The sequence below is a fragment of the Dipteris shenzhenensis genome, chromosome 1 (assembly GCF_047967505.1).
Source record: "Dipteris shenzhenensis isolate YYH24624 ecotype China chromosome 1, Dip_SZ_1.0, whole genome shotgun sequence".
NCBI classification, from domain to species: Eukaryota; Viridiplantae; Streptophyta; class Polypodiopsida; order Gleicheniales; family Dipteridaceae; genus Dipteris; species Dipteris shenzhenensis.
In genome coordinates, this window is record NC_141596.1 from 2,373,514 (window position 1) to 2,513,318 (window position 139,805).

A 139,805-nucleotide genomic window follows, 5' to 3' on the forward strand; every position below is an offset into this window, starting at 1 on the left:
GAGTCCCTCATTTGGACACAAGATCTAAGAACAAGACATGTAGCTCTAAAGCCCAACTCTTCTCTAAGATAGGAAATCAAATGAGACACTCCTTACTAACTCACGGTAGCTCCAACCCCTTGCAAAGTGAAAAGGTTGTGTTTTAAAACTCATATGTTTTTAAAAAGTGTAAATAATAAAAAATAAAACCAAGCACAGCTCACATCAAGGATAATGGCTCTTGTGACACAAGCTACCATGGTTGGCCCTATCTTCATCCTAGTCATGTATCATGAGTGAAACAGGTTATTCGGGAGGATCCTGTACTGCTACACACATTTAGGACCTTAGCGAGCTTCTTCTAAAGCTCATCTTCTACAGAGACCAAAGCTTGCAGATTCCAATATCTAGAGGACTTCATTGCCCACCAAGATGCTCTTGGATCCATCTCCCCCACTTGTTGAGGATATTGATCGAGTTGTTTTGTGTCTCATCACATTGACTTTGCATTGAGAGTGGATAGGTTGAGGGCAACCTGGAGAGGGTTGCATATGCAATTGAAGTAATTACTAGGAGATGAGTCAGAGGAGCTCTTCACTTTTAGATGCTCTATATACTATGAGATCCGAGATCCGCTATCACTATCTCTTCAAGGATGGTTTCAAATAGATCTTGGAAACTTTCATCCCCATGAGGCCATCCGACATAATGAGAATTTGCTTAAGACACATAGGAAAGATCAATGTGTACAACCAATCTCCACTAAGAGCATGATCATTGAAGTTTTCTAGCTAGATGGCATAGACTAGTAGAGCTCAAGGACATGCCAAATTTAAGAACTAGTGTGAGAGAAACAATAGACTCACCAGTGGCTTGAGGCATAGATCAGACTAGTTGACTCTCCCTTCAGGCTTACCACCAGATAAGAGGGCATCCCCGATGAGAGTGACACATGCACTTGTTTGACATAGGGCCATAGCTAGGAGATCACATTGGACAAGACATAGATAGATAGATCTTAGTGCCCAATCATAGGCTTTATGCCACTGTAGCCTCATACATAATTGATCCCATCTTAGATGACCTCTTTGATAGCTTCCAGATGATTATCACAGTGTTGCCAACTCCAATCTTCTTTATGAGCTCAAAAATTTCTCTTTGTATATTGGTGTCTTTATGATTATGGCTATTTTGTATTCATCATGGCTTGCTGAGGCAGTCGATACAGTGAGCAAGAATAAGCCAGTGGGCCCAAAAAAGCGAGCGAGTTTTTTCACAATTCCCTTGTAGAGGTAGTCAACATAAATTTGTGGAATCCACTATTTGGGAAGAATCTCCAACATGAAACTTAACTTACTATGTCAAAATGTGGGCACAATAACTATACCAACATTTAAACTTATAGTCTAGCTTAACTTTCAATTGAAGCCATACTCACATTTTACAATGGTAATATGTGGGTTTAGTAATTGAAAGAAATTGAATTGCACGTTAAAAGGTGGGATTGCATTGCTGATGGGTCTTACTATCACAATTGCTACAGTAATCAAAACAACCACATTTCTTGGAAATTTATACTTAGTAACATAAATATCACTCAACCCATATGTAGGGAAACCAAAGTGTCTGTTGAATTCAAAGCATGGGATTGCATCATATACATAGAACAATATTACAACATTCAAAATGGATCTTCTTTAGATTAATATTACCACATTCAAAATGGGTCTTCTTATAAAAAATATCCACAAACTATGAATAAAATAGTGTTTTAAACCATATTCTACACCTCTTAACATTCATCATCAACAAATTAGTCACGAGCTTGTGGACTATTTAAATGCCTCTCATCATATCTCCTTTCGGTTGACATCAATCTTTCCATTTCTTCTATATAGCATGGTAACAAACCACAACAAAACATACATTTGAAATCATAGTTAGTCAAAAAGTTAAAGGTAAAATAATTTCACACAAGATGAACTTGCCAATATCTTCTCCCATACTAATATCTTCTTAAGAATATGTTTTGCTACTAATAACAATGACACAAATTTTCTCCAATAAAATTGTTTAACAATAAGAAAAGCATCAGAAAGTTGAGTTGTATACTTCAAAGGTACCCATTAACATTTACATTTCATCCAAAATATATACAGACGTTCAAGAAGATTATGAAAATCCACAATAATAACAATCAAAATGTCTCACCAAAAGATATAAGTTCAACAGCATACTAATCAATCAAATGGATTTGTGATGGGGTCCACTCTATCTTCATACCCATCTCAACCATGTTTTGAACTTATCCATTTGCTAGAATGGTCTGCTACACGCGGCTCAACAATGCTAGCCAGAAAACTACTATCTGAATCAAATGAAAAACATGGCCTATCAATAGCCTAACAAGCACACATGAGAGAAGTGCCACAACCCATCTCCAAAACTGCTCCAACTAGAACACACACGAGAGACAAAAGGCACCCAACAAAAATAGTACTCCTCTCAAGTCCACCTTGTGCCATTTGAGAAGGCATGGTTGTCCTCTCAGTGAGAGGTACGTAGTGAGTCCACAAATCATCAAGTGGATCAGTGGAAAGCTTCTGAAATAGTGGAACATTTTCATCCCAAAAAATCAATCGATTCTTCTTAGCTCTATTTTCTAAGCCCCAACACTGAAGACTACACCATTTTCTATTTTCTAGCTCTGTTTTCTAGAGCCAACACTGAAGACTACACCATGGATGGAAAAGCACATGCAGAAGAATGACTTTAGCTAGTAGGCATTACAACATGAAAGACTGCACTTGCTAACCACACATATAGAAGCCCCAAAGAAACCTTCAAAAAATGGCATGCATACAACATGGTACATGACATCATCAAAGACATTTAGAGAAGCACATAAAAAAGACTGAATGTAGGATTACAATATAGCTTGCATGGTATTGTAGCTTACCTTAAGAGTTTTACCTTGGTCTTTCCAATATCCCTACGGAAGCAAAAGAGAGTTTTACCTTGGTCTTTCCAATATCCCTATGGAAGCGAATGACTACATGTTTGACAACTTCCAAGCTTGAATTAATGCAAATCACTCCATCCAAGCAACATAGTGTCTTACAAACAAATAATTTTATCTTAAACCAAAAGAATGTAAATAGTATACATATAATACCAATAGTGCTAGTCAATCTTACCTGCCATAGGACATATGCATGCCAACCAACCACTATTGAACAAAGAAGCTACTGCAATTGCAAGCCCATGATGCACATGGTCCCCTCGTACGATATTCCAAAATGGGGTGGGTCCTCTCTCATCAAATGAATAGCAAGTGGGAAATCAAGCAATACAAAATTTGTAGCCCACTTGACCTTCCTACCCATCCTCATGTAGTCTCGGTCTATACTAACCACAGTCATGAGAAACTCATGAAGAATAGCATACTTATCCATGTCCATGGTAATGTAGTCACCAATGATACAAGAATACAAAGGGGTGATACCATAGGCCAATGTAATATCTGGTGATTGTGATTTCTAGAACACATAATGCTTTACAAGCTTTTGATAGAATGTGCATCTATATTTAAAAAATATATCAACCACAACCAAAGCAAGCCTTGAAACAACAACTATAGACACAAAAGATAACCACACCCTTACCTGCACTCTCCATGCAATCCTTATTTTGTCTCGGTGGACTTGATGGATTCTCATCTTATTAGAGAGGAAATAATAACATTATTACACTATGTCAAACCCTCATCATGAATCCTCATCATGAACAACAATAGGAACTCAAGATGTGTCTTCCCTACCTTTGTTTTTGAGTTGGTTCTTGTTTTTTTGTTTGTGCTTTTCCCCCCCTTGAGATTCGCTCCACTTTATTCTTACTTTCTTTAGTGACTTTATCTAAAGCATAAGTATTAGACAAGTATCTTTCCCTCACCAATACTTTTCCTTTAGGAAAGTCTATCCACCACAAAGGACAATTTGCTAGTTCCCATTGTGAGAGATTGTGCATGTTGGTGGATACATGCATGCAAGATGTCCAATCTCCACCCAGCTCTTGTATAGATTTGGAATCTTTGAGATCTCTCTCTCTCTCTCTCTTACCAAAAGTGCAAGATACCTATGAGTCAACAAACACAAATTAATTGGATGTCCTGTGTGAAATAAATTGAACAATCAACAATGATTGTCAAGTTCTATGCAATAAAATCCCAAACAAAAGAAATGAAAAATGAACACCATTAAAGTATTATGAACAAACTTGTAAAAAACCCTATAAGTAGCCATGTCCAACTCATAGGGACCATCTCCTTTCTTTCCACCCTTACCCTCAATCTTTGACTCTTTTGATCTTAGTGCCATAAACTTATGCTTTCTCCCTTCCAATTTTATGTCCTCCATGTATTGTTGTATTGTGTAATACTTTGAAGTATCTAATGGGATGCCCATGGTTTTCACTACCCTTAAGTCATCAAGAACTTTCATTGATCATGTCTCTACTTTCTATAGAAATATCTCTCGATTAATCCATCTATACAACAATTGCAAAATGAATTATTCTCACAACCAAAAATTATGACAGTTCTATAGTGCAAACAAACACAACAAAGCAGTTTACTTATTATGAAAACAAGAACTCACCTCTATAATCCACATCCCCCACACACATATCCCTCCTTGGTTTTGTGGCCTCCAAAAATGAAGGAAAATTGATATTTTTTTCCAATCTCAGACTTTGCTATGAGTTTACTACTTCTCCAATGTCACGCAAGAGTCCATAGCATCAAAGCACGATGTAATAATATAAGAATTCAACTCTCACCTTTCCCATCCTATCATCAATTCTTTTTTGAATCAAGACACACCGCTTTCCCTCAGCCTCTCTCCTTTGATCTATAGGCAATTTTGTGGATATCTCATCAATTTCTTTTTTTAGCTCCGTATTGTACTTAACCTACACAAAAGCATCTTATTAGAGAAAGAAAAGTAATGGAATAGAAAAAAGCACCAACAAATGAAGAGCATTATACTTGGAAGACTAGCCTTGCAAGGTAACCTCTTGTTAATGGAAATCACGACTTTTACCTTTACCATCTTGAGCCCTCCAGTTCTCTATAGATTTCCCCTCAGTAGGGGACAATGATATTATAAATATCATAGGATCAACTCACAATTGCTGTGTGCATTCATGAGTATGTCCCCTAGCCTAGGTTTAATTATACTACAAGATAGAGCAAAAGGTTAATTCCTTTGTACACAACACAAATAATGAAAGGCAAAGAAGTATCCAACACAAATAATGAAAGACAAGAAAGTATCCAAGTACTTACTAATTCATCTATTGTTGTAGCCTAGCCGCAAGAGCAATCTCACTAATTTTTCTAGATTCAATTATTGTGCAAACCACCCTGACATGCCATTTCTTATTTGTAGGAAAGATGTCATTTATAATACTCATCTAGGAAGTAGTCCTGTGATTGGCCCTCCCAACCTAGAAAAATCCTTCTTGACATAAATTTAGAGCCATGGCATGATAGCAATTCAATCTCAAGCTCTTCATCCACCTCTCTCAAGTGGGAGACCAACTCTCCTCTTATCATTTGCCACTGCTACCTCCTCTCCACCATCACTCTTACAAATAGACACAATAAAACATCTTTTCTTTGGAAGGTAGCCCTCTACTTCGAATGTTCTTTTCATTGAAGACACATCATCATGTAGTCATACCTGTGCATAGGGGATTAAGCTACACAATGGAATGCGAGGACACTGGTCTGAATCAAGCATCCTGCATTTGCCAATCACTTCACCTCCTCATTCCACTTGCAATTTAACTCAACCTCCTTAACTCTTGGTCCTTCATCTCTTTGAGTAGAGGATGTTTCAAGCTTAGAACCTACTACATTCCCTGGCTCTTCTGTCCCACCTACTAACTCTTGGTCCTTCATCTCTTTGAGTAGAGGATGTTTCAAGCTTAGAACCTACTACATTCCCTGGCTCTTTTGTCCCACCTACTAACGATTAGGTAGTGACCAATGTAATCCATAAGTGAGTTAGGGGCACTTTTCTCTCACTAGAGATTTCCCCCCCTAACCACAGTTAGTGGGTTAGTGTGGTTTTGTCACTTAGACAAAACCACCTCCACTCTTGTATCTCACTATCTTATCTATTGCATATCCTACATTTTCCTCTCCAGCTCTCTTGCTTCTTGCTTGTCTACTTCTCTCTGACATTTGGTATTAGGGCAAGACAAGCTCCGGGATGAACTCCTTCTAGCTTCGACCAGCTCCTTCTGTTGCACAACAACCCTTTGCCATAGAGCTTCATCCGTACATGCTACTCAGCACCATACTTCAATACAGATTTTGACACTCAAGCATTTGTACTTGCTCCAGCATCCGTAACTGCATGTATAATTGTACTTCATCTGTCTGTACCGTCGTACATACATCGGTACATACATACATCCGTAACTGCATGTATAATTGTACTTCATCTGTCTGTACCGTCGTACATACATCGGTTAGCTTTCCCTACTAGTGCACATGCGCTACCCTCTGTACAATGAATCTACAAGCACCGTACTTGTTTGTACATGTAGTCCGTATGCTACAGTTCTTTCGTATGCTGCTTGATTGTCTGTACCGTCGTACATACATCGGTTAGCTTTCCCTACTAGTGCACATGCGCTACCCTCTGTACAATGAATCTACAAGCACCGTACTTGTTTGTACATGTAGTCCGTATGCTACAGTTCTTTCGTATGCTGCTTGATTGTACATTTCGTTATCCGTACAATCACCGCACATGACTGTATTATATAGTGTACATGTCTGTACACATCTATGTGCAACAGTTTGTACATCTTGTATAACTTGTACGAGACAGCTTCTTCATTTGCAGGACTTGTGGTGAAGAAGGCCTTCTGTGTAGGTTCTTTTCTTTGTAGGGTCACCTTCCAGGGTCTTCTTGCAAGTGCATTTTGCAAGAATAGCCATTGTTTGGCAATTTTGTTGGAAGAGAATTTGGGGTAGATTTTCTTGCTTTGCAGATAAATATGCAAATTTGGGGCTTTTGCAGGCAAATTGCAAATTTCGGGGCTTTCAGTAAATTTGCCCTCTTTCGATTGCAATTTCCCACAAGAATTTGGGGCTTTTGGCATTTGGATGCAATTTGGCAGTGTACAAGCTGTTTGGCATCTTTGTAGGCAGTTTTGGACTCAGTTTAACTAACATTGTAGACATTTACCATTTTTGCAGTGTTATTTTGGTAGTTTTTGGGCATTTGCAGGACATTGGGTGCATTTTGAGCCTTTGATTGGCTGTGACAGTGAGCTATCATTGTGGAGAGATTTTTTGGCAGATTTGGGTTGTCCATCTGAGATCCCAGGAAGAAGTATTCTTGTCACATTTGCTGCATTTTGTTTTCTTTGGTAGTTATGGCCCAAAGCAATCCCAATGAAGTGTTTGGCATCCTCACACAAGAGAATAAGTTAGATGGCACCAATTACTCCTTATGGAGTTTTATGGTTTGTAATATCTTAGTTGGCAAGCACCTTTGGGATTATGTCAATGAGGATGAGCCACACCCGGAGAATGTGGTTGCACCTACCACTCCTCCTCAACAAGGTGCAAGACAAGTGGTAGGTGCAGCAGCTGCTGCAGTGGCGGTGACTCCTACATAGGATCAAAAAAAGGTGGGATTCACGTGATGCACTAGCACTTTCAGCTATCTCCCTTTATGTCAAAAGGTTTATCATTCCGCACATTCGGTCATGCAAGACCTCAAAGGCAACTTGGGATATTTTGGAGAGCATGTTTGCAGCTAGAAATGATGCCAGGGTCTCTTTCCTAAAGAGAGAGCTATCTCACACACATATGGATGAGGGTGACTCAATGAATGATCACCTCACCAAGCTTCAGGATTTGAGGGAACATTTCTTGAATATAGATGAGATTATTCCTGATTCAGAGATGATTACCACCACTCTAAATTCTCTTCCTGAGTTGTATCTCGGTTTTCATACCTCGCTGAGTTTGTCATTGAGGGGAGGTGGCAATCCTCTCTCTTTTCATGAGTTGGTAGGATTCTTATTGTTGACAGGAGGAGCAAACTAGGAAGAACATGGCCACACATGCTGGAGAGCATGCCGTGCTTTCAAAATTCAAGCCCAACGGGAAAGGGTAGCGAAAGCAACACGCAAATCAGCCTACACATTAGCATAAAGCTAATTTTGGACAGCCCTCTCACAAGGCTAAAGGTGATGCAGAGAAGCCAAAGAGGAAGGGTATTTGTCAATACTGCAAATAGCCATCTCACTACATTAGCGAATGCAATAAGAGAATAGCAAAAGAAAAGAAAAAGGATTCGAGTATGGCTGTCTCAGATGCATCATCCCGTCATGCACATGAAGGAGCTGATGTTACAGCCAGCTTTGTGGAAGAGGATTATGCCTTTTTGTCTTGCATTTTAGATTTTCAAGTGGCTGATCTAGATACTACAACCACTCTTGAGGATGCTTTCCTGACTTGTAGCTATGACCCTTCGAAGGATGCATTCACCTTCAATGTCAGTGAGATATTGAACACATGGTATTTTGATACTAGTGCATCCAAGCACATCACTTCTAGGAAGAGTCTTTTTGCATCTCTCCATGCACCACCTGCTGGAAAGAGGGTGACTTATGCAAATAATTCTCTTATCTATTCCTCCTCAAGATGTAGTGGGTGCTTTTCCTTAACTCCAAGACTTCTCTATTCCTCTCAAGGGCATTCATTTTAGCATGTTCACAAGTGACCTCCATTCGAGAGCCAGCATGAAGGATGTATTTGATATGCATGAATTTCTTAGGGAGACATTGACAAAGTTGCCAAGATCATAGGCATTCTTATTCTATCATTGGCCATAATTTGATATATAGGCCAACTTAACCGTTCACAATAACTTGTGGCGTTTATTTTGACTCAATCATTGGTAACACGTAGTCATTTACTAATCGACTAGTCTTTAATCCAAATGGACTTCTCTCTTTTATGCATATTCTCTTGTTTCCTTTACCATGTTTTTGGTCTTTGCTTTTTATAAGGGATGATCTACAACTTAACAGGGGGAATGATCAAGGATCTAACTTGTACTCATTTACAAACTCACTGCACAGTCATTGTGTTCACATGTGCATACTATGATATTATCAAATTTTCCTTTTAAGTCTTGGTTGCTATCCCAAACACGTTCGTCATGTCTTCCATTGTCTTCTTCGCACCCCTTTGCCAGCATCATGTACCATGTCGTCTTCGGCATCTTCATCTGCCAATAGAATGTGAAGGCTGTTGGAATCATTTTTCACATGAACACCAATAGTCGCGTCCCCGATTGAGCCGCCGCCTCCTAACTGAGGATCCTCCTCCTCGACTGAGGATCTCTCCCCCACCGAGCATCCTCCTCCTTGATCTCCTCCAAGCTTGGCTCCCATTGCCTCCAAGTTCGGCTTCTACATCCTCCAAGCTTAAGCTCCATGCCAATCTCTATAGAAAGTTCACTCAAGGGCATTCCTTTTAGCACGTCCATGAGTCAGCTCCATTGGAGGGAAGTCTTTATGCAAGCCTATTTACTATCCATATGACCTTCACTGAAATAGGCAGTGCATTGATGTGCTACCTATTGTGGTGGGAGGAGCATAAAAAATGTCACCCCACTACAAGCCATTTCATGCTTAAGAGAGTCACCCATTTGAAGCTAAAGAGAGATCCATTTGACGCTTGTGACATCAAAATGGACAATGTGTCAATGCTCTACCCATTTTGGTGTCACAAGCATCAAATGGGTCTCCTCTTTACAGTTATGAAGGGTAACACATTAGAGAGACAAAGGAGCAATTTGGATGCCCTTTCCATCAAAATGGCCTACACATCAACACATTGCCCATTTCGGTGGAAAGGGCATCCAAAAAGATCCTTTGTATTACAGGCACATTGAATGGTGGGAGGCAACAAAGTAGTACCTTGCAACAAGGTCACAGGCGAACAATTGAAGACAAATCATGAAAGGGGTTGTCAATGAAAATAGATCAGAGAAGAGGACACAGACATTGATTTTGACACATATATTGGTTCTTACACAGATATTAGTTATCAACACAACGCTCCATATACGACAAAGAATGAAAAGCACATCATGTCAAAAACAACATTATCTAGATAGTTGATGACAAGTAGGGGTGAGAGAAGGGATGCCAAGGTAGGAGCTTGGAGGAGGGTCATAGCTCAAAGAGCCCGGGAGAGGGAAGGAATGTTGAGGTTGGGGCTCGAAGGAGGGTCACACATCAGAGAGCTCGAGGAGAGGGAAGGAATGCCATGGTGGATGACAGACTAATTGCTTGTAGAAAAGCTTATGCAGGAACCAAACAACTCCACAAGTCTCATTCGTGCATTGAATTCAACTAGCTTTCCTTTCCATGCCTCAACTGTAGCTATGACAATGTTTAAATTGACCAATGCAACATATGCAATGTCATACATACCAAGAAAAGGGAAACTTTACCTTCCTAAGAATAAAAGAGAAAAGTGATACTTAAAAGCTCAAGGAAAATTCCTTAGATAAAAAAGCCTTAAATAATAATTAAAGTTATAATCAATGTAGCATGATGGTCTAGCTCAATACGTATGACATTTTCTTGGGAGATGGGGTTAATTAAACATTACTACAAAGACCTGACATTCATGTAAGGCGTTCTCTCTAAATGTGATATATAATGTTGGAGTCCACAACTTCGCATGTAACCAAATTTCATACCGAAGTTATAGCATATAAGTACAATTGATGTCTTGTTGCCAAGGCAAGGAGTCCCAATGCCTCTACTCAGATTATCCCTCTTTGCCCTTGACAAAAAGGCCAATTAAATTATCCATGTACATAAGGATCCACTGACAACAACGAGAGCACGACACCTGTCTTTCAAAGTTGCAAGACTCATGTACATGGCTATACCAATGTTTAAACTGACCAATGCAACATATGCATGCTGATGCGCAATGCCATACATACCAAGACTTCTCGTTCCTAAAAATAAAAGATGAAAGTTATATACACCTTTGTACAACTACAATATATCCAATCGTCCAATTGTACGACGAAAGTTATACTTAAAAGCTCAATGAAAAATCCTTAAATAAAAAGCACTTAGACAAGAATTAAAGTTAGAATCAGTGGAACATGATGCAATAATCACAGGTCTAGCTTAGTACGTAAGACCTTTTCTTGGGAGATGGGGTCAATTGAACATGACAAACCTAACATTCATGTAAGGCCTTCTCTAATTGTGATATATAATGTTGGAGTCCACTTGCAATTAAAACTTTGCGTTAACCAAATTTCATATGTAAGTTATATCATGAAGTACAATTGATGCCTTGTTACCAAGGCAAACAGTCCCAATACCTCCACTCAAATAATCCCTCTTTGCCCTTGTAAAAACCAGTTACACTTTCTGATGTACATAAGGATCCACTGACAACGGGAGCACATGACACCTATCTTTCAGAGCTGCAAGACTCATAATGCTAGCCCACCACATTCTGACCAGCAGCACCCATATTTTTATATAATGCCATGGCTATACCAATGTTTAAACTAACCAATGCAACACATGAATTGGGTAGCCGACCCAGTCCACCCAAAACGATCGATTGGGGGTCGGTCCCGACCTTCCTCCTCCTTTAGCTTCCTTCTTGCTTCCATTTTGTCACATTTAGTATTAGAGCAAGCTGTAGCTTGCTTCCCAATGCCTCTTATGCCCTTGGGCATGACTGCTGTTATATTAAACTAACACTGATATGAAGAAAGTTACCGTGAATATTGTTGCAAAGAAAGAGTCTACAAAGATTTGCATGGAGCAATGTGAGGAGGCTATTAGTGAATTTGCAGGGGAAAGATGATGGTGTGTTTCTTGGTATGGTGTTCATCGTCGGCAAGATCACTTGGAAGGGCTGTCAGCACATGGCCAAGGCTTTTCTTGACTTGGCGGGGTTCCATTGTCAAGGTTGGCCTCGTCTTGTGGCTGGTCGTCCACATGGTGGACCCTGTGATGGCCTTGTGCGGCCAGTCTCTGCCCCCCTAGTTTGTCCGCCCTCTGACATGAAGCCAACAAAAACACTAGCACTCTGTAAATTTCTCTCCACACAGGTCTCCCTACTTCCCTTGGGTTGTAAGCTTTATTTTTATGCTTCTATCTCTAGAGTGATACTTGCCCCATCATTTTTCTCTTGTAATTTGATATGGGTTTGAGTGGTGTGTGATAACTAGGATTATACTTAGTTTTTCCAATGTTTCCGTGCTCTGGCTTTATTGATGGCTCTTTAGACATTTCTTTTGTTATAAGCACACTATTCAAAATATTTGGACTTGTGTAAGGTCCAATTTTAAAACTGGACTAAGGAAAAGTCTAAAATTCACGAATACACTACTAATGAAGCTTTTAAATCTAACTTTTAAAACCAAAGTTTAGTGAGAAAACTAAATACTTGCTGAGATTATGAAAATACTTCCTATGATGAATATTGTGCTAATGATGAATAGTGTGCTAATCCAAGTTTTAAAGATTAACCAAATATTTGATATGATTTTTTAAGATTAAACAAATAATTTTTAAGATTAACCAATAATGATACAAGTCAAAAAATTTCCATGAACATCAATTGTAGTTTCTATCATTTCTTAAGAACATCAATAGATGACCAATCCTCTTAGAAAAGTGATGCACATATACATGTTCTTGGTGTTAAAATACACCCTTAAGTATAAAATCAATTAAATTTAAACAATTACTATACACACTAATAAGAGTAAAGACATCAAAACAAATGAAAAACAAAGTACTTGATCATACATATTAATGAGAGCCAAAATAGATTGCTTTATTCCAATATTCTTTTAAATTGAAGTTCAAAGCTCTTGACTACCACATTCGTGGGTACCAAGCTCTTCAATGGATCTTGACTAACACCAAGGTCTGACTAGTAGGGTGGTATACTGGCTACTCTAGAGGATTAGGGTCCTAATTACAAAGCTGCTCTGGAGTATGCTTTACATTAATCTTCAAGCTTTGAGGTTCTGGCTCATTGCTTGCCCCACCTTCTTCACTTCCCTGTCCTTCAAATGAGATGTTGGGTGGCTTACTAGGTTTAAATTTCTCTTATTTTTCCACTTTTATAGGTTTCCCTTTTCTTGTGACGTGATGGAATACTTCTTAGAGTCATCAGTCTCTGAGCCACTAGCTGCTTTATCCTCTCTCTCTCTCTCTCTCTCTCTCTCTCTCTTCTTTGGCACTTTTACCTTCAAAGAACGTAGTGTGATTGTAATACGTGTCAAAATACTAGGTTTGATGGGGGGTATCAATGACATTTACATTTACACCCTTCCATAGAAATTTTCGAGTAGAGCGAAACCCATTCGGTATAGTGCTACACCCATCCATCCTTCAGTAAGTTTCCTAGCATCTCCTTAGTCAAGTTGGGTTCCATCGGCTTTCGATAGTCCACCATTGCCGCATCCAAGTCTACCTTTTTTGACTCAAAGTAAATGAGCTCCACAACCTTTATAGGAATTTAAAGAGGACCAAAACGCCTTTTTAAGAAATAAACCAAGAAAGGCTACAAGACTTGAGTGGCCGTGCCTTTCAGGATGTTCATGGGATGATGATGAACTATACCATGATATACTTTTGAAATTGGATACCCAATTACAACTGTCAAACTAGCATACAAGGGATCCCTTTGTGCTTTTGTCACAAAGAGGACCAACGTGATATTTTCTTGTCTGCCAAAGGACCTTGGATGATAAACTATACAAGATCAACTATCCCCGATACTCCAAGATCCTATAACTCATCCATGAAAAACACACATGCTTCTCCCAAGCACCAGTGGTCATTGCCATGAAGCACTCTGTATCAATGCCATTGATGTGTGCAGATTTTGTATCATCCTTTGATAACAAGATATTATAGAAGAAGCTACAAGAAGAACTAGCTATACTATACCTAGCACAATGTGCTCCAAGATCGTCTTCTTGATCTATACATACTCTTTCTCTATAACCTTTGGCATTTTTTCTTTTAGATCCTTTGTTGGTGTGGCATCCACATCCATTGAACTCAGCCACTTTTTAGACCACATCTTGTCACAATCAAGTGACTAAGGCCAAATGTTTTTTTCTTATTGACATTAACTGATTTACCGCGGCCAACTCATCATCCAAACTTAGTATAAATAGTTTTGTCGAGAGAGCAACTTCACTTTTGACCATTCGGGTGACCACTTCACCCAAGTGGCTATGCTTGCTCTTCTTTCCAAAGAAGCAGTCACCACTAAGGATCTGTTGGCATATGTCCTTTGTATTTCATTTGGAACATTCCTTAATGGTCTCCACCAAAGAGCCACCAAATGACAGAGATCTGTTTTATTATTGCTTTCTTCTAATCTACTATATGCTTTGGTACTTCATAGGATATCTTCCCTATTTTATATGATTGAAAGGTTGACTCCTCATGAAACACAATGCAAGTATATTTCCTATATCTTGCAATGACTTGGTTGTATATCGCCTGTATATCGTTTACTTGGATACTTGGTTGTATATCGCCTGTATATCGTTTACTACACCCTTCAAGCATTAGTAGAAGCGACTTCTCTTTGCCATGTATTCAGATGTAGGTCTCTTTGCCTTTAGTATTTGTAGTTTGCCACATCCATTAGGAAAAAGTGGAGCTCATTTTGGGGCCTTGTAAGAAATTCATGAAATTTTCATTTTCTTGGCTCAAAACTAAAAAGTTATAGAGTGAGAAGTATAAATTTATGCGGTCGAGCATTGAATTGGAGATATAAATCGTGAAATAGATAAACTAACATTTTGAAGTTCCCTCTTGAGTGTTTTTTAGTGTGTCATAAATGCTATGTCCAAGGACCCAAATGATTTTCTACTATTTTGGTTCAGAATTTGGTGGTTTCGGCATCACCATTGTGTCCAACCCCCAAAATGACTTTTGAATCACTAAATGGCCTCTGAAAGTGATCAGAATGACCAAAACAGGTGCCTGATAGGAGTGTGCCATTTATGACACATTAAAAAATGCTCGAGTAGGAACTTTGAAATGTCAGTTTATTTATTTCGGGATTTGGTGTAGCATTTATGACACACTAGAAAACAGAGTCTATTTTTTGTCTAACCTAAAAGGACCCAAAATGAGCTCCATTTTTTCCTAATGCGATCCATAACTCCCTTGCCTTTGTTAGGTCTCATAAAGGGTTGAGCTTTTCTTCATTGAAAATGAACCAAATTCAACCAATATGATTCAAGAATGTACTTTAGTTGTTCTTAAATAGGCATATATAACAAATGACTCATTGAAACCTTTCTATCCACTCAACCTGTGGTAAGTTTCCTTTTCATCCCTCATCAAGGGTGATCCTGCAAGCTTCACAAAAATGCTGCCCATCAATGCGCTCAAACTTGCATCTGTCCAAGAACCTGCTCTTTGCCATCATATATCTCTTGTCGATTTCACTCCCATATCTGTTCTGGTACAATTAAGCTGACAATTTCCAAATGTATCCCTCCTCTTCAAAGAGGATGTAAGTCTGCCATGCTTAAATAAAAATTCACAATTGCATCTTCTTCATTTGCATTCTCTTCATCACTATCAAAATCCTTGCATTTTGTAAATAAGCTACACTCAAATGGCCTACATGTGGAGCTCGAGTTGTTTTGGGTTTCTTTGTCAGAATAGCTATACAAGTCAAACATGTCCTAGAACGACTCCTTCATGTTCTTGTAGTTACAGCTAAAGATGGTGTTCTTGTAGTTATAGCCGGAGATGTTGTGGGGAGTACAACCCTGGAACGAGATGGTACTAGTGGCACACTTACTATAGGTACTACAAAAACACTCGGTAATGCATCCTATATTTTTCTCAAAGATCCCAAGGCATCAAGTAATTTTGGATATCATCACACTTAATCTGGTACTGGTACAGCCTTCAAGAAGAACGTCTTGTCACTAACACATAACTTGTACACCAAATCTTCATCATTCTTGCGTTTGCACATAGCTTCCATCAAACCATTGTCTTGAATATTTATTCATGAGACTATTCTAGCATTTTATACTATTTTTGGACTATATCTAGAAAAATAAATAGTGTGCAAAATGAAGAATGAAGCATACAAGGGTTGTCAGCATGACAAAGCCCTAGTATGGCCACCCAACTAGGATTAAGCCACACACACACACAAACTTAACCCACTAGGTAGGGTTAGGGGTGCATGCATGTGTGTGTGTGTGTGTGTGTGTGTGTGTGTGTGTAGAGGTCATATCATCTATCGAGAGGGAGCTTTCTTGCATGCATATTGCTAGGTAGACAATGAGTAGAAAATGGTTGGATATAGCTCATGTAGTGCATGATTGGAGAGTGTATACAAGTTGCAATTTCATGATAAAAAAATTAAAATGAAATTGGTAGTGTTCTTTCTTTCCACTCATTTCCTTCACTAGTGGTTGTGCCTATCTTGATAAAGGGGCCACTTACTTTGGGATGAATACCATCTCATCACTATGGCCCACCACACATGGACATATGTGGACCACCAAAGTCAATTACTATTCTAGTTCATCTTCTTCAATGCCTGGTGCCTAATGTCCATGGAGTGCTATTGAGGAGGCCTGTGGAACTACATGGGACGTAGCAAGCTCAAGCACCTTCCCTTTGTCATTCGTCAAGAACACAAGAAATACTTCTCAATATCTGAAGAATACTTGAAAGAGGTTCTTAATACGCACTAATGATTAAGTGCCTTTGCAATTAATTTGTTGAAGGCATCTTTCGAGGGTGTGGTGATGTGGGTAGATTTACTCAAGGAGATTATTGCAGAGTTTCCTTCCAAAACATTGCTGAAGGGAGCTCTTAATTTCATCCAAGCAAGCTTAACCTTGAGAAACCAATCCTATGAGCTAATAAGAAGGCTAGGGACATGTATGGTTAACCAAAACACCACAAGTCTCAACATTTCGAGATATCCCCAATGGGGAAAGATTCCAATAGCTTCATTAATTGGAATCATGTGATTGTATGTCGAGGCAATGAACAAATAGTTGAGGAAATAATCTCACAAAGCTAAGTTTTACACTCATCAATCACTCTTGATGACAAGATGGATATCTCCTCTTTTGATCCAATTTTATGATGACTATTTCCTTCCCTTTTTCCGCTTGCATGGCTTTCCTCTTCTTCTATTTAGCATATACGAACGCTCTTAAGGTGATATTATAGTGGTATCCCCAACAACAACGAGAGCAATATGAAGTGATGGAGGAAGTGGAGCATCAAACACCTAAGGTTCTTTTTTTTTTCAAAGAAGACCTAAGGTTCCTTGACAATGAGGTCTACAATCAGGGGCTTTCATCCCATGTGTTTTCATTCCCACCCCTGTAAGGTCAATTCGTTTGGCGATTTTATTAATGCACAACACAAGACAAACCCTCTGCTTGTTACAGTTCCCATTCTTAGATGTTTGTTCTTGCTTCCCACCCCCGATTTCGTGCATGATGCAACGAAGGAAAATACATTTGCTAAAAAATATTTCCTTCTGCGCTGAAAATTTCGATGTGCTATGCGTTGTTTCTTCCAGACCACAAAGAAACTGCAAACTTCAAAAGTATCTCAGCAAAGCAGACGCTGCATGGCTGTCGACAGGAACATATCTCTAACCATGTGCCTATGTTTTTGTTTGGTGTTCTGTCTGGTGTTCTCTCGAAGATGTTTCAGCCAGACAATAAAAAGAAGGCACGGATAAGCGAAGAAAATCAAAATGAGTGCAATGCTCATCTCGGTCTCAAACCTGTGCCTGGATTATCCAAGTGATCCTTTCATAAACACACGTTGCAATTGGCAACAGAAAACAGCAAAGCGAAAAGTATAATACAGACGATCGTTAAAGGAATTTCCTCCATTTTTTAACTGAACATGAATCGATTCCGAACCGCAAGACATTGCCATCAGGTTTATCAAATAACAGGAGACGAGTCAATGTATATAGTCCCACGGAGAACAAGTAAGCGAGAACGAAAGGGATATTCCAGGAGACTGGCCAAAAATTAGTTGACCATATGTGTTCTCAACTGGATGACTTACAATGTTCGAGGAGAAGAAAGTAGAAACAGACGAAATACACATCAAAGCAGCGGCCAAAGATTAGTTGACCAGCAATGCTACCAGTTCGCACCTTGAAAAGCGGGGCAGAATGGACGTTCAAGGAAAACAAAGCAGAAACAGACGAAACAGGATTTCGGCCATGAAAGCACAGATCAAGGCCCTTTCGCTCCTCGCTCCAAAGCTGCTACCCTGCAATAGATGATGAAATCTAGATTCCAGATCGCTTGATACGATGAAATTCATGCAAGAACTTTGTAAAACACTTGAAATCCAGATCGCTTTAAAGACTACCTGCATGGTCAAGACGTAGCTTACGGACTTCCAATCCTACGAGGAGTGGCTCGCACCCGGAAAAGCGAGGCAGAAACCACTTGTTTTCAATTGCATTGTTCAAATCTATCAACACTTCGTTTAATAGGTCAGCATCGACTCGCTGATCCGGCTCGCCTGTGTCGAAGAGATGACAGCCCGTATCCCGAATTCTCTTGACCTTAACGTAAACACTGATGCCGTTTAGGATGTCGTCCGAAGTGCATTCCTGTGTTTGTATCCCTTCGTGTTGATATGTTTCCAGGAAACTTTCGTTTGCTTTTTTCAATGCATCAAGGTAGGTTCTTCTTTTTGTTTGCGATTCAGTGTAAATCAATGCCCTCACAAGACGAATATAACTGTGACTTCTGTAGCGCAGCACCTCCTCGTCCCGGCAGACATCAAACATCTTGTAAAATTCGTTTTTAGACTTTTTGTTGCGCAATCTGTTCGCCATCTCTTCCAAGGCCTGGTTGAGATGCGTGTTGAGGTTGTAGGCAGTTCGTTTCAGCATGCTGACAATCACCACCTCCCGAGTACACAAAAGCTGATCATATAATACACTATTTCGGTTTTTCAGAATCTCCATCTCTTCCTGAAGCTTCGAACAGAAGTCCTGAAGCTTCGAACAGAAGTCCTCAAGTGTCTCTACCTTCTGTTCGAGCTTGTTAATTTGCGCGGCCTCGTCGACAGCTTCGAGCATGAGAAACGTTCTTTCTGCCGGAGGAGAGTCTTCGACCTCTGGTCCGGACAAAGCCCTCTTTCCACAGTCGAAGACTCGTGTGGACCTTGGACGTCGACGCTTAGTTTCCCGAATTTCATCGCGATTGGCGTCGAGAACCCGTCCAAAGGCTCTGAAAGCTCTCTTAGGAACGACTGACTGCGCTTTTGCCTCCGACGAGAAGAGCTACATGCACCATGAAAGCACGAAAGGTTCTTATTCCATGCACCATGAAAGTTTCTCAGATTTGCTTTTGTGCCTTTACGGTGTCTTCACACACGTCCTCCCACCAGATGATCTTTTGTGCCTTTAGCGTGGCTTCACACACGTCCTCCCACCAAGGCGTTCCAATTGACTATGAACGATATTTAATTGGTTACCGATTGTGAGGTGGTCTGGCACCATACAGGTTCCTAGTAGGTGACAAAATGGTTACCAATTGTGAGGTGGTTTGGCGCGATCCACGGTTCCAACTAGGCGATTTTGTCACGCGCGACATTGGTCCAAGTCCCCCAACACACCTCGCGTGCACTGGTTGGGATGCTGGACATTGAGCCTTGGACAAGTGTCCGTGGGCAAACGTGAAATACCGCCACCAATCCGACCTAATGTGTTAGATCTTGCTTTTTTGCTTCACCAAGGGTGGAGCCTTAGAGGTAGTTGAATTTCCACTAGTAATATTTAAATAATAATAATTAAGTTGTGTTTCAAATTGCCATTTATGGAGAAAAATTACCTTTTAATAGCCCAACACCCTTTAAAAGATCATTTACTTTCTCTTTTACATCCAAAAGCATTTGCTTTGCTACTATAGTAGGAGGCAATGCCAACACGCACTTATGCTATCTTGTCTAAATGTGGTGTGGGTACAGACCCCCCGAGTCATGTGTACCATTAAGTTGTGCTAAAAAAGATAGCAATTAAAATTGACAATAGTTGATTATGACGAGTTTAGTTTGTGTGAGCTATGTTATGATATTTTATTTGGTTTTCATGACCTAATTGTTACATGTGGATATCAAACACTTAAGAAGTGTCTTTTATGATTGAAAGAGATTGTTAAGTTTAAGATCATGAAATGTATAGAACAATTGGTGTACTTTTACTTAGGATTTATAGGACATACTTCTCTTACTCCATGGCTAATTGTGCACAACCTTGATAGGTTGGTTCCATTGCTAAAAACGTGGTGCCAACCAATTATGTAAAAGTGGCTTGTAATTTTGTCTTTATAATTGGCCATTACCTCCTCAAGAGGAGGAGTAAATTTCATGGATAATAGAGTACAAGAGTAGTTCTAGGGATAAATTAAGTTGGAGAATGTCTTATCGGTGATTGACAAGAATAGATAACTTAATCCTTCATATCATCAAGTATTTAGGATGGATAATAGGGTACAAGAGTAGTTCTAGGGCTGAATTAAGTTGAAGAATGTCTTATAGGGCCAAAAGTGATTGATAAGAATGGACAATTTTTAATCCTTCCTATGCATGACATCGACTATTTAGGATGGAATGCAATTCTAGGATGCATGGATAAAAGCATAGCAACACTATAGTTTGCCTCCACAATTACCTAATATATTAACTAGAATTGCGGCAGGCAGCCCTTCCATCATGGAGCATGTAACTACTAACTCAAAAATTGAGCCTCAATCCTAGCATTTTGTCAAATTTTTAAAGGGAAAAAGAAAATGAGTAAAAATGTGAACATGAGACAAGGCACAGGGTCTGTTAGGACCTACTCCTCCTTGCAAATGTCAAGGGTGGTGATTTACTATTAACGTGCAAAGATGTTTATATTGTTTGTGCATTTTAGGAGTTGAAGCCCAACAAATACATGAATAAGGTGACACTCGAGCTCATAATTATCCTCATTATAGTCTATACGATATTGTCACATGGACTACAATCGTATGAATAAAGGTCTTGATATCTTTCAATCTTGCATCCAGCTTGACTTTCCTTGCTCCCTCGCATCGAGAACATGCATCAAAAGAGATGAATATTGTAAGAATTCGGATTAAAGACAAGCAATTTTGAATGGACGAGCAATTGAAAATATTTGTATGATAATGTATATTATATAATTATTATAACCACACAAAGTGTGGGCAGGGAGGCAGCGCGTTTCCTTTCCCAAAAAGTTATAATCCGAGGGAACAAGCCCTTTCCCGTGCGTCGAGAATATAAATGCCAAGAATATAAGCACCGTGAATAAGTCTCGTGAATAGATAAGATACTGGCATATTACTTGGATGTCAATAGCCGTAAATTATAATCGTATTTCTGCATATTGGTTGTATAACGACTCCCATGTTAGCTTGCGTCCACAAATAGAAAACAAGCAAAGCATATGAGGGTGCTAAAATTCAAATTTAGCAAAGGACTTGCAAAACTTAGCTTTTATCAATACTTTAGATTTAAGTTCTTATGTGGATCATTGGATTCAAAGCCAAAACTTGGACAATATGTTTCCTATTAAACTAAAAAATGGCCTTGCTAGAAGGAACCCGTTTAGGGACAATTTATTGTTGACTTTTGGAGTTGTTGACACTTGATCTTGTGGCATATTTTAGGATAGGAACGTAATCCATGATATGATGGTGATGGGCCTTGATGGCCACAAAATCAATAGTGACCACATGGTGCAGCATCTTTTCTTGCTCCTTCAATACTGTCTAATCGAAAAACTCTGTCTTCAAGTATTCTCATCGAGAATATTTTTTTGAAGGGAGCCATTGTAATTTGTGTCCAAGTTGACTTCTCTGGTACTGCTTTATGGCACTTTGTATTTAGTGCGAATGTTCCCGAATGTACTATAGAGATTGGCAGGGGTCAAACTTCAAAAGGCCTTTGAGCAAGTTCCATTTCTCAAAAGAATAAACCGATCCTATAAATCTAGGAAACTACTCACATCCCTGAGAATGTTCTCATTCAAGAACTACTTTGGAGTCCCAGAGGTGGGATTAACTTTCGACATTGGTTAGATTCATAAGAGCTACCTTCCATGAATTAAAAGATGGTTCTCACTTCTCTCAAATTATACACTAGCCTTTAAGCTCCCTTTAAGAAGATATATTTACCCTTGAATGTAAGTGGTAGTTAAAAATTTATATGAAAGTATCTTAGAACCATGCAGAATTACAAGAAGTGCACCTTGGTGAGTTGGGAAAGCTCTGGAAGGCAATCTTGAGATTAAATTGTTATGGATCCTCTTGCACGCATTCAATCATAAGCTAAACCATTTGCCTCCTAGACAAAGAGCTTTTTATTCTCCACAATTGCTTTTTAATCTGATGAGCGGATGCTTACATTTCTGTAGGATTGGTCAAGCTAAACACAATAGACGAAACTGATTTAGTCAGATCTTGCTGAAGCCCAAATTTCTATAAAAGACCCGGAAGACATGAAAGTTGAAGAAACAGTTTTAAATTTACAATTCTGGCTCCTCCTACTTGTTCGTAAGCTTGATCACATGTTGTTGCCTCTGACACTATGTCATGTGTGTCGTGATCTTCTTTCAATAGTTGCTCGAATTTAGTGGCCTCTAGGGCCTTATTTTTCTTAGCCATTCCACCATCGAATCTCTCACTCTCTGGAATAGGCCCCATGATAATTGGAGTTGGATTGAACTTTTGGGCAAGTGAAGATCTTTCCAAAAACAAAGAGGCCAATCAAATCGGTACAGTTACTGAAGTTGTAGTGGGCATCATAATTGCCAACCGGGACTAGAGTTGAGCAGATCCGGTCGCTTGAAATCCTAGGCCACAATGAAGCTGGTAGGGGGAGTGGCCATTGCTTGAGTCCCAAAAGAACTGAGCTTCTTAAGCGTTGGGAGGAAGAGAGAATTGGTGGGAGAGAGGATAGAATGAATTGGTAGGCTTTCTCTTATGCAACGAGTGTTTGGATCCCTCGGGCATGAGGCTCTACAAACAGTGCTCCTCTATGCTGGGAACAATCATGATGCTAGCGTGTTCTCTTGAAAGCCCTAGGAACGAGCTTTCCCAAGTTTTAGCAGCCACCCAACGTTCCAACTAGCTCCAAATGAGATGTGGTGGAGAAGGTATGTCCTGCCAATGATGCAACACTGGATCTCGATACATTGTTTTCCTGTAAGTTCAACATGGTGTCAGAGCTGTTTCTGATGCCTCTATGTTGATTTACTCTTGCAAGACTTTCTGAAGTGTCAATCCTTCCAGCAGAATCATGTTTGTTCCTTACTATTGGACCTTTGTTCATTGCTACAGGCTCGTACATGGTGACCATCTTCTTTCGAGTATTATAACTAATCCTTTGCACAGGACTAGTGTAAAATCAAGGGGATGGAGCACTTCCCTTACTCGTACAGCTATGGAATTTCAACTATTTCAACTTCTATGAGTGCTGAATCTTCTCAATGTAGAGACTCTACATCAGCAGTCCAGGGTCCATTCTCTGGGTCCTATTCTTCGCAGCTTCTGAACACTAAAACAACAAAATTGCTAACAAATTAGATGCTACAATGATTCGGCAAGCACCATAATGAGTGGCCTAATGAAACTCTTGCAAACTTCAATTATATAACACAATGGTCTGATTTTTGGTTTGTCTCAGCCTTCAAAGTATAGTTAGTTGGATGGAACTGCCATCCTTCCTATATTTATTTGCAATATTGCTTGCTAGATCCGATCAAGTGAACATTTGGATGCACATTCTGGTGCTCTTCTTTCCTCTCTCCCTTCCCCGTTTGCAATATTCTTGCTATATTGTTTGCAAGAAATTTTATCTTATTTATCTCAACTGAATATCCTGAGCTTCGTGAGACTGTCAGGCCGAGTGGAGTCGTGAGTGGTGGCTCCAACGAAAGCAAAGAGCATAAATTGACAAGCACAAAACCAAGTTCTATTGCGTCAAAAACTTCTCAAAAGAGGGAAGCTTAAACCATACCACTGACTCTTCCTCCCGTACCACATGGTATAAGAATAAGAATCCCGCAGCCACAATGGTGCACTCCCAACTTGAGACCAGCCAATTTGACTATATGGAAAGGAAAAGCATCTACGAAGATTCAAATGCAAATTTTTATACTCCTCTTTTTCTTTCGAGCTTGAAATAGGAACTTACAAATCGGATACACAAACATAGACATCACAGTAGCCATCACAAACCAAAGATTCTGCCAACACTCTTAATCCTTATGCTTGATATCCATCCTTGTTTGGGCTATAAAGGATACAGTTCATGCAGTGGTAGTGCAATGCTTGGTCAAGAGGGTGGCCAAGTGATGCAATAAATATGCAGGTGTGATATGCATTCCGTAGCGAGTAGCCTCCTCTTATTATTATTTTAGCATTGTGTTGAAGAACGAATGGATGATTACCTTTTGCCTACGGCGGATGGGGATGTAGGACTGGCCCAAAAGAGCCTCACAATTCACCAACTTCTAACTCCACTCTTGTTTAGAGTTCCAACTTTTTGAGCTCATGGCGGAATCCAGATCATGGATTGGCATGGTTGGGGTCCCAGCATCGACAACTTCAATCTGCATTGTTGTTGTTGCTACGCCTTGCACCTGCATCATAGAAACAAGGCCAAACAAGATCAATCAAGCAAATCCAGCAATCCAATAGGAGCCCGCATGAGGGAAATTCTCTACCGTGATATCGTGCTAGAATCAATAGAGTGAAGTAGTGTTTAGAGAGATTGTTGCGTTAGCTTTTTGATAAGCTTTTTGATAAGATTTAGGGTGTTCACATGTCCAATATCATATTAGGGTGGATCTATGCTAACAAATGTTGCCAAAATATGGCGATTCCCACCTCTATCTCAATAATATCATCGCTATGAATACATCATTCACTTAGGCAATATTCATTGTTAGTCTTTACATTTACTTCCATGATGTCAACATGCAATCAGAGCTTAATCTCTTCCATCTTGCTCAAGCATATGAACCTAAGCTGGGTCCCTTGTTTGATCATACTTGATGTGATTTTTGCCATGTGCTTTTTGCGCATTCAAAGATACAAGCAAAACTAATCCTTTGAGAATGTGTTGCTACTTTGTGCATGTTGTACCTTATAGCTTAAATGAAATTTACTTGTGTGATCCTTATTTATTTGGACAGACCACTATGACTAGTGCTACTTCATTAGCTAATGAGGTCTCTCATAGGACTACTGGAAGAAAACTTAGCTTCAAATATTTGGACAATGAGTAGTGCTACTTCATTAGCTAATGAGGCCTCTCATAGGATCACTGGAGGAAAACTTAGCTTCAACTATAAAAAGGGATTCCTTATTAGCCATTCATGACTCATGGCAATGTTCGAAATGCTAGAAAGGTTTGCAAATGACTTGTGTCAAAAGAGCAAGGTCAACTTTCCACCTAGTCCAACTAAATGCTGTCCATGACTTACTCACTAGATAAAAGAATAAAATATGCCAAAGGATCCATGGGATGAGTTAGAAAGCTACTAAGACTCTTAAATACTCAAGTCACTACCCAATCACTAGAGAGCATAAAGGATTCTCTTAGAAACATGTGTAAATAGTTGTAATTCCATGCTTGGATGAGACCTTATCGTCCATATGCTACTATCAGGAATGTAGTGTGAGCCTTCTCTAATTATTTGATTCAACTTTTGTTCTAGCTAATCGAAAAAAATTGCACAATGAGTTCCCTAAAAGACATGCAATTTTTTAAAATTTAAAATGTTTAATGTAATGGAAAACCCTTTTTTGTAATAGTGAAGAAATATAAGGCTTACACTTAGGCGGGTAATTTTGTTTTTCAAATAATAAAGGTTGAAAGGATCTCGATTATGAAAACCACATTCTTCCCATAGTAACGATAATGTGGGAAACTTTTTATGATTTATCTGATCTTCAAACATGATGAAGGATCTAAAAAAGACATAACCTATAATTCTTATCTCAAATTAGATGCATATCATTAATGCTCAATTTACGTAAAATTTTATGAAGTGTATTGTTCAAGTGCTGGGTCACCTAAATGGATGCAAAGAGAAGTTTTCTTTTGAGAACATTGATCCTTTTGGGTGGGGAAGTAATGATTTAGTTGGAAACAAAGAAATAGGGTCCATAGAGTCCCCAAGGAGTCTCCCTCATTTTTTCTTTTTCTTTTTTCTTTTGTCGTCTTTAAGTTACCCCCTTTCCCTTCTCCCCCCCCCCTCACCCATTACATCACCCCCTATTACCTCTTCATTTTATCCCCTTTCCTTTTTTCCACCCTACCCCCTCATTCTTTTTTTCCACACTGCTCTCCTTTATTAATTTTATTCACACCACTTTCCTTTATTAATTTTATTTTTTAATCTTTCTCACCATACACACCCCGCCCCTATCCCTTTCCTTAGTCACCTTACTCCTCTTTTTTTCTTTTTTTCTCTCTTTTCTGTCACAATTCCTCTTGTGTGGCATCAACATTTTACTCAACAACATATTTTCTTTGAACTTGTGGGCGATCACATTCATCATGTACATTGCACATATCAAACAAACTAATTCTTGAGTAAATAGTGTCTAAACTTATGGACACAATACACCATACCAAGAGCTTCACGCTCACTTGTGTTCTAGTTGCACTTGGGTTGAGTCATCAATCTGTTTGACTAATAAAGAGGGTAATCTAAATTCCCATTTGGCTAAGCCGATATGATACCAATGGAATAACCAAAAGTATCAACATGAACATGAAAAATAATATCCCACCTCGGCTTCGTGTGAATGGGTGTCTCAGCTACTTTGGTGCTTTAAGGCATGGAAGGCAACAGATGAGTCAAAAGTCCATTTGGGGGAGAGAGAGGGGGGGGGAAGAGAGAGAGAGAGAGAGAGAGAGAGTACAAGACATGGGCCACTTTTTGACACTAATACCAATGCTAAATACAAAGGATTTTTTTCAAACAAGTCGAAAGCGTCGGAATGTCCTCAGGGTGCGCATCGCAATGGATGCAACCATATCAGCGTCGATGTAGGCTTCAGTAATTGAGTTTTTTTTGTGTCGGTATTAGCGTTGGTATATACCAGCACTATAATTGTTGGTATATAACGACGCTTTTATCGAATATTAAAATTATTTTTGTGGGGTAGGATGGGGCTTGTTCCAGCCCCATTCTACCGCACAATTTGGCTTTTAATTAGAATTATAGTATAACATGTTACAAATGGAGGTAATACATCAAAATCATGTTACAATGTTACAAAAGAGGACTAAAAAATGATTTACACTACAAAATGGCAAAAGTTCCAAAGTTCAAAATGGCAAATCTGCTGAAGTATTGCACTACAAAATGGGAACATTTTTTCGGAGGCCTATTTTAGGAGAGCTTTTTCAAGCGAGGTGAGCTTTTAGGGGCCATTGTCACCATTGTGGCAAGCTTTTAGGCCATTTCCACCATTCTGGTGAGCTTTTTCAGACAAGATGTTAAGGGCCGCTGTGGCCGATCGTTGGCATCTCACTGAAGCCTCAGCAAGGGTGTAGCAGTCTGTGATGGCTACCCTTGGCGAGGTCTTAGCATCAACTATGGGGGTCATCTCCTCACGTACCTTACCAATGGAGTAGTTGAAGCACTTGATGAGGCCTTCATAGTGCCTTAGCAATGCCTAGATTAACACAAGCAATGTGAATGTTTTCCTCGTGCCTGCATTGCCTGATAGAAAGAAGTGTAAGGGGGTTGGTGGCCTTAGATGTTTCTTTAGCAAAATGTCCTCTACTATTGCAGGTTGATCCGAATTCAATGTTCAAATTGACAAAGGAAGCTCAACTTTTGGGTCGAATTCTTGGGTTTTGCTATGGTCATTGAAATTTTGAGTTTTGATGTCATTGTAATGGAAATGAAAGTTGTTGCATTAAATGCCATTAGTTTGTTGAATAGAGCTCTAAACGCATCTATTGATTCTTTATTGTATTCATAGAGATTGTGCCATGTTGTTATGTTTTCATCAAGAGAAATCTCGTTATTAGAGAAAGGAATATAGAGCAAACACAATTCTCTATAGTGTTTATGGAGATCCTTGTTCTTATTATAGTTATTGAAATGGATTATTTGTTCGCGTTTTCTTGTGGCATTTTTGTTGCTACCGTAGTTACTAACAAATGACGCTAATCAGACATTTTGCATGCTTGCATTTCATTGTAAGTACTTTGTGATTACATCTAAAAAGAAGATGTCATTACTCTCATGGTCTAACCTTTGCAACTCTTCTCTTCATTTAAGGAGCAAGGTCCTCTCATCTCAGCAAGGCTGGTGTTAATGTAGTACTGGAGGTTAGCAGCAAGGATAAGCATAAGTATACAGCTTGTTGATCGCTTATATGTTGTGTGTTGAGTATTGCATTGCCAACTTTGCGTATTCATTCATTTATAGGTCTATTTGTTTGCATGCACTCAGTGAATGCTTTCGAATTGCTTCAATAGTGTTTTTGTCCATCTCAGTCATGTACGATATGCAATATGATGCCGGTCCATGTGGATTCAACATGAATTGAAGGTCAGTATTAGCCTCCCATAACTTCAATATTGTTGGGTTGAAGTTGTTAGTGAAGACATCCTTTGGTTCATGTTTTAGGAACATTGTAAGTTGGCTAATACTTGAGTGTAATGCGAAAGTATATTGTTCTTCACTGAGTTTAAGTTCAATGGGGTACTCATCAAATGTTAGTTCAAGTGTTGATGGCTTTTCTAAGAGCATGGTGATACTTTTCATTTGTCCTTTCAAAGTACTTTCGATGTCTTCTCTATTTACAGGAGTTAAGAGTCTTATAGTACAAATGGGTGGACGAGGGAATCCAAAATGGCATTTTTTGTCCCTTTGTTTGCAAGTTTTTCTATGCTTATGGGATTGGATGTTTGGGTTAGGAAGTTCAAGCTTTGACATGTCACAGCAAATGTATTTATCCACAAATTCTTCTAATTCTGTAGTCGTTTATGTACCATAAGTAGGTGACCCTTCGATCCAAATTAACCCATGGTCATGTTGACTACCACGATTTTGAAACTTAGTGAGACAAAGAAAAAGTCCATCACTTTTCTTATGATAAGATGAATCTTGTGTAAGTAATCGTTTAAAAGCTTGGAATCTATGCATGTAATATTGAGCTGATGTTAGCGGATCTTTGCAGATTAAGTTTCATGTTTTTGTAGCAGGGGAAGCATGGGTATTGCCTATCGATTCTATTCTAAGGGCTTCCAAGCATTCAAGCAAAGGTTTCCATAGTCTTTCAGCTACTACTACTGAGAAAGTGATGAAGAAAGTTGGAGGGCCAAGTTTCCTTACCATGGCGAATAGATTTTTTTGTAGTTTCATCTTGTAGTCCGATGATGTGCCCATGGAAGCAAAGTCATGCTAGCCAATGTTTCAACGAAGAAGATGTTCTACATCTGTGTTTTGTAGTGCATTGTTTTCTTTTAATGTTTGTCCACAAAATTGTGCTTTACGCATGCGAACCCAAGTTCAGGATAAAACTTGGCACACTAATTCTTTCATGGTTTTGAAGAAAAGGTTTTCTATAGAGAATGCAAACTGGCAATCTTTTGTGAGTTCCCATTGTGTAATCTCTTGGTATGAAGTATAGCCTGGGATGTTATACATGCATGGGTGACCAAAGAAGAGCCGAGGGAATGCAAGTCCTTTGTAGTGCTTGTCCTTGAAGATGCTAAGAGGTGAAAAGCCTTCAGAAGGAGCCATAACTATTATTTCGTCTTCAAAGTCAATGACTTGTTGGCTACTGTAAATTCCATGTACTAGCGTGTCGGTCCCTATGTTATCATTCCGATTGTTATATAATGTTGTTGTTGGTGAGTGCTCTTGCAATTGCTCTTTTTGGAGTGCGTCAATGTGCTGGGCCCATGCGTTGTTTAACATAACACATTCCTGCTTGTATAATAGGGTAAGTAAAAGTTCATTCAATGCACGTGTTGTAAGAGTGGGCCTTACCAATCCGCTCATATAATAATGTGTGTATTGGAGTTTTCTCTTGATACCAACCATGGTAGTCGCACCGTTGGTAAGGAAGCTTGGGAGCACACGTTGAGCTTTGTCAATATCCCAAAACACGTTCAGAATGCTCCCCTTGAGACTGTATTGAATGTCAAAGCTTAATTCACATATTTGAGCAAAAGGGATTCGTATTGAAATAAGACGTGCTTCGATATCATTTGTTGTACTTGTGTACTTTATTTTCTTTGAAAGGGGCATGTTTTTATGGCAGAAGGTTGTTACTACTTTCTTCTTAATATGTTTGTAACAAATTGAGTACAAACTTTTTTCTTTTGAAGGCACTTCACCTTCAATGATATGATTTTGAAGAAACAAGGTAGTCATCTATGGTGTTACCATTTTTAGCTTTGAGAGAAATGTTAAAGTGTTGCAACATTTGCAAGCATGTCGAGGAGAATCTTGTATTATTTTTAAATACATAGCGCAAGCATTATTGCAAATAAACTTTCTCTTTCTTGATTGTGTTTGTTCATGTGAATGTACCATTGTAGGTACCTTAGCAATGGAATTTTCTATTTGTATAGCATGCTCTATGGTAGCTATTGTATGTTGCATACTCAATGTATTAAACCTTTGAACATTTTCATGGAATTTCAAGTATACACAACATGTTTACATGGAATTTCAAGTAAAGGAGAAATTTGCATTGGAATAGTTGTTTCATCAAGCAAAATGGTGTAGAAGCCAATACTACCAAGGTAGCAAACATAAAGGGCTTTGTATGCATTTGTTGTTGTTAGACAAAATACTTTGAATGAGAACCATAAAGGCTACGAAATCTTTGTCAAGAAACTATATAATAAAGATCTTGATGTCAAAAGGGTGCCTGCCATGTTTGCAACTTCTTTGGGATGAGCAATATCATCTGTCCAATCGATGTTAGCATTATGAAGTACATTCCAAGGGCAATTTCTTGAGTTTGCACTTTCTTCAATGCCTTGTGTAAGGATTTGCAAGAATGATGAGTATGAGTGTGAAGGAATTAGATCAACTAAGCATTTGATAATGTCTGTATTTTGAGGGTACCTTCATAGAAAACTCATGTTAGCATAAAGATCAAATGCATCAAGATTTTCTAGAAGTTGTTTTTCAAAGGACAAGTCCATTTGCAATGACAAACAAATTGGATGTAACACTTGGTCAACAAAGATAGAAATGGATCCCAAAGAACATTTGCTTATATTGTTAGGAATGCATTACATATCTCTTTTGAATTGTCAAACATTTGCTTCAAAGCCCATCACATGGCCTAAACTGTTCATAGTGAAAGTGCCGCTAAGCTTGATGCAATGAAGCATCGAACAAACAAGAAGAATGCTCTCATTGTGAAGGTCCAAGAAAGGCACCTCCAATGATAGAATGCTATCTACATGGGAGCCATGCAACTTGATAGTAACCTCATTAGCTCCACGTGACACTATTGTCCTTGTCAAGCTCGGAGTTTGGATAATGGGTTGCACACCATCGCAGCTATGGCAATAAGGTTGGTGTGATGATGTCGATTTAGACTTGTGCTGGCGCAGGCTTCGCAAGAGTACTAGACAAGCTGTGAATTGAGGTTTGTTAATTGAAGCAATCCGCTCACTTGCAAAGCAAAATGAATAAACCACCCTACATCGGTGGGCACGGGGTCCACAGCTGTGGTCAACTAACACATGTCACATACATGCACCCAACCACATGCTAGGACATGAGGCCCCAACCTCCAAGATTTGAAGCCATGACCTGGGTGGGGATTGGAAGCCCGATGCCCAAATGACTAGGCCAAAGCCTTAGAGGCAGCTTTGCTCTCTCGGCCTATTTCCACATCATGAAGGTCCACGCACCTAGGTTCAGGATAACGATAGGCGGAGCGGTGCACAAATAGATCCCTGGGTACCGCAATGGGCTGGATGGCCACCGGTGGCTTGGATGTGGATGTCAAGCACCTGAGTGGGTGGAAATAGGACTTCTAGAGACTTGTTTGTATGTGTGTTTGTGTGTGTGTGTGTGTGTGTGTGTGTGTTTAGATTAAAAAGTCCCATCAATAATTGAGCCATACAATTAATTCCATCAATTGGATAAAAAGTAAAAAAAGGAAAACACATAAGGAAAAAATGTTTGAGACATCTAAGTTGAAAAATGCAACAACTAGAGTTTGCAAAATTTTCAATCAAAATTAATAATTTTTAATAATATTGAGTTTGATAAATATAATATTGAAAAAAGATGTCGAATCCTCACGTAGTCCAGGTCCGGAGGTCAAGGTCCACTTACCTACCACCATCCAAACAAACTAGGTGTTAGAACATCATAGTTACGTTTGGGTAGACAGGTAATGCCTGTTTTTCCCAACTTGTTATCGCTTTACCTAGGAATATAGAAAACCATATGGATTCTTAGATAATTAATTTTTTTTGAAGCCACAAGTGAAGTTTAAGTCACAAGTGGAGAAGGAGAAAATGAGTAAATGGGTTGAGAAAGGATTAGAGGAGGTATGGGATGATTAGTGGGCTTGATGTGTGGGGTGGTTAAAAAGAGAGTGTAAAGGGGGGATTTCACAGGGGTACATGAATGAATAATTCATAATTGGGGAAGTATACATGTGTGTGTGTGTGTGTGTGTGTGTGTGTGTGTAGAAATAAGTGTTTGTGTGTGTGAGATACATTTACTAATCAAAATTATTTTTTTTGTATGTGTGTGTGTGTGTGTTTTTTTTTTCTCAAAAGAGGAGAAATTATGGGATTTTTTGTGTGAATGAAGCTAGTATTCTGAACAAGTATCCTTCCTTGTCTAGCTGATATCCTCTAGATTTGTCTCTGGTTGTGCATTCATCTCCATCAAAGATGACTCTATAATTGTGTTCTGTCATTTTCCCATTTGACAAGAGGTTCTTGTTGCGCTTCAAAACATAGAGTACATCTTTCACCAATCCTTTTGTACCAATGAAATTGTTTATAGGGACAATGCCTTCCCTAGAATTGGATTTGGTGTGTTATCTGCCTTGTGGGGGATAATGTTCTTCTATCATTATAATGGTTACATCTCTGCGAATCATTCCTAATGCTTTGTCATATGAGGTGATGCGCCACAACTGATGTATCAAGGATCCTGATCTGCTTGATCAACTTGATAGTAGCTGCATTCCCCTTTGGAATTGCAATCAATGTTAAGGTATACCGTATCAATCTTATGCATATCCTCACTTGTAAGAAACATATTTTGAGTTCCATTAGCACAATGACTGAGACTTGAATTTCCACCGCGGTGATTTACTCTTTCACAAAAATTCCCTCAATTCCTACTAGATTGACCTTCCTGGTCAAACTGTTTCTTGCGGGGCAATCTCTTTCATAGTGTCCAAACTTTTGATAGTAGTTGCACTGAATGTTTGACATGTTGGTGGATGCATTCCCTCTTCCTTAAAATCTTCCTCTGTTGGAATGATTTCCTCTTGGATGCTTATGATGATGTTGTTGAGGATGCTGATGCTAAAGCTGGCTTTGATGATGATGATGATGACCACTTCACTGAGATGCTCTACCTCTACCTCTGCCTCTACTTCTATCTAAAGCTATGAATTCTTGATCATTGGAATGACCTTTGCGTGCTTGAATGACCTGAGTCATGAGTTCTCCACCAAGTAACACTAACTGTAATTCTTTCAGTGTTGGAATTTCCTATTGAATGGCAATACTCTGGACTAAATTCTTATATACCTCTCCTAGTCCATTCAAGATGACTTGAACCATCTCTATGGGATACATAGTCTCTCCTACTGTTGTAAGTTGATTGTTGTAATACTTGATTTTGAGTAAGTAAGCATGATCAGTTTGATTGCTATTGCAAAATCTCTAGTTGATTTAGTTTCTCACTGTGAGAATCATGGATGGTTCTTAGACTCATAAAGAGCTACAAACATATCCCATGCTTCTTTGGATGTCTTCACTGTGTTGAGCTATCCTAGCATATGACATCTTGCATATTCTGCTTGATCAAATGATATGCATATTTATCTTTCTTCTCCCATCTTGCTTGTGATCGAGCAATACAAGATCTGCTGTAGCTATGGACACTGTTGGTGTAGGTGTAGACCTACTGCTTATGCTGCGACAATGGTAGGAGCTTCTGCTATACCATCAGATGGTTTTAGTGTAGACCCATCAACATACTTCCATTTTTCTTGAAGTACAAGAATGGTCTCCTTTCGATATTTCCATGTGCCATAATTTGAGTTCTATAACTTAGCAGATGCCTTCAAATTGAAGTTATAGTCGTACACATGGTGCAAGAAATGTACTCATAGTGCCTATGAATATCACTGTCTGAGTCAACTACAAAACAATGATCTATCTTAACTAAAATCTGAACTATCAATGAAGATAAAACTACAATATATAATCCAATCTATTACAAGGTTTGTGGCAAATGATGTCAAGAATATCTAAGAGGCTTTACAAGGTTTAAATAAATTGCACAATGCTAGAAAACAGCCAATAGGTTTTACAATGGTGGCATGTGAGTGTAAAATTAAATCATGTGCAATTTGCCGAATAATGATCAATTGTCCAATGCCTTTGAAAACTCTAGTGTCTGCTCACTGAACTGTGGAATGTCGGGTTTCAGGACATGTGATGATGTGAAACCGCATGTGAGCATATGGATTGACTCCAAGTAGGAACTATTTGAACATGGCTTTGATTGGCTACTTTGGAGCTCTCTCCTCCAAGGATGAGCTACGCTACTCTGATCTAGTTCTAGACCAACCATCGAGTGATGAAAAACCAATAAATAATTGCTTTTTCTTTGTTCTTTTTAGGTTTCGATAGCTTTGCCCATTTGTGCTGCTATGCCATACATAGCAAGAAAGGGGGGACTTCACCTTCCTAAAAATATTAGATGAAAGCTATATATATATTTGTATGATTAGAATATATCCAATTGTACGATGAAAGTTATACTTAAAAGCTCAACAAAAAATCCTTAAAATCAAAAGCGCTTAGACAATAATTGAAGTTAAAATCAGTGCAACCTGATGTACTAATCACAGGTCTAGCTCAATACATATAACCTTTTCTTGGGAGATGGGGTCAATTGAACATAACTTACAAAAACCTGACATTCATGTAAGGCCTTCTTTAAATATGATACATAATGAGGGAGTCCACTTGGGGTTAAAACTTTGCATGTAACCAAATTTTATACGTAATTTATACATATATATACCTTTGTAACTAATAGCATGAAGTACAATTGATGCCTTGTTACCAAGGCAAACAGTCCCAATACCTGCACTCAAATTATCCCTCTTTGCCCTTGACAAAAAGGCCAGTTACACTTTCCGATGTACATAACAATGGGAGCATATGACACCTGTCTTTCAGAGCTGCAAGGCTCATAATGCTACAAGCCCGCCACATTCTGCCTGGGAGCACCCATATTTTTATATAATGCCGTGGCTATACCAATGTTTAAACTGACCAATGTTGAAAATAAAAGATGAAAGTTATATAGACCTTAGTACGACTACAATATATCCAATCGCACGATGAAAGTTCTACTTCAAAGCTCAACAAAAAATCCTTGAATAAAAAGCGCTTAGACAATAATTAAAGTTAAAATCAATGCAACGTGATGCAATAATCACAGGTCTAGCTCAGTACGTATGACCCTTTCTTGGGAGACGGGGTTAATTGAACATAACTTACAAACACCTGACATTCATGTAAGGCCTCCTCTAAATGTGATATATAATGTGGGAGTCCACTTGGGGTTAAAACTGTGCATGTAACCAAATTTCATACGTAAGTTATAACATAAGTACAATTGATGCCTTGTTACCAAGGCAAGGAGTCCCAATACCTCCTCTCAAATTATCCCTCTTTGCCCTTGACAAAAAGGCCAGTTACACTTTCTGATGTACATAAGGATCCACTGACAATGGGAGCACATGACACCTGTCTTTCAGAGCTGCAAGACTCATAATGCTACAAGCCTGCCACATTCTGCCTGGGAGCACCCATATTTTTATATAATGCTGCCACCATCCCAAAGGGACAATTGCATATTGCATGCTGCTAGGTTTTAGGTTATCTGACCTGACCTGACTTATATACCACTTTCATTATCTTCCTGTACCAATAATTAGAGTACAATCTGAATATCTACACCTCAAGTCTGCTGCTCTCTCTGTGTCGTTTGAGAGGTCTACTGTGGGATACTCTGTAGACAGATCAAAATAATGATGATGTTCCTGTACTGAGATAGAATTACAAACCATGGACAGCATAATATGCCATTGTGAGATTGCATGCAAAATCTTGTTCCTATAGGTGATTGTAGCATTGTGGACCCAAGCCATGAATACCGTATATTGAATACAGGATTGCCCTGAAGCCTTGCAGCATTCTACCTCTAAATACACTTTGATTTTGTGCTGTATACCCACCTTTCACTGGTGGGCCACTGAGAGAGAAATCTTAGACAAATGAGTAGAACCCTGATCTTGCACTTTTAAGACAAGGCTCTAAATCTAGCAGTATGTAGACAAACCTGAACGACACATTGCATCTCATCCAGCAACCTTGGGAATCATCTAACAGAACTGGTCAGTGGAAGTCTTTGATGAATCGCCAGGCAGCACATAACTTCAGCCCAAATGGTGTACTTCCCTGCTTCCGTTTTGAGAACCAATGTGTGCAATCTTACATTTTCAACCAACCTATGTGAAATTCACAACCGCAGAATCGTGCGAAGTGTATCTGATAAATTCTGAACCTTTTGAGCTTCCTGTCCTGCTTGCCATCCTTGAAGAGGCATTTCTTCATAGCAGCTGTAAAGCATGTGCAAAACATTACCCAAAGGAATAAGAAACAGAGAAAAAACTAATGGTAGCAAAAACAGCATATGATCTGTACTTTGCTTCAGATATGCAAACACTTACAGTTTATGGTATGCCAAAGCTCGGGCTAGGTTTGGTAGTGTTGTGCTTGTTGCAAGGCGTTTACTAACACTTGGTGGAAGTGGCATCTGAACAAGTGAAGTGAAACCATATGAGGGAGAGAGAGAGAGAGAGAGAGAGAATTCGTGCTTAACAAAGCTATAAATGTCATCTTAGATCAGAAATCTGCTTCAAAAGACCAGTGTTTTTTAGATTTAAAGCAACAGGACAGAGGGACAGACGTGTAGCCAAAAATTAAAAATCTATATCAGACGGCGTCATCATTGCTGGGTGCATTTGCAAGTGAAGCTTTGCTTGCAACCTGCTAGAGCACTTTCGTTGACACTTTTGGGTCAACTGACGTGGCGTTACAAGATCAAAGCTCTATCCACCTACATGTTTATCATCTCCGCATTGCCAATGTCTGTTTGCCCCTTTTTTTTTGGGTAGATCATTCTCTAACCCCAGACTTTGAGAACAAGTCTCTCGCAGCTAACGTTATACCTCTATAATGATTTTTATGCTCACACTGATTTCTTATCGCCCCTTCTTCAATGTTGCTGCTATTTCAGCCTGCACGCCTACTAAGAGCTCATTATTCAGTGGTATCTGCTCATCGCTCCTGTCTCGCTGCTCCATATGTACCATAGTGCAGTCCGTTGCTTTCAATGGACGTCCATTAGAGACTGCTGCTACTGCATCTCTCTCAGACGGTATTTATTTGATACCTTCATAAATTTGGGGCACGCACTGCCATTGTCGTTGGCTGCTGCAGAGATTGATTTTAATCAGTTTTTACTTCAACATCGTTTCTATCAGTATCCCAAAATATGGCATATTGAGAAATTCTCCAGCACCGGATTTGCTATTTGGAAGACAAAGATGCAGCTCTTTCTCATGCAGGAAGGCATGTGGCAAGCTGTCACCCCTAAAGAATCAGAGCAGCTATGCGACAACCCAGCCCGACGTAAGGCTTGGAAAGACAAGAATGATAGTGCGTTGGTGATCTCACTGATAATCTACTCCATCATCTGGACCTCACCAAACTGCCAAAGAGCTATGGATAGGTCTTGAAGCAGCCTTTGGCAGCAATCTAAACAATTCCAAGCTATTTCTCAAGATGCAATTGTGTAGCATGACGCATCAAGGTCAGATAGTCTTTAAACAACACATGGATGCCCCTCAAAAGCCCGTCGTATAATGCTGATAAGAAGGCTTCCCTTCTTAACAGCCTCATTCATGAAGAAAGATTTTGGGAAACTCTACGAGCCATGAAAGTAGGACGAGGAATGTCCTATGAGGAGATGATAGTAGTTTTTATGAGGAAGACCGGCATAAGCTCGACACTGACTTATCTACAAGGGCTTACCTCACCAAAGAGATGCAACTACTGCAAAAAGCTTTGTCACATGATTGACCAGAGCTACAAGAAGTTGGGCAAGCAACAGGACAAACACCATGCTCAACTTGCAACCACTTCTTACCCTGACTCAGACAATGCCTCAGAGCCCTCAAACAACCAAAGAAAATGCCATGACAGTCACTGTTGACACACCGTCTCTTGATAGTGATAACCAGTGCGATGAGTGGGCTTTCTAAGCCCTCTACCTTTTATCTTCCAAATAATTTCTGCAGGGATGCTCTGCCCGGATTGCAAAATACGAAATGATATGTATTCTTTAGCGTGTGTTCTATTGCATTTTGCATTGGTTTTTCTTCGGGACAGTTATCCTTTAACAGGGGGGGAACAAGGGGGAAGAAGGGGGGGGGGGCGGGGGGAATGCAACCTGTGGATCTTGTCCCATGGCTTTTGAGTCGAGCCCAAGAGCCATGCTTAAGTATAAACCTCTAATTATGTGCATACGCCTTTGCGCCATGCTGGACTTTATCGAGCCTCTGCGCCATGCTGGACTTTATGGAGCCATGCGTATAATTAAGTTCTACTGTTCGCCTCTAAGCTGAACATGCCATGTTCTCACTTGTGATTTCCTAAAATACTCTCCAAGGGATTAGATATACCTTTGTAGAATATATCGAATCATACAAATTTAGACTTTTTGTTGTTCTAAAAGTCCAAAAATCTACACACTCCTCGCCCTTGGCTCATAGAGGTTGTGGCTCTATGGAGGTGTCCCAATTAAGTTTTTGCAGTGGGACCTTGGGGAATGGGAATGGATAGATGAAGGGCACCGAGAGAAGGGCATCCCCTTCTTTCGTTACACGGTTAGTAATGCCAGGAAATTCTAGCTCAGCTGTAGGGGTTGGAGGCCCACCAGAGCTCATCATTGGGAGAACTTTCAGATTCCTGCTGACTAGCAAAAAAAATTTTGGCAGAGACTCCAAAAATCCCACCGGAATAGAAAAATCACTCTCTTCTTTTGGCTTTCTATTCATGGTGGGATAGCAATAAACCATTGGAGGTCCAAGTTCGGAGCCGACCCTTCTTGCCCTCGCTGCCTTTCTACTTTGGAGACAATACAACACTGCCTTTGGGATTGCAGACAGGCGAGAATCATATGGAAGGGGATTGCAAGACTTTTCAGCACTTTTGTTTGCCTACCTTTCTATATGACCTGGGGATCAATGGCTTGGCTTACTCTTTCAGGGCCCCAGGTATTTTTTGAGAGACTTGATTCCTCTTGGGCTATTCACATCCGACGACACCTTGTGGAGTCGTGCTCTCTAGAGGATGTTCCGGCCACTCTTTTCAGGGCTGCTCACTCCTCGGTCGACTCTCCATGGGAGATCCTAGCTAGCATTGCAGCATGGCACATTTGGAGAGCCACATGCACTGAGGCTTTGGAGGGTTCTCAGGTTCACCCTTCTCAGATCTTGGCCAGTACTTGGACAGATACGATACATACTCTGATGGCCATTTGGGCGACCATGCAAGGATCATCTCGAGCAACCTCCTCTAGGAGAGTTACTTTTCTCAAAGATTGGAGAGACTCTCCCTTCTTCGCTGAGACTTCTACAGGGTTGAGATGGCATTTTCAACCTCAGCCTTGGTTTCTTTCTACCTCATTCCTTTGAGGTGTTTTTTATTACATGCTTAGCATGGTGTATTTCCGCACAGAGCTTGCTCTAGCGGGTTTCTTTCTTACTTAATAGAAGTCTCTTTTTTGAAAAAAATAAATAAATCTACACAAAATAAAAGAGAAAACGAAAGAGAAGAAAAAAGAGGTAACAAAAACTTTTTTGAAAAACAAAAGGAAGACATATTTAGCAAGCAAAGCAGCACTTATGTCGTCATCAGTGCCCAAGCATAAGCAGCTATATTGGGTTTCTAAAGACCCCATGGAGTCTCTTGGGCAAACCCAATGCTTACTAAAATACGTCAAAAATAAACAAAAGAGAGAGAAAACAAGAAATAAAGAAGAAAGGAAGAAGGTGACTAAGCAAAATTAAACAAGCAAATCAAGAAACAAAATCTTCCAAGGAATTAGACACTACCTATTTCTAGGTAAGACCTTCCCATAGAATTTCATTTATGTTTCATGTCATAAGCTTAGCCACCCATGACCACAAGGGGGATATGTTAGATATGATCGCGTGTGTGTTTGAGAATGGTGTGAGATATTGTGTGTTTGAAGGGTCAATTGACCTTTGGGAGTGGATAAGCTCATGCACATGACATCATAGGTGATGTCAAAAGGTTCAGCCCTTGTGGCTCTATGTACTTGGATCCTATCTATGATCATCGCACTCGATCTTTTGGTGTTATCAGCTTGCCCATTGCATACTTCCTCTCTCTCTCATGGCACTTCTTCTTCACCCATCATAGCCTCGTGCTTCAACATTGCCTGTGTTCTCTAAGAGTGTGTGCGAATAGCTACCATATATGTGCTCCACAAAGAGAGAGAGAGAGAGAAAGAAACAAATATTACCGTCTTCAAAAGGCCTCACAGTCTTAGACAACATAGAGGTAGGTTGGTTGTTAGGCAAACACTACTCTGCAGCAGAAGATGAGCCCCGAGATCTCGAAACACTTAATGCGGAACACAACTCACTCCATGTGCTTAAAGAGAGAACACTTTTGATATGAAAAGAATATACAGAAATATTCAGCAAAACAAAATCTCATAAATAGAGTAAAGGCCAAGTACAAAATACAGCCAGAAATTGTGACAACACTTTCAGCAAACAAGCACTGAGGTAAGACACCAAGAACAGGCTCTATTTGCTGCTGTAGACTTCTTCTAGATCAGCGTGTGTCCTCAATGGACATCAGTGGCTGCTCTAGGTGAGTCTGCTACTACTCTTCTTGTGCACCACAGTCCGCTCTTCTACAGTGGGTAGATCTGTCGTGTGCTCCTGGACTATCCAAAGACTCCTCAACTTTGAGAACTGTGTCTGGAGCACTCTCCTATGCTCTCCCAACAGTCTGCTGCTTTGCCACTGGGAGGAGGCTGTTTCGCCTAGAATGCCCCCCCAAGGGAGACCTTTTATAGGGCTGGAAAGCCCCATCAACTTAACACCTGCTCACAGACTGGCCGACTGGTCTGTGAGCAGACCCACTGCCCACAGATTGGGCAAACCCAGTCTGTGGCTTTCCTCTCGGCCCATCTGCCTACAGGTCTATCTACTCTCATATATGCTGAGGTGTCAACCCCTGAGCTCTCCTCATTTAGGGGCTCACAGATGGGTCATTAACCCTATTTCTCCAACATACGGGCCTATGAGACAAAAAATACATCGAAAATTGATACGAGTACAAGCTATTTTGAGCTGGTGCAGGTTAGACTAAGACTATATATACCTTTGTTACTAAAATACGTCAAAAAAAAAAAAAAAAGCAAAGCAAAGGAGAAAGAAAACAAGAAATAAAGAAGAAAGGAAGAAGTTGACTAAGCAAAAATAAACAAGCAAATCAAGAAACAAAATCAACCAAAAAACAGAAATAAATCTCTCTCTCTCTCATAGGCCCGCGAGGCCTCTTGCAAACATTAATGCATCCTTCTCTCTCTCTCTCTCTCTCTCTCTCTCTCTCTCTCTCTCTCAAGAATGAAAGAAAGAATTTACAAAATGAATGAATTATTTAAAACATAAAAAACTATATGAACCCCTCACACTTATGTACCACTTCCTACAAAGATGCAAAATCATATGCCTAACTTAGAAAGCAAGATGCTCGCAAATATGCTAAGTACTGACAAGAACTGACCCTGGTGCAAGGGCACACTAAGAGCCTCGAGCTGAGCATCACATCTCAAAAGGAAGATATAGATATAGAAGTGGGAGGGAGAGAGAAAGAAAGAGAAATATTAATGTCCTCGGGAGGCCTCGCAGGCCTATGGACAAAGTACATCATGAGACAAGAGCTCATACAAGCCTCGGTGGGCTAAAGCAAAGGGCACGCTAGGGCCCTTGCTGAGTGCTATGCTAAGCTAAGCTTCAAGAGCTCAAGAGCTCAAACAAAACTCAGATGCACACTCAAAGCTAGGACTCAAAAGCCGAAACCTAGCACCGTCCAGTGGACTGCAAAGATATCCCGAATTTGCATTTGTTGACTTGTCTCTCGCAGTGGGAGAGGATGTGGTCTCCTTGATCTCTATATATCCAATGGGCTATGTCAACAGTGATGCCTCGTCTCTGGTGGCCTCCTATGAGAGTTGAGAAAGGTCGGACCTGGATTGTGTGCGCTTTGGTCACCCTCTAAGTCGTCTGTGATCTCTGCGTCCCTCGCTAGGCAGCGTAGCATCGACTCTCCCTACTCACCCACAATTCCTCATATCAGCTAGCTCCTCCTCCTCCACCCCACTATGTCCTGGAGCTGACTTGATTGCATAAAAGTCTGTGACACGTTGTGTTCAGCCTACCTCAGCATCCTGCAGTAGGGTCTCATCATGCTGCTCTTTGATCTGTCACAATAGTGTCTCTCTGTGTCGTCGCATCCCAATAAGATAGAGCCCAATGCAAACCTGGTCATGGAAGTGGATCGAGAGAGAGAGAGAGAGAGAGAGAGAGAGAGAGAGAGAGAGAGGTATTAACGTTTGCAGGAGGCCTCGTGGGCCTATGAGACAAAGTACAAAACCAAAAACTAACTCATACAAGCCGCTATGGGCTGAAGCAAAGGGATCACTAAGGCCCTTGCTGAAAGCTAAAGTGCTAAACTAGTAAGCAAAATAGCAGAAGAGTATCAGGGAGCTAACGCTCCTAGAGAGAGAGAGAGAGAGAGAGAGAGAGAGAGAGAGAGAGAGATGTATTAACGTCTGCAGGAGGCCTCGTGGGCCTATGAGACAAAGTACAAAACCAAAAACTAACTCATACAAGCCGCTATGGGCTGAAGTCAAGGGATCACTAAGGCCCTTGCTGAAAGCTAAAGTGCTAAACTAGTAAGCAAAATAGCAGAGTAGCAAAATAGTAGAAGAGTATCAGGAAGCTAACGCTCCTAGTACACGCCCAGGCTCCCTATATCCAGGTACCCTCGTGGCTCTCTGATGGGATGTGAGGAGCTCTCATTCTGCGTCTGTCGAGCTGTCTCTCGATGCGGTGGAGGGTGTGGTCTCCTCGATCTCTGTATCCGATGGGCTACGTCAAGGGTGACGCCTTTGGCGGTCTCCTTTGAGGAAGGCTGAAATAGACGTCCTGCAAGAGATGATGAAATGAGCAAGTGAGGGGGGCCTATAAATAGCCCCCCAACCTCTTAGTCGGTCAGCAAGAGGCTGGGCTGACTTGCTGCCTACATGCATGACTCACACGCCTAGGGGGCCGACCCAAAAAACAGCCTATATAGGGCTACACAAGGCCCTAAGGTATGGGCCTGCCAACCGACAAACTAGGCTCTAGAGCCGACTGCTCCTAGCCCCCACCGGGATCTGCACAGCCAATATGAAGGGGTTGTGTCCTTTGCCCTCCACCTGACTCCCTAGACGCCTCAAAGGGGGCTGCCATGCGGCAGCAAAGCAGGCCTCAAGAAGGCCCTAAACAACCTCCACATGGCCAGCAAGCCCTCCCGCACTGAGCATCCTACCAACCCTACTCTATGTAAGCCTCACAAGAGGGGCCGGCACATCCACAACATTGGCCCTCACTCATCTATCCTAGCCTCACTCATTGGGTGGGCACACCCACAAGCAAGGCCCTCTCTCTAGGTGACATCAGAAGGTGTTGACCTCTAAGGGAGCTGCGTGTACCGTTGGAACAACTGAAGGAATCCATCGTGTGAAGCTCCACTGCGGAAGACCGCTATAGGTACTATCAAAGAAGCCCCCCGTGGCTCGAACCGCCTTAGCACGATCATTAGAAACCTAGAACTATTGCTCCCAGGCCACAGGTGCTAGGTACACTCCTCTGGTTTGGTAATGGTACACTCATCTGGTACAATAATCCAACTACTGGTACTGGTACATGACTCCAACATAACAATAATCCAACTAATACTGCCTCCGGTGCAAGGTCTGCTTCCCTGCATGGGCCCCTGTATCGTAGAGCTAGATAGCCCCCTTTGAAGCCCCCTCTCGAGTCCAAACTGGTACACTGTCGCCAGATCGATGAACTGTAGTGCTCCAATGACAACGGGCTGATAACAGCTCACAAGGATCAATCAACTGTGTCCGGGTTCTTGCACTGGCAATCTACTAACCCATATGGATCTCCAACAGCATCAGACAATAGCCGCAGCAGAACACTAGGAGACCCCCTCTGGATCTGTCACGTCATAACCTCTAAACAAAATAGAAATTGGTAACATACTGCCACCTGAGTCAGCAGGAACAATTCCACGTGGCTCGAGGTCTGCATGAAAGCCTACCTCGATAAATGACTCCCTACTCGATGCACCTGATCCGCAGGCCCCGCTGCCACAAACAAGCAAGCAATCCTCCCTTTGGATCCGGAAAGCTTGCTAGAAGCACCTAAAAGTGCAACTAAAAGGCTAAGTATACGTGGTCGTAAAAGTCACACTATTGGCCACCTGGTTACTGGATTGTGGTGGAGGGGGGATCGGTCTACTCTTTGCGTGTTGGGTCTCACACTCTTTGCTCTAGAGGGGGGTGTTGGAGATATCATAGCCAAAGAGTGTGTTGGTAATGTGTGTTAGAGTGTAGTCTTAGGTGATCTAGTACTAGTTCATATGTGTGAGTGCCACGTGTCATTATGGGTCTTAGCCCATATGCACTAGGTGCCAGTGTGTTAGTGAGTAGCTATATAAGGCTTGTACTTCACTTATCTTGTCATACTTGATGAATGAATGAAAGCCTATATGGATTCTACATTTGTCTACCATTTCTTCCCTCCCTAGCCTGTGTCTCTCTCTCAGTCACACCATGTTTCTAGCAGTAGTCACTAAGTGAGTTAAGGGCACTTACCCTCATTAGAGGTTTTTTCCCCTAACCACAGTTAAGATTGTTAACTACGGTTAGTGAATAGGTTTAGGTTTTGTCACTTGGACAAAACCTTCACCTCTTGTATGTTTTGGCTATCTCTTCTATTCTACGTTTGTGGCTTGCTCTCTATCTCTCCTTTTGTTCACAGCTTTCTCCTTTCTTCAACCCTCAGTTCCCTTCTATCCCATCCATCTTCTCTTTCAGTTCATCATCCTCTTCACTCCGACATGGCAACTCTGTCCGAGATGGCAGAGAACAAGACAGTGTTGCCTACATTCCTAGTTGACCGGCAGTTGAATGGGCTCAATTACGGCATCTGGCCAGTGATGATGGAGTCTGTGTTATAGCCATAGAACATGGCATATTTCATCTTGATAGGTGTTGCCCGACCAGACCCCTTGGCGAAAGACCTTAGCATCCTTGAGCAGGAGGCCGAGACCCTATCTCAGCTCTTGGACCATGTTAATGCCAATGTAAGATCATTTATATTTCTTAACTGTACTCCTTAGGTGATTAATCACGTGAAGCACATGACAGTGGCCACAAGTATATGGAAGCATTTGGCGTCCATGTATAATCAAACCTCTCCCATGAAGAGGGTGTCATTGGAGGTCCAGATGAGGTTGTTGGATCCGAAGGGCCAGAAAGGTTATTATTGGTGTCAGTGTCCCCAAAGGAACGCAGAGGGGTCAAGTAACCAGCTGGCCAATAGTGTTATTGCTGTGACCACATATACTCCAGCCTTCTAGTAGCACAAGGCAAGCACTGCCAGCAGGCTTTCCGTATCCAGATGGAGGATTGCTTGCATGTCTGCGGCAGGTGGACCTGCCGATCAGATGCACCGAGCAAGGAGTCATTTATCGAGACAGGCTTTCAAGCGGACCTTGAGCCACGAGGAGTAGTTCCCGCTGACTTAGGTGGCAGTTTGTTACTAGTTTCTATTTTGTTTGGACGTTATGACCTGGCAAATCCAGAGGGGGTCTCCTAGTGTTCTGCTGCAGCATTTATCTGATGCTGTTGGATGGGTCAATAGATTGCCAGTGTGGGAACCCAGACACAGCTGATTTATCCTTGTGAGTTGTTATATGCTCGTTGTAATTGGGGCACAGAAGTTCATTGATCTGGCGACAGTGTAACAGTTTGGACTTCAGAGGGGGCTATCTAGCTCTGAGATACAAGTGCCTATGCAGGGAAGCAGACCTTGCCCCGAAGCAGTATCAGTTGGATTATTGTTCCAGGATCCTCTGTTGGCATAATGTACCAGTACCAACACTTGGATTATTGTACCAAATGCAAACCAGAGGAGTGTACCTAGCACCTCCGGCCTGGGAGCAACAGTTCGAAATTTCCAATGATCATGCTTGGGCGATTCGTGCCACGATGGGTCTTCTTTAGTAGTGGAGCACCACCCGATGGATTCCTCCAGTTGTTCCAACGGCAGACCCAGCTCCTTGGCGTTTCTGTTCCATCCAGGAGTTGAGAGGGGGTGTTAGAGGTCAACATCTCTTGATGTCACTGTATAGAGAGAGGGCCTTGCTTGTGGGTGTGCCCGCCCTGTCTGAGGATAGCGTAGAGAGTGAGGGCCTGTGATGTGGGTATGCCCGCCCCTCTTGCGAGGCATAGGTAGAGTAGGGTTTGGCAAGATGCTCAGTGCGGGCGGGCGTGCTAGCCATGTGGAGGCTGTTCAGCGCCTTGCTGAGGCCTGCTTTGCTGCCGCGTGGCAGTCCCTTTGGAGGCGCCTAGGGAGTCGTCTCCCTTGTGAGCAGGTAGGCTGGAGGTCATAGAGGACAGCCCCTTCAGCTGGCTGGTGCAGCTCCCTTTGGAGGGCCAAGGGCAGTCGGCCCTAGAGCCTAGCCTGTCGGCTGGCTGGCCCATGCAATAGGGCCTTGTACCGCCCTTTATAGAGGCCTGTTTGGGTTGGCCCCTAGGGTTGTGAGTCGACCCTGAAGGCAGCAGCTCGGCCCAGCCCCTTGCTGGCCGATAGGGGCTATTTATAGGGCCCCCCCTCAGCCCTCATTTCATCATCTCACTGTTGAGGCCTGACAGAAGTGCAGAGCCAGCCCAGTGAGCACTTGAGGAGCAGGGCGGTGAAGCAATCCATATCCACTCATGCTCCCTTCCACTTGGTTGTTGAGCTGTTTGTTCCAAGCTCTCGAGCAGCCCATTGGTTCCGAGGTTTTCCCCCAGATGTAGCGGAGTTTACTCCAAAGATTACTTGCAGTTCTCAAGTGCCTTTCTCTCCTTCTTAGTCTGGTGTGTGTGTGAGGCATGCTGTCTCTCACCGACACTCTTTGAGCTTTACATTGATGTGATCAATTCCTTCATAGACCGCCTGGGAGGCAAAGGATCACTACTGACCGAACTCATGATACAGATATTACTATATGCCGATGACGTAGTCCTTATCTCATCCTCAGGAGAGAGACCTCACATGCAATACTCCGTTGACTCAGCTTCAGTTATCGAGATGAGCTAGTAGAGATAGTGCAGTCCTGCACCTATCTAGGAGTAGTCTTCTCAAGACCCCTCTTCACTATGACACATGTAGCCCATACATGACTCACACGGGGGCGAGGTAATCTAGCCCGATTGGAAAGACAGTGCTTCTAGGCACACTTTTAGGATCAACCGACGAAGTGCTGGCTCTTCGATACGCTAGTGCGGCTGACTGCCATGTATGCAGTACCCTTCTGGGGATGTGACCTAGTGATAGCAGAGTGGAGGAGATTCGAGTGGCTACAGGTGACTATGGGACCTAGGATGATTTGGAGCAAGCCCTCAGTCCTTCATGAGATAGTACAGACATAGTTCGCCATGACAACACTTCAGATTGATGCCATCTTCCAAACAGTGACATTCATTCACAGAGTTTGGGACTTACCTCAATGGAGACTATCAGGCTGTCTCTGGAGTCATCCAGTCGAGTAGTTGAGAGCGGGGCGGACACATGGTATGCACGTATATCCACCTGGTTTGCCAGACACAGGATTCAGATGGACAAGCTCCCTCCCTTTCAGTACATTATGGGTGCACCCCCTGAGTCGATCCCACGAGATGAGATTACCCGTATCATACGGTTAGACCTACTCCATCTCAGGCTTGGAGGGTACATCAGAAGCTCCCCACCAAGACCCAAATCTACCATGACCCTTTCCTGAGAGTCTCGAAGGAGGGATTCATTGTCAGACCCCAGTATCTAGAGGATAGAGTAGTCTCACACGCACTGAGGATCACAATTGGGCAGCTGCGGTTTCATCCCATGAGCTTAGGATTGAGACATGGAGAGCAGCACGTATACCTAGATAGCAATGAATCTGCATGCTATGCATCCTAGGAGAGATTGACACAGAGGAGCACTTTCTTTGCACCTGCCCAGCCTACTACGAGATCTGAGTGCGATACCACTATCCCTATCAGGATGGGAGTGGGTTCGGCCCACTATCACAACTGATCCAGAATTCCATGACTAGGTTTGCATTAGGCTTTATCTGCTTGAGATGTGCCGACACAGGGAGACCCTGCTACGAGAGATCAGGGAGCAGCAACAGACCATAAGTTACAGAGGCTGACCAAACACAGCGGCATGTCACAAATTTCTTTGCATTTGAGTCAGCTCCAGGACACAGTGGGGTAGAGGAGGACGAGCTAGCTGATATGCGAGCAGTATGGATTGCCGAGAGAGGACTACAGAGGCTACCCGTGGCACGGAGAGCGACCAGAGCACACTCGATTGAGGTCCGACCTATAACAGCTTTCCTTAGAGGAGACCGCCCGAGACGAGGGGTCACTCTGAACATAGCTCAGTGGGTTCAGAGATCGAGGAGACCATGTCCCCCTCTGCCATCACAGCATGAGACGGCCAGATAGACCTAGATCCAAGACATTTTCGCCACTCATAGACGAGACACCACAGTGCCACGTTTCGGATTCTGAGTTCTAGTCCTAGTTCAAGCTCTCTTCCTACCATCAGATAGTACATAGTATTTGATTTTGCTTGAGCTATCGAGCTCTTTATTTCAGCATAGTACTCAGCAAGGGCCTTAGTGCGCCCTTCGCTCTAGCCCTTTGTGGCTTGTATGAGTTTTTTTCCCTTTTGGTGTTTTTTGCACTTTGTCCCATAGGCCCATGAGGCCATCCACGGACGTTAATATTTATTTATTTCTCTCTCTCTCTCCTCTATTAAATTCTGCTGCACTTCTAGTTATTTAGAGTACCTACATATTTAACTAGAAAAAACATAATAAGCCATATATTAGTTTAAGACTCAAAGTCTTTTGGTTGTACAAAGCAAGTGAGCCTTCCAGATGACGGCCATCTAAGAAGGCCATTATATAAAATCAGGTTGTGCATTGCTCCCATCTCCCGTAGGTGTTGACCATATCCTGTGACTTGTGCATCCTCTGAGTGTCCCACTAAACCAAGCTCTGCTAGGTCAATCTCTAATAGGGCCGTCTCCAAAGTCAAGCAAGTTGACTTGTTTGCTCCCTATTCTTGCATTGAAGTCACCTAAAAGGAGGATCTCCCCTTGCATAGAGAACTCCGTAATGTCATCATATATCTCATATGGGATGTGCCCCTCTGTGGTGACCTCACGGGCATATGATGATGTATCTAGAGGAAAGTAGCACACTCCAATGAAAATGGCCCTTGCATCTTGTGGCTGCAACCAAACCCACATGTGACATGCATGTTCCTCTCGACGCATCACATATATGAGCGGTCGTAAATGTGATTTAAAGAGGATAGCTACACCCCCAAAGCCTCGGACTCCAGTGTCTCTCCTCAAATGTCTTCATGTAGGCTCATTCTCACGTGTACCCTGTTACTACAGGTAGCCCTATCTTTGGGCTCTTGTATATCTCTGTATAGAAACTGATGTCTCTATCAATGTATGTCTCTGAAAATCTCTGAAAAGCCTCTCCGATTTAACCAAAGAGTGCCATTATTACAATTCCATAAAGCTATCTTTACTCAGCTCTACAGCACAATCGTATCAGTCCAACACTGTCATGTGTCGCCTGCATCCCTATCTTCCCTTGCCTCCCTTGCTACTCCCCTACATGTTTAGGGTTGGAGCGCGACCAACAAGGGTCACAGTGGCCTTGGTTAGACGAAAAGCTACGACCAAGAGACGTACCAAGACTGCACCCTTGAGGGGGCGACATCGTTCTATTGCTGACCTCATGCCTCCACTTCCACAACCCCATTCAGCCTGATGTCCCTTTCTTTCTCATACTCATAAAAGTAGATCTATCTGCTGCTCCCCTGAATATCACTATTATAGGTCTAGACAGTCGATCATCCTTGCCTATTTTCCATGCCCCTTCAAAGGTGAGATTGATGCCCATTTTGGTGATCAATGGCTTGGCATCTGCCATCGGAGTGTCATCCAATGGTAGGCCTCTAACCAGGACATTCAGTGATTTGAGGTGTCCCCTTTTCTCCTCCTCTAATGCATCAGAGATAATCTACTTTTTTTGGAGCTGATTTGCCTTTCTTGACCACTTAGTCCACTCTTTCATTTTTGCCCGCCCTTCATTAATTTGCTGAGAGAGTTCTTTGTGTTTCCCTTGCATGGTGGCTTGTAGGGCTGCCATATTCTTCTTGAGTTTGATATTCTCTGCTTTGAATTCCTCCAAATCTTTACAAGCATTATTCTTCTTCCCCTCTAGCGCTAGCATTGAGAAAAATGCAAAGAGGGGTACATTATTATTCTCTCATCCACAATTGTTTGCCTATATTCTCAAAATTGCTAGTAGGTGACCTTTTTCTGCATGTACACTCTGAATTGACCTCATAATAGATGTTACAACTTGATTGCTATCATGTAACCTGCATCTTTCCTATTTGAACCCCCAATTGCACTTGCATTTCAATCTTCCATTTTCCCATCTCCTCTTCCATGGAGGCACGCAACTTATGCATAGTCTCTTCATTGTTTTCCTTCATCCTTTTCTGCAAGCATTCAATCTCTGCATCCTGCCTTTTTTGGACATCTTTCAAAGTGGTGAAGCATGATTTGATGTACTGGTCGCTGCCTTTCTGATCATTAATCTTTTGAATGCCCATCCATATAGTGCTGTACTTTCTTTCCTTCTCTCCTTTAGTCTTTTTCTCAAATGAGCTGTCTATTTTTCACAAATTCCCTGGTTTTTCCTTTGGAGAGAGATAGAAAACGAGTGCATTTGTATATGCTTACAGCCCGTGGGTGGTCCTCAGGTGGTCTTCAATCGGACTGGTACCCTCCTGCACCCTTTCATTGATACATAAGTAAACGACTTTCCTATTTGCTCTGTAATCTGATGTACTGGTTGTTTTCTTGCAGATACAAATGTTGCTGAGGTTCCCTGGTCAGAGCAGAGGCTGAGGGGCTATAGATGCTGGTGGAGGGGGGGTGTAGATATAAAGTTGAGGCTTGGAGGCAGTCTGGAGTAGGGTCACAAGCCCTTGGGGGGAAGGTGGAGGGCTGGAGCGGCCCCCCCAGCTGTTTGTGCTGCTGCTAGGGGGCCACGGGAGGTCACGAAAGCCTGTAAGGGTGGGCGGAACCCCCCGCAATGGAACTGCAGGGGCGGGGTACTGATGGCGGCCTGGGGGTGGGTCTGGAGCAGCCCCATACGGTTGGTTCTTGGCAGCAGCAGCAGCCCACAAAGGGCTGGGAGGTAGGTGCAGGGGGCCTAGAGGCCCGTGCAGCAGTATGGGGGCTGGGAGGTAGGCGCAGCAGCCGCTTCTGCTGGCGCAAACAGCTCAAGACAGCAGGGAAGCCCACGGCAACCTGAGGGACAGCCCCAGTGACCTGAGTTACAGCCCAAGGGAATATGAGGGAAGCAAACCGCGAGAGAGAAAGAAGGAAAGAAAGAAAGAAATTTTATTAAAGTCTTCCGAAGACCGATGGGTCTATGAGACTGTGAAACCCTGGTACAATCAAGCTGTGAGGGTAGAGCTACTAAATGAGCATCCACACCAATGCATAATGTAAAAATAATGCAAAATGATAGTTCTAAGTACTAAGTACAACATGGTCATGTCGGTGATTGAACTACAAATCAGTCGCATCATCATCATCCTCCGCATCCTCATCAGGACATCGGAGGTGGATGAGGCACTGGAGGCAGGAAATCGGCAATACAATGATGTCGGCCACTCGAGGGTGCGGTCCTGTGACGTCTCCTAGTCATAGCTCTACGCCTAACAAGGGCTACATTAACCCCTGTTGGACGGGCTCCGATGGTGAACATGGAGGCGATTTCCCCGAGTGTAATTTGTGCGTCTACCCTCTGTTTGAACTGTTGAGTCACTCGCTCTGAGTACCGACAATCATGTTGAGGTCTCATCTCGGGGGGGTCCAAGAAATCTGGTTGAAAGAACTCTGTGATAGAGCTTTGGGAGGGGTCTACCAAGGAAGAAGTCTGCTCTTGTCTCTGTGATCGAAGTATCTTCTCGCGGTGCCTAACTGCCCCATGAATGAAGCTTGCCAAGCATCTTTGATCTGGATAGGAGAGGAATCGGGACAGGGCCCCATAACTATCTCTGAAGAGGCAGTAGAAACGCCCGCGGATCTCATAATAGATGGGACACCTGAAGATGAAGTGCTCCTTTGTGTCAACCTCCTGCATATCGCATAATGTGCATAAGCGCCTCTCCCTAGGTAGACGCTCTGCCCTGCCGCTCTCTATACGAAGTCTGTGAAGAGACCCGGAAGTGCCCAATAGAGATCCTCAATGAGTGGGGTACATGGATCCGCGTGTACCCTGGTGGATCAATGAAATCCTCATCTGTGATATGTAAGCAATGATCTCTGTAGAAGCTAAGCTTCACTAGGAGTTCGCTCAGTGCCAACCAACTCTGGAATGTGCATAGCTATAAGAGATCCTCACGGATCACCTGGTTGACATCATGTGACATGAGGGGGGAGAAAGGAGCATGGCAGTAGAATGGAATCCTCCCTGAAGTCAAGAAGTGGTACTTGACGGGCGCCTGTCCTCGCGTTGAAGTCTCCAACTAGGAGGACTTCTCCGCAGCTCAAGAAATCAACAATGGACTGATATAGGACTGCAAATGGAGATATCTCAGTCTCATCTTAGATATCCCTCGCAAAGTGAGGGAAGTAGCATACTGCAACAAACAGATCCGTGCTGTCCACGTGTCGAATACGGATCCAAAGAAATCTGGAATGATTCTCTCTCTGCTCTATCGAAATGGTTTCCGAAAGGGTGGATCTGTAGAGAACTGCTACCTCTCCTGATCCATGTACCCCCCCTATGTCCCTAGTCTCATCTTTGTAGGCAGACTCCCATGTGTACCCACTAACTACTGGTAAGGGACACTCTGGACTTTGATGTGTCTCCATGTAAAAGGCTATGTCGCGGCCAGTATAGGATTCAAGAAATTCCCTAGTTCTGACCATAAGGTACCATTACAGTTCCAAATGGTGCAGGACGGAAAACTGAGTCTCATGACCCCGCCTCCATATGCGGAAAGGGGGGGGATGCTCGACGGGGGTCTATAAGAAGTTGTACATCCCTAACTACTGCCCACTTCCCCTCCTTACGTGCCTGATCACGCTGCTGCAACAGGCAATGCTTCTCCTCAACCTGTAGAGGGGTAAGGTCCTCATCCATGGAGATCACCGAATGATCTTGTAGTACTGACCTACGTTGTAAAACTCAAAGTCGGGCCTAAGCGTCATGGAACTGTATGATCAGGGGCTACTCTTGGTTGGGGTCTCTCCCCACCCTCCATGCCCTCTTCATCCTGTGCTCAACTACACCCAAAGTAGTGGCCACGAAAGTCTCCTCGATCACAGATTGCATGCTCACAATCTAGGCCTCTACTACCGGTGTACTCCCTGTAACTGTACGAGTCGAGAAGAACTCCTTCCTGAGCTGAACCATGTCCTGCCTCAGCACCTAGATGATACTGGCTTGCTCCTAGATATGTTGAGCCTACTCCTAAACCACTCTAGCCAAAACCTGAGTGAACCTAGCCTACCCCAGGGCGTAGTGTCAACTCCACCTCCCTGACTCGTATACTATGTACCTCCGTGAGTAAAGTCTCCTATCTGTCCGGTGGGTCGATGAGACCCTATCCTAGCTGAAACTGAAAGGACTAAGGTACAAAGGTAGGGGGGTGTGGCAAGATAGTGGGTGGTGGTCGTGCCATTTGAGCAAAGATGGCGGATACCTCACGTACAGATACAGGGGTCTCAATGGTCCCAATCGGATAGGAGGTAGGGGGCTGAGTCGGTGAAGCAATCCCAGTGGTATGAGGGAGAGGTGGCTGGCTGAGAGGGAGAGGGGATGGGAAAGTCGAGAATAGTGGCCCTCCGTGCGTCACCTCCTATGGGGGTGACATGGGTGGTGGAGCGGCTGGGGTCTCCAGAGCAACAGGTGAGGAGGACCCAAACGAAACACTGTCTGTCACGGGAAGGGGTGTCGAAGCAGTGGATTTGATTGGCGTAGTCGAGGTTGAAGTTGACTTCAGTGGGAGGGCTGAAGCAGGCCCTCTAAGCGGAGGTGTAGATGTCGGTGGGACAACTCCTGTGGGAGCAGATATGGCTCTGGCTGATGATGATGATGATGACGATGACCCTTTATGGATCGCTCAGATGTCCACTCCAAGCCCACTCTGGTTGAGGCGTCTATTGACATCCTCAAGCTTCGCCTGCACTTGTTGAGGTTTGTCTTTTTCCTTCTTAGAATCTCTTCCCCTTGCCTCCTTTCCCATCGCATGTGGGAGTGGAGGAGATATACCTTTGTAAGACTAGAATAAGTCCAATCATACAAATTAAGATTTTTTGTTGTTCTAAAGACCACAAATCTACACAGAAAATAAAAGGGAAAATGAAACAGAAGAAGAAGGAGGGGGGGGAAAAAAACTTTTATGAAAAACAAAAGGGAGTGGATGAGATAGGCTAGGACAGATAGGAGTGGAGGAAATACCTCAACAAGAGGTGTATTGCATTCACAACTTGTGCCAGTGACGCGCTGTCAGCTCAATGCAAGAATCCCCAAAATTGCTTAAGCATCACTTACTGTATTGCCCCTTTCCTGGCTACTACAGAAAGCACTCAAAATGCATCTGTTTTCTCCGCAAATCTGTGATTTTCTCTGATTTTTATGTTGTTTTCTGACAGGTATAGATTGTCTCTGACAGACAGAAAATGACAGGTAACACCCCCCCTTTTCTTTTTTTTTTTTTTGGGGGGGGGGGTGTGGAGTAACTGGGTGAGTAACTATCTGGTTAGACTAACCAGACTGACTGGTTCTATTCTGGTTAGGTGACAGTCTAGTTAGCCTGTAACTGGCCTACTAACTAGAGTTAATTGACTCGGACTAACTAGTACTTTCAAGCAAACAAACTATTCCGAATTCAGAAGTAGTCACAATGACAATAAATAAGAGATCAAGATACAATCAAAGCAAAGGCATCCTAGTAAGCAAAGAGAATCTCACAATCTCTTTGGAAGTAAGAAAAACAATCTCTTTAGAGGTAACAAACACAAGCTTATGTTACGTTTTCAGAGCATTCTGGAATTAGTTTCCATACCTTGCTACCTGGTGGTCTTCTTCCTCGTCTTAGGTGACCATCCCCTAAGCTTCCTCCATTGTAAAGCTCTTGTATAATGTCAAGTGCTACTGGTCGTTCCTCTCCAAATACACTATCCGATATCAAGGCAACCGGAGAGATGTCTGTCGCTCTTAGGAAAGGGATCGGCACAGTGTTGCCAGCTGCATATACGGACAGCAACTACACTCGCATAGAAGGAAACCCAATGATACTTTGCCATTGACTCCACAACATTTACATGATGCAAAGATGTTGACATTCATGTCATTCTACGAGTGTGATGTGCACTGCAATGGGATTATTTATATATGGAGACAGAAGAGGCTACCTTGTCTTGCAAGGCAAAAACTTGGCGTCCACCTGATAATGTACCCCTCGGAGTAGCTGTAAGAATGTAAGATTCTCCACTCTCGAGCGTTCCCTTTTGCCGTAGAAGGCTATGCCCCTCATTTGAAAGACTGTGTTGTGTGAGTGAAGGAGCTGGAGAACTTTGTTCTAGATGAATTGAGTCTGACACTATTTCTGACTGTGAAGATGCATCTTTAAAGATCGGTTCCAAAAGAGTAACATTTCTTGGCCTGTTTTGGCAGTTTCAACAATGCTCATCAATATGATAACAGTCTCATGATACCAAGAAAACGTTAATGAAAACATAACAAAGGAAAAAAGGAAAAGTAAACATCTACATAAAGAGTCTGACTTTATCTCAAGAGTTTGGCCAGGCAAGCAATCCAGCCGATCCCCAGAATTGACTTCCAGGTATACACGCTTCATCGATCCTTCTCCTGCTCTCTCTACATTATCAACCGTATCATCTTTATGCACAACCATTGTGCTGAAATCGCCTGGTTCTTCTGAGATAGAAAAAGTTGCTTATCCAGTTTAGTTTTTTTGGTGGAAGAAACTGTGGACTATCAAAGACAATAGATAGTCAAGGAAGGTAAGAATTAACACCTTTCAATTCTCCTTCCGTGAAAACATTTGGCATCCCTTCCTGTATAGAATCCTTTGTAGCAGCATTGGGAAGTGTAGCTTTGTCAGATTTGATGAGAACAGTTCCACCATATGCTTCACTCGCCTTCGCTGTTTTTCCTTTTTCCCAAGACCATTGCTGTCGTACAAATTTTATAATCCTTAAAGATAAGCACATCATAGAAAGGTGACCAACCAAGTAAGTTATGTTCTCAATCCCAATACAAGACATCTCAAAGGAGTGTATACATTATAAAAACAGCCTCATGCAGCTCCCACCAATAACTTCACCTGCTTCTCTATAGCTTTTACACACACAGAACCAGCATATCACATTTCTCTTCCACAGACAGCTGTGGCCTTTAACTCTTGTGGAGGAAATAAAGCTACAAGGATTCATACTCCCTACCTGACTTGGACTTAATCCACCATCAGATGCAGCAGCTTCTGTTTCCTGATTGAGTACTGGGGGTACAGTTTCCAATCTGATTAACCTGGCCTCTTCAATTTTGGGAAGCATTGAACTAGCTGTACCATGACATTTTGCTATGAACTTGTGCTGCATTCAAAAATTTACCACAATACTGCTTCTTTAAGTGTAGAAAGATGAGAGAAATAAGCTATTGGAAGCTCAGAAAGAAGTTACTTAAAACTCTGGTTCCTAAAGGAGATGGACAAATTATTTCTTGTAGTTTACCTTTATTTTTTTATTAGGATTAGATAGAAATGATAGAAGTGAATTCATTGTTTCAAACACGATTTAAATAATCTCCCTGTGGATTTGCCAAGACTTACTTTGAGCATTTCAGTGGCAGAGGGACGCAATCTTGTTTCCTTGGTGAGACATTTAGCAACAAAATCATGAAAAACCAATGACCTGCACCAAATAAGCTATCAAGATATTTTAAGAGAGGTAAAATTTGAGGGTGCCACAAATTAATGGCATTCAATATCTTATTTTCCCCTTTGAAAGATAGATCAGGCACTTTCTTTACTTATATTCCCAACAGTCAGTAAAAGGTAACCAAAGCATACACCATGCAGAAACAATAATAGAAGTGTTGAAAGACAAGTGATCCGATTTCTCATAAAGTATTCCAAACTGCAAACACACACTTAATGGCATGAATAAGGTCAGGACGGGTCACGAGACATTTGAGCCACTTCCTCATATACACCACCTTGGTAAAAGCAGAGACTCATACAAGTCAGTCATACACTTGTACATATTCCAGACAGGATCTTGCAAGATACATTATTTGTAGAGACTATCATAGGACAACATGCAAGCTTGCAATCAAATATCGATGAATTCAGACATGAAAGCAAAGGCATACATGTCATCATTCACCGCACAAGCATATACATGAGCATGCATTAAGACCTGAATATGGGTCAACTATCTGGGAGATAGTGCACTTTTTACAAATGAGAATGTGGGAGCATTACAACGAAGCATTTTGAAAAGTTCAAAAAGTTTCCAAACAATTTACGGCTATTGAATGTGGCTGGGAGATATGTGAGTGTGCACCAAATAAAGGCCCCTTCCCCTCCATTCATCTCAACTCTCATGTGGTAAGATAAAAACATACCCAATGTTCAAATCTACATGTATTTGTACTATATAAAAATTTGGGAACCACATACAAGCACAGTACCGAAAAACAACCCCCTTGAAATCTCTACCCAAGGGGGTATCTTGTCTTCGCATATGACCTGGTTGACCTCATGATATCTGAGTAAGAGGAAGGTGCATCAATCATGTATTGGAAGGGGAGAAAAGAAAAGAAAGTTTACTATAGTCTATGGAAGACCGATGGGTCTGTGAGAAACCTGATACAACAAGCAGAAAGGGTGGGGCTACTAAACGAGCACCATCACCCATGCTGGATGCTAAGTCCTAAGTAGTACATAGTCATATCATCAATCATGACATCATCATCAAAATCATAATCCTCATCCACATGTCGATCAATCCACACCACCACGCCCAAGCCAACACAATGAGGCCTCGCAAGGTGTAAATGTCAAGGGGAGCTCGTGAGAGGTAGAAAGAAAGAAAGAAAGTTTATTAAAGTCTTCGGAAGACCGATGGATCTATGAGACTGTGAAACCCTAGTACAATCAAGCTGTGAGGGTGGAGCTACTAAACGAGCATCCACACCCTGGGCTGAAGTACTCTGGAAACGTCTCAAAATACCTAGTAGCTTCTAGTCATGGTGGCACATGTTCATCCAAAAGGATATAGCCACCTATGAATGTACAAGGAATGTCAGATCATGAAACAAAGGGAACCAAGTGTAAAGCCTGTCAGAAGACTTCGAACTTGGGACGAGGAAGTGGCTTTGTAAACATCTCTGCGATGTTGTCCTCTGTGGGAAGATAGGACAACTCTATGTCTCTTGCTAACAACCGCTCCCGAACATAATGATAGTGAACTTTAATATGCTTGGTACGCGCATGAAACACTGGGTTACGCGCAATGGCCAAAGCACTCTGGCTGTCAGTATAGACAATAGTGGAGGATGTCTGGCAAATACCAAGATTTGTAAGTGACTATTGAAGCCAAACACACTCTACTGTAGTGGTGAAAGCTGCCCTGTACTCAGCCTCACAGCTAGACGTGGCAACTGTCCGTTGCTTCTTGCTGAGCCAAGAAATATATGAATTTCCAAGCAAAAAACAATTGCCAGTATGTGACACTCTGGTGTCGGAACATCCTGCCCAGTCACTATCCGTGTAAGCATGCATGGTAAGTGAACCCTGATCACCATAGAAGAGGGCTAAATCTTGAGTGCCTCTGAGATATCTGAAGACTCTCTTCACTGCCTGCCAATGCTGTGAACTGAGGATGTGCATGAATCTACTGAGCTGAGATACTGCATACTGCAAGTCAGGTCTGGTGTGACATAAATAAATAAGGCATCCAACAGCTTGCTGATAAAGAGTGATATCACATGGTGGGCTCCCATCATGAGCTGAGAATTTGAAGCCAGGGTCCACTGGAGTAGAGATTGGCTTGCAATCCTTAAACTGAAAACGATCAAGGAGCTGTCCAATATACTTGGACTGAGACATCATGATACCCCCCTCAACATGAGCAAACTGAATGCCCAAAAAATAATGGAGCCGTCCCATGTCTGACATGTCAAAAATCTGCTGCAAATCAGCCTTGAAGGCTGCAATTTGCTGAGTATCTGGGCCCGTGATAAGCATATCATCCACATATCAAATCAGCACTAAAAAATCAGATCCACTCGCACACAAATAAAGAGTGGGTTCTGTGGGACTATTCTGAAAACCAAGGGATAGTAAGTGTGCATGAATTTTGGCATACCATGTCCTGGGCACCTGCTTCAAACCATAAAGGGCTTTTCTAAGCCGGCATACCTTATTTTCAGAATTAACAACCTCAAAGCCAGGAGGTTGTGTGACATAAACTTCTTCCTGCAGATCCCTATGAAGAAAAGCGGTCTTGATGTCAAGTTGGTGCACTTGCCAATGATAATGGGCTGCAATGGCAATGACACATCAAATGGTAGTAATCTTGGATGTGGGAGCAAATGTCTCCTCAAAGTCAATGCCTTGTTGTTGGGCATACCCTTTTGCAACAAGACGGGCTTTGTGTCGATCTATGCTGCCATCAGATTTCCTTTTTAATTTGTAGACCCACCGCGTTCCAATGGCATGCTTGCCAGGTGGGAGATCTACTAATTCCCATGTGTCATTTTTGGCAATAGATTGTAACTCAGCTTTCATTGCATCCATCCACTCTTTGCTGTCAGAAGCATCTTTATGGCACAAAGGCTCTTCATTGCAAGTTGTAGCAAGGAGTGCAAACTCAAGAAAGTGACCATGCTGTCTATTCCCTGATCTTGTCCGGGCAGCAAAAGGCTGATCTTGTTTGCTGTCCCTCAATGTGTCAAGAAGCCATTTGGGAACTTGCCTTTGCTGTCTATTGACAGCTCTTTCTTCAATGACTGCATCATGAGTAATGGGATCATTTTGTGCCGGAAGAGAAACTTGCAAATCAGCATGAGGTTGGGGGTGATTATTGCTTAGTGGAGGGCTTGCAAGAGGCTCATGTTGTTGCTCAAAATCCTCCTCTGATGATGGCAGAGGTAACCAAGATTCAAAGGCATCAAACATGTCAACATCTGGCTTTGCTTTGCAGTCCACAAGAGGAGAAGCTGAATGTTCAGCAAAGATAACATCTCTACTGACAATAATCTTCCCAGTATTTGGTTGATATAACCGATACCCTCTGCTCTCCTGGCTGTAACCAATGAATATGCATTTGATCATCAAGCTTATGTCCCAGCTGAGATGGAACATGAACATTGCAAGAGACCCAAAAACTTTCATGTGTGAAAGTGAAGGCTTCATGCCTTTCCATGCTTCATAAGGTGTAATAGTCTTTAATGCCCGTGTAGGTGATCTATTCAGCACATAGTTGGCACACATTACTGCATCAAGCCAAAATTTATTGGGCAAAGACTTGGCCTTAAGCATGCATCTGGGCATCTCCATTGTGGACCTGTTTTTCCTTTCAGAAACAGGATTCTGCTGAGGAGTGTAAGGAGTAGTGCATGAGTGAATAATGCCTCGTGAGGATAGGAATGCATCAAACTCCTTTGACATATACTCACTCCCCCTATCTGTGTTGAGGGTGACAAGCTTGCATCCTGATTCATTCTCAACCATATTCAGCCATCTCTGAAAGCATAAGAAAACTTCAGATTTGGCCTTTAAAGGATATACCCAGCAATACCTTGTGAAATCATCAATGAGAGTCATGAAATACTTGTATTCTCCAATGGCATTTGTCTTCATTGGGCCATAGACATCATTGTGTACTAGCTGCAGTTTCCTTTGTGAGAGTTTTGGACAATTCTTTTGAAAAGGAAATCGATGCATCTTACCCAAAAGACAACCCTCACACACATGTTTGGAAACTGTGTGAGTCTGAGGTACATCATTTGCCATCTGCTGTGAATGTAGATTTGCAAGAGCTCTATAATTGAGATGGCCCATTCTCTCATGCCAAAGATGAGTTTCAGCAAGCTGTGAATCTGAAATAGCCAATGCTTCAATAGAAAGTGCAGCTGAATGATGATCAAGGTGATAAAGCCCTTTTTGCAAAGTGCCAGTGAGAACTATGGCATTGTCATCACAAAGATCATATACTAGGCATCTGTAGCCATCAAAAATTACTCTAAAACCTGAAGTAGCAATTGCTGAAATTGAAATCAAGTTGACTTCAATGCCAGGCACAAAAAGAACATTTGTCAAAGTGACAGGATGGCTGGAAATGGATGTGAGCTGCACATCTCCAACTTCTTTTACAGCATACGAAGCATTATTGGCACATGTAACAGTCCCCCCTCGAGGTGCATCAACTAGAGAATGAAACAACTGTCTGCAAGATGTGACATGCTTGGAAGCACCACTATCAAAGTACCAGGACTGAGCATCATTAGCAGTAAATAGTGCATCAGCTTTGGAGGGATCAAATGAGCAATGAACAGCCCATGCCCAGTCATCCTGAAGAGCATGTGCATGTGAAGCATCTGCTGGCTCATGGGATTCAATGGCATGTGAGGCATTAACTGTCAATCCTGCTTTCTTTTTCTCCGAAGCAATGCGCTTCCTGCATTCTGAAATGTCATGTTTAGGCTTGCGACAATAGTTGCATCTTTTCTTCTTTCCCTTATCTGCTGCATTTTTAGATGCATGGGAGGAATTGCAGCTGCTATGCGTTGAAGAATTGCAGCTGCTGTGCGCAGATTTTGGCTTGCCCATAGGCTTGGAAGCCTTGCCTCTTCCTGTCTGCTGTGAAGCAAATGCATGATTGCTGTGAAGCAAATGCATGATCAAGAATAATGGCTTGTCTGTTAGCTCTACTTTGCTCTTCTTGCAAAAGCGAAGTAACTAGCTGGTCAAAAGAATAGTGGTCAGGATTACCCATGGCCACTACTTGAAGGGTTGTATCTGGCAGTCCATTCAATGTGGTACTGACAAGCTGTGAATTTGGCACCACCTCATCAATGTTGGCAAGCTGTTTCATGAGGTCCTTGATCTTTGGCAAATATGCATCCATTGACTCACTATCATTCATATTCACTTCCTGTAATTGCCTTCTCAAATATGCAACACGAGCTTCATTGCGAATCTGATATAGAGAAGCCAATTTATCCCAAGCATCCTTTGCTGTCCTGCAAGACCGGATGTGTGTAATAATGATTCTCTTGCAAGATAAAGCAATGCATGAATGTGCATTTGCATCTCTTGCATCCCATCTTGACTGTTCTTGAGTTGGAAGAGCAGCAGCAGGAGTGCTAGAGGAAGAGGCATCAGGAGTACCCCCTGCAGAAGAACCAGCAGTAGAAACAACCACTGAAGGATTGGCTGGCCTCAAATCAGCCCCAGAAACAATATTCCACAAATGCTTTGCAACAAGAATATGTTTCATGAGATAAGACCACATCGGATAGTTGGTGCCATTCAACTTATCATCTTCACGAAGAACTCCAAATAAATCTTGATTGTTCCCAGCCATAGCAACTGTGATAACCTGTAAAAGACTTGAAAACCCAAAAGCCTCAAGGCTATCACTGCAAAAAGCTTGCTGTCCCAAAAAATGACAGCAAATATCTGCAAATTTCTGACCCAAATCAAAGGGCAAATGCAGATCTGACCCAAATGTGACTGTGACAGGCAATGTTCACTGCAAAAACAGCAAATTTGGCAAAAGCCCCAAATTTATTGAGGGCAAATAGGCCAAAACAAGGGCAAATTCAGGAAAGCCCTAAATTTTGCTGAAATTTTTGCAAATGTGACCCAATGTATGCAAATCTGACTCAATGTCCTGCAAATGTAACTTAATGTCCTGCAAATGTAACTTAATGTCCTGCAATCTGACCCAATGTAGTGCAATTTAAACAAGAAATTGCAGACTAAATCCCAAAACTCCAATATTCTTGCAAGAAATTGCAATCAAAGGAGGTGAAAGGAAATGAAAGCCCCAAATTTACCAATGTCCTGCAAAATCCCCAAATCTGCAAATGTTTGTAGATGACTGCAGTGAGACCAAGAACCTGATTCAAGCCAATACCAAAACAAGTACGGAACCTGTGGTGAAGCTGTACGGAATACGCAGATGAAGTACAAGTTGTACGACTGAAGGTACGTGTGTACGGGAAGCTGATACAGACTGCTGACGACTGAAGGTACGGTGAAAATACTTTGTGCTCCTATGCAGGTACAATCACACGGCGTAGATACCTTGTACGACGAAGGTATATGAAACGGCGTATGAAAGAGCGTGATGTACGGATGGTGTACGGCACATCGTACGGTACGGCGTACGAAAGAGCTCGATGTACGGGTGAAGTACGCGCAGTGTACGGTACACGTACGACGATGCAGGTACAACGATGCAGTTCTACTTACGTACGGACTGTACGGCACAAATCCTGCTGATACCACTGAATGTACAAACAGGTTGGGAATGTGTCTACCAGTAGGGCAGAGAACTCCCAATGAGCAAATGGAAGACTCGGGGACTGAGGAGAGCTGGAAGAGTAGAGCAATACCTGCTCTGATACCACTGTAGATACAAAACGAAGAGAGAGAGTGCAGGTACAAGACGAGTCGATAGAGTAGTCACGAGAAAACTTAGATAAGATATGAAAACACAAGTACAAAGTACTTGTACCTAGACCTAGGACTAAGTGTCCTAGGTGTCACATAGGACCAAGTGTCCTATGTGGCCTAAAAGGCACTAGCACTATAAGTGCCTACACTTATGCCTACAAGGCACATACCATGGCCTGTAGGGCATCACTAGAACCACCAGAAGATGGCCTACGCAGTGTCTGAGTACCTCATGAATGAAACCTGCCAAACACGCTGGTCTGGATAGGAGAGGAATCGGACCAAAATCCCATAGCTATCTCTGAAGAGACAGTAGAAACACCCTCGGATCTCATAATAAACAAGACACCGGAAGATGAAGTGCTCCTCTGTCTCAACCTCTTGCATGTCACACAATCTGCATATGCGCCTCTCCCTGGGTGGTCACTCTACTCTGCCGCTCTCGAATGAAGGCTATGTGAAGAGACCCGGACCTGCCCAAGAGAGATACTCAATGAGTGGGGTAGGTAAATTTGTGTGTGATATGTAAGAAGTGATCTCTGTAGAAGCTAAGCTTCACTGAGTTCACTTGGTCCCAACCAGGTCCGAAATGTGTGTAGCTGTAATAGATCCTCACAGATAACCTGGTTGACCTCGTGTGATAGGAGGGGAGAAAACGGAGCATCCATGTTGTACTGGAAGGGAGATAGTCTATCCATGTGGAGCCCCAGCTGCTCAAACCATCTCTCTGTGCGTGCATACCAGCACCTCTAGTCCCCACCTGCTGCAAGTGCCATAGAAGAGGACAAAGCTAGCCATGGTAGTAGAGTTATTACTAACCAAAATGTTTGTAGCTCCTTCTCGTTCCAAGGAACAAAGTCTAGTTTCTTTCTACGTATCAGTCTATAGTATTCGCGTAGCATATCTGGTTCACTCGAAAGACTATTTTTGGTTTCGAATATGAGCTGACGGCGTTTGGCCTTACACTCATCATCGTACCATCTATTACAAGGTACGGTCCCAGGGGGTGGTGGGTGGGTGGAGCGGGTGGTGTGGGAAAAAGCGTGAAGGATAGTCTCGTGTGGTGAGCGGGTGACAAGGACAGAAGATCCTCTAAAAGGGGTATGAAGTCAATATAAGCGAGAAGTATGTACAGAGATGAGTGATCGCGATCAAAGCGTATATCATGGTAGATGCAGTAAGAACTCGGTGGGATGGAAGGTGCTATGCAACGTGAAGTGGAGATGCTACAGAAAAGATAGGTATGATCAGCCCCTGGAGGGAGAGGTGCTACAGTGAAGTCAGTGATGCAAGATGTGAAGGCAGGGGATCCCATGATATAATCCATAACGCTGGAGCCTCCCCCATGTGGAAAGCATGTGAAACCATCTGAGGTGGGCCATCTGTCAAGCCCATTATAGATAATGAGATCATGCATCCTGCCAAGGTCTACTATGGCCTGTCCATAAGATGTGAATAGACCTGGTCTGTCAGCCAAAACCCGTAGCATATCTGCATCCTCAAGGTCAATGTCTGGCAGTAGAGTAGAATCATCCCTGAAGTCGAGGAGTAGTACTTGATGGGTGCCTGTCCTCGCGTTGAAGTCCCCCACTAGAAGGACTTCTCCATGGCTAGAGAAGTCAACAATGAACTGATAGCAAATGGAGATGTATCATCCTCACCTCAGATATCTCTGGCAAAGTGGAAGGTCTCAGGGGAGAAGTAGCAAACTGCAACAAACAGATCCCGGCTGTCCATGTGCCGAATCCAGATCCAAAAAAACCTGGAATGTGCATCTCTCTGCTCTACTGAAATGGTCCCCAAAAGTGTGAATCTGAAAAGGATTGCAACTCCACCTGAGCCTCGAGTCCACCCTGTATCCCTTGTCTCATCTTTGTAGGCAGACTCTCATGTATATCCGCTGACTACTGGAAGTGGGCGCTCTAGACTCTGATGTGTTTCTGTATAAAAGACTATGTCGCGACCTGTATAGGATTCCGAGAAGTTCCCTGGTTCTGACCATAAGGTACCATTACAGTTCCAAATGGTGCAGGATAGGATCTCGGATGACTGAGTCTCATAGACCCCGCTTCCCTATGTAGGGGAGGACTGATGCCCTACAAGGGCCTATCATAAGTCGTCCCTCTCGTACCACTGTCCACTTCCTCTCCTTCCGGGCTTGATCCCGCTGCTGCAGCAAAACGCGCCTCTCCTCAAGCTATAGAGGGGTGAGGTCATCATCCATGGAGATCGCTAGCTGATCTCGAAGCATTGACCTGCATCGTAGAGCTGAAAGTCGTGCTTGAGTGTCCTCTAACTGTGCGATCAAGGGTTGCTCTCGGTTGGGGTCTCTCCCCACCCCCCATGCCCTCTCTATCCTATGCTCAACCACACCTAGAGTGGCAGCCACAAAAGCAGTTGCATCTACCATCAGTATAGCCTCAGTGCATGGGATCCCGCATACTCTGATGTTGAGAGCCTTACTGGCTCTCTATTGCTACTGCTACTCCATGAGGGTAGCTGCAACGGTTACCCTAGCAGGTTCCCGTTTGGCCACGTCAACCCGTCTGGATGTCTCCTCAATACATGCTCGCAATCTGTGCCTCGACAACCAAGGTACTCCCTGGGACTGTGTATGGCTGTAACCTCCTGTCAGAGCTGCAAGATATCATGTCTGAGTCCCTGAATGAGACCAGCCTGCTCCTGAATGGCCCGAGCATGCTCCTGTATGATGCGGCTCTACTCCTAGTTGAAGCGGCCTGCTCTTGTGCGAAGTGTGTCAGCTAGCTGAAACTGTGATGGCTGTGACATGAAAGTGTGGGGATGAGTCCAAAAGCTGGGCGGTGACTGGGTGAATTGGGTGAGGTACGGAGATGACAGTGGAATGGATAAGGCAGTCCCAATGGAGCGTGGGTTGACTGAGAGAGAGAGGGGAGAGTGAAGCATAATGCAGAGCAGTGTATGACACCTCCGAAGTAGGTATCATAAGTGGTGCGAGAGCTGTAACAAGAGAGGAAGGGAAGGGAACAACCGGCACCACGGGCATGAGATTGATAGTGGCTATAGCTGTAGTTGGGATGTAGAGGCTGTAGCTGAAACTAGTGCTGAAGTGGAAGCCGAAGTTGAAAGTGAGGATGTAGAGGGAGCTGAGATTGGAACTGGAACTAAGACTGAAGCGGGCTGAAGTCGAAGTAGAGATAGAGGGCGCTGAGACTGGAACTAAAACTGAAGTGGGGGCTGAAGTCGGAGAAGGGGTAAAGGCTGAAGCTAAGGCTGAGGTGGGCCCCGCCTTTGCTTTGTTGTCAACCCCGAGTCCACTTCGGTTGACGTGCGTGTTCACATACTCAAGTTTCAGTTGTGTCTATTGTTGTTTTTTGATGTTGTTGTCGTCTTTCTTGGCTTTATCCGTTCTCTCTCGGCTTTTCCCATTGCCTTGGGCCGATTCGTGTCCCCTTGATGCTGGTTTTAGTGCACGATCGGCGGGAGCGGGAGCACAGGCTCACCCCCCATGGTGGGAAGCACACCCAAGGCAAGGAAGGTAGGGTAGTCGGAGGCAGGTCGGAGATAGCAGCGGGAGGGAGGAGTTGTAGAGGAGGAGCTGCAATGTGGAGGGCAGCCGGAGGAGGAGAGGTGGAGAGGCGAAGGAGGAAGCTGCCCACGAGGGGGGGCTGAGGCATGGCAAAAGGGGGGGGGGGGGGGGGGGGGAGGCGGTGCAGAAGGCAGGCGGGAGTGAATGGGCGGCCTAGGCGGGGGCGAAGAGGCAGGCCAATGGCTCTTTGCAGTGATAGCCTTGAGGCTTTTGTTTTTTTCAGGTCTCTTTCAGGGTATCACATTTGCTACGGCTGGGAACAATCAAGATCTATTTGGCATTCTTCGTGAAGATGATAAGTTGGATGGCACCAACTATCCGATGTGGTCTTATCTCATGAAACATATTCTTGTTGCAAAGCATTTGTGGAATATTGTTTTTGGGGTTGATCTAAGGCCAGCCAATGCTACAGTGGTTGCCTATACTGCTGGTTCCTCTGCAGGGAGTACTTCTCCTGATGCCTTATCTTCTAGCACTCATGCTACTGCTCCCCCAACTCAGGAACAGTCAAGATGGGATGCAAGAGATGCAAATGCACATTCATGTATTGCTTTATCATGCAAGAGAATCATTATTCCACACATCCGGTCTTGCAAGACAGCAAAGGATGCTTGGGACAAATTGGCTTCTCTCTATCAGATTCGCAATGAGGCACATGTTGCATATTTGAGAAGGCGATTACAGGAAGTTAGTATGAATAAAGGTGATTCTATGGATGCATATCTGACAAAGGTCAAGGACCTCATGGAACAACTTGCCAATATTGATGAGGTGGTGCCAAATTCTCAGCTTATTAGTACCACATTCAATGGATTGCCAGATACATATCAAGGGTTTCCTACAACCCTTCAATTAGTGGCCATGGGTAATCCAGACCACTATTCTTTTGATCAACTAGTTACTTTGCTTTTGCAAGAAGAGCAAAGTTGTGCTAATAGACAAGCCATTATTCCTGATCATGCATTTGCTTCACAGCAGACAGGAAGAGGCAAGGCTTCCAAGCCTATGAGCAAGCCTAAATCTGCGAATAGTAGCTGCAATTCCTCCCATGCATCTAAAAATAATGCAGATAAGTCAAAGAAGAAAAGATGCAACTATTGTTGCAAGCCTGGACACGACATTTCAGAATGCATGAAGCGCATTGCTTCGGAGAAAAAGAAAGTAGGATTGACAGTTAATGCCTCACATGCTATTGAATCCCATGAGCCAGCAGATGCTTCACATGCACATGCTCTCCAGGATGATTGGGCATGGGCTGTCCATTGCTCATTTGATCCCTCCAAAGCTGATGCACTCTTTATTGCTAATGATGCTCAGTCTTGGTATTTTGATAGTGGTGCTTCCAAGCACGTCACAGTTGTTTCATTCGTTAGCTGATGCACCTCGAGGGGGGATTGTCACATGTACTAATAATGCTTCCTATACTCTAAAAGGAATTGGAGATGTGCAGCTCACATCCATTTCAAGCCATCCTGTCACTTTGACAAATATTCTTTTGTGCCTGGAATTGAAGTCAACTTGATTTCTATTTCAGCAATTGCAACTTCAGGTTTCAGAGTGATTTTTGATGGCTACAGATGCCTAGTTTATGATCTTCGTGATGACAATGCCATAGTTCTCACTGGCAATTTGCAAAAGGGGCTTTATCACCTTGATCATCACTCAGCTACACTTTCTATTGAACCATTTCCTATTTCAGATTCACAGCTTGCTGAAACTCATCTTTGGCATGAGAGAATGGGTCATCTCAATGATAGAGCTCTTGCAAAGCTACATTCACAACAGATGGCAAATGATGTACCTCAAACTCACATAGTTTTCAAACATGTGTGTGAGGGTTGTCTTTTGGGTAAGATGCATCGGTTTCCTATTCAAAAGAATTGTCCAAAACTCTCACAAAGGAAATTGCAGCTAGTGCACAGTGATGTCTGTGGCCCAATGAAGACAAATGCCATTGGGGGGTACAAGTATTTCATGACTCTCATTGATGACTTCACAAGATATTGCTGGGTATATCCTTTAAAGGCCAAATCTGAAGTTTTCTTATGCTTTCAGAGGTAGCTGAATATGGTTGAGGATGAATCAAGATGCAAGCTTGTCACCCTCAACACAGATAGGGGGGGAGAGTATATGTCAAAGGAGTTTGGTGCATTTTTGTCTTCACCAGGCATTGTTCACTCATGCACTACTCCTTACACTCCTCAGTAGAATCCTGTTTCTGAAAGGAAAAATAGGTCCACAATGGACATGGCCGGATGCATGCTTAAGGCCAAGTCTTTGTCCAATAAATTTTGGCTTGATGCAGTGATGTGTGCCAACTATGTGCTGAATAGATCACCCACAAGGGCATTGAAGACTGTTAGACCTTATGAAGCATAGAAAGCTAGGAAGCCTTCACTTTCAAACATGAGAGTTTTTGGGTCTCTTGCATATGTTCATGTACCATCTCAGCTGAGACATAAGCTTGATGACAAGGCAATCAAATGCATATTTATTGGTTACAACCAAAAGAGCAGAGGGTATCGGTTATACCAACCAAATACTCGGAAGATTATTGTCAGTACAGATGTAATCTTCGCTGAACATTCAGCTTCTCCTCTTGTGGACTGCAACACTAAGCCCGATGTTGACATGTTTGATGCCTTTGACTCTTGGTTACCTCTGCCTTCCTTAGAGGAAGACTTTGACCAGCAACATGAGCCTCCTGCAGGCCCTCCAACAAGCAATGATCAGCCGCTACCCCATGCTGATTTGCAGGTTTCTCTTTCAGCACAAAATGATCCCACTATTCATGATGCAGTGATTGAAGAAAGAGCTGTCAATAGACAGCAAAGGCAAGTTCCCAGATGGCTTCTTGATACATTGAGGGACGGCAAACAAGATCAGCCTTTTGCTGCCCGGACAAGATCAGGGAATAGACAGATGCATGGTCACTTTCTTGAGTTTGCACTCCTTGCTACAACTTGCAATGAAGAGCCTTTCTGCCATAAAGATGCTTTTGACAGCAAAGAGTGGATGGATGCAATGAGAGCTGAATTACAATCCATTGCCAAAAATGACACATGGGAATTAGTAGATCCCCCTCCCGGCAAGCATGCCATTGGTACTCGGTGGGTCTACAAATTAAAAAGGAAATCTGATGGCAGTATAGATCAATACAAAGCCCATCTTGTTGCAAAAGGGTATGCCCAACAACAAGGCATTGACTTTGAGGAGACATTTGCTCCCACATCCAAGATTACTACCATCAGATGTGTCATTGCCATTGCAGCCCATCACCATTGGCAAGTGCACGAACTTGACATCAAGACTGCTTTTCTTCATGGGGATCTACAGGAAGAAGTCTATGTCACACAACCTCTTGGCTTTGAGGTTGTTAATTCTGAAAACAAGGTATGCCGGCTTAGAAAAGCCCTTTATGGTCTAAAGCAGGCACCCCGGCATGGTATGCCAAAATTCATGCACACTTACTATCTCTTGGTTTTCAAAATAGCTCCACAGAACCCACTCTTTATGTCCGTGGGAGTGGATCTGATTTTTTAGTGCTGATTTTATATCTGGATGATATGCTCATCATGGGCCCAGATACTCAACATATTGCAGCTTTCAAGGCTGATTTGCAGCAAGTTTTTGAAATGTCAAACATGGGACAGCTCCACTATTATTTGGGCATTCAGTTTGCTCATGTTGAGGGGGGTATCATGACGTCACAGTCTAAGTATATTGGACAGCTCCTTGATCGTTTTCAGTTCGAGGATTGCAAGCCAATCTCTACTCCCGTGGACTCTGGCTTCAAATTCTCAGCTCATGATGGGAGCCCACCATGTGATATCACTCTTTATCAGTAGGTTGTTGGATGCCTTATTTATTGATGTCACACCAGACCTGACTTGCAGTATGCAGTATCTCAGCTCAGCAGATTCATGCACATGCCCAGTTCGCAGCATTGGCAGGCAATGAAGAGAGTCTTCAAATATCTCAGAGGCACTCAAGATTTAGCCCTCTTCTATGGTGATCAGGGTTCACTTACCATGCATGCTTACATGGATAGTGACTCGGTAGGATGTTCCGACACTAGAGTGTCACATACCGGTAATTATTTTTTGCTTGGCAATTCATGTATCTCTTGGCTCAGCAAGAAGCAAACAACAGTTGCCACATCTAGCTATGAGGCTGAGTACAGGGCAGCTTTCATCGCTACAGTAGAGTGTGTTTGGCTTCACCAGTTACTTATAGATCTTGGTATTCACCAGACATCCTCCACTATGGTCTACACTGACAGCCAGAGTGCTTTGGCCATTGCGCGTAACCCAGTGTTTCATGCGCGTACCAAGCATATTGAAGTTCACTATCATTATGTTCGGGAGCGGTTGTCAACAGGAGAGATAGAGCTGTCCTATCTTCCCACAGAGGACAACATAGTAGATATGTTTACAAAGGCACTTCCTCGTCCCAAGTTCGAAGTCTTTCGACAAGCTTTACACTTGGGTCCCTTTGTCACATGATCTGACATCCCTTGTACATTCATACGTGGCTATATCCTTTTGGATGAACATGTGCCACCATGACTAGAAAATACGAGGTATTCTGAGACGTTTCCAGAATACTTCAGCCCATCCCATGGAGGGGGGTTTGTAGGCCATCTTCTGGTGGTTCTAGTGATGCCGTATAGGCCATGGCATGTGCCTTGTAGGCATAAATATAGGCACTTATAGTTTTAAGAGCAAGGAGCCAGGGCACCATCCTAGGCAGGTCTATTGTCGATTGTTTAGGACGAAACCTACTTGGTTGCCATACGGGCTGCAACGGAGGGGGTCAAGAATAAGAAAGAAGTAGTCTACTATTGCTTTGTAAACTTTCAGAAAGCATTTGACACAATTCCATGCGAAAAGCTATGGGAAAGACTGGAAAAGCTCGAAGTCCCTCAGGAGATCAGAGAAGCCACATACAAGTTATACGAGAGAGTATTAGCTGAAGGAAAAATCATCATAAGCAGTGACATAGGAGTCAAGCAAGGCTGCCCCCTCTCACCAACTCTCTTTGGTCTGTTCATCGATGAATTGGAAGAGTGGATGAGAACACACAGCGGCGAAGGTTTCCAGATTGCAAGCTATGCCCTCTTATTGCTTATCTACGCAAATGATGTAGTTTTCTTCGCAGAAAGCAAGAAAGAGATGCAAACACATTTGGACAAACTAGAAAAATTCTGCAAACACTCAGGAATGCAAATCAACATATCCAAGACAAAAGTGATGGTGATTGGGACTCGGCATAAACAGGTTGATTTCACTTTTGAGGGGGAGCCTCTGGACAGTGTCACTATATATAAATATTTGGGGCTGGAATTTGCACACTTACAAGTGGAATGCATGTGTGGAAAGAAGAATCCTGGGAGGTTTGAAAGCTTTATATAGCTTCCAAAACACATGCAGATAGGCACACCTATGGAACTGGGAAATGAGAAAGTTTCTATACACCATGCTCGTACAAACAGTGGTCCTTTATGGGTGTCCAGCCTGGACACCTAGGCTCTCTAGGGCCTACTGGAACCGAATGGAGACTTTGCATAAACGATTTCTCATAGGTGAAGCCACAAACACCGTACCCATGATACCTCAACAAAGTTGGAAAGATGGACGCCAATAGGATACCACACAGAGCAATGGAAGCTACATGGCACAAAGAGGGGCTGTAATGGATGGAATTATGGGGTATAACCACTGCTGATATCCCCAAAGATGCATGTGAAATCAGGGAGTTAGTGACACAAAGAATGCTACGGAAGCTATGGCAAGAACTGGGGGCAAAAATGCAGTTTCATAAGCAGGAAATCAATCCGATGGACAGCTATGGACATTAATATAATCATATCATATCATCTCTCTCTCTCTCTCTCTCTCCCCTCAGTACTAGGGCCCAGGACAACAGTCGGGCTGGACCCCCCCCAAAGGATTCTATTGCTTGAGAGAAAAATGAATACAAGAGTTCAGCATAGAGCTGCTCATACCAAAATTCCAAAACGTGAATCCTTTTTACAAAGAGCTCATGGCTCAATACTTTGGCAACATGCCAAGTGTCAAAATAACTAACTAAAATTTAGTACATGCCACAAAGGGCAATCTCTAGGGTCGCTTGCTAAGCTCCTGCGCTTGGGAAATCAACCCTTCTTAGTACCTACAACAATTAATTAAAGCGCACCACCATGGCACCCATTAATTGTTAGCGCTTTGCATGCAAATAATAAAGTGTGGACTAATCCTAGTCATGGTGGATGTCCCCACTAAACACATGTGCGCATAACAAATATATATATATATATATATATTTATTTATTTATTTATTTATTTATTTATTATTATTTTTTTCTCTGATTGACCAGAGTCAACGCTCTTGATCATAATTAAGGAGGCTTTGACCAATGGTCGAGGCGCCTTAATTATGACCAAGTCTCTCCAACCAAAGCTGGCACAACTTGGTTAACTGTATTTAACCCTCTTGGCGCATGCCAAGTCTTGTTGACCAAAGTCAACACTCTCTGACCGTAGTCAGCTCTATGGTTCTCTGGTTAATCGCAGTTAACACTCTTGGTAATAAACCAAGTCTCCCCGACCGAAATCAGGCTTACTTGACCAGAGTCAAGTATCTTTGACCATAGTCAATTCTTTGCTGAATAATTCTTCAATTTCACAAGATACCTGTAAAATTCCTCGCCCTGAGCGCCTTTGCATACAATATGGTACACAATCTGCTCTGGCTAAAGGACCTCCAGCTCATCCACTTCTGGTGGATCCTCTACTATTGGCTTTGTAGGCTCTGACTCCTAGAACTTCTTTAGAAGACTCACATGGAAAGCATTATGAATCCTTCAATGCTCTCATTTCATGAACTTCAAGAGTTAGAAAACTTGTTTAGTCAGAAATGAGGATATCCATTTCTTTTCTTAAGCAACATCATCTGCTGAGCTGGCTGCCATGTCATTTTTGCACATGCCACATGTTCTGCTCTTGCACTGCCACGTGTACATTGTGCCACATCATCAAAAGCCACGTAAACCTAAGGTTTCAAACACAAAATTTCCCTTTTTCTTTTGTGAATTTTCGCAAAGAAAGACTGCCACAACCTGCATGTAACCATACCAACATTGCACGAGCCCTCAGTACAGCTGTACTGACAAATGATAATGTACAGCTGTAGGGTACGATCAGTTGCGCAAGCAACTTCCATCGACATGCAAACGACGTAAAGGAATTTTGCAATTCTTTTCATATCAACAGGCATTTTGCAGATTTGGAGCAGTTTGAAGTCCTTTGGGAGCGTTTTTCAGCCTACATTGACTCTAAACTACTAAAAACTCACAGTTTGGACTGCATTTAGAACAGTATTATAGCTTTGCAGTCACCCCAAGAGAAAACAACCTGGTTTTCTGATGGTCCATTTGTAGAAACACTTTCGTCTTCAATCTCTTCGTCCTATACTCTCTTCCAACCTTCGTGAAAAAGAACACTCTTATTTCACCTCGTTTTCTGTATGCCCATTTCCTGTTCTCTAGTTTCTTCTGAAATTGCTTCTCATGTCGACAGCTGTAAAAGAACTGCCCTTCCTTTGTTGGATACAATTCACCTAATGCTTTTTACAAGGAGGTATTATAACTAAATCTTGCCTCCCTTCATGTTGAACTGTCAACCAGTACTTGTGTCCTCTTTTAATGTCTTCCATTCATAGCATTTGCAAATCAAACCACGCATCTATAGACAGAGAAAAAAAGAAGGCATACCATTTCTCTTTGTCTTCCAGCATGGGTGCAGGATCTCTTAGTATCATAAACAGGACCTGTCCAAGCAATTCGCCACCTCTATCAAACTAAATGAACAAGTTGACAAAAGGTATCTTGCTACAAAACTCTTTCCGGTTTGCACAAGACACCTTGCACCCTATCTTTTAAACATTGAGACCAAAAGTCATGTCAGAAAATAGACAAGATGGAAGAACGGAAAACAGTTTTTTGGCATCCAAATTCCAATTGAGTACCAACTTAATTTGCTGTTCAAAGCCATGGACCACAGTGAGCAATGAGCATATTTTCTATCTGAAAATTATAGTTTGAGAAGACGTCAAAACCTACCCTAAAAGGATGCACATTGGATCTTGGAGGAAGCCCCTGCAATATGAAAATATAGAATAAGAACCATGTAACCCAATAACATCTGTTCCAATATGGCATACTAAAGAACTCTTAGAAAGGACTGCAACCTGCAAATATGAGCACAAAGAAGGGAACCATTCTTAATCACAATGCATCAACCAACCCACTCATTGACATGAAACCCCATGCATTAACAAAGGATTATTTCAAACCTCGGCCATTTCGATTGCAGAAACTCCAAGTGACCACACATCAGCCTACAATAAAGGCACACATCCAATTTGTGAGCTTTGTTCCATGCCACAATATCCTAAGTGGCATGGTTGCTGGCTTTTTTGCTCTCTATATAACAAATAGGATACTTTCCAGTTGACAATGATTTAAGCAGAAATTGCTGCTCGATTTGCTATTTATTTTAGTGCTTTTGTTCTAACAAAATCAAAGAATGCATCACCTAGATTCCTACCTTCCCATCATATCTGCTTCCCTGGATAACTTCTGGTGCCATCCAATGTGGAGTACCAATTGACTGCAACAAACAAAGCACAATCATAAATATAGAATATCTGTGAATGTGCGATGTGCTACTAGCTATTCAGACTATTAGAATCTTTATCTATAAGCTTCTAATTGTTCAATGCTACAATGAGAGCTTGAAATCAATGGCATATTCCTCATCAAGCATGCCATAAAAGGAACCTTCTATCTCCACCTATAAGAGAAGTCTAAACTGATACTATTACTGTGAAATGAGATGTTCCCATAAGAGAATATATCTAGATGAATCCAGAAACATGCCCAAACTCATCCTTTAAAACCACAACACGTAGTACAGTTTCAATCTCATGATGGTTACCCATAGGGTTGAAAACCATAACTCCATCATGCATAGCAGGGACTACCTACTATACCATCCCCACTGATGTCATCAGCACCCAACAGTGGGTGTAGACCATAGTATAAACATATGCTCTCACACATACAAATCCACACACCCACTAATTTTTAATATCCATTTATACCAAGGTCTTTGTACTGAGTTTCTGTTGCAATTCAGAGGTGAAGAGCCAATTCAGCCATGAGAAAGGCTAGCATGAAAGGAGAAGACTAATAAAAAAGTAGTCCACATTCTCTTCATTCAAGCTACAACTGCTTGTGAAGACTATACGATATCATTTTAGTCTCTCCCAAATGCGCATTGAAGCAAAAAACATCCAATAAGAGAATACATGAAACAACCATCACAAGAAAACCATAAACTCCATCACGCATAGCACGGACTACCTACTATGACACACCCCCTGACGTCATCAATGCCCAACAGTGGGTGCCTAGACCATAGTATAAACATATACTCTCACACATACAAATCCACACACCCACACATACTTAAGCATCCTTTTATACAACGGTTTTCGTATTGATTTTCTTCACTCCGGAGGTTAAGGGCAGACTCAGCCGTGAGAAAGGCTAGCACTAAACGAGAAGGTTAATCAAAAAGTAGTCACATTCTCTTCATTCAAGTACAACTGCTTGTGAAGACTATATGATGTCGTTTTAGTTCTCTCCCCAACAAGCATCGAAGCAAGAGATATCCAATAAGAGAATACATAAACAACCATTCCCAATAATAAATTTTGTCAAATGAATCGCTCCTACATAAGACGAAGCAGCGATTTGTTGTAATCAGATTCGTAGATGCGAGCATGGCCTCCATCTTTGGCCCAAAGGGCCTAGTTTGGGTGCCGAGATGCCACATGATACCATCGGGTGCACAAGGACATAAGCAATAACGGATTGACTTGCCTTATTGGGCTAGGGCCAAGCATAGCGCTATGGTGGTTGCTTCCTTTGACTCTTCACCTTCTCTTGCTTCACTGTGATCTTTTGGTGTTTGGCCTTGAAATTCTTCGATGAACTCATCAATCGGAGAGCAATGCATGAAAAGCCATTGATATACTTCCATTGTGCTTAGTTAATTGTCAACATAGTAATCTTTTGAGCTGTAGAAGGTTTTTCCCAATCCACAATCTCCTCCACCTTTGGGTGATCAAGGCATATTCCTTTGGGTTGTTTTATTGGGCTAGGGCCAAGCATAGCCCTATGGTGGTTCCTTTCTTTGACTCTTCACCTTCTCTTACTTCACTGTGATCTTTTGGTGTCTGGCCTTGAAATTCTTCAGTGAACTCGTCAATCGGAGAGCAATGCATGAAAAGCCATTGATATGCTTCCATTGTGCTTGGCATTAATTGTCAACATAGTAATCTTTTGAGCTGTAGAAGGAATTTCCCAATCCACAATCTCCTCCACCTTTGGGTGATCAAGGCATATTCCTTTGGCATAATTAATCTAGCCAAAGTAATAAGCCCCCAAGACAAGAATTTAATGAACTCTTTCTATTGATGAACAAATGATTTGCCTTCCAAAGCTCTAAAACCTTGGCAAGATCTATTTTTATCTCCAGAAAAAAGGCCAAGATCATCTAAAATACAAATAGGCACCTCCCAAGTAATTGGCCATAGAAAGTTACACGATCCACCCCAAGCATGCCAGGCTCTGATTCCAATGTTAATGCTTGAAAGCTGCAAAACAGAAGCTTAACGAGACTTGAGATCGAATGAAAAGAGGGAGAGAGGAGGGAAATTTTTTTTCCTTGAAAGGAGTGTTTGCTCTATTACAAATGTGCCAAATGGTTATTAGTAAAAGCTCAATAAAAAAGAGATCAAGTGAAACTTAGCTTGCCTCCAAGCTAAAAAGGAGGTATGGAATGTACAACCTGGGGTAAGGCCTTTCCAAGTGGTGGGCTACATAGGTTGCCCTACCTTTCATTCTTCCTCACTTTGGAAAGATGACTTTAGAAGACTCCTAGCATACTATGGTAAGAAACCTATCATTTCTCATTTGAGGATTTTCGATTATGATGCTTATGTACATGTGAACAAAGCAAATAGAACAAAGTTGGATCCCAAGAGCAAGAAGTGCATCTTTATTGGGTACAGAAAGGAATCAAAGACCTGTCAGCTAAATGACCTGGAGGCAAAGAAGCTAGTGGTGCCCAGAGATGTTGCTGTCCAAGAGACAAAGTCCGAGCCACAAGCAACCTCATTAGAAGTTTCAATTTTTCCGCAAAGACCAGGGGTTGCTATTACGCAAGCAAATGAGACAAAAGATCCAAAGACCGAAGATTTAGAGTCAAAGTCTAAGGCACCTAAGCCAATGCAAAAGGGAGACAGCTACCAAGTTGGTACTTGAAGACCCTGAAGAATTCAGGAGTCACACATCCTAGAGAGCAATTCAAAGGTAAGGCTCAAGGAAAGCACCCGTGAACTATGCTCTAATAGTTCAGATCTAGAAGATGTGGAACCAAGGACCTTTGAAGAAGCATAGGGAATTCCAAAGAGGTAGGTTGCCATCGAAGCAAAAAGAAGGCCATTCTGAAGGACCATACATCGGACCTGGTTGATAGACGCCAGAAGAGGAAGATCATAGGAACCAAGTTGGTTTACCGTGGAGGCACAAGTTTGATGGTACTTTGGATAAGTACAAGGCGAGACGTGTTGTCAATAGCTTTGGTTGCCCACCATCAATGACCGATGTTTTAGATGGATGTGTGAAGTCTACTTTCCCAAACGGTGAGCTTTGTTTGTGTTGAGCAGCCGAAAGGCTTCCAACATCTAGATGATAGAAAGAAGGTATGCAAGCTTCACAGGCTACTTTACAGTCAAAAATAGGCCCCGAGAGCATGGTAATAGATGACTACTTCTATGAGATAGGGTAATCTCTACCTCTTCATAGGATCCTACTGTTTGAAGGCATCTAGTTTGCATACTCCTCCAGCCACTGAAGCTGTGCAGACTGGAGGAGTGATATGACATAATCCTTTCTATACTTCTCAACAGTAGTAATCTTCCTTGATTGCTGTTTTACCCAGCACCCCTTTGCTGGATGTGTTCAACTTATTTCTGAGCATCTTTTCCTATGCTTGTGGATGAATAAGTCTGAGTTCTTCATCCAGCAGTAGCAATCTTCCTTGATTGCTGTTTTACCCAGCACCCCTTTGCTGGATGTGTTCAACTTATTTCTTATCATCTTTTCCTCTGCTTGTGGATGAATAAAGTCTGAATTCTTCTTCTCTCTTCTCTACGTATTTTCTCAGTAAGATTTCAGTGAGAGAGAGAGAGAGAGAGAGTGTGTGTGTGTGTGTGTGTGTGTGTGTGGTGTTCCAGCCGGAGGAGCGATGGAGAGCGATGGAGCCTCCCCCTCGCCCGTACAGCCCCAACCTACCTCGCTTTCATGCTCGCAACCTCCCCTGCCTGCTCCATTATCCTCTGTCCTTGCTCGTACATCCCCATACCTTTGCAACCTGTAGCCGTACCTTTCCAGCCTACATCCGTACCCTGCCCATCTTCATCCACACCTTTCCTGCACTCGGCCGTACCCTCTCTGCATTCCGTACAAACTGTACAGACGTCCGTACAGTCCCAACCTCTTGTCGCCTCTGATTTCTGTACAGCCCCTCTGCATAGTATGTCCATACAACCTGATTATGCTCCTTTTGCGCAGTCCGTACGTCTTCTGGAGCAGCCCTCTCCATCTTGCTCTTTCCTTGATGCCTTCGATAGATGCCTCGTTCGTGTTCTCTGCTTCAGCTCCTCTTTCTACCTCTGCTCCCACACGTGTTTTCATTCGGCGAAAGAGAGGTGTTTTGCTTCCTTCGTGCTCTTTCAAATTGACGAAGCTAGATGTTGCAGATGGACCTTCCTCTCCTCTCCAGTTGGATCTTCTTCGCCAGATGTGTGCTGCCTCCGTTACAGAAGTTCCTTCTTCGGGTTCTCCTTTGGTCTGTTCTTTGGATTCTGCCCTTGTGATCTCTGGTCTTCGATAGGCTCAGTAGCTTGGGATCTGTCTCTACTTTATGGGCAAGGTTCTTTCTGCAGCTCACCTTCATCGTTGGGCTGAAGCTGCCATGGGTCTAGATCTCATTTCCTCCTTTGTCTTTATGGGCAAATGGTTTTATTATGCCCACTGTTCTTCGACGGAGGTGGTGGAGTGTCTTGTTAGTTGTGCTAGGGTTCCTAGGGCAGGTCTCTTTGCTTATGTCATGCCCTGGGATCCTCTTTTTGATACGGCAGCTTCTCTTTTGACTCATTGCCCGGTATGGATCACCCTCAAAGCGCTACCTCTTCCTCTTCTTCAGCATCTTTCTACCCTTGGAGCGCTCTTGGAGAGGCCTCTTCATGTTCCGAGACAGGAGTTTTTGCAGGCTACTCGGGATATTCGTATTTGTGTTCTATGGGATATGATGTAGCCAGTGCCTTCTACTTTGGATCTTGATTTGGGTTTTGCCCATCCAATCGCATTCGGTTGCATTTTGCCTCTTTTCCTACAGCCTGTTATCGGTGCCGCCAGGGTTGGTCATTTTGCATGTGCTTGCCCTTCTACTTCCAAGACCACTCCTCCTGCTCCTTCCTCAGCAGTCAAGATTACTCCCTCTTCTCCTCCGGTCTCTGCTATGGTTTCACTGGATAAGCCTTCATTCACTGCTCCGAAGCGTTACTGGAGGAAGGTAGATAAATCATAGGCCAATCTTTCTGCAGCTTAAGAAGCTCAGGCTCAGTCTCTTATTGAGCACCAACAGCCTCCTTCTCCTCAGGATATGGATGTTCCTCTTGAAGAGGGGATTATACAAGATGCTGTACATGTTTTATCTCAGGTTGATACTCGGAGTGAAGCTGAAACGATGAGTCGTGATTTATCTGATGCAGCTCCTTCTTCAGATGGTACTGATGTTGATCCAGCTCCTTCGCCTGTGATGATCGTGCCAGAGTCTATTTCTGTTCAGGATGCAGATGTTCCTTTTTCTCTGGATTCTTTTCATCCTTGGTTACAACAGGTTTTTGACCCTGTGATTCCAAAATTCCGGCTGCCAGCTTATATTAAGAAGAATCACAAGGGCAAAAAAAAAGCTAGTTTTTATTGATGGTGTAGTTACTCCACTGCATCACTTTTTACAAAGCAACAATCTGAAACTAAAGGATCTTTTGTTTGATTCTCCTCCAGTGGATATGTAACTTTTTACTGGGCTGCCTCATGAATTTTTCTCTGAGGCTTTACTTGTAAATTTTTTCTTTGTACCTATTGGTGGGTTTTTACCTCTTTTTGGGGTTTCCCACACAAAAATAAAAGATTTCATTAAAAAAAAAAGTGTGTGTGTGTGTGTAAGCATGCGTGCATGTGCATCTATGTTGTGAGAGATCGGTGAGCATTTGAGATCATTCCGCTGTGTAGCTTTACTGTTCAGCAGTCCCTCAATTCTAACATTCCAGCCAATACGAACATCATAAGGATGCAGCACTCTTTTCCCAAAATTACTGGGTCTACAAAGATGAGATTACGTCTGATGATCAAACTGACAAAAAGCCCCAACTTGTTAAAGACTTTGGTGTCCCATACTACCAAAGCCCGTCCACAAGGAACCCACGGCACAGCATCCTGCACCTGCCATGTAAGTAGGAGAGCCTCACGATCCAACACTGACCATGCAGTTCAGAAGCGCTCAACCTCACTACTGCACAATAGCCTTGGCCAATTTTATACAGAAGAGCATCCCACCATAATGAATACCCAGCTAAATATAGCTCACAGGCCCCCACGTAAGCCTGCCAATCTTAATCCTCGGGCCCCCTAACCCTCGGGCCCCCTACTGGATGAAGTCTACTAATCTAGAAATTAGCATTACAATATGTATGACCATAGTATACAGGTTCAGCAAGTTTGCCATGATTCCATGCAAAATAAGTGTGTTGGATAAAGACTGCAAGTTTTGAAGAGCTATCCTTGAGAACTTTGGTACACAATTGAGTTTTTCCAACAGCCTCCATCCTCACAAGGATTGTTATATACATACCAGGCTGCATTTCACAAACAATTCAAGTCCCTCCTTACCATGACTTCAGAGAAAGTTCACAACTAGATCAAGGAGAGCTACAACCAGATGTTGGAGTCTGTCAATCAAAGCAAGCATTGCCACAGCACAGGAAGCCTGCCAGACTCCAGCAAACAAGCACCGCAAGGATAATAGTCTTAAGGAGATGTGTAATCCTCCCTCATAAAATACAGCAGAGACACTCTCATTTTCTTTATGCAATCGCTAGCTCTCTCGTGGAACCTCACGCTCCTGATTTACTGTAGAAACACTCTCATAAGAGCTCTCTCTCTCTACACACAGCTAGGGCCCAGGACAACATGTCCGGCTGGCCCCCCCGAAGGTATTTTATTTCTTAAAGAGAGAATCTGTTACAAGAGTTCAGCGTAGAGCTACCTAGTACATGAAAAATCCAACGTGAATCCATATTACAAGAGCTTCAAGCTCGTTCCAAATTGGCAACATGCCACTTGTCTAAAATCTAGACTAAGTCCCATTACATGCCACTAAGGGCAACTCTGGAGTCTTCGAAGCACTTGGTCACGAGAACCGCCTCCTAGATGCTTGTTAGGCTCCCGTAACGCTTAGGAAAATAACTCTTCCTAGTACCTACAACAATTAATTAAAGCGCACCACCATGGCACCCATTAATTGTTAGCGCTTTGCATGCAAATAACACACTGTGGACTAGTTCTAGTCAAGGTGGGCGTCCCCACTGAACACATGTGCACGCATAACAAATATAGTATATATATTTATTCTCTTGTTGACCGAAGTCAACGCTCTTGATCATGATTAAGGGGCTTTGACCAAGGGTCGAGGCGCCTTAATTATAGCCAAGTCTCTCCAACCGAAGTTGGCACATCTTGGTTAACCCTCTTGGCGCATGCCAAGTCTCGTTGACCGAAGTCAACACTCTCTGACCGTAGTCAGCTCTGTAGTTCTCTGGTTAACCGCAATTAACCCTCTTGGTAATAAATCAAGTCTCCCCGACCGAGGTCAGGTTTACTTGACTAGAGTCAAGTATCTTTGACCGTATTCAATTCTTTGACCATTAAAAGAACTCTTTGACCATAATTAACACATATAAAACTCTTTAATTATGATCAAATAAATGGTCAATTGTACTTTGACTTAGGATATTTACATTGTGGTGACATCCCCTCGGCTTCTATTCAGTTGACCTCAACTGAAAAGCTTCCTTGTAAACATCCAAAAGCTGTGGATGATCGAATAACATGTCTTCGTCCATCCACTTGGCATCTAATGCCGTATAATTCTTGAATTTTACAAGATACCTGTAAAACTCCTTGCCCTGAGGGCCTTTGCGTACAGTATGGTACACAATCCCTCCGGATCTTTTAGTCTCTCTTGCCACTCTAGTTGTTTCCAATGGGGCCTCCTCTTCCTTGGCCTCAACGGGGGGTAGGACAGGGCTGCTCTGTGCAACACCTTCTTTGCCAGCTTCCTCATCTTCGTTGTCTGCACATAGTCCCATAGTGGGACAGCCCCTGTATTAGGATTTATAGAGGGTGGGGCCGTGGAACTACATGGAGATAATCTCATCATGAGCTGCTGCTGCTCCTCCCCGATCCTTGCTGCCCTCCTCTATCAGCCTCTCCCTCTGCTAGCCTCTCCTCCCTCTCCCTCAGCCCCCGCCGTCTCTCCCTCAACACTCCTCTCTCCTCTCAGCTGCGATATCAGCAAAATGCCTGATAAACGTTCTGTAGTAAGAACACAAGCCTAGGAAACTTCGAACTTCATGCACAGTTTTCAACTCTAGCCATTCCTGAATGGCACGGATCTTTGCTGGGTCCATCTGTATCCCATTCTTGGATATTATATGCCCCAAATAATGGATTTCTTCCAGGAAGAATTCACTTTTCTTGCTATTTGCATAGAGCTGATGATTTCTTAGCTCTTGAAAAACTATAGCAAGATGTTCCTTGTGCTCTTCTTCGGACTTAGAAAAGACAATTATGTCATCGAAGAAGATACCAGTGAACTGTCTGTAGGGTCGGAAGATACGATCCATCATCCTGTTGAAGGTAGCTGGGGCATTGGTCAATCCAAAAGGCATCACCAGATATTCATACAACCCAAAAGTGGTGCGGAACGCTGTCTTGTGTACATCTTAAGGTTGTATCCTGACTTGATGATAGCCACTCTTCAAGTCTATCCTACTGAAAATTGAAGCTCCATTTAACTGATCCAGTACATCATCAATGTGCAGAATAGGGAATCTATTCTTGATGGTCATTTTGTTCAATGCGCGGTAATCGACGCACATACGAAATGAACCATCTTTCTTCTGTACTAGCAGTACATGGGAACAAAAAGGAGAAGAACTAGGCTGAATCAACCCCTTGGACAACAAGTCCTGCACCTGAGTCATAATCTCCTCGCTGAGTTGCACTAACTTTGTATGGGGGCCGCCTATTGGGTGGCTCGCTACCAGGCATTAACTCTATTTAATGATCTTCTGGTCTCTCTGGGGTTAACTCCCCTGGCAAAGCATCGGAAAAGCAATCTTTAAAGTTTACAAGAAACTGAAACTTATCTTTGTCTGCATCATTCATTTCAGCATGCATATCATTCTCTTTTTCTTTTACAAAAACCATGTACGCGAAAATTGCAGACTTTATTGCTTTACCACATGTAACATCATATACAATGGGGATAGTCTTCCCTTTATTCCTAGCAACTAAATGCTGGTTTTTCCCCCTATGCACAAACTCCAGCACTCTTTCAGGAAGAGTCAACTTCACTGCCTTGCGATGAAACCAAGGCATTCCCAAGACTACATCATGATGTTTCAGTGGAGAAATGAAGAAGTCTTCCTGATCCACATAACTCTGTACATGAAGACGGAGCTTTCCTATCAAGGGAGTGACTGGCACAGGATTCCCACAGAACATCTAATTGGCATCCAAAGCCCTGCCCAACTCCTCCGTCTTTATTCCCAGCCTCAGGGCTAGGTCCGCTTATATGAAATTATCCGTAGCCCCTGGATCAAATAAAATTAGCGCTTGCTGGTCTCTAACTTTGCCCCATGATAGCAGCAATTCTCGTTCTTCTGGGTTTGAAACATGACCCGGTATGTCAGGAATTCCTCCTGCCATTGGCTTTTGCCGTCCCCATGGCTTCTCTGCCTCTTTTCCCTTCGAAGTTGAAGGCTTTTCTGGGCACTGGGCAGCCACATGTCCCTCTTTGCCGCACTTGAAGCATTTCCCATCTCTACGGAATTCAGCTATCTGTTCAGAGGTGAATGGAGATATGCCTTTATATGACTTTGAAAACTGAGTACCCCTCGGCTTCTGAGGCTGAAACCCTTTCTTTTCAACCTTAGGATACTCTTTCTTTTTTGATTTTGAAAAATCATTTTTCTTTCTTTCGGCACGTCCTGCATGCAAGGATAGTACCGTGGATGGATCTTGTAACGGCACAAGACTAGCTACTGAAGCTGAATGCATAAGGTCTTGAATGTTCTTTGCCCCCAAAGCATTCACTACTGCCTGGATTCTTGGACTGAGACCTACTCTGTACTTTCTCATTTGGGTTCCTTTGGTGGAGATCTTTTTGGTGCAACCTGCAAATAAGCATCCCAAAACTTTTGGTTGTACACATCCACTGTATCTCCTGCATCCATATGCAAACTGTCCCAATATTGAAGAACATGATCTCTAAACTATCTAGGCATAAACTTCTGGTAGAAGGCTTTCTTGAAGTCCTTCCACTTCTTTGGGGCTGACCCATCTGTGGTCTGTGCACTCCACCATGCACTAGCTGTCGCTGTCAAGTGCAAACTGACCATTCTTAACTTGGAGGATTTTGAAAACTTTTCTGTACCGAATGCACCATCAAACTGCCTCATGAACTGCAATGCTTTGTCTGTATGACCATACTGTCCATTGTAGGTCATAAAGTTGACAGATTTACCTCCCTCTTTGAATTCCTTGGTCTCTCTGGAAGACTTACTCTTCCTCGACTTCTTGTGTTTCCTTCTTTTCCTTGATGGTTTATTTGATAAAGAAGAAGATACAGAGGTCGAACTTGAGGTAGACGGTGAAGGACTAGGAGATCGGTGACGATGCCTCGATCTCTTCCTGCTATGAGACCATCCCCTATGAGATCTCTCTTTCTCTGGCTGTACACGAGAGTGTGCCTCTGGCATTGGCACGTCATATGCTGCATTAGGCATAGCTTCTGCTTGAAACAAATGCTGAGCCCTTAGATCGTTTTTGAGATTTTCCATCTCTTGTATACGAGTGCGTACCATCTGCTCAAATTCTTGCTGAGTTTGCTGCACACTTCTCTGTCTTAGATGTACATCCCTATCTTGTGAATCCCACTGGATAGGTGATTGAGCCATTTTCCTACAACTCGTCTGAGATCTGCAAGTTTCTCACACACACACTGTGTATGCAACTGATGCACACTTCCTTTGCTTTTCAAATAGACAATTTACCTCAACAAGAGGTGTCTTGCATTTACAATCTATGCCAGTACTAGGCTGTCAGCTCAAGGCATATACCCACAAAGTTGCCAAGGCATCAATAACTATATTGTCCCTTTTCTGGCTGTTGCAGAAAGCACTCACAATGCATCTGATTCCTTTTTTCTGAACACAAAGGCATGCATTTTCTCTTTTTCTGCAAATCTCTGATTTTTCCTCTGATCTCTGCTGTTTCTCACAGTAGATACTTTCTCAGATAAGTGAAAACTGTTAGCAGAAACAGTCTCTGCAACTGGTTTTTTTTTTTTTTTGAACAGTAACAAGATGAAGTAACTGACTGGTTACTCTAACCAGACTAACTGGCTCTAGTCTGGTTAGATGAACAACTAGTTAGTCTGTGACTAAACTCCAACCAGATGAACTAAATACAGTTAGGTGGACCAAGACTACACCAACCAGTTTGGTTTGGTTTGCCCACTAACTGAACATCTAACCAGCGTCGAGCTAACCATGGTTAGTCTAACCATTGGTTTGCCATCTCAGCAGTCCAGCTGGCTGCCACATCAGCAGCTGCCTATCTGCCACGTGTCAGTGTCACATCAGCTTCCTGTCAGCCCTGCCACATCAGCACCTACCACGTGTCAAGGCCACGTCAGCTGCATGCGCTGCCACATCATCATTGCACGTGTGGACGCCACATCACCTGCTGACTGCCACGTCATCATCTACGTGTCATTGCCACGTCATCTGCCTTGCTGGCACCCTGGCCACGTCACCAGAATCCATGTATGCCTAAGGCTGGCTGGCTGGCTGGCTGGCTGGGCAGCGCTACGCGTCACGCTTGCGCCTTCTAGAGTCCTCTGTCGCGGGGCTTCTGTTAGTGCAGCCCGACCACCGTCAAGCAACGGAACTGCGCCATGATCTGCTTGCCTGTCATGTCAAAACGCATGAAGGCATCGGTTATCCTTTCTAGCCCTCCGGCCAAGGCGCCAAGCAATTGTCTGCACAAGCATCTCCGTCGCACATGGACTCCAATTAATTTGCCTTCATCAAACACATCGTCACGCAACGCAAATATTTAGTGATTGCGCTAAACGTGAGCTGCCTGGTGTTTCACCATTTTGTCATCGATTGTGTTCATCAGGTCGTCAATCTCTGACAAAAGCTTCGTGCTGTTGTCTGCTCTGGGCAATGTATCCTCGTTCATAATAGACAGCAAATACATTCTCAGTCCAGAGATAGATAGGGACAAAGCTTAAGCGTGGTTCTTTGGACCGTCACCGCTTAAGAAAGCCATGAGTCTGGCTCTGATACCAATGTAATCCTCCCTCGTAAAATACAGCAGAGACACTCTCATTTCTTTATGCGATCGCTAGCTCTCTCATGGAACCTCACGCTCCTGATTTACTGTAGAAACACTCTCATAAGAGCTCTCTCTCTCTCTCTCTCTACACACAGCTAGGGCCCAAGACAACATGTCGGGCTGCACCCCCCCGAAGGTATTTTATTTCTTGAAGAGAGAATCCGTTACAAGAGTTCAGCGTAGAGCTGCCTGATACATGAAAAATCCAACATGAATCCATATTACAAGAGCTTCAAGCTCATTTCAAATTGGCAACATGCCACTTGTCTAAAATCTAGACTAAGTCCTATTACATGCCACTAAGGGCAACTCTGGAGTCTTCGAAGCACTTGGTCACGAGAACCGCCTCCTAGATGCTTGTTAGGCTCCCGTAACGCTTAGGAAAATAACTCTTCCTAGTACCTACAACAATTAATTAAAGCGCACCACCATGGCACCCATTAATTGTTAGCGCTTTGCATGCAAATAACACACTGTGGACTAGTTCTAGTCACGGTGGGCGTCCCCACTGAACACATGTGCACGCATAACAAATATAGTATATATATTTATTCTCTTGTTGACCGAAGTCAACGCTCTTGATCATGATTAAGGGGCTTTGACCAAGGGTCGAGGCGCCTTAATTATAGCCAAGTCTCTCCAACCGAAGTTGGCACATCTTGGTTGACCGTGGTTAACCCTCTTGGCACATGCCAAGTCTCGTTGATCGAAGTCAACACTCTCTGACCGTAGTCAGCTCTGTAGGTCTCTGGTTAACCGTAGTTAACCCTCTTGGTAATAAACCAAGTCTCCCCGACCGAGGTCAGGTTTACTTGACCAGAGTCAAGTATCTTTGACCATAGTCAATTCTTTGACCATAATTAACACATATAAAACTCTTTAATTATGATCAAATAAATGGTCAACTGTACTTTGACTTAGGATATTTACATTGTGGTGACAAGGTGATTGGGTTTATCTGAGGATCATGAAGAAGAGGCTCAAGCTGATTGAAACGAAGTGTCCAAAGCTCTCGTATTAGTGTATGGGCCCCTTTCCAATCATATAGTCATTTCCATGAAGCTTTGGTTACCAACCAAATGGATAATGCATCTGATGTTCCATGTTTCTTGGCTTAAGTCACGTAGGACCAGTTTTAGCAGCCGTATTAGACGTGGAGCAGCACGAAAAACTAAAGGAAGACCTTTCTTCCACTGGCGGACCTACGCTCTAGAGGGCCAATCGCTTGGCAGTTGAGCAGGCTGTTCCCTTGCATACCCGAATGTTAGTGCTGTGGCCTGGCCTGACATGTGGCAGGGTGGCTGGCAATTGGGCGCAGCTCGCTGCTGAAGTGGTTGTAACTGCCTGCATAGTCCAGCCTTTGATTACTACCAACCTGATGCTGCTGCATACTGATGGGGCTGTACAGCCGTTGCTGCTTGTTTGCTCTCGCCTACCACATGGCAGCCGCCTATGTGGCTGCTGCCCTGTTTTGACAACCTGTCAAGGCTGTCTTGACTTTTGAAGCGAGGTCGGATGGCCATGTGGCACGGACCATGCACATGACATTTGAAGTTGAAACAGATAAGATAAGGTTGAAGGTCGGATGGCCATGTGGCATGGACCATGCACATGACATTTGAAGTTGAAACAGATAAGATAAGGTTGAAGGCCTCCTTGTATGCTGTAAGCAGGTGTGGATAATTTGTGAAAATATTCATCAACCCATGGTGCCTCATCCCAGCCTTGATGCTGGAACTTGTTGACATACAATCTCTAGCAGTTGTCAGTACCTCTCTTGACTCCTTGTGACAAGGTTTACTCAGGGGGTGGTAACTCCAGGCCCTTTAAAAGAGGTCTCCTACTCCATTCTAGAGCGTCAGCTTCATTGCCTTCAGCTCCATAAGCAAAGGAGCCCACAGCAAGTAATAGCAGAGCAAAAGCAATCATCCTCTCTCCGCTCACTCGACTCTCCAAGGAAGGCTCCGCCTTCAAAGGAGCGTAATCAGCAGGTTGAGTGAGTCCAAGAAGTTCCTCAGCAGGTCCGCAGGTTCCTCACAATCAGTAGGCACAGCAAGCCTTGGCAAGCACACTTGGCAAGCAGAGCCTCTTCGAGGCACAACAAGGTTCCGTAGGAGCTCACCAAGGAGGCTTCATCAAACTCAACCTAGTCCCAATCTCGGCATAAGGGGATGTCACATGCATCTACTCCTAGAATGACACACGCATGCTCCTAAAGCCAAAAGGGTAGATCAAATCTTGCAGGCTAAAACAATAGCAGCAGATCTGATGTGCCATGGACAGCAAACGCATGTCTGCTACGCATGCAGAGTCCAGACACAACTGCAGAGCGGCTTTTTCAGACTTGGCCTGGGCCTGTCTTCCAATATCAACAGCAGCAAGAATCAGCCATGTCTTGTCTCCCAATCAACAAAAGGGCAAACAGCTATTGTTAAAGTCAGCAGAAATAGCCAGTCTGTCCTCTCCCAGTTGGCCAGCCAGCATGGCTTCAAACAGCTTATAGGAGGAGACTATAAGCCCTCTTCCAATCATCAGCTCTGGTGGCAGCAAGCATCCTTTGGCAAGCAGTTGTTCAGCCTCTTGATTCAATCCAAGGAGAATTCATCAGTTGTGTTCTTGTACTCCAGAACTGGTGGACATCATCATACTCAGTTATGCTCTTTGCACACTTGATGATTGCCAACGCCATCAAGCAAATCTTTCACTGTTCAGAAGCAACGTACATGCATGTGTTGAACACCATAGGTCTAATGTTCTAATGCATGCAACATGAAGCTGAGGCTAGTTGTGCATCCTCTATAGAGTCAAACAAAATTGGATGGAATAGAGGACACTTCATCCCTTTTGGAGGAATTTGATAGGAGAAATGCATATGCATTCATTGATTGTATTGTCAGTGAAAGTGCATATCATGAAAAAACTAAGATGTCAGGAGGCCAAAGAAGCCTTGGAAAATATGGGGACATATCTACTGAGCTTGTGTGGCTCGATTTGAGAAATCTGTTAAATGGGCTTAACGTAATCTTATGATGAAGCATGTCCCCCACATTTCAGATTTTCAGGATTCGTGACAGTACTGCTGAAATCATTGAGGATAAGCAGCTTTGATTCCTTGTGCAAGCTATTTGTTACTGCCTTGGCTATCGCTTTGAGATATTCTCCCATTGCATAAGGAGTATCTCAGCAGTTTTGACCCCAATCTCATATGATTAGTTGGCCTTTAATGCAGGACAGATAGTGAAGGAAAACAGGGAATAGCAAGTTAGACTTTAAAAAATTGCAATTGTTGTCATTGCAGAGTGAACAAGAGATTGCCAATGAGAAAATAAAGCAGGCACTATTAATGCTAAGGATAATTTTGTTACAGACAAATCAAATATTCAAAAACACATTAGTGTGCCATTTTTGTATAAAAATGATGATCCTAGCTTGTTTTGGAGGGCCGTGCACACATCTAGGGTCTCTTAGCTAATATAGGGCATAGATATACCAAACGTTAGAAATGCTTGATTTGGTACAATTGTATCAGGCTAAAGGTGTTATAGAGGCCCTTATTGAGAGCCTGTATGAAATATACAAGTCTTTACAAGCCTTTATGTATGCTTTCAGATCTGTTACATGCGTGTCAAGAATCTACGAGGGTTTAGAAATATGCACCTAAGAGTTTAAGAGCTGTAAAAACTTTATAATAAATGTATCACACCTCTAACAAGTCACGACTGCTTTGGAAAGATAGAATTATGGTACAATTCTACTATTCAAAAGGTGAGATTCAATCCAACTATGGGAACTCCTATAGGGCAAAAGGAGATGAAAGGATATGGGGGGAGGCAATCCCACTACTAACAATTACTTCTTTGTGAGGTTAGGTGGGGAAGTACCATAAAATAGTTTATACCTTTGGCTACACATGATATTCAGGAGTATTCTGGGATATTTAGACCTGCAAGATCTTTCTTATGTATAGAAAATGAATGCAGAAAACTCGGTTTGAACAATACTGTGTTGCGTTTTGACAGAGTCCTTGTCAACTGAGCTGCCACCCCGAAGTCTCCTGTATAGATGCACGAAAAGCCAATGTCAGCAAAATGCCCTACCTTACACATCAGATATGATAAAACAATACGGGATACACAACCAAGGCCTCTAGAAGCTTCACAGTCAAAGCAAACAACCTACATATTCAAGCAACAGCCACTAGGGATGCTTACCAAGCTTCACCTCCCCTTGTTCTGTGAGTAGAATATTACCACCTTTAATATCTCTATGGACCTTGTATATCGAATGTAAGTATGCTAAACCCTGCCAAACAGAACAACAAGAATGTCATGAGAAATCCATGTGAAGAATTAAAATCAAGTACACCATTATCCATTCTAAGTGAGCCAACCTTAATCTCCATCTTTGTCTGCAAAGCAAGGTCATAAGTACATCATGTTTGACAGACTGTATTGACACCATACTTCAGATACTCTACAGATAAACCTGCTGAAAGGCAGCAGTGAAATCTGCCCCACTCCCAGATGCTATCCTAGCATACTCTGAAGTCTGTGGAAGGAATTAGCAAGCTGCGATGTATACATCCATGGATAGTGGCCTCCTTCTGATCCACATATAATCGGCATGTTCCCTGATTGCAATGCGTGTCTGGAGGTGTGAGCAGAGAATAACCGCCATTCCACACAACCCATTCACTCCGCAGGTCTTTGAATGGTGTGTGGACATCAAAGTATACCCATGTACCATGAGTAGCCTCTCTCTGGGATCTAGTGCATCTCAGTATATATTATAAGATGTTTGTCTCAGAAAAGTTGCTCGGTGAGGACCACAAGGTCCCATTCCCTTTCCAAAAGGCGAAAGACAAAGCATTGACTGGAGCAAAAGTGGAAAGGCTGAGTGGAGAGGGCTGAGTGAAGTGGAGAGGCTGAACACACACAGAGAGAGAGAGAGAGAGAGAGAGAGAGAAAAGAAATATTTTTTAACGTCTCTAGGAGGCCTCACGGGCCTACGAGAAAAGGTACACATCAAAAAAAGAAACTACTACATCTAAGGAGAGAGGGAGTGCACAAGGCATCTCCTACATAGTGCATAAAGCAGCTCACAGTTATTATAGAGCATACCTATATTCTAGTGCTATCATACTATGACCTTTATTGCATCATTTTAAGACTGACAGTCTTTGGGCTTAGATTTGATTTCTCTAATCAATCATTGTTCTTCACAGTAGACCGCCCATTTTCCAGCTTTCTTGGCTTCTTTCACTTTAGTGAGTTCAATAAATCTTTGCTTGAACTGAGTTGCAATGAGTTCTTCAGATATCCATATCTTCGAGCCCTTCAGTTTATGTGTTTGTTGGAGGATGGTGACTTTTTCTGCACTTGATATTGGCTAGAAGTCGGGGCAAAAACTGCAACAGACGAGTACAAAGGCCTCATGGGGATGAGCGTCTTGATCTTGGGTGTCTTGGGCGTCTCCATATTGGCCTGTGCAAACTGGATAACCCCCCTCCTGCGGTAGTTAACCCCCGAGATGGGCTGGGGGGTTTCAGCCCAGCCCAGAGCCCTCCAACCTGGGGCCTGCTGCTGTTGCTGTAGTATGTACGCAACCCACCCCTACTGTGTGCGACCCAGCTGGCTGTTTTGCCCCCTGTACTGCCCGTTGTGTGACCCTCTTGGGACCCGCTGCTGTGCGCGGCAACTGAGCTAGGGCTGGAGCGGCTATTCGCACTTATCTTGCAACCGAAGGTAGCTGCTCCTGCTACACTGCCTGCCCTTTAGGCTTGAAAGAAAGAAAGAAAGAAAGAAAGAAAGAAAGTTAATTAAAGTCTTCGGAAGACCAACGGATCTATGAGACTGTGAGAATCCTGATACAAACAAACTGTGAGGGTGGAGCTACTAAACGAGCATCCACACCAATGCAGAATGCAAAAAGCTAGTGCTAAGTACTAGATAGTCATGTCAGAGTGATCGACTACACATCCGTATCATCATCATCATCAGTTCATCCAAGTGGATGAGACGGCGGAAGCATGAAGTCGGCGATAGAGTGTTGTTGGCTGCTCAAGGGCGTGGTCCTGTGTCGTCTCCTGGTCATAGCTCTGCGCCTAACAAGGGCTACAGTGACCCCTGTCGGTCAAGCTCCCGACTCTGAACAGATAGGGGATATCCCCAAGTGTAATCTGTGCGTCAATCCTCTGTCTGAGCTGTCGTGTTGCTAGCTCTGAATCCCGATCATGTCGGGGCCTCGTAGTATGGAGGTCCACCTGCTCTAGCTAGAAGAACTCCGTGATCGAGCTTTGAGAAGGGTCTACCAAGGAGGTGGTCTGCTCCTGTCTCCATGATCGAAGTAGACGCTTGCAGTGCTTGACTGCCTCATGGATGAAAGCCGTTAAGCATCTCCGGTCTGGATAGCAGAGAAACTCAAACAACACTTCAGAACTATCTCTGAAGAGGTAGTAGAAGTGTCCTCGGATCTCATAGTAGGCTAGGCACCTGAAAATGAAATGCTCCTCCGACTCGACCTCCTGTGCGTCACACAATGTGCATGTGCGCCTCTCCCGAGGTAGACCCTTTGCCTTATCACTCTCAATGCGCAATCTATGTGAAGAGACCCGAAACTACCCAGTAGAGATCCTCAGTGAGTGGGGTAAGTGGATCTGCGTATATCCTGGTGGGTCAATGAAACCCTCCTCTGTGATGTGTAAACAATGATCCCTGTAGAAGCTGAGCTTCACTGAACGCTTGCTCAGTCCCAAACAAGTCCAGAATGTGTATAGCTGTAAAAGATCCTCGCGGATGATCTGATTGACCTCGTGTGACAAGAGAGGAGAGAACGGCACGTTAATGCTATACTAAAAGGGAGGGAGTCTGCCCATGTGGAGCCCCAATCGCTCAAACCATCTCTCTGTGCGTGCATACTAGCATCTCTGGTCACCTGCCGCTGAAAGTGCCACAGAAGAGGACAATGCTAGACCATGATAATCTATTGCGCCCAGAAGTGCAATCCCCGTACCCCTTGATCCGGTATAGGTAGGTGATAACCTGAAATGCTGCATCCAGCTGTAGTAAGGATGACCCAAACTCAGCCTGAATAATCTAGCAAGGAACGAATAGCTTACCGCGGATCATCCGCGATAGCATGAGAACTTGTAGCCGCTCCACACGAGCCCACTCTATATCTAATAGATCCCAACCCCCAACAAGGACTGTCGTACATCCCCGCTGGACGAACCAAGGAGTTAAACAGCAATCCCTTGGTCCGCGGATCCTGAAAGCGTAAGTAGAAGCACTACCTCTCTAATTTGGCCAATGAAGCGTATCCCTTGCTCAAGCGGGCCTACATCGCAGGTCTCATGGTAAAGATAGGTCCAGAGAAGATAACATCAAGGTATGTATATGACGAAACAATCGCAATAGGTGACCCGTCAAACGTGAACTGCTCCTGGTGCATAACAGCTCGAGATGTATTGAAGATCATGACCTTGATTTTAACAAGGTTGACCTTCAAATTATGGGACTCATAAAAGAATTGTAGTGCACCAAGGTGTCTCTGGAGGCCCTCTGTTTATGAAGGCAAAAGTGCCACATCATCTGCATATAGCAATATCCAGATTAGCATGCCAACTAGAGAGCATCCATCCCCCCCCGGTGTCTGCATAACTGTCTCAAGCTCATCAATGTAGAGCCCAAACAAGGTGGGTGATAAAGGACACCCTTGTTTGATCCAAATAGTGCTCATGATCTCCTATGTCCACCCCGACCCTGCTCGAACTCTGCCTGAGACTCTCTCGTAAAGTGCCATAACGGCCCAAATGATCTCTTGGTCATACCCTAAATCCTGTAGGCGTCGGATAGACGGTCTCTCGGAACGCTTTGCGAAAATCCACAAAGCAACAATATACCCTCTGCTTCCGTGACCTCGCATCCTCGATGATACACCTGAGTGTGAGAATGTGATCCATGGTCCCATGATCACGTCGGAATCCAACCTGTACAACTGCTCTATGCTCAGCGAATCCACTGACCTCAGAATCAAGTACTGATGCATAAATCTTCGACATGAGATGTCCGATCATAATGGTCTTTAGTTTTCCAAGCTCATGGGATCCCCTGCCTTGTGGATGGATGAGATAGTGTTGACAATCCAGGTGCGTGGAAACCCCAAACAAACAGCTTCATTAAAGAGCTTTGCTAAGATCGGGGCTAGGAGATTAATCCCATATGCCATGAATTCAGTGCATGATCTTTCACTCGGCCATTATGGAGTTTCATCACAGCATCTTTCACACCCCCCTAGTGAAAAGTGTGCAGGATGTGAGGTGAGGTTTGTATGAGAGATCAGGCTCTGGCTGATTTGGGATATCATAGAGTGTATATGCATAATTATCCCAGACTCGAGTGTCAGTGAGGGGTGAAGGTGACCGCCCCTCTAGAAATCTCTACCAAAAGTCCTTAGAGTTGTTACTAAACAGAATATTCAGTAGTTCTTTCTCGTTTCGATGGACAGAATCCAGCTTCTTCCTACATACCAATCGACGATACTCGCGTAGCGCCTCTGGTTTGTTCACGAGGTGGTTTTTGGTTTCAAATCTAAGTTGATGGCGTAAAGCCTTGCACTCATCGTACCAGCTATTATAAGAGACGGACCTAGGTGGTGGTGGACGAAGAGGCTTCGAAACAACCCCCAAATCAGCCCAAATGGGCACTTAGTCCATAGGATAGTTACGACAGGTAGTTAATCTAACCTAACCTAACCATGACTTAGTCAAACCTAGTTAGATTGACCTAACCTAACCCCAACTAACTACCTTGACCCAAGGTAACTAAACCTAACCAGCCAACTAATCTAACGTAGCCAAAACAGACTAACCTAGGAGTAGGGAGCGTAGGCTAGGCGTAGCGATGGCATAGGCAGAGCGATGGCCAAACGGCTATGATGTGAACAATTGAACGGACTGAGACGTGAGTAGAGGGGGCCTGAACGACGGGAGCAGAGGTCACAAGAGCAACAGCAGGAGGTGAGGTGACGTGAGCAACAGGAGCAAAGGCGACGGGGGCGACGGAACATGAGCAGAGGAGGCATGAATGACGGGAGTAGAGGTGGTTCGAGGCTACTAGTCGTTGAAGAGTCTCAGCACCTCGTAGACCATGGAGGCCGTTGAGCTCGTTGAGTCGATGGAGTGAATGCCAGTCGCAGCTATGGAGAGAGAGAGAGAGAGAGAGAGAGAGAGAGATGTATTACCGTCCGCGGGAGGCCTTGCAGGCCTATGGGACAAAAGTGCGAAAACAAAGTAAACTCATACAAGCCATAGTGGGCTGGGGTGAAGGGCTCGCTAAGGCCCTCGCTGAGAGAGAGAGAGAGAGAGAGAGAGAGAGAGAGAGAGAGAGACCCTCCTATTCTAATTAACCCCCAAGATGGGCTAGGGGGTTTCAGTCCAGCCCAAAGCCCCCGACCTGGGCCTGCCATTTAGCCTTGATGGTACTGAGGACGCTACCTCGGAGTTTCAAAAGCTTTGTTACGACTGTGACAGCAGGACAGAGGACCAAACCTCTGAGTTGGGTCCATTACTGCTACAGGTTGAAGGTAGGGAGAAGCTCTACAACTACGACAAAGACGACAAGGTGTTGCTAGCGAAGGCACAAAGGAAAGGGCAAGCCTAACAATGGCAAGTCCAAGAAAGATGACTCTGATGACGAGGACACTTTCAAGAGAAAGTAGAAGAAGAAGTGCTTCTATTGTGACACACATATCTTATCTCATTAACACACGGAGATGTCACCAAGAACAACTCTTCAATTACCACATTTGCTTTGGCCTTTGTATCACCGTCTGAATCTGAGTCGGACTCCTTCCTTTTGTTTTCCTCATCCACCTTCTTCTTTCTGCAGTCCTTCGCAAAATGTCCTGGCATGTCACAATAGAAGCACTTCTTCTTACGCTTCCTCTTGGAAGTGTCCTCGCCATCAGAGTTGGCTTTCTTGGACTTGCCACCATTTAGGCCAGCGTAATCCTTCGCCAGCAGCACCTTGTCAAGGGCCTCCGTACACACACGCTTTGCTGCACCTCTTCCAGGCTGTTGTGCTGCCCATGTGGCAGCCCCTTCTCCACCATGAGTCTCCTGCCCACATGACAGCCAAGATGCTGTCCATGTGGCAGGCCATTCCACCTATGGTTCACCCCCCCGATGCACTCCTCCCCCGATGCACTCCTCATGTGGGGGCTCACAGATGGGGAGGTGACCATTCCCAACAGAAACAAGCGTGCACAAGTGTGTGCCGGCATTGCCTCATAGTATAGTGGTGCTTTTGGATGCAAAAGAGAAAGCAAACGATTTTTGAAGCTATAAGCAAGTTTTGCCTTGAAAGTAAAAGCTTTGTAGGATGATCGCCATCAATTGACTTTTTTTACAATTACAGGTACCATAGCACTCCCTCTAAGGAGGCAATGCTAACAAACAAAGACTGTGTCATAAACTGCATCGATATCCCTACTACGTTCCTCAATACTTCACAAAAAGTGCATTTTCAATGAAGGCACACCTACATGCGTCAAATTACCTAAAAAGTATACTAATGCTCAACAACTCTTACCCCTGAAAAGTAGAACAAACTCAAATTTGAGTACATAACAGTAACATTACCTTGAGGGCTTCTCCACAAATGTAGGCAATCTGGCGTTCCTCCAATGATTCTTCAGTTGTATTCATCAAGTCTGAGACACTCCCTCCTCCACAATACTCCATCACAATCTGTTACAATCAAGCTTACTTTCTGAACGTCAATACTGCTAAAAAGGTATGGAATTAAGGTAAAGAAAATAGAACTAAGATCAAGCAAAATCAACCTATACCCAAAGATATTCTTCTCCTTGATAACTACCCAAGTAGCGAACAACGTTTGGATGGTTACACTGTTGCAGCATTTCGATTTCTCCACAAATGTCCTCATAACCTTCTTCCTGGCATTAAATACAATCAGTAAAAAGTAAAATAATTATAATAAAACATACAACTATGATAATAATGACAAAAGAATCCATGCACCTCTCCACTCAAAGGAATGACAAGAACACAGAAGTGTAAATGAAACTTATTTAGATTTTCTAATTGGTCCAAATTGACAGATTAACAGGTAGAAACCATGTGCTCACCCCTTCACTCAAGGAAATGACTTTGATTGCAACCAATTCTGATGTTTTCAGGTCTCTAGCCTTGTACACAGCTCCATACGATCCTTTCCCTGGTCATCCAAAATGTAGATTTACATAGTTCCTTGCAAAACTGTTTCTTAAGCTGGAATGGCAAAACCATAACTTTGACGAATGCGGTCGATCCAATTGCAAATATGGAAATTGGCAGCAAGCATTTCCCGTCATCACTTTGAATTTGTGCGCGTTCATGTTAGCGATTGGGAACATGAAGTATCCATGATTGCAAAGAAGAAAAGTGAAAGGTTAACACACAAAGAAGAAGAAGAAAATAGTTTATTATTGCCTTTACAAGACCAAAAAAGATCTATGAGGAAAAAAATATATATGAGAATAATTTACTGCGAAAGCCTATACCTAGATGAATCCAGGAACATTCCCAAACTCGTCCTCTAAAAACACAACATAGTGCAGTTTCAATCTCATGAGAGTCACTCATAAGATTGAGAACCATAAACTCCATCATGCATAGCAGGGACTAGCTACTATGACATCCCCACTGACGTCATCAGCGCCCAACAGTGGGTGTAGACCATAGTATAAAAGTATGCTCTCACACATACAAATCCACACACCCACACATACTTGAAAATAATTTACTGCGAAAGCCTAATTATAGAGGACTGTCTCTATGACAATATAATGAAAAGAGTCTAGAACCATGCGCAAAGCATGCAAGAGATGAACACTTATATAGTGTGGGCACTTGACGAGACCATCTCAATTCAACATCTATCTTGTTTAACCAAACAAATCAACCCTTGCTTGGATAACTACAAGCATCCTCAGCCATCTAAGCTGTAATGAAGGGGAGGTATCCTCTCCACTATGATAACACATCCCGAACCACGTCCTCCATTCCATGGAAGAGCAACAACTCCACTCCTGCCGTATGGGCATAAAACTTAAAAGTACAATGTAGGAGAACCTAGATTGGGGAGGGATCTTCTGTCCTCTGTTTTCACTGCCAAATTGAAGGGTGAAAGCAGGAGGGGGAGGTGATTTTGGGTCTCACAAGGTTACATGGGAGAACTGCTGGACCAGATCCCCTAGACTTGCAGTCTGTCAGCCAACCTGACCACAAACTGGGCCGGCCCAGTCTGTGCATAATCTGCTGGCCGATTCTGGCACTGGCCTGACCCTGTGGCAGGACTGCCAACTGCAGTTTGTGTACTTCCTGTTGTACTGCCAACCAGTACCGTACCTGTTGTACTATTGTTGCCCCAGCCTCTACAGCTGACCACTGTATCTGCAGTCTATACTGCCACTCAGCGGTCTGCTCTGCTACCACTTGCAGTCCTGTGCACAAACCTTCTTGCTGGTGCTTCCTGCCGCTGCCTTTCCCAGCCCTGCCTCCCTTTAACAGGTCCTAGCACCAATATTGCTAGAGGTGTCAAGCCTCGATGCACTTCTCAGTTGGGAGTAATGGCGCATTGGCCCTATTTATCCAACAAGAAGAGCAGAGGGAGCCCGAGAGGTTGAGAGTTCTGGCAAGAGCAGAAGTCCAGAGCCTAGCTGGGTTCATACTACAGTCTCTAGGAGAGCCTATGTCATGTGCACGGATTGGTATCTGACATGTACTGGGTACACAAGACTAGCTCAAGTAGCCTGGGGAGGCTTAGGGCTAGGTAGGCTTGATTCTCGGGTTGAATGGCAAGGGTACAAACCAATTAGGGGTCTTCGCTAGTTTTGGTGCATGGGGCCTGAATCTATATAAGGGGCCCAAAGGTTCAATTCTCGGAGAGCTGATGGGAGCAAGTCTCGTTCCCAGGTGCTAGATCTGATCCTGGATTGAGTCGAGGACACACGCCTGCATCATAGCGTAGCCCAAGGCCCAACAACAGATCCCGGGTTTCATAGCGCCACCTGGTGGTATGGGACACCAGACTGGTTAGGATCGGGTTGGGAGTTCGTGCCAATAGCTCAGCTTGTGGCTCAGAGGGGACATCTCCTGATTCAGGATCGCATCCCATAGATGTCATGGTTGGGTGGTGAGCAGCCTGCTCAGTTTCCTCATGTTTGGAGTGTTCTTGTGTTTGCTTGTAGATTAGAGGTTTCAGGAGTGCTGGGGTCGTGTCAGTTGGTATCAGAGCCAACTCTTGAGGTAGGAATCCCTGTTACGAGAAATCTGGACGAATTTTTCTCCAGGTATGCCTCAATTTCGAAATTCATGTTCATGCCCTGCAAGTGCTTGATTGGTTCATTGTTAAGGGTTGTGATTTAGGACTGGGAAAGAAGGAAGGAGAAAGAGAGAGAGGGTGAATTCGGGGCTGATAAGAGGGGTGAGGTGAGAGAGAGTGAGAGATGTAGCATGGAGAGAGTGGAGAGGATTGTAGGAGAGGCATGAGAGGAGCCGCTAGGCTAGCGATGGGCTGAGAAGAACCCTAGGTGATCCCGTGTACGATCTGCGCAGAGGTTAGGTGGCGCCATGCAGGAGAGTGTAGAGGGGTGCGCCATAGGCTGGAGCAGGATTGCGGCAAGGCTACTGTTTCGGGGAGGCTAGATGCTAAAAAAGCCACCACCCCTAGGCTTTCTTAGAAAGCTAAGCTTTCTAAAAGCTGTACCTTTCACTTTATAGCTTGACGAAACCATAGCTCTGCCCCAGCTTATGATTGTGCGCACGTGAAGATCCCTCCACGCCTTTATTGCGAATCTCGTCACTTGGTACGGCCTGCAGCATACGTCCATATGGCACAGCCAGCAACGGGTGGTATCCTGGTTCACTGACTCGAGCTGATCGTCAACTTCGTACCTCTTTCCATCGGCCAACCTCTCTTCTCATTCGTCACCTCCTATCTGGCCAGCTTTCCTTCTGCTCCACTCTCCTAGCTCCGATCCCATCTGTTGCTTCTCTTCTCTAAGTTTACTCCCTTCATCAGATCAGATTTCAGATATGTCTGCTTCCATAGACCCAGGGCTCGCTATGGGTGATCAGGATATGAACTACCGTGCCGATGATGACCAGGGCCTCTACGATGATTTGATTACGAAGACTGCCTTCAATGAATTCACCACTGCTCTCAATAAAAAGTTTGAGCGAGTTAATACAAATCAAACGGGGTTGACATAGCAACTCCAAGGGATTCAGAGTTCACTCTCACTTTTGACTAGCACTATTCACGTGCTGATGCCTTGGCTTCAGTGTCAGGTCCGAATATCACTCCAGATCCTTTTCCCAGAGATCAGAAGTCTCGTACCAAGGAGGTGGTTGACACTTGGTTGCATAATGGCAAGTACACTTCCAGTTTCACCCTTACCCAGATGACAAGAATATGCAACTTGCAGCAAGGTATATGTCAGGGAAGGCTTTATTGTGGTGGAAGGAACTGACCAAAGCCTGTAACATGGATAGAATTCGAAGAGGTCTTCAGGAAAGAGTTTTTGAAAAAGGAGGAAGATTACGATATCGTAGGCAAGCTCAAAGCCCTCAATATGTCCAAGCTGAATTTGACTTTTGAGATTTATCTTCGGAGGTTTCGGGATTTGCAGACCAGAGCTACAAAGATGGATCCAGTGACCTTGTTAGGTTTCTTTGTGGATGGTTTGCCTGACTCGTACAAGCTTCAAATTAAGAACAAGTGTACCACTTTGCAAGAGGCCATGAACTATGCGCGCATCTATGATGATACCATGGCCAGCGCAAAGGAAACCACCATTGCCGACACGAGTGGGAAGAACAAGCAAAAATTCTTCCGGTCTACCACTAGTACAAGGGAGTCGAAGTCTATAGACAACGCTTCCAAGAAGAACTCGACTCAGGCAAAAAATGGTCGTGCCCGTTTCCTCCGCACATTGAAGTTAAAGAAAGGGAGCCGACACGAGTGGGAAGAACAAGCAGAAATTCTTCCGGTCTACCACTAGTACAAGGGAGTCGAAGTCTATAGACAACGCTTCCAAGAAGAACTCGACTCAGGCAAAAAAGGGTCGTGCCCGTTTCCTCCGCACATTGAAGTTAAAGAAAGAGAGCCGTTGCTTCATATGCGAGGAGCGGGGCCACACTCGGAATGATTGTCCTAAGCGCAATAACCAAATGCAAGCGCCGGGACCGAAGCTCCATGCAGGTCCAGGTACCAAAACTAAGGGAGCTAATCAAGTTTTGATGACAAGTATTTCTATAAATATCATTACCTACCCACTTTCTTGTAATTGCACTTTTAATGATTCGTTATTTGGTTCCCATGATCTTTTCCCAGTTTATGGAGGAGTAAGAGACCAAAGAGTTCACATTCTCTTTGACCCGGGCAGCTCTCACAATTTTGTTAATTACAAACTTGTGCAGAGGATGGAGCTGTCCATGATACCTAGCAATCACACCTACAAGGTACAACTTCCAACTGAGACGCAGTTTTGGGATCGCAAGATTGAGGCACTTTCTATCCGGATTCAAGACTACACAGCTGCTCTTAAGTGCTATGTCATGCACGTGGAACATGTGGACTTGTTAATCGGAATAGAGTGGTTTAAAACCTAATCGGAATAGAGTGGTTTAAAACCCACGATATTCGGATTCGATGAAAAGAGCATACACTCTCTTTTTGGGATAAGGACACCCAATTTTGTATTCAGTGTCATAATATTCCGTCTTCTCATCGGAATATAATAAACACTTCTCATTATGATGTGTATCAGTGTGTTTTGATTCCGCTTTCTTCATTTGTTGTCTCTGTTAATAACAAAATTGATTTAAGCGTGTTTGAACACCATGAATTAAGAACATTGTGGAAGGTTTACCTCCAGAACGGGCAATAGATCATCGCATAGATTTAGTATTGGGGCTCAATCTATTAGTATTCCACCTTATAGGATGAGCCAACTTGAGGAGGATGGTAGCTTGGGGAGGCTTAGGGCTAGGCAAGCTTGATTCTCGGGTTGAGTAGCAAGGGTACGAACCAGTTAGTATCTTTGCTATTTTTGGTGCATGGGGCCCAAGTCTATATAAGGGGCCCAGAGGTTCAATTCTCGGAGAGCCGATGGGAGCAAGTCTCGTTCCCAAGTGCTAGGTCTGGAGTGAGTCGCAGACGCGCAACTGCATCATAGCGTAGCCCAAGGCCCCAGCAGCAGATCCCAGGCTTCACAGCTACAAGATTATCTAAATATGGGCTATATTCGCTCGAGTACATCACCTTGGGGAGCACCTGTCCTCTTAAGAAAGAAGAAAGATAGTTCGTGGAGAATGTATATAGATTATAAACGATTGAATAAAGTGACAATTAAGAATCGATACCCTCTTCCTCGTTTCGATGATTTGATAGACCGTTTCGCCAGAGCGCAGTATTTCACTAAGATTGATTTACGTATGGGTTATCACCAAATCCGTATCTATGCTAAACACACAGATAGAACCGCATTCCGAACTAAGTATGGCCACTACGAGTTTCTCGTATTACCTTTTGGTTTGACCAATGCTCCTGCCACCTTCCAGCAAATGACGAATGATTTGTCCTGAGATTTTCTCGGCAAATTCGTTATCGTGTTCTTAGATGACATCTTGGTATATAGCCGAACGCTAGAGGATCACATTGGACACCTCCGGATTGTCTTAGTTATACTAAGACAGCATAAGCTTTATGCCAAGATGAATAAATGTGACTTCTTTATGAAGGAGATCATTTACTTAGGACACAAGATTTCTTCTGAAGGTATTAGCATTGATATGAATCATATCCAGAAGGTTTTAGAATGGCCTATCCCTCAGACTGTGAAACAACTTCGTTCTTTCCTAGGATTCACGGTTTTTCTACGGAAATCTGTGCATGATTATTCACACATCAAGGCACCCCTGACAAACATATTGAAAGATCGTGGACGTAGGTCTACCCAGCCAATCTCTTGGAATGATGCATTGAACAAGGCTTTTGAAACCTTGAAGTTAACTATCAAGAAAGCACCCGTTCTTGCATTACCCGATCCTAACCGGCCTTATGTTTTAGAGGCCGATGCGAGTGATTTTGCAATTGGGACAGCTTTATTCCAAGAGGCCAGGCCTGTAGCTTTTGAGAGTAAGAAGCTAGACGACACCCAATATCGTTCGCCCACAGTAGAAAAATAACTCTATGCGGTTGTGTATGCTCTGAAGGTTTGGAGACATTACTTGTATGGTTCGAAGTTTCTTGTATTGATCGATCACCAGTCAATCAAGTATGTGTGTGACGGGTCTGAATTGAGGGCACGGAAGGCTAGATGGGCAGAGTTAATGCAAGATTTTGATTTTGAAATACGTTATCGAAAGGGTTCGCTTTATGAAAATATCCTCAGTCCTATTTCAATCCTTGAGAGGGCTTTGCGCAACTGATAGTCATTTCAATTCTTATTGGCAGAAAGTCCAGGATGGGAGCTCCATGATTGACCAAGGCTCAGGGATTGTGCCACCTACGGTACAAGTGGCAGGAGGTCAATGGATGATTAGGAACGGCTTGTTGTTCCGCAATGGAAAGATATGTGTGCCAAATGTTTCAGATCTTCGATCCAAGGTTCTCTTGGAGTGTCATGATGCTCCTAGTGCTGGACATCCAGGTATACATAGGACTCTGTCTCTTGTGAAGCATACCTTTTATTGGCCTAAGATGTGTGCATTTATTGAAAACTATGTGGTAGGTTGCCGGGTTTGTTAGGTTACTAAGGCAGAACGCCTTAGAAGCGCGGGTTTATTACAGCCGTTGCAAATCTCAGGTAATAAATGGGAAACTATTTCCATGGATTTTATTATAGGGTTGCCAGATGTTTCAGATCTTCGATCCAAGATTCTCTCGGAGTGGAAAGATATGTTCCGGAATGGAAAGATATGTGTGCCAGATGTTTCAGATCTTCGATCCAAGATTCTCTCGGGAGTGTCATGATGCTCCTAGTGCTGGACATCCAGGTATACATAGGACTCTGTCTCTTGTGAAGCATACCTTTTATTGGCCTAAGATGCATGCATTTATTGAAAACTATGTGGTAGGTTGCCGGGTTTCCTAGGTTACTAAGGCAGAACGCCTTAGAAGCGTGGGTTTATTACAGCCATTGCAAATCCCGGGTAATAAATGGGAAAGTATTTCCATGGATTTTATTATAGGGTTGCCTAGAACGCGCAAGGGTCATGACTCCATTTGGGTCATAGTGGACCGTCTAACAAGAATGGCTAGATTCTTACCTACTAGAACAACCATCTCAGCTCTTCAGCTGGCTCACGAGTCTCACGAGTTTGTGGACCATTTGTTTAAGTTGTATAAATTGCCGTCCGACATAGTCAGCAACAACAGGGACTCGAAGTTTATAAGTAACTTCTGGACACTTGTTTTTGAGAAGTTGGAAACTACTCTAAGTACGAGTTCCTCAGATCATGCATGATCTAATGGCATACAAAGAAGGTCAACCAATTGGTTGAAGATATGCTTTGGGCATATGTTTCTACGAGACAGTCTTCATGAGAGTCCTGGTTACAGTCCTTTTATGCTTATGTACGGGTTTCAACCAAAGTCACCAGTTATGGTTGGGTTAAAGAGAATCCAAAATGATGCTGCAAAGACATTCTTGCAAGACATGCAAGAAATGTTGTAGTTTGCCAAGGAGTCTATTAGAACTGCCCAAGATCGGGACATATTTTATGCTAATAGACATCATTCACCTAGAGAGTTCTTTGAAGGAACGATGGTATATTTGCGTATTCCCAAGGAATCCAAGAGCCTAAGTACTAGTTTGGTTCCGAAGTTATCCCCCAGATACTGTGGTCCGTTCAAGGTTATTAAAAGAATTGGACTAGTTGCATATAAACTAGAATTGCCTCCTAATGTTAAAGTACATCCAATATTTCATGTCAATAGATTGAAAGAGTTACTAGGTGTGGATGATCAACTTGTTTCTCCTCAAGAAATAATAGAAGTTACATATTTGACTTTTATTCCACACGAACCTGAGAGTATTCTTGAATTTTGTAAAAGACAGATTCGTAATAGAACTATCACGGAATACAAGATCAAGTGAAAGGATCGTGTTGAGGGGGATGCAACATGGGAGACATTACAGAACCTCCAGAAGACATTCCTGGGCTTTTTAGCGAACTCAGGAGTGAGTTCTTAGAGGAGGGGAAGTATGTCATGTCCACGGATTGGTATCTGACGTGTACTGGGTACACAAGACTAGCTCAAGTAGCCTGGGGAGGCTTAGGGCTAGGCAAGCTTGATTCTCAGGTTGAGAAGCAAGGGTACGAACCAATTAGGGGTCTTCACTATTTTTGGCGCATGGGGCCCAAGTCTATATAAGGGGCCCAAAGGTTCAGTTCTCGGAGAACCGATGGGAGCAAGTCTCGTTCCCTAGTGCTAGGTCTGTCGCGAACGCGCGCCTGCATCATAGTGTAGCCCAAGTCCCAGCAGCAGATCCCAGGCTTCACACCCAACAGAGGGTACACACAGCGGAAGACTGATAGAATAGCCCAGGAGCTCACACAGTGTGGTGTGGGGTGTGGAATCACAAATTTCTTAACTTATGTGCATAGAATAGATGTGCAGACTCATCAATAGACAATGAACCAGCCAGATAGAAAAACCACCAAAATAATATATTTCCGTCCAAAGCTATGGACACAATACAAAAGAGAGAGATCCAGAGTCCCACCAATGGTGTGGTCCTCTGATCTTACCACAAGGTACTTCTTCTATCTGTTGGCTCTCTCTGGACTCAAGCCCGCGTGCTCCACCTTGAGCGTAAGTAGACTTTCCGTCTAGATCCCTTCCACCTTGCTGTCTTTGCACCAGCCTAGGTGGGCAGCACTCTGAGCTAGGTCTGCAGCTCTATAGCCCACTTGTCTCCTTCTGGATAGAGGCCCACAGGTGGCTGATCTGCTGCTCCTGCTGCTCCCTGAACTGCTGCTCCAAGTGATGATGAATGAGGGCTGGAGACCCTCCTTTTGTAGGCTTCCAGCCCTCCTTTTGTAGGCCCCAAGGGGGCTGACAAAAACCGACCAGCCTGCAGCAAACTGGCTGACCAGTCTGTGGCTGACCAGTCTGTGGCTGACAAAAACCGACCAGCCTGCAGCAAACTGGCTGACCAGTCTGTGGCTGGTCCAGCCCTATAAGGGCTCACAACCCGGGGCCTTTTGGGCCCAGTCTTCTAGGGCCTTGGCCCTCCAATCAAGGCAAGGGCCCAGCCTATATAAAGGCAGGTCCCTGCCTCATGGCAGCCTCTTTTGCTGCTCCAATAGACCTCATCCAGCCCCGTACTGTTTCGTACAGTTGCGCACCACCTGTCCCGGGTCTGCACACCCTCCGTATTGCTCCCTGTCCTGGGTCTTCTCTAGATGTGCTGCCCACATGACAGCCATGATGCTGTCCATGTGGCAGCCCCTTTCTCTCTTTTTCTGTGGGGTACTGCCCTAGGTCTCCCTCCCCCATGTTCTCCTCATATGGGGGCTTACAGATGGGAAGGTGACCATTCCAACACACAGCGCCACCTGGTGGTATGGGACACCAGGCTGGTTAGGATCTGGTTGGAAGTTCGTGCCAGTAGCTCAGCTCGTGGCTCGGAGGGGACATCTCCTGATTCGGGATCGCATCCCGTAGATGTCATGGTTGGGTGGTGAGCAGCCTGCTCAGTTTCCTCACGTTTGGTGTGTTCTTGTGTTTGCTTGCAGATCAGAGGTTTCAGGAGTGCTGGGGTCGTGTCAGCCTACCTGGGTTCATACCTACAGTCTTCGGTGCACAAGAGATAGCTCTGTATGTAATGAACTCAGGTGCAGGCTGAGAACTTTCTAAGAGTGCTCTGTCTTTGAACAGCTACTGAAGCCTACACAAAGGCAGAAGGAGTCGTCCACTTCAGAGGGTACAGCAAGTGGAGCCATATTTGGTACCCTACCTCAATATTTGTCCACTGAAGGTTTGGTATATCTGTTGGCAGTTTTTGTACTTCCTTTCTACCATTATGTATATTATGTTCTGGTTGTACATCTGAGTTCTCTTTCAGATTTGCGTTGTTCTCTTAACTGTTAAGTACACACATGGAATTGGTTTGTGTCTTCTTTGAGTGTTTTGTGATCTTGGGGTAAATCTTCTGTTGTGAGGGAGTTGGCCTATAGTAAGCAACTACCCTATGTTTTCCAACGTCATATTAGAGCCCAAAGGGATAGCCTTGCAAGGAGCTTCCATGCTTGTTTGGCTTGCAAGGAGCTTCCATGCCTGTTTGGCTTGCAATTAGTGCAGGAATCTACTTCATCGTGACCAGCTCACTCATACCAAACTTTGGTGGGCTGGAAATCTGGATGGAACGAATTATCCAATCTGGAAAATAAAGGTTTGGAGCCATCTGGTGACTAGGGAGATACAAGGGGTGACAGGAGAAAACGGAGGCACGACTTATTGACACAGTGCATGCTTTAGAGAAGATTATCAGTCAGGCAGATCCAGATCTAGTGTGCGAATGGAAACTGAAGGATGCAGTTGCACTCTCTATGATCATAGGGACGACTGCGGTTGTGGTAATTCCCAAAATGTAGTTAGCAAGATGCCACAGGAAGCATGAGAGATCTTGAAGGATCTTTATGAAACCAAGAATATAGGGAGGATCATCACGCTCCAAAATCAGTCGGTCGCCCTGACAATGGAGGAAGGAGACTTGGCACTCGACTTCCTTGTTAAGTGAAGATACTCAGCGATCAACTGGCGCCATTTGGTCAAAAGGTGGACAGTAACCAGTGGGTGATGCTTATAATCAGTAAGCTTCCAAGGAGCGATCAAGGGTTGGTGATGACTCTCACAGCCTGAGAACAAACAAGGCCAATCACTTTTGAAGAATTGGGCCTGTTGTTTCAAGAGGAGGTACAAATGAAGCTATATAACAAACATGGGTGTTGCAAGGGATTGAACGAAGAAGATGGTTGATCAAGGAAAGGGGGACCACCAGTCGAAGTCAATGGAATTAGATTTCAACAAATGTTATAGTTGAATGACTTCTCTTAGCGGTTACTCCAGGCATAAGGTGAGGTTTGTAGACCTAGCTGTGACAGTGTTCAATGCAAGACATTCATGAATGGTGCATGGACTTGGAAGTTTTGGTGGAGGATGGCAGATGGTGCTAAGTTAGTGGACCCTGGACGCTACTTCTGGGAGGACCTAGCTTGCTTCAACAGCAAGCAACAATCTGAGTTTCCAGGTTATGCGTTGTCGATTAATTTTATTGAAGGCTTTAGGGGTTTGCTTTGGGGTGACTGTTTGTACAGGAGTTCTCAGTTGGTAGAGAATGGAGGGTGAAAGCCTTCTGTATGGACAGAGGAGTTCTCATTGTGAGTAGTGCACATGGCATAGCGCTACATGTATGGTACAAAGAATTATCATTGCACCATCCTCTCGGGGACCCTAGACTCCTTCATTGAAAGATTCTTGATCCAGACTTGTTTGCAACCGTGAGGGCATTTTCCTATCCATAGTGAGCATAAGCCCAACAATAAGGTAGAGCCATAAGCTTTCACACTTGGTTCTGCTAGCTGTGTATATGGGCACACCCTTAAGCTAGAGCTAGCATTCCAAACATTTGACTTTCTATAATGAGTCTTGAGTTCATCACGGTCAAAATGACTCACATTGCCAGCATACTCGTACCAGCTGTAAACACATAAGCAAACCCCACAAATGGATCAGAAGGATAAACCCAACGCATTCATCACTCAAAGCTTCGCATGGAGGGTTTCCACTGGTCGGCCAGACAGAGGAGCTTCGCATTCATCAGTTCAGACTGCATCCAGAAGCTTACACAGAGGCAGATATATCCCAGCGTAGCAGAGCCATAATGTGGAGGAAGGAGGTGAGAGTCGCCTAGAGCAGCTACTGACACCAGGGTGAGGCACATGGTGATCTAGGAGTATGGCAGCAGGTTCAGCAAACAGTAGCGGATGTTTGCTGCAGATTTGGCAGGTTTCTGTACTTGGTTTTGACATCTATATATGAGAATGTCGGCTGTACAGCTGTGTCTTTTCCATATCAGAAGTGCTCTCTTTCTATACATGCATGCAAACTGTGTGAGTTGGTATTTATGTAATGTTGTGTGATCTCCCATAAATCTATATTCCACTGCGTGAGGGTTGGCTGTAGCAAGCGACTCTATTCTCTGACTCAGAGATGTTCTTCAGGCTGAGCACAATAGAATAGATGGAACCCCAAATGGGGGCTCCTAAGTCCGCCGTCCGACCCAGATCAGCCAAGCTGCAAGGGCTGACCTGCTCAGGGCCAACTTATGGTATTACTTGTGAGAGAGGAGTTATCCTGCAAGGATATTGTAATTCAGATTGCGCTGGTGGTTGGAATACCAAATGATCCATGACAGTTTGTTGTTTTTCACCAAGATTGGGACTATCTCATGGCTCGATGAGAAGCAAACCACAATCACTCTTTCTTCGACAAAGGCAGATACAAAAGCAGCCTACACAGCAGCTTGTGGGTCATTCCGGATCCTGGAGGACATCAGTAGAATGCAATGGAGACCAGTTGTAGCAACCATAGTTGCATCACAATTGCCAAGAACCCCATATTCCATGCTCTGATGAAGTTATAAAGGCCCAGTACCCTTCTCATCAGGAAGCGGGAGCTGGTTCTCGACAAACTGGTGGAGTTGGTAAGTTGGAGCATCTTATTCAACGTATGGCATGGCCCCAGTGATGTTAGTGAGAAGGGGTGTTTGAGGTTCCTTCCCCACCTGTGAGCCCCCATATGAGAAAGACCTAGGGACGGTAGACCAAGGTAGATCTGAGGTAGGATAAGGGGGGAAACTAAGCTGCGCCTACACTGCAATAGGGTCCATCTATGGGCATATGTGGCAGCACGATCGCAGCAGATTTTGCCCCAGGTTGAGGGTTCTTTATAGGCCTTGTAAATGGGCCTGTAGAAAAGCCAGATCTAGACCTAACAAACTGGTCGGCTTGTTCTTTACCCCAGACCAGGTTGATTCATGCAGGGGCAATCCAGCCTTTTTTGCCTACATATGGGGCCACTGTGGCCACTCCCTCGCATGCCACTGAAGCCGAAGCAAGGCATGCAAGAACTGAGTTCAGCCTCCTTGGGCTGCGAAAGTTCCAGCACACTGCCGGGTGTTTGTGGCTCTTCAGCAAGCATTCTTTCTACTCCTTGTGTAGGCTTTTTGGCTGTACTTATTGCTGTTCTATTCCAGATTTGTGGGTTCATCTTTGTGCTCATGTGGAGCAAGATTGGAGATAATTTGCAAGGTCTCCTTGATAGCTTGCTGCTGAGGACGTTCGCTACAGCAAGGAGCCTATTTTCTGACAAAATCACTTGTAAGTTGTAGTTCAATGAAAATTTGTCTATGAGGTACATGTTAGGGCATATCGTTCCAGCTTCTGTTGAAACGTGCCATCCTAAGTTCCTACTCCTTTGCTCTTAACGACCGGCTGCCAATCTCATTTCTCTGCTCCAATTATGATGTGCCCAAGAGCTGCTCCGGTAAGGCTGCAAATCCTCCTTCAACCTTGTCGATGGCTCCTTTTATGTGGAGGGCTGATACGGCCAATTTGCTGCTGCACCCGTTCTAATATTAGGCAGTGACCTTCCCTGATCAGGGCTCAAACCAGGGCTTTGTTTGCACGTCCAGACCCTAGCTAGGTAGGCAATCACATGCTAACAATATATATACCTTTGTAAGACTAGAATAAGTCCAATCATACAAATTTAGAATTTTTGTTGATCTAAAGACCAAAAAGCAAGCAAAGCAACACTTATGTCGTCATCACATGCTAACAATAAACTACAACATCACAAACCCTTATTCCCTCTTGAAGCCCCTCCTCATGATACGCATACGCATGAGCAAATTGTACAAGTCTTAGACTTGGATTCCTCCACGACTGTAGACTTCCACAGATTAATAACGTAAATCAAAATGTCCTTTAACAGTCCGGTTGTTCGAAGTCTTACCTAGTTCCTCCAGGAGCTCATATTTCAAGGAAGGATCCTCGCGAATTACGTTTTCATGAACGGGACTACTCGCCCTTCTCCTCACATTGTGATTTTGCTCCTGTCCATCCCGTTGAGCGTCCCGTTTAAAACTGGGAGGTTCCCGTTTGTTCATAGAGGATTCCGTTTCATTGCTTTTGAAGCTTTCTACTGCTCGTGAGATGGCGCTGGATGCATCGCCTTCGCTCTTGGTAATAACGGTAGAAAAAGCATCGTCGTATTTGTGCACCACTGTAGAATACATGTCGGAAGATTTTCCAGCGCTTGAAGGAAACCCTCTTTCTAGAACGCCTCTCTGCGAGTCTTTCACAACGAAGGTTGAGAAAGCATCGTCCGGAGTCGTGGTTGTGGGGAAAAATGAGGGCCCCTGCTCGCCTTTTCGGGCGCCAATCCTCGCATCGTGGACGTCCTTCTGCATATATCTGATGGCAGCATAAAAATCATCCCCTCTCAGCAGAGCGCTGGCGTCTTCAGTGGAGGTAGCTGCACTGTGATGCACGACAGAGGAATCGTCGTCGTCCTTGATCACCATAGTGGAGTTGATATCACTGGGATCGTCGGTGACATCGAAAGCATCCGTGCCAGCGAACCTCTGAGCTAAGCTCTGAAGCAGAGGAGGGGGGGAATCTACTTCCTTTCGCAGCATCGTTGCATAGACATCACTGGGCTCTCCAATTTCGCCATCGTCGTCACCAGCGTCACTGGAATTGCGACCAACGGTGGAAGAGGCGTCACTTCCTCGATGGATCACGACAGTGGAGTAGATGCCAGAAGCAGCAATGTCATCGCCTCGATAAACGACGGTGGAGTAGATATCAGCATCGGAAGAAGATGGAGCCGGTGATTTGGAAGAAGCCATTGGGGAGGGGAGGAAGGAGCTAGCTACGCATCGGAGACGACATTGTGCGATGAAGCGGTAGCTTACAGGTTGAGAGAGAAAAGCCAGAATGGAGAAGTATTCGAAAGGCCAGGCTGGTTCGCAATTCCCGGAGAAGAGCCGCTGTCACGTGATGCCCATTCACATCGTTCATGTCACGTGACCTGCACATTTTCTATTTTCATCTCATCCAACAATTTCCAAATCATCCAGTTCACGCAGCGACAGCCAACCTCAGGAATCATCTGTTTTTTTTTTTTTTGGGCAAAGAAAGGAACCTTCTGTTAATGCTTGAAAAACTTTCATACAGAACAGCAGCCTCGAAGATGCTCGAGTTTTCGGCTAGGTTCACACAGTCAACGCCCATGAGGATTAAAAAGAAGAGAATGGCCACCAGGTGTGGTCACACCTTTAAGATTGCCATCGTGCACGTATAACAATGCAACCCTCAAATCAATTCTTTGGAGCATGCGTATTTGGCACCCATCTAAATAATACTCTCACAAATGCTTTTGATACGCTTTTGATCCTAGTCTAGATTTGCTATACATAGTTGTCATGCACTCTATTGAGAAATATAGACTGCTATCTAGCTCTGGTAAGGAAGCATATCTTTGCATCTTTACCTTTAGTCTCCATCTATTGGGGGTAATAGTCTTAATGCATGTTTAAACACAAATGACTTTTTGGCTTGCCATGGTACATACAGGTCTTACGCGAGGCGACGTTTTGAAAGCGAAAAACATTTTTTCTAATGTTTTTAATTGTGTTCTCGTTTGGTAAATTTTTGATTGGGTAGCGTTGTTGCGGGCCGACGTGGCAATTTCGGATATTCTCTCCCCGCCACGCGTCCATGCATGCTGTGCATGTTTTGTGGTGGACGCGCTTTACTTGCCTCTTCTTCGTTGTACTGTGCATCGTTTCAGGAGGCCGATCCGATAAGTGGCAACGATGCAAGATTGCGTACCTTATCTTCATCGTCGTCTTTCTCACTCTGTGTGTCTCTGTTTTACGAGCGAGCTCGATAGGTACATATAAATCACGCAGGTATGGCAGTTGTGAATCATTAGCAAGGTTGAATTGCCGGTTTCTTTTTGGTTTGACAGATCATCTGTGATCCGAGAACCGATGGCATGTGATGGTAGAAAGTTTCAACCGGTTGGCCTCTGCTCTGGGGAGGTAAGCTCATTTTTCACGTGTATCAATCGAGGGATTCAAATGTTTCGACCGATCCGGAGGTTCCTAGAAGAAGCAAATGAGATGACGGAAGGAATTTAGGGTGGTATAGAGACGATTAGAGGAGGGAATTAGAAACGAGGATTCGATTACGGGGATTCATCCACTTAGTAATTTACTTCGTGAATTCCCCTCCTCACCGTATAAATAGTATATGAAATCATACTGTTGGAGCTGGTTCTACAATACCCCACGTCGCTCCCCGGATAGAGCTTCAGAAGCTAGTATCCCGCGTCTTTGACTGTTTGTTGTGTAGTTGTCCTCGTGGAAAGCCTGTCCCGTGTCTTGCTCTCGTAGAAGATTTGTCGTGCGCTTATTAGTCGTTCCATGCATGGCACCGTGTCGATCTTGCCCATCTTCAAGATGGGCTCTATACTAAATCGATTCTGGAACTTGCCCATCTTCGAGATGGTATCAGCTTTATGGGGAAACCGTGCCCTGCTTGTATGTTATACGAAATCAATCTACCAGGTTGCCTGCCTTCGCCCTTGTTTGAAAGCATCTTTTCTAGCTATGTTTGAAGTCATAACTGCGTGCGCAAAGATGCTTCCTGTATATTTTGTTGTTGCGAATAGGAATGATGCTGAATTTGTCTTCTTGTTGTTGATTGTTGTAGATGATTGCTATTGCCATTGCTGTCTTCTCTCTGTTTTCGTTAATAATTTACAACAAGCAGGTCTCCTCTTCTGTTGTCCACATTTTGTAACTTCTTTTAGTACTTGTTGAGACAAGCGGGGAAATAGTGTGCGGTTGCATCGATTTATTGAGTAAGATTCCTTTCTTTCTCTTGCTGAAGGAAGGCCAACGTTAAAGAGGGAGACGATATTTCCATTAATGGACTCAAGAACCTTAAAAGAGTCATTGAACCTAGTGTGGAAGAAGTGTATACACTTACAGAGGAACTCATTTGAATTTACGATATTGTGTAAAAGGGTTTCAATGTTTAATCCAGACATGGAAGTAATTTCTATTGGCAATACAATGTCGTGGTTGTTTAGGCTTTCTGCTTGTTCGATGAAATTGGGGTTCATATAGCGTATAAGCATTTGCAACAACGCGTTGTACAAAGCGTTCATGCAAGAAATGATATTAGTATTGTTTGGGTATGTATTATGGGAGCCAATGTCCAACTTGAAATTGAGCTTCTCTAGTGTTGCCATTTTACACTAGTAAAGAGAATGTTCTTGCAAATCCAAGCGAGGCCCTTTTTTAAAATGTATATATAAATATATGTGTGTGTGTGTGTGTGTGAACAAGAGAGTATATGCAAAGAAAGCACCAAGTGTATTTACATTCAAAAATGGTTTTGGAACTCTTTTTCGTTGCATTAGTAAATCCAAAAGAAGAACATGTGTTGACTCATTTAGTAAGAGGTGAAAAATGGAAATAAATGTTGAGAGTGACTTTTATGAAAACCTAGACCAAAATAGAGTTGGACTTTGCACTCTAAACAATTTAGAAATTATTACACATAGCAGCAAACGCTAATTTGCAAAACTGAAGTAGTTGGGAAAAATTGTGATTTCAAAATCAGATTCGTCCTCAACAAACGGGGGCTCGATATCCATGTCTATCCTGCATCGCATTGTCAAAAGACACCCTTTGATGCGTACCTCTTTTTGAACTGGGGAAAAGAAAAATTTGAGTATTTATTGACACAGTGGTGGTTGTATGCTGCTTTCACTCAAAGTGCAAGAAAGAAAATCACCTTCAACATAAGCCTGCTCCGCAGCGGCGTGGAAAACACTCTTCAAAGTTTTCTTAGTACTTTTCTAGATGCGCAAGTTCTTCAACAATGACCCATCTTTTCTTGCTGGGTTGGTGGGCGCTAGGATGAGAGGGAGGGACATGGATAGTCGAAAGTGGAGCAAGCCAAGTAGTTTTCAGTTTGCACTCACCAGATATTGAGTGCCTTCTTGCACAAACAACCCCATGCCCCATCCCCAACCCACGCAGAAAATGAAGCAAGCCAAAAGGAAAAGGGAACATGGCTTCACAAGCATAACATTGCCAACATCAGAAGCCCCAAAAACATACCCCAAAAAAAATCAACGACACTCCAAGCTATGAACGTGGTTGCTGTGGTTGCCTGACATTCCACAACAAACTGAGGACAGCCACAAAAGCACATGAAGAGTTCATGAAAGAGCAACTACTATGGCCTAAAAATATTCCTTTCGAGAATACCTCCCTATGCTCGCTATGCCACGAGCACTTGGCAAGGCACTGCACACCTAAGTTTTTGCATCAAATGATACCATTTGCAACTCTAGTGCACCACACTTCAAGGTTAAACAAGGTCAAGGAAAGGCTAATCTTAGTAAGAATCCCATTCGTGCAAATCCATGAGTTGACCTACAAAGGCCAGCTTGGCCTGCATGGTAGTGATATCAATGTATTCGCAGACGTTGAAAGAGCTCAAAAATCTTGCCCCTATTTATCGACAGCGCAACCATTTTGGTGGCAATAAAGAGAAAGATGCAATACAAACACAACTTTGCAACTGGCTTGGTCCGACCAATAACGACGATGAAAACGCTGAAAGAGATGTTAGAAACACCTCTGTACGAGGAAAACAATGTGCAACTGAACAAGCTATGACTCGAGCACATCAACCAGTGCAAGACACGAACGGAACTGGTGCACCCAATGATGACTTTGAAAACAATAGCACCAGCGAAAGCAATGACGGCAACATTGATACTGACACACTTGTACATGGCATATATACTTCACAACAAGTTGTCGATTTCAATGACAAAATAATTGCCGTAGCACCATCCAAAGGATTCTACCCACTAGGCCTTTTCTATGACAAACATTGCGAAGAACTTTCTTTCCCAAAACTTTTTTATGGACACAAGCGCGTGTACGAAACAACACGATCACGAACCTTCCAAGACATAGTGAAGTGGGAACTAAAACGTAAAGATCATCGATGCGCACTCTCAATTGAGAATTTGTTCTTCAAAACAATGAAGGTACTCGTAAAGCAAGTTGTTGGCTCAAGCTGGGTGAGGATGTGAAAAGGACAACTTCAAGGAATTTGTTTGCAGGCAAGAACAGCTTGGTAGACACAAACATTGAACAACTACTACACTCAAAAATAGGGTACCGAGACTTCACCACGTTGCACACATCAGCAGACTATAAGCAAAAACTAAAAAGAAATGCTTTTGCAATGCTAAGGCAGCTCGGGCCTCCCACCTTTTTCGGCACTTTTTCAGCAGCGGAAAAATGCTGGGAGCCATTACTAGAATGTCTAGGAAAACTACGTGCCAAAACTAGCGATAACAGTAACAACACACTACCAAAAACAATACAGACCTTTAACCCAATTACAACAGCAAGGTACTATGCACACAAATTACAAGCGTTGAAAACCCTATTACGACAAGATAAAGACATCCTTGGCAAAATCAATGATTTTTTCTTCGTTATTAAATTCCAAAACTATGGAAGCTAGCATGATCATGGCTTGCTATGGGCAGACCAAGCACCGATATATGGTCGATCCACCATGGAAAAAGTACAAAACTACATAGATAAGTACATAACTTCAAACAACTCACAACTTACGACAACACTTGAGGACATCCAACACCATAGTCATCGAAAAACGTGTACAAAGAAGACAAAGACTTGCCGTTTCGGGTTTCCATCCTCCAACAAGGGACCAAAGATACTACTACCTCTCGAAAAAGAAGCCCACAAGAGCAAACGTAGAGTAGCCTTCAAATCATTATCGGCCATACTACTAGAACAAGAAACACTAGGACTAACCTACAACATGTTCTTACAACGTCTAAACATGCATGAAGAAAAATATATTCTTGCTCTTAGATCTAACATATCTGAACCTACTGGAAAAGGCAACCAAAAGACGTCAACACAAACAATTTTAACCCGATAATTTCAAGACTCTAGGAAGCAAACACAGATATCAATTCATGCTAAACCCACACGGCATAGCATAGTATTGCACGTCTTACATAACCAAAATTGGCAAAGAGACGAACGACACAGTCAATGCAACTATCACATATAGTATTGAAAACAACATCGCTGCAAATGAGCAAATTCGAAAGGTAGGCAATGCAATCTTCAATACGCAACATATAAGCTCGCAACAAGCAGTGTACATATGCCTGTCACTTCCCCTCAACAGCACAACTAGAGAATTTTCATACATCAATACAAGCACATCAGATGAAAGGAATTTGCTACTAAAATGAAGATTAGAACTGCTAAAACTAGAGCCGATGAGTACTGACATTTTCTTTGACGATATTATAACCCACTATCGCAAGAGAAGCAGCAAATTGAGTGATATATGCTTAGCATACTTTGCAAGTGCATTCACAATACCAAAATGGAACATACGTGCAAGGCAAAGGCAACAAATAATAAGGTATCGCAAGAGAAGCAGCAAATTGAGTGATATATGCTTAGCATACTTTGCAAGTGCATTCACAATACAAAAATGGAACATACGTGCAAGGCAAAGGCAACAAATAAGGCAACAATTACAACAAGAACACCAAACTAGAAGAACATTATAGAGAACTTTGCTTGCTATACTTACATTTTGCAGACACTGAGCATGCACTTGGTGAACAAAGCCAAACATGGCATGACATGTATGTTGCAAACAATGAAACCATTGAGGCAAATGAGGCCATCTTCAACAAAATGCTTTCTTACCCCCCACTACTACCAGCAAACAACTCCATCAAAATAACTACAGCAACGACCACTTCAACAAGCACAACAGAATCTCACAAGTTTGATCTTGCAAAAGAGATGACAGAAAGAAACACAAAACCTCAATTGGCCTTTGCACAACAACGCAACAACCAAATACTACCAAACAAGGTTTACTACAATATGTTACAATACACAAACAACAACCAAAGAAAAATCATTGACGACATCATGCTGAAAAAAAGGATACATCCAAAAGAAAAATCAAATTGTCTCTCTCCGAAAACGCTAGTTCAGGAAAAACTTTCACAACATTGCTCATTATGCAAGCATTACAACAAACATATCTTCACAAGGACACAACAAATGCTAACTTGCCTCATGCACTCCTACTGGCATGCACAGGAAAAGCGGCAAGAGGAATTAACGAGAGCACAATACATGCCACATTGCACCTGCCACTACTGACAAGCACATACACTAGCTTATATGCAGAAAAGTTGCAAGCACTTATTGCCCTGTACAAAAATGTAGAACTTTTGGTAATAGATGAGATTTCTTTGGTAGGGCTAAACACATTTATAGCAGTGGATATGCGCATGCGTGAAATAAAACACAATCACGACGAGCCTTTCAGAGGTATTGACATCTTGCTTGCAGGAGACCTGTGCCAAGTTAGTACTGTAAGAGACAATTGGGTTTTCTCACAACATTGGAGAGGGACATCACTATTAGGTTCTTGATGGGAGGCAGAAATCTAATATTACGAATTAAACCAACCAATGCAACAAGAAGAAGGACCCTTTCTTCAATTGCTAAACAAAATACGTGTGGGAAACAAACAAAAGAAGATATTGCATTACTTAACAAAACATACACTAAACATATACCCAACAAGCACCAAATACTGCACCTATACTACACTAATGCAGAAGAAGATAAACACAACAATTATGTCTTTCAAACACTTCAAGCACTACCAGAAATCCTAAAAGCAGTAGACCATAAACACAGAACATGCAACAAAACAATAAGCATCCCAACAAACCCCATGGGAATAGCACGGCTCCACATAGAGCTCAAACTAAAACAAGATATGATTGTCAAACTATGCTCGAGGAACTTGGACATTGCCGATGGCATTGCCAATGGGGCAGACAAAACTTTTAAAGGTTCAAACTTGGAACACAAGCCACTAGTAATATGGATTGAATTTGCTGACAAAAAAATAAGAGAAAGAACGCACAAAGAAAATAGAGACCTATACAATAGTAGCAACGAACAGAACTAGACACCAATTACACAAATAACAAGAGAGTTCCAAATAGGGAAAACCCACTTAAACAGCGCATGCAGAAAGCAGTTCCCAATATAGCCAACGTCCGCTAGAACGATACATTGTTCGCAAGGCCTCACCATGGATGCACTAGCATTTGATCCTTCTAATGTACGAGCTCATGGGCTTATTTACACAACCCTCTCGCGTATCAAAAATGCACAAAATTTATACCTATTATGCAAAATAGAGCAAAACATGGTAAGAGTTGACCTAATTGTCCTGCACGAGATTGAAAGACTACAAACATAGAGCATGGGAGTTCAAAAAAACGTTTCTCACAATTTAGCACAGCAGCAAAGGGACGTTGCAAAGCTTGAGCACACGCTCTTTTCATTATAAACACAAACCCGACATTAAAAACACATTCACGACCATGCAAGCCTCCATACTTTGCCTACAAGAGACCAAAAACTACTCCTCGCAAGACATTGACTTACCAGGTTTCGATAACAGTAACTCAACACACGGCCAAGGCCTGACCACATACTTCACAAAAAAATACCAACCAATTCAGACACAAAGAATTTACATGCAAGCATCAAATACCTAGTCATGACTCTGCAAGAACGATCAAGCAAACAACTCATTGTCATAAACATTTACAAACCCGCACATGTAAAAACATACGCCCTAATAAATATATTGCAAGGACTATATAACAACATTCCATTAAACATAGAAACATACACTATGGGGAACTTCAATATTGACTACAACTTAAACAATAAAAACAAAACTGAATTGATACAATTAATGCTACAAAACAATATTGAACAACTTATTACAGAACCAACAACAATCTATGGATCCACTATTGACCACATATGGGCAAGGACAACAATAAACAACAACACGCATGGAACATGTTATGCATATTCGTCGGACCACTCAATAATTCATACTTCCGTCCAAGAGTCCACCCCCCCAAAAAAAATAAGGGCAGGCCACATGAACATTGTTCATCTTGTTTTCTTGGGTAAATATGCAAGCTTTTATTAGGGGGGGTCAATCCCAAAAAAAAGACCCTGTACAAAAAGTGGCCAAATGTGGACTCACAACCTGAGGCCCACTCTCAAAGAGCACACTGACACACCAAGAGTATAGATTTAAACCACCAAAGAGGAGGCAAACACTATTAGATAAACCAACCACCTTGGAAAGGTCAAGAAGAGAGCATTGAATTGATCTAAGGATCCAGCTCTCTCTATAACCCACATTCAAACTATCTTTGAACACTATTTGATTCCTGGTTAACCAGATAGCATCATAGACAGATCCTCTTATGTATGACCAACACGCCTTCAACGTTGACGAGCATCCCAATGCATCGCCCAATAAAGCTAACCTCCAATTTGATCTCACTGAATCTGGACCTAACCGCCGCCAACTCAAAACCCCTCGGGAGCTATGATCAATGAGGGATATTAGAGAAGAGATAGTGAAGGAGAATGTAAACATGTGGAAACTTGCAAACAAAACTATCTACCTTGGTGTGTGATTTAGTCAAAACTAAACAAACAAAACTATAAACCTTGGTGTTTGAAAAGAGAAATGTGTGGAAACTTGAATTTCAAAATTTCTACCTTTTTTTAAACTATGAACCTTGTGTTTGAAAACACGAACGTGTGGAAACTTGAAAATTGTGTGAAAAGACAACCTTGTGTTTGAAAAGACAAACATGTGGAAACTTGAAAAGTGTGAAAAGATAAACATGTGCGAAAAGGAAAACTTGTAGAAACTTGAATTTTTTTCCAAAAAAAAAAATTAAAATGAGTTTCACTTTCATTTTCAATTTACTATTTTAATTTCTCAATTAAAAATTTTGGAATATAGTAGAAAAAGATACTAGGTGCTTGAAGTTAAGGTGTCCAAGCCTCTTATGCCACAATGTATTGAGGTACACATCTTAATTTGAATGATTATTTGCAAGGGCTCTCTAAATTGGGACTACTCAATGTATTGAGGTATGCATCTTCATTTGAATGATCATCTGCAAGGGCTCTCTAAATTGGGACTACTCATGACAACTTAAACATATGGCCAATCTTAGCACCTTTTGCAACGATGGATTGGGATTATCAAGCTCTTTTATTGTGCACTTCCATGTCGCTTTTATCCTTTGCCAATAGATAGTAGATTCTATGCCATCATTGGAATACTCAATGTATTGAGGTATGCATCTTCATTTGAATGATCATCTGCAAGGGCTCTCTAAATTGGGACTACTCATGACAACTTAAACATATGGCCAATCTTAGCACCTTTTGCAACGATGGATTGGGATTATCAAGCTCTTTTATTGTGCGCTTCCATGTCACTTTTATCCTTTGCCAATAGATAGTAGATTCTATGCCATCATTGTTACATAGAATGCTTTTTTGTAGTACCTACATCTAGCTCAAGATACTCTTAAATGCTGAATGGGAGGAGAAGACACAAATTTTAGGGTTTTATAGTTTTGACTTGAGCAACCTTTGGAATTTCTAACAAGCACTTTCCTACTAAGATGTTGAAATAGAGAGACTCCAATGATCTCAACTCCTACTAACTAAAAGCATGAATCCAATTGGGTGCAAGAGAGTTGTTGGACTAGCAAAGCGCTTGATGTACCAAGCAAGCTTGCAATGAATTCAATAGGTGTAAATAAAACATTAGATTGTTGCCCAATAATATTGAAGATCCAATCAAGGTGCAAGCTAACAGCAAGGTAGGGAATCCACCAAATGAGGATACTAATCGCTTGAAGCTGATTGAGGTAGAGCTTACCTTTATGAAAGAGTAGGAAACTCCAAACTTGGAAGAAGATCCAAAATGGATGAATCCAAACTTACGATAGAAACCTACACCCTAACTACCTAGTATTTGCTTAGTAGCAATTGCACCATCATGCAATCAGATGCTAAATGAAATTCAAAGTGTAGAAGGGTCAAATTTAAGATTAATAGAAGAAGTGTGCTTATTTAGGCATTGTGCACCATGATGTAGGACATGTTCTTGAGTGATACAAGGAGGAGTGGTGCATCTACTCTCATGCCCCTCAATGTTTTAATGCCATGAGCTCTTAACCATTGATTGAGTAGACGAGAAGCCCACCATGAGCAGTGGACTAGGCAACCCTCATAAGGCATATGTAACAATGCTAAATCTTGACTCCTTATTGCATAGTTAAAGCAAAGGTACTCAAGGTCTTGAAGGCAACCTCTTTCCAATGGCATCTAGTTAGCTTGGTGCTATGCTTTGGATGCCCACACTTGAGTCAAAGAGAGAGAGTCGTGCTAGAGGCAAAGAGATACATAAAATGTACCGCTAAAAGGAACTCATCCTCATAGATCCCACCGCCACAATTTTGTTCTACCTCGATTGATGGCAAGAAACTTGCATGTGCTAGTTGTAATTACCCTCTCAACTTTGCCCCATGAGGGCACATGTGGCTGAAGCATGGAGATATTTTGACCTTTGAATGCCTACAAGTGAGGGGGAAAAGAAGCGAAGTTCCCTTTCAAGGTCAAGGATGCCAATCAAGGAGCATCTGCCAATTGGGTAAGGTCAAAGATGGTAGTACAACAATAATGTACCATCATAAAGAGCACCTATGAAATCAAGTGTTTGTCTAATTGCATAGAGCATCCCGAATCCAATGAAAGAACTATTGATTTTGCATTCAATAAGCCATACATACATACATACATACATACATATATATATATATATATATATATATAATGAGGTCAAAGGACACATGAAGAAAGATACCTATGCATTCTTAGTGCTTGCTCTAAGGAAACCTTTTGTTGTCTTCTTGTAGTCTATTGAGAGTATATTTCTTGTGCAAGCTTCAAGTAAGCAATCATCTAGCATCATCTTCTTGATGAAGGGATATGCCAAAGACTCTTATTTTACACACATTGTTAGGAATCTAATGACATGGATTCATTGTTCTCAGTTTTTGGTGTGTTCACTTACAGATCAAGAGAGAGAGGTGTGACATAGTTTTGATGATTCGCGACTATATTCTTTGATGATTGTGAAACCTCTTGAGTCTTTGTACTCTTTCTTTTTATTCTTAGTACTCCTCTTTGTTGGTGCATTGATGTCTATTATCACAATGTCAAGGTAGCTCAAGAAGAGAGGGGTGTTAATGGCATAAGTTGGAAAGGCAAGGTAGCTAAGGAAGAGAGGAGTGTTAATGGCACATACTCGCAACAATGGCAAGGTAGACAAGGAAGCAAGTGGTGTTCATGGTAGCTATGACAAGGTAGCTACCTAGGAAGAGAGGGTGTTGATTGCAGATGGTTAGCAATGGCAAGATAGCTATCTAAGTAGCATTGGTTAGCAATGGCAAGGTAGCATTGCATATGGTAGCAATGACAAGGTAGCTAAGAGATGTCATAGGATTGAAACATATCCCATCCTTTCATAAGTAAATCTTTGGTAGTTCATACTACCAATATTTTGAGTGAAAGGGATAGCAAGTAGGTAGGCATTGTTGGATCCAAGCTTGAGGAGTCTTGCATGATTCTTCGCCTTTTACCAATCTCCCAAACAACCAAACCACATTGAGGTTACATGTTAATGGTTGTTCCTCTCCCCAATCATCCATGGACTTAGCAAGGCAAGTAGCATGTAGAGCTGAGAGGAGTGAGAGAGCAAAAGTGAGGGGAAAACAACCATCAAGCGTGTCAATTGTTACCCAATAGATGGAGACTAAAGGTCAAGGTGCAAGACATACTATTACATGAGAGCTAAATAGTAGTCTAGGTTTATCAAGTAGAATGAATGACTATTGTCAAAGCATTTGTTTTTGGAAAAGATGGATGTCAAACTATTAAGGTCCTACAAGGCTTGGTTGGTGAGGTGATGAGCTTTGGTGCATGAGCAAGGATCCCTTATCATCTGGTTGTAGTTGTGTTCGTCAAACCAAGCACCCAAGATGGGCTAATTAGTCAAGTGAGGCATGTGAGTGATATGCACTGTTTGAGGGACAAAGGATACCTCGGCGTCGAGGGTTGAAGCGGGTTCCTGGGCAAATAGGCAAGTTGAGGACATTGGTGTTAAGGGTTGAGGGGAGGATAAGTGGGAGTCTATGCCTCCGTCTTTTACAGAGACTCTTGCGAAGAGAGTAGGGAGTGGTTCCACCCTAGTTCCATAGAGATCAATGATGACCTCACCAAGAAATTGCTTCATGTGAATTTGGGAAGAAGCATGGCATATTTTGTAAGATTGGCTTGGAGGACATTCAGCCAGAGATCACTCATCTAGCTAAAGGGGGGATTTACCTTTTCTATACAAGACGTGTCCTATCTTTGGAGGAAATTTTGTAATATGAATGCGATATTCCATCCGTTGGGTACATTGCAAGGTGGTGGCACGGTCCTGGTTATCCCTTGGAATGCCCGTATGGATTGATCTTTTGAATCTTTCAACTATCCTTTGAGGATTAAATGGAACACATTGTGATGTCTTTGGGCCGCATGCTTCTCATAACTCCTCCCTTGAAAGCACTATCGAACCTTAGGCAAGCCTAGAGCCTTTGGGATAGAAGCCACGATACACAGAATCTTGTGGAGATTGAGATTCCTAATGGTATGGTCATTGCGCCTAGGTCAAGTTTGGTGTGTTTCCCAATTCTTGTTTCATTTGTCAAACCACTTTACATTTTGTCCCAAAAGGGCTACTAACATGTGTTTGGCTATGGAAGAAAGGGTGAAAGAGTTCGCTACTTCCTTTGCTAACTACCAAGGGCTCCAAGTAAGATCTAGCATGCAACAATCTTCAGAATGACTTGAAGACTGGGGCTAGGAATATCCTGGCAACTAGCAATGATGATGGTGAACCATGGAAGGTGGTCAATCGGAAAGGCTAGTCAAAAGAGATTGTGCATATTAGCCCCTAAACTCCTCTCAAGCTGCATGTGTGGATGTGACTAATATTCCATAAGAGGAGGCTGGAGAGGCAAAAGATGGATGGATTGCCATGTACCTGAGGGAGTGCAAAGAGGTGAAACTCCACATGGTGATCCTCTAAACAAGGATAATCGAAAGGAGAATGAATCCAACTAGTAGATTGGAGCCTCGAAAGGCCTTGAGGAGGAGATGCTACAAGCCTACCACTAAAAGAGAGCCATGGAAGATCAGCAAACAGGGTTCCCTCCTCACATTAGATGTATAAAGGACTCAAGGAGGTGGCTCGGAGTGTGGTATAAGGTAAGAAGAACAAATTTAACTTTTTTCAAGATGCTTACCAGATAATGGGAAGCAATAGTCAAAGGTTCTAGTGGAAAGGAGGTAATGTGAGGTCTGTTTTGGTTCTATCTCGGAATTTGTGAGGTAGTTGCAATCCGATTAAGCAAAAATCTTGTATCATGGTGTGTAGGAAGGTTAATGTATGACATTAGTTTGCTATAAGAACTTAAATATGGGGAGAGTAATCCTATTTGGTTTACAATGTAGAGTCTTGGGTATGAAGTGTTAAGAAATCACCCGGTAAGAGGGAAAGAGGGGTGTGCTATCTTGGCCAAATTGCCTTTAGGTGCTCAAGAACAATTTTGTCACCCTGATGGTTGCATTATAGCGGCTATTATGTGTGTGGATGGATTCAAATTCAACATCCTTAGCTTATATGCCCCTAATCTTCCTACCAAGAGTTGTGAGTGATGGTCTCATCCTTCCAAGGTTACTTTGGGTTTTGAATAGAAGGTGTTGGGGAAATTGTGTCTTGAGTTGGGATTGATTGACTACTTGGCAGCTAGTCTTGATGGATTTTCATGGAGTAATAGAAGGAAGGGAGAGAAATTTAGGTCAGACAGGGTAGATAGGTTGTATTCCTTAGGAAAGGGGTGGTGGATGTGTGCCCTTATGAAGGTTGAATATTTGGTGCTTCTCTTTCAGACCATGTGCCTATGACTTGGAGGTTTAGCCTTCCAATAATGACTGGGAGATCTTTGGATATACCATTTAAGTTTAATAAAAAGTTGTTTTCCTCCATGGCATTTTGCAGCCACATCAGGGCTGACATCAGGGCTGTATGGAAGCAAACAAGCGGTTGTATGTTGACTCTACAATTAGGGCAGCTCTGAAGGAGGCATTAGCTTGGGACAAGTAGGATCGAGCGTCAAAGTGGAAGTTGGAGGATTTGGTGGCTATTAGATTCTTGTCGAGATTAGCAGTGAGACTCTCCCGTGACGTTCAGCTCGTGTCTACTCTATTGACAGAGATTGAGCAAGAATTGTAGGATAAGGAACTTGAGGACGCTAGCTTAGGTAGAGTCCATAGCAGACAGACTTGGCCAAAACTAGGTGATTGCCCATCTAATTTTTTTCCTTGGCTAGCGAAATGGAAACATCAATGAAAAGTCATTGGCAGGGTGCTTAGCCCTAGAGATAAGATTGAAATAGAGTTTTGGCATATTGTAGTCATATTTTGATGTCATATCAGTGGTTTAGTTGGATCCCCTATGGTGCAAGATGCTGAGTGGGCATATGGTTCTCTATGAGGCCTTGTCAAGGCTCTAGCCCTGGGTTTTGGAATCTTTAGAGGATTTGGTTGGCCCATCCTTTCTCTCTTGAGGAACTATGGGATGGCTTGAAAAGGATGAAGAAAGACAAAGCTCCTAGCTCAGATGGGCTTACTATAACATTTTATATTGAATTCTGGGATGTAATGGGTGAAGACCTAGTGGCAATGACTAATGCCTCAGTGAGCATGGGCATATTACATCAACATGTGCCTAATCAATCTCTCCCAAAAGGCAAAGCGGACTCCAAGTTGGTGACTGGCGGCGGCATATCTCTATGCTAAATATGTCCTACAAATAGTGGCTAAGGCAATGGCCTTATGTATCCATGACTTATGTATCCGTCGTGAAGTGTGTATGCATGTGGTTGACAAAGAGTAAGGCAGATTTGTCAAGGGTAGGGATATTTTAGACAATATTTTGAATGTAAATTCAGCTTTGGATTATGCCTATGTTACAAGTCAAAAATGCATTTTAATTGGCCTAGACTTGGATAAAGCATGTGATCGGATACGATGGGATTTCATTTTCTTTGTGTTGGCTAAGCTTGGATTTTGGGGATGCCTTTGTGTCAATGGTGGCCACCTTATTTTGGTAATGCGAAAAGATCAAACATAGTACTAAGGGCTTCCATAGATTCACTTTCACATAGATGTTTATGAGTCATTTTGACAGGAAAAGTAGCATAGGTAGCCATTTAACATCATGATGTAGAAGCTCAAATGGTCTTCAAATCATGCATTTAGACATATGGGGTTATGCTTCCACACAATCAATAAGGAAATCATTATACCATATAAGCTTCACTCGATTCGTGATTATTCTAAGAAGACTTGGTATATCTTAAAGCAAAAGTTTCATGCGCTCACTGTTTTCAAGGATTAAAAGTAGATTGGGAAATACATCAATATTCCCACTGTGATAATGGAGCTAAGTACAAATCAAAATGAGTTCGATGCATTTTGCATAGAATTTGGGATCAAAAGAGAGTCCAATGAGGATACACTCTAGGGAAGCATGGAATGTTAAAAGGAAAAATAGATTCATGATAAATCAGCATGGTGTATGCTTGATGAGAAGAAAGTTCTAATACAAGGGAGGAGCTTCTATACATAATTTTTTTAATGACACCCCAAAATTCTTTATGGACAAAATGTTATGGCATTTTGAAGATTTGCCAAACCTTGTCCAAAAAGAGTACTCAATAAAGATGTTGTGGCATGCATAGGTGACGTGGTAATGTGTGTGCATGTGCTATAGAAAAAGTATGCCTATGGTAGCACACTTTACTTAGATGGCACAAGATGAGGAGGGTGTGTCACATGGCTATTGATGTGGTAGTTGAGGTGTCACCTTTGTGGTAGTGATGACATGGCATTGCCACATGTCCTAATGACGAATGTGACCTATTGACATGGCTAGATAATGTGGTTGATGGTGTGACAATACCACGTGTCTTAATGATGTGGCAAGATATGATGATGTGGCTATTGTGCCAACTTGGTGGCTATTCTCTCTTTTTCCATGTGGCAATTTAACAATGGATTGTGTGCTTGTTTCTTTTTCAAGAAAATTACTTCTATTACATATTGAAATAATTCACGAGAGCAAGCTCAAGACAAAAGTACATCATGCAAGCATGACAATGAACAACCAAAAAGATGATAATAATAGCTCTTTAGAGAGAACAAGAGAGAAACCAAAGCTGAGGCTAAAATTGTCATCTCAGCCCTGCTGTGGACTCCAAGGAAAAGCGGGAGCCCCTCCATTCCCTAAGGAAAGTAACTCTTTTTGTAGGGGTTGCCCGTGAAGTCCCTTGCATGCTCACCCAAATGGCCATCAATGTATGTACAATATATGTCTAGATAATGGCCGTTCTATGAGAAGGATGGACCTGGGACCCATCCAAGCCCTATGTGCATCTAGCTCTCTAGATATATTACGCTTTGATGGAGTGCACTATGGATATGGCTTGATCTAGATGAGTGGAGGCGGATAAGCCACATGTCAATTATTGGAGAAGCATGTGGTGAGAAAGAAGAAGAAATAAGTTTGTTGAGAAGATAATGTTGATGCTATTGATGGGCACTTCATCGTTGCATCTGCTAGTACTGTGTTTTCTATCATGATGCTTTGCTCTGCTTGTGCATTGCTATGTTATTGCAGGTGCATGCTACATCTTCTGCGTTGCATTGTTTGTTGTCTTGCATCTAGCATCGTTGGCATGCTAGTGTTGTGTTGCATAGTTGTTTACAATTTAGTCCTTGCATGTGCTCGCTTGCATTGTTATATGTTGCATTATTACACCCATCAAGGATCAAGGGGGCATGCACGCAGATGCGTGCACACACGCACACAGAGAGAGAGAGAGAGAGAGAGAGAGAGAGAGAGAGAGAGAGAGAGAGAGAGAGGGAGGGTACAAGAGATTACTAAATATACACTAAGTTGAATTCCACATAAATACACAAATGTGCACCACTTAGATTTAGTGTTAGGGTTTAATATGGTTAGGTCAACCAAAGGGAAACTTGCCATGTTGTGGCTAGTGACTCAAAGAGACTCGTTGGCAGAGCTTTAGTGTACAAAACCGTTATCAAGTTAAGATACTAGAATCATTGTGACATCAATAGAGAAAAGGTAACTTAGTTAAATACTTCCTAAGGTAGAGAGATCCTTGTAGTTAAGAAACCCTTAAATTATTGAGGAGACCTCTCTTATTATGGAGGCAATTTTGCAACAATTTTTTTGCAAGTTTCTTCTAAAACTTCCAAGTTTTAAAATATTAATTGAGAGAAAATATGTCTAGAGGACAATGACACTCTCAGCTTGCCAGAATCTCATCTATAATTTTCCCCATATCCTGTCTAGTCACCCTTTCCATTTGTTTCAATTCATATCCCATTTTTTTCACAAGGGAAGCCCTAGTGCATGAGGTTAAGATCAAGCACAAGTTTGTTCAATAATAGCCTCTTAAGGAAACGAATCAAATTAAGATTGGTAAAGACTCTTTCCAATGCATTTATGCATTCACACTCTAATAGGTCCATATTTCTCCACTACACATACTAAAGGGGTAGACAGAAAATACCATGATCTTATACTCTTGTAGTTATACATCTCAAAGTCTAATAGTTCAAGAGAGAGAGAAGATAGGTTGGACCAAGAAGGATTTACCAATAATTTTTTTATTGATGAATAGATGACTATATGAAGATCAAGGAAGATAGGGGGAAGATACTCTAGCCAAACCCCCTTACCAAAAAATTATAGAATGTGTGATGCCATAGCAAGGGGAGTGCAAGTACTACTCCGTCAAGGAGATAGAGTTGCAAAGCCAGTGGTAGAGGCAAAGCTTGTGTCAACATATCTCATAATAAATTATCCTTTCATACACCTAATAATGTGTGAACTTATGGAGATGCCAAAAAATCAATGCCTTTTCGATGAGCCTTAGCAACTAGCCTCTCAAGTTGTTTATGAATCTCAATTAAAAGAAACAATGGATCTAACTTCTACTTGTTGAGGTTCCAATCTAAAATGATGTAGGATGACCCCTTGAACCTCCTCAATACTATCATGTAGCTTAACAAGGAGGGAATATGAGGCTATGTGGTAAGGTTGAAAGCACTAGCTGTATTGATGGTTACAAGAAACTATGATCAAAATTTGCTTATCATCTTGTTCTACAACAACAATGAGAAGTTTTAGATGTTCTTATAGTTAGTAATAATTACAAGTCATTTTGCTACCTACTACATATAGGCAATCGAACTAAAGACTAATTTGGGTCACACCACATTGAATTTGGTTACCCTGAGGCTCTCTAGGCTCAAAGAGTAGATGTGATTGATACTGTAAAGAAGGAAATAATATTGGATAAGCTGAGGAACAATTTCATGAGAAAGTTAAGGCTCAAACAATAAGAAAGAACTATTATTGGACAATTTGGAAAAAAACTTCATGGAAAAGTTAAGGCTCAATCGACAAGGAGGAGTTGAGAAAGCTCTTTGGCTAAGTAATTGCGATAAACAAGAAGGGTCTTGGTTGGTTTTTAATGGCTACTCAAAATCATCTAAGCATTGGATTGACTTACATAAGGTTTTATCATTTAGAAGTATTATGGCATCTACATCTGTTACGGTTACCATGACACAATGAACTATATGCTGAATCTAATTAATTAAATTTCCTAGAATATCTACCTTCCCAGCTACCAAGGCTAATCATGTTCTAAAAGCTCTAGTAGGGCAAATAGACGAATTTTGTGACTTCCTCTCCACATACCCATGTCATCTCTTGTGTTGCCACCCTTAACATTTTCCAAAGCCAATTAGCCATCCATCCCAATTCTACACACAATAGGAGATATTTACTCCAAAAGGACTTCTAAAGCTAGCCTATAAGAATTATTATTGCATCAAAAGTTACTCCAAAATAAATTATTAATATAGCCAAGAAGAATGAAAATTAAATCCCAATATATACAGGAACCCCCACATTCTCTACCATTTTGAGGAATGATATGAAGTTCATCAATCACTTTGAGTGGTGGACTCTTCCCTTAGGATTTGAGAGAAATACTTCAACCGCTTTGCAAAGACTATGTAGTAGGGCCACTAATTAAGAACTTCCCCTTGGAAAATGGAACAAAGCCTCATGTTGCATCTCAAACTCAGCTTCTAGGAACTTTGAGAGTCCATATTGTAGAAACCTCGGACCAAACACTAAAATTGAATATGATGACTATACAAAGATCTATTTATAAAAAGGACATATACTGAGAAAGACTCTACGTAAATGAAGATTTCTAGTCGAACAATCTTTATGTATTGAAGAAAAAAGATCAAACATCGAACAATCTTTATGTATTGAAGAAAAAAGATCAAACAAAGGAAGCATATGCAGGAAGGTGCAACTCAAAAGGGTTCCCTTATCCTTTAGCCTCATCGAGCCAATGTTTACTTGACCTAGGTGAATATTTAGGCTCACATATTGAGAGGAAGGTGTTTGAGATTGCTGAACGTTGGACCAATCATGAACAAAAGAGAGGGGAAGCTCTTCCAAAACAAAGAATACAAGACTTTTCAAAGGTGCCAACTCTCGATCCTCAGCCAAACTTAAAAGAGCCCAAGATCCAAAGTGTGGCAAGTACATTAACAATGCATTACACATCTATGATGATGATATTTCCACCCCGACATCATTATCAACTCACAAGGCAATTTCTTGAAATCTCAATGTCCATGGAGCATATTGATACAACATGCTTGGTAGTAACCTTGGGCACACAAATAGTACCATTGGGTTCGTTTCTCAAAACCAAACCCTACTCTATGGGCACATTTGGAGATTGATGGAAGGACACTATGAAAGTAATGATTTAGTTTCCATAGCGAGGCAATGATACACAAAAGGATGATATCAAACAATACAAGTTAAGACTTCTGTTTGACACATGGAAACTCACGAAAGATCCTCTTTTTTGCTTCAACTTCTTTTCTTGCCTTGTGAATGAGCTCAACCCACAAATTCTTTAATACTATGGCATATTAGAATGCAGTTTGTATATGGGTTGTGCGTCTCTTCCCATGCCCTCTCCACCTTGCTTTCCCCCTTTACTATCCCATACGTCAAAAGAGGTGTGTCCCTCCCCTTACCTACAATTCCATCCATTACCCCACTTACCTTGATCCTCCACCTCTCCCACTCGTGCATCCTTCCACTTCATTTTCCACTATAGATAAATGGGTGGAAGTTCAACAGTTCAATGAGTATATCCACTATCACCACATTAGTACTCAAAACAAGGTGATTGAGATGTAGTATAGAGGAATTCATTGCAAAGGGGCACATTGCTATGGTATCCACGCAATGTTCTTCATGGCCTATTAGCTACCATAAAGAAGGTAATGCAATGGAAGATATGGAAATGCAAAGCAACACTCTCTCATTTCTTGCCTCCCCACACTCACAAAATTAACATTGACCAAGAGTTCAACAACTCGGATGAGACCCTTCACCACCTCACTCCCAATATCTCAAACATATAGGTTGAATGCAACCGTGACACTTTTGGTCCTATCCAAACTCGTGAGAGACTTGGCTCCTACACTCTAGGATGCACTCACATTTTTTAGAGGCATAGAGAGGAGTATGGGTTGTGGAAGATTTGGCCTTCAAGTCCCTCTACAAGCAACTTTCCATCATTCTCAGCATTCATAGGTATAATGCTCACATCTTCACCATCACTTCCATTTTTACCCCTTTGCCATTCTACAGCCCCTTGTCCATGCTTTCTCCACACAAGTAACATTATCATCTACACCAAAATCCTTTCTTCAAAATGGCAAATATCCTTTCTTCAAAATGGCAAAGCCTATTGGATTCACTTGTTCATGAGTTATTAGTAGCACATGAGAGATCCATGGAGAGAGAGAGAGAGAGAGAGAGAGAGCGAGAGAGAGAGAGAGAGAGAGAGAGAGAGAGAGAGAAGCTCAAGTGTAGCAATTTTAGAAGTCTCTATACTTGTAGAGCACTTACCCTAATGCCAAGCCCAAGTGTAGAGCCTTGAGATTGATCTCTGAGCACTTCTCGATCATAGGTCAGAGAGGATGCACACATCATAGATCCATAGTCCTCCTATGTAGAATGGAAGTCATCTACACTCCATGCTGCTAGAAGGAAATTTGATGTACAATTTCAACTTCAACATGCCCAAGATCGGATTACACAACTTGAGAATTTATCACTGCTATTCTTCTTAAGGATGTTATTCCTCCACCACCCTCACAGATACATGATTTTTAAAGTCTCACAGAGGAGATTAATGATTCTTCTTTTTCCTTCTCCTCAAATGATGATCTGGACTATGAGAAGGGCGAGAAGGATATAGAGGATGAGCATGAGGACATTGAACATGATGTTACCAGAGACACTTTTAGTGATGATGGCTCACAAGGTGATTGTGACAATGATGATGGTGAGTTAAATGCATACGAAGAGGTTCATGGGGCTATGTAGCCTATTAATTTTTTTGCTCACTTTTTTTTCTTTAGTTTCCATTTCCATTTTATTTAGATATTTGGTTTATCTACTCTATCTTTCACCATTTTATGGTGCATTTTGCAGTTAGCACCCCAAAGTGATGCGATTTGAAATAATCCATGATTTTAGGAGCTTCCCCCTTGTGGACATTTCTTTTGGATTTGATGATTTGTTAAAAGTTTATTGCCCTTCATTTGGCCCACGTATTTGATGTAATATTTAGGGAGTTACGTCTTTTGTATGCATGTTAGACGTTTAGATCTTAGCCCATCCACTCTCTTAGTTGCGCAAGTATGAAACACAATGGTCATTACAAGAGGAGTCAGGAGTCATCTTGATACGGTCATGGAGGCATTCGGTTTGAGTTAATCAATCAAGGAGAGGCACACTTTTTGCAAGAATAGTGTGTAGTCTCCGATGGTGACTCATATGTATTGGGGATCTTGGAGGAATCACAATGAAGTCCTCTACTCAAAGCTACTCCTTGTGAGAGCAATGCAAGCCCAAAGGGTCCACAAGAGTCACTCAAGTGGCTCCTGGAGTTGTTGCAACCATGAGTCCACAAAGAAGAGAGGTAAAGGGGAAGCAAAGATGATTGATCTCCAATCCTAGACATTGGGTCGAGGATTGGAGAATGAGTACTTGTGACCTTTGAGAGAAAGAAGAAGAAAAAGAAGACTCTAAGGTGTACATTAGTCAAAGAAGGTATTAGTAGGGGTTGATCTCCAATCCTTGCCTTGATTTTTCATAATGGGTAGGCATGGATCTAATGGTTGTTACACTTTGCTTTTTTGCTTTATTAGCCTAATATTGTGTGTCTAAATTATCTAATTAGCCTAACGTCCTTGATTTCAAGCTCTGTATCTCTTAGTATCAATATTAATTGGATATCAAATGTATATAACTTTAGTATATTTTATATTTTATGATCTTTATCTATGCTTATATATTATTCTCTTATTAACTATGTTGTTTTTATTTAAATCAAAATAGATAGTTAGAATATATGTAAATAATTCTTTGTTATAAAAAGATATATAGTATTCTTAATATGTATATTCTTTTCTTTATTTACTATGCTATTTTGATAAAAATTCAACGTACATAGTTAGAATATACACAAATATATGTTCTTAATATGTCTTAATTATTTCTTTGTATGTTCTTAATAAATAATATATTAGTTCTTTGTATGTTCTTAAAAAATAATATATTAGTTCTTTATATATTCAATATGTACCTTTAGGTATACATCAATGGATCAATAACAAACTCATCCAAGTGCATATACACATACATTTTAAAATATATAATGAAATAGAATATATAAATATAAACGTAGATATAAAAGTATATTTATATAAACATAAATATAAACAAATAAATATAAATATATAGATAATAACCTTTAGTTGGATATCAAATATATATAACATTAGTATATTTTATATTTTACGGTCTTTATCTATGCTTATATATTCTTCTCTTATTAATTATGTTGTTTTTATTTAAATTAAAATAGATAGTTAGAATATATGTAAATAATTCTTTGCTATAAAAGATATATAGTTCACCTTTAAAGTACCCTTGGGTAGTAGTTCCTTTGAGACCCACACTTGTTTGGTTGCTCTTCTTCGTTGTCTTCTTTGTTAGTAGAGGTTGGGAAGTGGTAGTAGATGTTGACGCCGATGTTTGGATGTTGATTTGTTTGGTAGTGATTGTTGAATCTTAATGGGTCGATTCATCACTGAACAATCCGCTGTAAATGGCTTTGATCTAAATTCAACCCAGAACTGTTGTTGTTGTTAATGTAGCTACAGGAGTTACAAAAACTTGTAAGGCACAAGGTTATTGTCCATGGAAACATCCATCATTAACAAACCAACAAGCTTAATTGAGGTACCTTCTACGGATTGAATTTCTAAATTACATACTTCAAGAAGTACTTGCCTGAAATGTTTTAATGTTTCCCAGGAGATGAGGTTCTTGCTTACTCAACCATCTGCCAAGGACTTGTGTAAAAAGGTGTAATTGTAGTACGTTGATCATTGTCAAGGTGCATAATGTGAGTTCCTTTAGTAGTTTGTAGATCTATTGTGGCCAGTATATGTATACAATTTAGTGTGCCTTCTAACTTCGGTAAAGGAGGACACCAAGAGTCTTCGAGACTCTTCTTGTTGTCCTCTCGCTGATAAGCTTTGCACATATTCACCGATGTCGACCTATTGGTGGTGTCACATTTAGCTATGAATAGATTTTTGGAGATAGGGAAAGCCTTCCAAGTTTGGAGATCCGCCCTCATGACTTGCTCATGCTTTCATAGGTAAATAGTATTGGAGCACCAATCATCCTACAATATGGAAGACGGTCTATCTAGTATGATTTCATATGAATATGTCTGGTTGCAGAAGTCCATAAAAACAAAGCACACTTGATATGTGAGGCCAAAATTCTAATTTTAGGTCCTTTAGCACCCCCACTGGTTGAGAAGTGGCTCCATCAGCCAATTTCACTATCAAGGAGTAACTGATCTCCTCTTCCTCGCTTCAGCCGCGCTTCCTCGCCTCTCCGTTCCTAGCCTCCCTCGCCTCTCTCCCCCTCAGTCACCTCCCTCTCCTCTCCCTCCCTCTTCCTCTCCCTCCCTCTTGAGGCATAGAGAGACTCCTCATAGCAGTCCTCGAGGGCCTTTCACAGGCCCCCTTCTCCTTCGCCCAGCTCCCTTCACCTGCCTTGGTATATATACTAGGCTGTAGAAGCTTCTCGAGAGCAGAAGCTTCTCCAGGAAGCTCCCACTCGTCAAGCTCTCGAATCTTCTGCATTGTACGCCGATTAGATTACC

General features: G+C 42.7%; 1 protein-coding gene across 1 annotated transcript; it reads right to left on the bottom strand.

Annotated features, from left to right (window-relative positions):
• Positions 1-35,866: 35,866 nt before the first annotated feature.
• SIK1 (Protein kinase superfamily protein) lies at positions 35,867-115,235 on the bottom strand. The gene is made up of 18 exons (XM_087395716.1): positions 114,216-115,235; positions 100,270-100,358; positions 99,970-100,077; positions 99,761-99,868; positions 93,333-93,423; positions 93,123-93,175; positions 76,844-76,906; positions 76,590-76,634; positions 76,357-76,392; positions 76,009-76,064; positions 57,806-57,887; positions 57,420-57,569; positions 56,993-57,149; positions 56,739-56,892; positions 56,367-56,616; positions 56,018-56,218; positions 37,149-37,234; positions 35,867-37,037 (listed from the first exon to the last, which is right to left on the bottom strand). The coding sequence occupies exons 1-18, from the start codon at positions 115,111-115,113 to the stop codon at positions 36,938-36,940; spliced, it is 2,727 nt and encodes a 908-aa protein (XP_087251842.1). The 5' UTR covers positions 115,114-115,235; the 3' UTR covers positions 35,867-36,937.
• Positions 115,236-139,805: the final 24,570 nt, after the last annotated feature.

What these genes read in the sequence shown, in the direction of transcription:
- SIK1 (XM_087395716.1), bottom strand. Translation starts at nt 115,113, where the DNA reads ATGGCTTCTTCCAAATCACCGGCTCCATCTTCTTCCGATGCTGATATC. An exon ending in TGAGCTCCTGGAGGAACTAG is followed by an intron (nt 100,359 to 114,215) that starts GTAAGACTTCGA and finishes TTGGATGACCAG; the next exon opens with GGAAAGGATCGTATGGAGCT. An exon ending in AAGGAGAAGAATATCTTTGG is followed by an intron (nt 99,869 to 99,969) that starts GTATAGGTTGAT and finishes TGATTGTAACAG; the next exon opens with ATTGTGATGGAGTATTGTGG.